Below are 121,896 nucleotides of genomic sequence, written 5' to 3'. Positions count from 1 at the left end.
ACTACACAGAGGAGCTCCTTAGTACCACTACTCAGTGTACTTTCACTAAGTGAAAGTACAGAAGTAGCATATCGTTGCCCGCCCCGGATGTGTGCGTAGATGGAACTGCATGGATATGTGGTTGGATTTCGTCCGAGGCATTTCACTTTTTATTTTTACATATTATGTTCAGTTAATGTACGTCTGATATCTGGAAAAATTGTTTTCCTTCGCATCTGTAAATTTTCATTCCTTTAAATAGTTTACTCATTTGAAACTTATATCTCGTTGCTTATTGTTTACTAGTTGAACAGATTACAACATACACGTTAGGAAAAAAATTATTGTATGTGTATGATAACAAAAACTATTTTTTATTCTTATAGTACTTCTCTCTCAATCGGCAGGTAGCGCTAGCAAGCACTAATTAATATGGCTTAAATATAAAATTTGGCATTTTCTTTTTGTAACATATTCTAGTAATTAAAATTGTTAAGAAATTAAGGCTTGTGTAGTAATATAAGTGAAATTCTTCCTGTTAAGACAAGTGGTTGACGAAAATGAAACGATTACTTAATTTTAAAATATAAATCTAACTTGTAAATGGCAACGTTATCATGATGGCAGTGTCGTCTATAAAAAGTCGTTGGGAGGTTATGTTATTTTGTTTACGGCTTGGGTTTGCTGAGTGTCTGTTACTTCTACGTCGGTTAAAAAGGTTGAAATTTACGAATTCTGACTGAAGGTGTGTAAAAATTGAGTTATGTAGTCTGGATTTTATAAACTTGATTTATTTTTATTGGCATTATGGTTTATTTTCATCATAAGTTGTAAAATAAGTTATTTTCTGAGAAAAACGGGATGTGTTAGGCACCCGGTTACGTTTGTTGCAGTTCATGTAAATTTATTTTTGAATTTTCTAATTTGTTGTGTGATTTCAACTTGAAATATAGAATATTTTGGTGTATTCTGATGTTGATTAACTGTATTTCGTTAATGTTTGTGTAAGTATGTAATTTCACTTGCTTTCTGAATTTCAATCTCATCGAAATCGTATGAAGTTTTAAATTAGAGGTAGTATTTGTTTTAAAATATTGTCCTTGAAATGTACAGATATTAGTGTAGAATTTGCAAATTAAAATTTACATGAGTTGTTTTATTTCTGAACAAGCTGTAATAAATTTCCTTAGCATGAACATGTACCTCTTTTACAGGTACATGTAGTGTCTGATAAAGCCCAATGTTTATCAGTTAGCTGTCACACTTTTTGGTTAATGAAATAAAGATATTTATGATGTATATTTCATCTTAAACGTGTTTAATTACATTAATCTGAATAATAATAATACATTGCATAATAAATACACAGGAACTAATTAGTTGTTATTTAGTAACAAATAATCTTTAAAAAAAAAAACAAATTGTGAATGCTAATGCAGAAATGTCAAAGTTTTGTAGGGGAGTAAGCGTATTTTATGTTGCTTGTGTACTATCTGTAATTATATCATTACTTATGTATGTATTAAATTATTTTTTATTATAGTACATCCTTCTATTCAAGATTAGTTTCTTATTGACTCGTGAACAAGAAACTTGTTTTTATTGCACATTAAAAACGGTTCACATAAATTTAGGGTTCTTGTATGTTTTTAACTGTTGCATCAAGCTTATCCCAAAAATATGTACAGTATGAAAATTTGCTAGAAGTAGTTTGGAAAAACGTTTTTTAGTAAATTTTACTTTATTAAATGAAGCTATGTATTTGTTTAAGTTTTTTGGTGAGAAATATTTTTAATTACATTTTATTTAAATTTGTGCGACTTTTAAAATTACTTTGTGGAACAGTTTATTTAAACTTTGTCTGGGTAGTCTAATTTTTATAATAAACTATGATGAGATAAAGTTTTAAATTACCAGGGAAAAACTGGTGATTGCATAAGTAAATCTTTTCTTTTTTTTTCTGAAAGTGATATGTTAGCTTAATTTTCATTTCCAACCTTTATGTTTTTTGTGTTATCTATAGCCAAATTTTAATGATCAGTTTTGTACAAAATACCTTTAAGAATTGATTATTATATTTTAAAAATAAATGTCTGCATAAGTTCATTTTTTAAGAGATTTATACTTTGGTTTTATTCTTTAATGATAAAGAATAAACATCCACATTATGTGGATGTTCTTTTATAGATAGTATCTTTATACTTAAATTAGGTTGTTAGACAACACTGAAGTTCTTTGAGTTTTTGTACTACCCTTAACTCGGTTAAAATTCCTTTTGATAACTTACATTGTGCATGCTGTTGGCATTTTATTTATTGTTGTTTTATATTATCATACTTATAGAATTAACCGAAAAAGTTTCCCATGTGACTAAATATTGTTTTCTATCAGTATATGAAAACATGAGTAATTTATAATTATTTTTTTTTTAAATGCACTTAATATGTTGCATTAAGATGAAAAGTAAACATTTTAATATATTGCGGAATTTTTAAATGAGATGTAGTATTTGATGTATAGTACAGTTAAAATTAGCATGTAGTGAAAAATCATAGAAGTGACATTTATTAAGCCTTAGCAAAGATAGTATGTACTTAATTTATCAAAACTTACATTATTTGAATTTTTCTGTTGACGTTGCATTCTAAAGCATTAGCGTGTTAATAATAATACGATTACATTTTGCAACCATGTTTTTGGTAATTCATGATAACTGTTAAATGTTGAATATATTTTTACTTCATATGCATTAACAGGGAGCCACTTTGTTTTGTTTAAAAAACTCTTCTTTTGCCAGGAAAGAAAATACATGTAACTTGAGAATTGATTTATTTAATAAATAAGGTGGGTATTTCTAGATAGCTAAATGAGTTCTGTTTACAAATTGTTTCCTGTAAATTAAATACTTTGATATAGTAATAAATGCTGTAAACTAATATTAAGAAGGCCTCTATGATTTATTTGATCCAGGAGTGTTACACATGTGCAAAACTTCAAAAGGTTGTGAACTGTAGAATGCAGAAAAGAATAGTACCAAATATAGTAAGGCACCATTTAGATTTATATTTAGTAGAGTTTGGATTTTTACATAGAGTTTTTTTTTTTATTAACGACTTTTGCAGATATTCAGTCGACCAATAAAATAAATATTAAAAAAAATTCATTTATACATATGGAGTGATAAAATAATATATAAGGAAAAAATGAGTGGCTTCCCTTTAATTATAAAGCACACATTTGTCAAACATACTTTTTATTAGTTTTATTTATTTTGTACAGTTAAAACTGTATGCCTGTTTACGTTTAGCATCCCATATATTTTAATTAGAGCATGTTGAATGTATTACATATCATTTTATTATTCATATGTTTTGAAATCGCTTTAAAATTTAATTTTGACATATGCTGATGTTTAGAAAAAAATTCATGCTACTGTTTGTCTAATTTTTAATAAATTATTACTCTGATTATTATGCAAAGCAGAATGGTGGTTATGCTTGATTGTTGTTTAGTGCATGGCTGTCGAGGGTGGGTGTGTCGGTATGCAAACTACTACAGGGAAGGCTGTTGATCCTGTCGGTATGATACAGCGCAGTAGTGAGGAACGTGATGAAGAACCAGAAGAAGAGGGGGAAGAGGATTCTGAATTTATTGATGAGGTGCATCTTGCTTCTTTATCTGTCTTTCCCTTTAGTTGTTTTTCCTTCATATTCTGTGCTATCATTTATTGCATTAGTTATTTTCTTCTTTAAACTGTTTAATAAAATGAGTATAAAAGTCTGTTTATTTGACTTTTGAAAAATTTTTAATTGTAAAAAATGTTATTGTTTGAAGAGGATTTTTTTTAATAAGTAAATGCGTATTCTATTATGAACAGGCCTTGAGAGTATTTCTGAAGTCATTGATTACAGTAAAAGTAAAGTAAATTAATCAGGTTGAACAATATAATTGCTACGTTGAACATAGGTCTAAATATTTCTCACTGAAATTGAAAATTACATATAGTTTTTTTTTTAGAGAATTTAGATATTCATTTTACTAGGGATAAATATTTGCTAAAACCAGTATGTTTATTTCATATTACATTTTATTAATATAAAGTTTTTTATTTAATAGCGGATGAATATTTATGTTTAGATTAACTTTCTTTGGAATGTTACTCTAAGAATGCCAAAATAATTCACAAAATTGTGCTTTGGTTATTTTTTCAACTTAGATAAACTTTAATGAATAAATGATGCAGTGTTATCATTAAAGAAATTGTTAATTTGCATTTTTGTGGAAATAAATTGTTTAAAGTTTAATGAATTCAACTTTAAATTTCAATTAAGAATGATTGAAATTTAAAGTTAGTTTGAAGTTTATATTTCAATTAAGTATATTTTGTAAACTTTCTACATCATTGAAAGTTGATTTATTGTTACTTTAATTTGTCTATGAACAAATTAAAGTGTGATGTTTTAAATTATGGTTTTGTATATCGAAAGCATTTGTTTATATTTCTCAGACCGATGTCTTCAGTCAATTTTTAGAATGTATTATTTCAAGATTTTATTTTCAGTTATGATTAAATTAGTTATTTCATGTAGTTTAGTGTGTATTAGTGTAATAATTTATATAATAAGCTATTACTGTCTGTTATAATAAGAAAACTATCTTTAGGTGTCTATGATGACTTAAAAATTTAAGGCATTTAATTTGTCTTTAATATTCTCTTTTCTAATACTTATGGAATGAAGGTATTTTCATTTCCTTATGATTCACCTGTTTTAATTATTGCCTAATTTTTCTTTTGAAAAAGTTATGTATGCTGACAATTTTTATTTTCATTAAAAAAAAATCCACTCATATTCAGGTTAATTTTTAAGAATATTTCTATGGGTATTGGACACATATTTGTTAATTTTCTCACATTTTTGATAATAGCTGTTGTACCAGTTTGGATTGATAAATTCAATTATCAGAAGCAAAAAAAATACAGTTAGTTTCTTGAATCAAACTAACTGTAGATTGGCCAGTGAAAAAAGGCACCTGAAATTTATATGTTATAACTTTGTAACTGACAGGTATAAAAAAAACATAGTACAATAAATTAAAATGGTTCTGTTTTACTGCCATTTTATCAAGAATTGTTTTAAACAGAAATAAATGTGATTATATTTAAAGAGGAAAAACAGATAACAGGTTTTTATATTAAATTATAAACTTTTAACTTTATCCTTATGAGATTTCAGGTCATTTTATTGATTAGTTAGTAATAGTTGGCCAAAAAATGAAATGATATATTCATGTTTAGTTGTATTGTGATCAGTTTTGAACAGAAGTAAATAGTTTTATAACAGAAGTATTAAAAATGTCATAAATTTGAATATGAATAGTTAAACGCAAGTAATAGAAATAGAGATTTTTTTTAAACCTTCAGTGAAGCACTAACTTTGTTGTGTCAGTGAAGCCTTGTTATGAAAATAGTCATCATAAAGTCATCAAAGAATTAGGGACTACATTTTTTTATTAATTAGCAGTATTTTGTAATGACTTTTGTCATAATATTACATAAAATTATTTTCAATTTCCTTGTAATTAGTATTTTCTATTAACATTTTTAGTATAACACAAAAATTTTGCACATCTATATGCTCACTACACCTATATATATGAGTATATTTGCATATCTACTATATTTTGGTAATGGATAATGCTGTAATTTAATGTATGAGGCTCAGCTGATAAAATTTTGCACACTAGCGTGCTACACGGAGATAAAAGTTACTATCTAGTTGGGCGTGGCGGCACATGATAGCCAAAATCCCCCTTTATAAACCTGCGATAATGCGTTGAAACCGTTTACCAGTTTGTTTTCAGTAGCAGTTAAAATGGAGTCCAGTACGGTCAATATGTCGGCACGGTTAAAACAGCCTGTAGTGATCGAATTTTTAGCAGTACAAAATGTGAATCCTATGAATATTTTTCATCGTTTAAAAGCGTTTTACGGTAGTAAACTGTTGACAGGAATACTGTGAATAGGTGGGCGTTGAAATTTCGCTAATGTGAAGCTGGTAAAGCGACAATTGAGGACAAACTGAGGACAAATTGAGGACGAGAAACATCGAAAGGAGGTAGACAATTTGCTTTAAAGTGACTGGCGAATCACCCAGCAACGTATCGCTATTCAGTTATGCATGAATAGCGATGATAGCCTATTCGTCTAAAGAATGAGTAGGTCATATTATCAAGCAATTGGTTACTGTAAAATCTGTGCACGATGGGTACCGCGCAAACTGACTGATGAACACAAGCAGTGCCGTATCGAATGTTGTGAAGAACTTTTACAGCGTTATCGTGCCGAAGGAAACGACTTCCTTTTCAATATTATGACCGGGGATGAGAGTTGGGTACATCATTACGACCCGGAAGAAAAATGGCAAAGCATGGAATACAGACATTACGAACCACCAAAACCCAATAAATTGAAAATCCAAGCCTCGGCGAAGAAACTCCTTTTGACAATGTTTTGAGATGCCAAACACGTTTATTTGACTGAGTGTCTGGATCATGGGACGACTGTGAACTCTGAACGGTACATTGAGACGTTAAGACACCTCCGACAACGAGTATGTCGTGTTCTAAAGACCACCATGCTCACAATCTTTCAACATGACAATGCACGGCCTCACACATCGCATGCCACTATAGAGGCTCTGTACAAGCTGAAGTTTGAGCTTATCCTGTATCGCCTTATTCGCTGGATTTGGCTCCATGAGACTTTCACTTCTTCCTTCATCTCAAAGGTAATCATAACACCACCGACGATGAGGTGAAGGAAGCTGTGGCCACTTGGATGCGAGAAAGACTGCCAGAAGTTTTCAGTGACGGATTGCAACACGTTGGGAAAAGTATATCAGTATAAACAGGGATTATATTGAAAAATAATATTACAAAATGTTAAATATTTGCTTTATTCTTTTTAGTCATATTTTAATCAGATTATTATCATACATTGCATGAATTTAGTAGGTTAATTTGAATTTTCAAAACCCCATATAGTCGTTTTGCAGATTTTGCAACTTTTTACACCCACACCCTTAATTTACCCCCATACGGGGGATGTTTGCAAAAGTAACGGTTCAATATTGTATTGTCACCTGATCTTAGTAACTGTGCAAAATTTCATCAATCTGAAATGTTAGGAAGTATGTTAAATTAAAAATGCAAGATTTGAGAACAAATGTGAAAAAAAAATTTAAAAAACATTGTGAGGTAAAATAAAGCATGTAAGAAATACTGAATTTTGTAGCTAAGATATTGTACTTTTATTCATTTTTTATTTCATTTCAATATCTCTTTTCATTCCCATACTATGCATATATGTGCAAAATTTATCAGCCAAGCCTTGTATATGTAATTCGATGTATTTTAAATTATTTAATTTTAGAAGATTACTATTTATTTGAAGTTTATGTAAAAAATTGTACTTCCTATTTACAAACAGATTATTTATTTTCATATTCCAAGTAGTAATTAATCTAAGTGACAATAAAACAAATTTCTTTTTATCAGAAACATGATATATAAATAGGCCTGATACAAATGTTTATGTTATACAAGTACTAATTAAAGGGTACTGTAATTGGTACTTCATTCTTATAAGCAGTTTTAGAATTATTATAATAACAGGTAATGTGTTTCTTACTATTAGTAACTTAATAGCTAAAGAAATCAAAAAGTAAATAAATAAAAATTAATCCCATTTATCAAAATATAACGTTATATGAAAAGTAATTATGCTAATATTTTAAACAAATGATGGACCAATAACTGCTGAAATTCACTTTAATATATTGGTCTACTTCCTATTGTAAAATATGATAGTTACAAGTATAATTAAAATAATTAGTCATTTTATTTATTAATAACCAGACCATTAAGAATTTGCTTTAATTAATTAAATTTAATTTTTTCAATACTAACAGTTAGTTATTCGACAGCTATGACATCTGTATTAATTATTTTACATTGTATGTATGAACTATTAAATATATTTATGAACTATTAGATGAACTTATGTGCTTAAAAACAAAATGTTTATTGCTATAAATGATGGCTAAATATTGCCGTAAGAATGATTGCGTGTTTAATAATAAGCTGTAGTATCCAGTGTATAATATTTGAATCACTTTCTCTTGCCAACCATCTTTGGAAACTTTTTTAAAATATCTTTTCAATTTTTGTAATAAATGATATTCTACTTTCATACCCAGCCACATCTTTAATTTTTTTTATAAGACTGTTTACTACTTTAAGATGTCATTTTGTACAATTACTGAAGATGGAGATATTCTTTTAGAGGCAAATTATGCTGAAATTATCACTGAAACAAACTGAAATTTTATGAGGGCAAAGATAGAAGTCTGTATTTTAATATTTGTTAATGACATATTTTACAGACTTGCGTTGTGGAAGTTGTAGAGTTAGGAAGTTTCATATATGAAAAAAAGTTTGAACCATGCCTTCCTTTTTTTTCTTTAAGTGTCAGTGATGCATTTCTTTCTAGTTCATAAAATAATGTAAATTAGAAGAGACTTTAATTTGGTGCACAGTTATTTTTTTATATCTATTAGTTACAAGATTATTATTACTGAAACTCTGGTACCTTTCTTGTTGACCAAACTATAATGAATTAATGTTTTTTGTTCTTTTATTTTATTACTTTATGCTCTTAACTTTCTGTTGAAAGTTTTTATGAATATGAGACTATTGTGGTGGTGGGGTATAGGACTGTGATGAAAGTGAAAGAAGATTGCGGACTGGCTGTACCACTGGACGTGTTGTTACCCTTCAGATGCTGTTAGCTGCAGACATTCTGCAGCCTGGAGAAGCTACTATGTCGATTGAATATTTGGTCAGGTTCAGTTTATTTATTTTAAACTTTTTCTTTGCTTTGCTTTGTATTCTTTTCTTTTATTGCTTCTAATTGGTGTGAATGTTTGTTGAGTCATATTGCTTGCACTTTTATTAATTTATTTCTTGTCATACTGTGCATTTTTTTAATGAATTATAAGATTCATTGAATGAGTATTGATGCATTTATTGAAAAAAAAAAGATATTCATATTCTCATTTTTAAGGTGAATTGAATTATTAAGAGATTATCATAAAATAGATATTTTTATGAAGTGTGTATAATTTAATATGAAAGGTTTCAGTTGGTAATTTCTAAATTTGTTCATTTTCTTATGTTTAATAAAGTTTTGAATTTATTGTAATTGAAATTGTTACTTTATATTTTCTATTTCTTTTTTAAAAAAAAAAAAATCTAGATAGCTGGAAATGGAGTTTAGTTTTTAAAGTAATGTAAGGTATTTTCTTTTGCAAGAACATTGTTGACTATTTTTGGTATCTCAAATGAGATTTACAGGAAAAAAAAATGTTTAGTCATTATACTTTAAAGATTTATTAATTGAAGTTATATATAGCAGGCAACAGTGAGCATTATGTTTTAAAACATTGCTAAGGTTTTTATTATTGGAATTACATTTATTTATTGCCCTTCTAAATTAAAGTATGTTTCTTATTTTATAAATCTCTGGTTAAGAATTTAATTCAATTTTTTCTTTGTTGTTGAGAAGTCTTGAGAAATTCAGTTGTTTCTTCTATAATAAATTTTTAATCAGTTGATCATGAATACCTTTTTGTGATGTTTTCAAAGTTTAAGTCAAAATTCTGAGCTGGCCTCCTTGGCACGAGAGGTAGTGTCTTGGCCTTTCATCCAGAGGTCAGGTTTGAATCCCGGTCAGGCATAGCATTTTCACATACTACATTGTCCTCCATCTCATCCTCTGAAGCAATACCTATTGGTGGTCCCATTAAAGTCAAATATCTGAAGCACTTTCAGATTCTTGGACGTTTTAAACAACTGAATGTCATTCTCAGCTGTATTAGCTACTATTTACTGAACAGTAAATAATAAACCTTCCTAGAAAATCGTAATATAATGTATAGAAATCATCATGTTTGTTGAAAATGCTGATGAGGTAACATAATTATAATTATTATTTTGTTTTTTTAATAATCCTCTTTTTTATGTAATTTATAGTTGTTAATTTTCATTATACCTGGGATAAACATATTATCTGAATATCTTATGTATGCAAAGGTTTTTATATGAAAATGAAAATCAAATAATTATTTCCAATCTTTTGATATACCTTCCTCTAATTTTGCTGTATCTCGGGTTCTGGAATTTCATTAACACTGTTATTAGAGTTTTCATGAGCATGTTAATTATTTTCATTTGTAAGTGAAATTCTTGCAGGATATGTTTGAATCTGTACTTTGATAATACAGTTCAAAACTAATATTATAAACATTTATTTTGACAATTCATTAATTATGCATGTCTTGCTTTCATATATATTGCATTAGTTGTTTATTCCATTTCTTTAAACAGATAGTATGGTATCTAATGAAGGACTACTATAAGAATCTGATATGGTGTTTTATATCATAGCTTAGTGTTATAATATTGTTATGTGAAAAAAAATGTTCATTGCTATCTGAGATTTTTGTGTGCATTGTAAAGTTTTTATAATGGATGTTAGAATAAAACAGCAGAGTTTTTTTACTACTTTATAAAAATATGTTGTTATAAAAATATTAGGAAATTGTAATAAATGGGGTTAGATCAAATTATGATATAGGAGTAGGAGGATTAAGGATTTAAAAATATCTACAATTTTAAAGCGTTTATTTTGAAAAACTGGTTTTATTTGAATATTATTCAAATAATTTTTTTAGGCCAGCACTTCACCTCTATGAGTATATCCCTTAACCATTAAAGAGATTAATTATCCTACTGAGTAGGGCTCATTATACTGAGATCTAAAATAAGTACTGTAAAACTTAGTTATTATGGACCTTTGAAAGACCATTGCTACTTTCTTTCCTTGATTATTGATTTTGTCTCCAAGAAATTTAAACTGTCAATTTTAGTTACTCTACTCCTAGGTAGAGAGCATAAGGGGTTACTTTTTTTATAGAATTGCTGTATTAGCAGCTATAAACTTTGACAATATAAAAAAAAGAAAAATACTTTTACATTGCTGTTTTCCGGAATAACATATGGTAGTGTATGTATGAAAAATAGTGAAGCAGAAAATTACCTATTATTCTCCAAGAGACCTTTTTTTTGGCAATGGTGACGAATAAAAAAAATAAATAAATTGGTCCTGATTAGGATCGTAAACTGCATTCTTCAACCTGAGGTTCCTATAGTTAACTGTTAAAAAAAGTTCTCTATTCAGTTAGTTTTAATTTATTGATTATAACAGTTAATGAATATTAACCAAGATCCAACTGCTGATTTCTTCTTCCTCTATTTTTGTCTTATTTTTAAACTATGTAAATTAATCACAGGACCCAGTTAACAAGCATTTCATATCAGACATAGTAGTAAAAGAGTAGGCAAAATACGTACTGGAATAAAGTTATCATTATTTTTTTCTTTATGAGTTATTTTCAGTTTCTTTTATATATTTATATTTTTTTTTATAGCTTACCTTTCTTATTGTAGGCACAAATTTTCACAGTCTTTCTGAGAAGTTTTAAGTAAATATTCCAAGAATTAGAGGAAAAATCCTTTTCCTCTAATTCTTGGGTTAGGACATGACTGTATGATTTCAATGTGAATTGGATTTAAAACAAATTCACTTTTTAAATTTAAAAAAAAATCAATAATATGAAAATTATATGAAAAACCTTTTATGAATGGAATAATGTATATATCTGAGATAACAGTAAAACCTCAGGAATTACTGTTAAAGTTCAATTTTCAGATATTTTAAAGCAGCAAAATACGTTTAATAAAATATTAATAAGTATAGTTTGTCCATTTAAAATTGGCTAATGGTTATGTAAATAAATTCAATAACTCTTTGCTCCCCTCATTCATGTACAGCAGTACAACACAGTCTAAACAAAACTGTACTGTATTAGTAATAATAAATCAAATTGATCTATTGACACTGTGCATTTAAGTTTGAGCATGATATTACAGTATAAATATTACAGTATATTACAGTAAAAACTAATTTTTTTATCATATAATAGTGTGTAAAGAAATTTTATTCTTTTTTTTTTTTTTTAGAAATAATATTCAGTGTTGTCATTGCATTTCTGGTAATCATATGTATACACGCTAAGTATCCACCATTTTGTTACATTTATGAGTGCTTTTACTAATGTCTAATGTTTGTTGAATTGGTATTATGTTTTTTTTTATTAATTCTCCAACCATAGGACTTTATGTATGTTTTGTTGCTTAACTTTTTAAAGTCTCTTTTACAAGTTTACATATTGTCAAGACTAAATGGTAAAGATATTAATTAGCAAACAAAAAGTTTATTGCAAATGTTATAAAATTTATGATTAATGAAGTTAAATCCAGTACTTATTATTTTATCAATTCCATCAAAATTTTAGAATGCTTTGCAAATGCTACTGGGGATGTCTAAAAGAAGTGTGAAGAGAATTAAAGAAGTCATTAACTTTAAAACCTTTAATGTTACCTCAGAAACAGCACTGCAGGTAAAATGAATGACAGTTTAAAATGATAGACAGTTTTGATAACAATGTCATTCATTGAAAATTATTTAATACCATTCTCTCTGAAGTTTGCTTATCTTCTCTGTGAAATCTTAATGTCAAATTAAAAACCAATGAATTATTTAATAGAGGCAAAAGTATCTTATATATTCTGTTGGCAGAAATTGGTTTTAGGTAGAAAAGAATTAAAAATAATTGATAAGTTCGTATTGAAAAATTTGATACCCAGAATAAATAAATTTATATATATATTTAATGGTAGTGTGGAGGAGAAAAAGAATGTGTATCATCAATACTAATTTTGAAAAGTGACAGAATAATAGTTATTTATCTTGGTAGATACTGACTTCTTCTAATTGTTTTGCTCTAGAGAAATCATCTTCATCCTCAATTGGTTATCTCTTGCAGATGATTCAAACTATATTTTCTATGTGGGTGACAGAACAGTATATCTCAAATTTGTTCAAAAATGGTGTTGTAATAATAGACAATACACCGCACACAGCACTTAAAAAGGTGCAATTTAATGAGAAAAAGACAAACAAATTCCAACTGAATGACCAGCGTAAAAAAAAGACACAGTGTAACACACTCTGTCCTTATCACTCAGAATTAAATCCTATAGAACTAATATGGATTAATTTCTGTTAAATCAGGAAAAAAATTACAATTTATGGAAGGAAATGATTTTTTTTTTAAGTAAAGGGGTAATGATTAATAAAAACTTTTTGTAGTATTGTAACATCGATTCTACTTGTAGCTGTTCTTTTTTTGCTCTCTTAATATATTTAAGATTTAATTAGATACATAATTAGTAAGCATTTTCTATTGGTGTACATTGGTTTATTTTAACATTGATATTATTTTATATGAGCATTCTCTCTTCTATCCATTGAACTCTTGGAATTACTAAAGTGTGTGTGTGTGCGCGCGCGGGTTTGTGAGTGATGGGGAATTCCCTTTTATTTATTTTTCCAAGTTTCTGCTGAATGAACGTATTGTTGAGTACTACAAAATTTTGATTCAAGATTTTGTATTTTTACATTTTCATTTTTTACAAATGAATATGGCCAGCTTCATTAAGCTGGCCATGCTTTATTTCTAATTAATAATGTTTGTGGCAAAATTAATGGTTGTAGCCACAAACTTAGTGGGACATTCAGGTTTGATGGCCTTTGGCCTACAGTTTTACTGTCTCAGTAAATATATTTCATTACAAAAGTACCTTGAAGTAACTAAAGATTAACAAAGAATGTTATGTTACGCCTACTAAATAATTGAGAGAATTAAACTTGTAACTAATATTTAAATAAATTAAATGGAATAAACATGAAAATGAACTTTTTTCTTTAATTTTATGATTAAACATCTTCCCAAGTTTTTCTGTTGCTTCACTTGTACTTACTTTTTTTAACTTTATTTTGGCTGTTTCCATTGTTAAAAAACAAATCTCATTTCAACAACTTTAAATATTTTTGTGTAGTTTTGTTTATTTATTAAGAGTAGTAATTATGTTTGAGCTTTATAGGTAGTTTTATTAATTTTTGTATTTTGTTAATTCATACTGTATTACCTAAATTAATATTGTGTTATTGCTTTATGTTTATCAATGTTAGTTTTTCTGTAGGAAATTGCTATTGTATAACAGTTAGTTATTGTTACAGCTAATGTACTTAATTGTTTTATTTAATTATTGTAAAATTACGTGTCTCTCTTTACATGATACTACTATGTGGTAGGTTCCAGGGCTATAATAAAGATTTTCATGGCTAAGCCATATCTCTTAGTTATGATTCAAATGTAAAAAAAAATTTAGCTGGTTACTTAGAAGAAATACATTTGCCTCAACTTGCACTCGACATTAAAAACTAAAACATAGATAATACATTTATAATTATTTAACCAAATTAAGTCAGTATCCTAGAAACTAAGTTGTTAGACAGAGCAGGCTGCTTTGATTGAATATTTAATTGTAAATAACTATAAGCAAAATGTAAAAAAAACCTTTAATTAAAAAAAAGATCAACATTTTAATTTATTTTAAGTTCCTAGCCACAGGGTTTTTGGCAAATGATTCTTAATTAAATTTATAATAATTATGTTAGTGCACAACAACAGTGATATAAACTTCAAATTCAGCTTATCCCATAAAATGGTTAAATTTTATTTTGTAAATATTTCTTATTAAAGCTAGTCATGAATGAATATATACATAACAGATGATGGATAGTTAATCCAGCTATTAAAACTTAAGTGAAAAAAAGAGGTTTGCATGAGGTGTCTAAAACATTTGTAGGAGCTGCTTGCTGTTCTTGGACTTTATAAATAACTGTAGGAAATTTTTTGAAGGTGTTTTATTGCTGCCAAATTAAATTATAATTCAGATTGCTGAAAAAAATTGCTTCACATTTATAAGTGTTGTAACAAAACGCAGACCATTTCAGATGAAGTAAGTAATATTAGCTCTTAATTCCAATAATTATATAGAAGAGATACTTGTGGATGGCAAGTCATTCAGATACCCTTGTGAATTATGCTTATAATTTTTCTAATTTTTTTAAATATCTCAAAATGATGGAATCTTTCTGAATGATTCACTTAATCATATACACCATATATAATTAGATATTCTCGTAAAGAATCTGAAATGTCATACAAATTGATGGTGCACTCAGCCAAACTGAGAACAAGTAACCTCGGACCCTTCTGATGGAATCATTCTGTAAAAGTAAAAAATTGCAAAATGTTATAAAAAATTAAGGCATTAAAATTGTGTGTGATGAATTCCCGTACTTCTACTAGAATCATGTTTAATGCACCTCCCACTACTTCTAACATGCATAATCAATCTTTCTGGGTTATTTTCCTATACATGTTAAAGTACAGAATTTGCATGCCTTATTCAAAAAGACTGAAAATCTCTTTAGATAATTTTCATGATTATCTAAGAATAATAGCCCAATTATTTTTCTCAATTTCTAATATATAGTATAATTATTTTTAATTAATATTTGTTTTAATATAACTTTCAGTGTGAATAATCATTAAGGTTATATTCACAGTGGAAATTATATCCATTACATCTACTCACATATATATAATTTCATTAAAGACAAATCTAGTGCTTTGGACTGTTAAGAGTTGGAGGATTCTGAGATCTCTTCAAGGTATTTGTTTTGTGAATTTTGAGGTTACATTTTACAATTTGAATACAAGGTCATTGAACAAATTTTTGATTTAGTTCCATTGTATCTTGGATGTCAAAAACCAAGGTTTGTGTTGGCAGATAGATCTCAGAGTGAATATTTACTCTGATATGCTAGTTGGTACATCTCGTGCCTATCATAGGTTCTTTGCTCATTAGTTTCTATGAGAAGCCTGCCTTTTTTTTTCATCCATAGGACTATGTTAGTAGATGACATTAAGTTGTTACATCATGATAACAGTAGAATATACTTTAGCCTTTTGAAGAAAAATTTTGTTAGTCTAAACCAGTGGCAGTCAACCTTTTTATACATACTGCCCACTTTTGTGTTTCTGTTAGTAGTAGTAAAATTTTCCAACCGCCCACCGGTTCCACAGTAATGGTGATTTATAAAGTAGGGAAGTAACTTTACTTTATAAAATTTATAAAGCTTATTAATTACTTACCAAATACTTTATGTTGGACCTTCGCTAAGTTTGGCAGAATAAATCTTATAAAACAACTTATTGTAGTTAAATCTATCTTTTTATTTATACTTTGCATACATAGAAACATGAAGTCTGATGAAATTATATTTAAATTATTAATGATCCCTGAGGCTGATGCTGTAAAACTAAGTACTGGATATCTGGCTCAATTTTTGTAAGGAACAAATGAAGGTCACCTATTTCAGAAATATTCAGGCGGTTTCTTTCTTTGGTCATAATATTATTCACAGCACTAAAGCCTGATTCCACAAGACATGAAGTAGGGAAAGGTATCAATAAACTGAATATCATTTTCCACATGACAGGCCTTTTTTATTTTGCCATAGGTTTTTATATCTACCACTATCGAATTTATGTCTACTTTCTTCATCATATCTAATTTCTAACAGTTCTTCTTGACAAGTTGTATCAGCCTCTTCAGTATTTGTGGTTAAAGGATTTTTCATCCATTTATACACCTTCAGTTTCAAAATATCTTAAATAATTTTTCCATGTCCATCTTCAAATCTTCATTATTGTCCTGGCAAAGCTGTCGAAACATTCTATCATTTTTTGCATAGGATTTTATCTTGTTTACGGCTCAAATTATTATAGTTAATGATGAATGAAGACGTGTATTTAGATGTTTTCCTACAAGATGTTGCCTGTGCACCACACAATGAATACATAAAACATTTGGCACTTCTTCCTTCAAATAAGCAACAAATCCTCGATAGCGACTTACCATTGATTGTGCTCCATCAGTAGCGCATGCAACAATATTATTCAAAGGAATATTATTTTTTGTAAAGTATGATTTCACAGTATTAAATATAAATGATCCTCTTGTATCTGTAATGAGATTTATTATGAATAGCATTTCTTCTCGTAATGTATTGTCTTTATCAATATAACATACGAATGCCATCAATAAAGCATAATAATGCTTTATCTTCAATGGTAGACTCATCCAGTTACATGGAAAATGAAGAGTTTTGGAAAATACTTATAAGTTTTTTCAACATTAACTGCCATTTCTTCAATTTGTCACTTTACTGTGCTATTGCTTAGGGACAACATTTTTAAAATTTTAGGTACATCCTGATGCATTACTGTTGAGATAAATTATTTTATAGGGGTTATTATTATTATAGATTCTTCAATATTATAGCTTTTACCACGTTTTGCAATTAATTGTGAAACATGATAAGCAGCAATTAATCGATCTTCATTCGCTGCATGTTGTTTCTTAAATGATGCAATGACTTTGAAATTTTATATACATATTTCCTGAAAATATTCAATGAGCTTGTTCTTATCATTTGGATGCTTTGTAGAAAGATGTTCTCACAATTAACTTGGCTTCATTGCCTCATTGGATAATGTTTTATGACACAATAAACTCATTGGATGTTTATTTACAACAGATTCTACGAAACCCATCTTCAGATACAATGGCAAACAGCCATAAATGTATTATTTTTTTTTGCTCACAATATTTTGTTTGAAGCTGTAGGCACATGTTCACTCTCACAAATCTAACTGTGTACTGACCAGATGCGTGAGCTATTCTGGGATGAGGCTCTTTTGTTTGCGGTTGCACTATAGCGCCATTTAATTTCACATACGTAACGTGAACTGAACCTATGCAGGGCGATACAATTAGTATATTTTCTGAAATTTTAATTGTCATGGGGCATTTTATGAAAACCTAATGAAAATGTTTTTAAATAATGCTATGAAAATTTTTAAAAAAGTCAATAAATTAAAAAAAAAGTTGCTACAGTATTGGACAAAACCCCTGCTGCCCACCATCAAAGCTGGAACGCCCACTAGTGGGCGGTAGGGACCAGGTTGATTACCACTGTTCTAAACAATTAGATGTAAGAAAATGTGCTTTCTTTGAGTCTAGATAAACTTAGCATCTAACTTTTCTAATAGTTGCAGAACTTTATTATATACTGATACTTTCTAATGTCAGTCAGTAAATTTTTGGTCTTCCCAGTCAATATTAATCTTAAGTTGGGTGAAGAAACAGATTGCTTACCAAAAAATAAATTTAATAGTTTATTTTTAAATTATAAATTATGTTGGATTTGTTGATTAGAAATTGCCCTAAAACCAGGTGCAATTTGCCTATGTGTATTATCTTTTCATATGAGGTTATTTTATGTGGTAATTCACAAAATTCTGCACTGAAATTAAGGGTTGAAAAATTCTCATACTACCATCTATTTTTATTTATCAGTCCTTTTGTTCATCAAGATTTAGTGGGTTTATTTTGCACCTTCATTGCAGTAATGATAATATTTTACATAGAGTCCTCAATGTGAGTTATGAGAAATTTTCTCTTTCCTCTTTTTAGTTCTATAATAAACTACTTCAATACATCAGAGAGATAAAGCTGCAGCTAAATGTATAAAAAAATTGCTAATTTTTAATTGACATACACATCAATGGGTTTTTTGTACCCTGTGGCAGATAGAAATTTGATAGTATTTTTTTAATTATTATTTTTACGTGCATACATTTTTTTTTTAATGTTGAATTAATTCTTTTAAAATTTTTAAAAGATGTTTGGCAACTTTTTTCTTGGATTGATGTTATTTTTTGATTTAGTTTTATTTTTATTTATTAATCTCAATGAAAGTTTTTTTATTAAAGAAAAACAAATATACCTTAGTCTGTTTAAGTACTCTTAGTTTTATGCCTTTGAAAATTTGGGGTTGTCTTATTTATTAATCTAATTAATACATTCAGTAAACATCATTGCTTTCTATATATACTTTAATTTTATGAGTTATTTTGTATCAACAAATAATTATCTATTATGCTTCATCTTTATCAGTTTTATACATTTCAACAGGGGCAGAGGTTTATAGGAGATCTTTTACCTGATGGGAAGATAAAATCTCTTGAGACTGATATCGTATTTGCATCTCCTAGTGCTTGGGCCATTCATTGCAAACGAATAATCAATCCTGAAAAGAAATCTGGATGTGGTTGGGCATCTGTATGTATTCATTAAAATATATTAATATTTTAATTATATACTTTTAATAATTCTTTTGCTGAATAGGTAATGTGATGCATTGTTTTGTGACAAAAAAGTGCACATTTTGCTTTCTTTCCTAAAGCTGTGTTGTATACAAAGCTTTTAAAGTATGAGGGACAATCAGAGTTGCCCACTGTAAAATTAACTATGTTCACTTTATAGCATGCTCCTATAGTAAACAGAGTTTGTCTTCTTATTGGAGTGAATGTTATATGCATTTTTCCATTATTGAAATGTTGATGTACAATGTTATTTTTAACTGTAAAGAGAACTATGAAAAACCACTTCACTCTTTATGCCCAGGCATGTATATTGTTTGCATGACATATATGTTGCTCCTGAGCAAGCTAAGCAATTTTCATTACAGACTTACACCTCTTGTCAACTAGCTGTCTTTCTCTGTCTGTCATTGATTATGGCAGCAACGTAATTTTAATAGTTCAAGATGAATCCATGTACTATTAATCTTAAGAGTAGCCGTTTTTAAGATTAACCATCACTCTACATAGCACTTAATCTTTGTAATATTTTTATAACATTTTTTCATTTTCAAAATGGTTTTTTAAAATTTTTGTGAGTAGAATAAGAAATTACTACCAAATAGGAAACATATATTCAGTTCATAAAAAAAAAAAAAAAAAATACTGATGCATGTTTAAAAAACCAATTTGTAGTTCAATTTCTTCTATTATTAGTCATCATTCATTGTATCTTCACAGGATTTGTGATTAACAAATAGACACTGTTAGCCTGTCTTTCTATTTTTCTTTTCTATCATGTCTTCACTCATACCCCCCTATTCTTGTTCTACATCCAATATGGTCCTTATATTTTTTCATGAAAGCTAAAAATAATTATTTATTTTTTATTTTTCAATTTTTTAGTTTAGTTTCATATTTTTGTGCCTCAGTCATATCATTCCTTCTAATGTTATTACTTTGCTATATATGTACTTTCCTTCTTTAATACAGTATAGATTTATAAAACGTTTTGCTTTTCTCTATTTAATGTTGAATAGAGAGTCTTTATTTTAAAAAAATGAAAAAAGTTGGTTTATCAATTTCATTCCCAATTTCACGTATTACAATATTCAAGTGTTAATTTTTCAAAAAATATTTGTTTAAGAGGTGTCATCTTTATTAGACATTCTGTAGATTTGAGGTCAGTTCTTAAGCACAATTTCTTTTTTTATACTGTGCTCTTTCTTTTATATTAGTAAATATTAATTTTAATAAATTGAAAATTAAAAGTTACAAATTTTCAGTTAACTTATTTCATAATAACAAATGTTTTCAACATTTTTAATAATAAATGTTATTTATTATCAAACTCAGTTTTAAACGTGAATCCACCTTAGACTGTGATTTGTGATTAGCTGTATTTAATAGTGCCTTCCAAATACATATAAATTTTGAACCAAATCTTCTTCAGCAGGATATTTTTTTATCATTTTTATTATTACTTCATAGGCCAATGATTATGTTATCATCATTATTTCCTCTCTCTCAAGAATGTTTGTGTATATTGGTAACAGAATATTTGTGTACATTGGTAGCCACATATTTATATTTAGCATAAGGGTTGTAAAAAAACAGAAATTAAATAAAGGCTAACAGATTACTTGTATGCTGTAAAATAAAATATTTATCTTGTATGTGTGATTGAGCATTCATAAAAAGAGTGTTGTATATTCCTTAAATGTAGGAAGTTGAGTTTTTTTAGTAGTTTTATGTTTATCATTAACTATAAATTAAAAGGATGTATACAGATAAAAAATTGGTATATAAGGAGTTTTAACTATTTTAGTTAAAACTAAAATAGTTTTAGGATTTTAGGATTTTATTTTAGTTTTTAATTGTTACTTCTCTCTAAGTAATAATTTTACCTAAAAGTGTACTTTTTAACACAATTACCATAAGATTAAATTTGAGCTAATATATATATTTGTTAGCTAGTTGGTGTAGCAGTTACCATGCTGGCTTTAGATCATTTGGATTTGGGTCCAGTTTTCACATTTTTTCATCTATTATTTTATTCATCTCATTTTCCTTGCTTGTAATAGTCATTTTCCAAGGTTGTAATAATAAAAACAAAACCTCTGTATTGTTTATTAAATAATTCTAGATTTTTTTACCTGTTTTTTGATAATAAAGTGAATAAAAATATAAAACTCTAATTATAATAGTAATTATTTAATTAATCATCAAGGAAAGAATTCAATTTTAAATAAATTAAAGGTAAGTTTTTGCAAATTAATTCCCAAACTTTCAGGAATGAAAGAAAATTCACATATTGTATGGGGTTCAGTATATAGTAATAAATAATAAAATATTTCTCACACCTTTATCGATATTGCTTTATAAATTTAGCAGTATTACAAAATTGTTACAGCACACTTGTTTCTTTAGATAGACCCTCAAAAAATAAATTGAGGGAGATAGCCAAAGATTTGAGAAATTAATCATTAAGAACTCGACTTGATGAACTTTGTCATTGTTACTAACAAAAACATTCATTAGCAGCAAACAAATTTATTAATTAATGATCTTCCTGTACAAAGCTGAAATAACAGTTGTATAAAAACAGTTGCCAGTTTACTCTGAGATAGCAGCCACATTTCCTCACTGGATGAAATAAGATCTCAGGCAATGCATGAGGATTAGGGAAGTCAAAAAGGCAAACAAAGTGTTCTGGTTGTTAACAAATTTATTGAAATGAAAATAAGTCTCATTACTGAAAAAAAAATTGGTTAATCCCATTCTTATTTATGGAAATCTTGAACAGATCAGTGTAAGAAACAAATATTTTTCTTTCATGCAGCCATAAGATTATAGTTGTATGAGAGATTATGAATAACTTCATCTTTCCAATCTCCAAAATGCAATGAACCCCTTAAAAATAATGACCTTCATTTAACTTGAAGCCTTTTTGATTTCATTTTGTGCCAAAGCCTAATCAGCAAATCTTACTGAGTCCTGTGTTTCTTTGAATGTGTGTGGTTCCCTCACTCAATTTTGTATTCAATGTAACCATTGTTTAAACATAAGTAGAGTTGAGGTTGAATCTTATGTCAGGTTTTATTCCTCAAATCATTTGTTGTTAAATTCAAATAATGTTATTTCTCATATATACCATCTTTATGGGTGTTGGAAATCAGTATGAAATAGCAATCAATTCATAATCCTCACATGGATGTTTGTGTACCCATTATAGTCAGTATAAATTGGGGACTATCAATGTAGAACTGAGTGTAGAAGTACAAGTCTCAAACAACTCTCTGCTCATTCAACAGTCATGAAAAAGAGTACAACTACAAACATTACACATCATGTCAAGCATCAAGCTTCATACCTCTATATTTTATAAAGCTTCAGTATTTCACATTTGAAAACTGGTCAAAATTTGCCATGGCTAAGTTACAGAAATGTTTTTGTCAGAACAAGGAAAGATGGATGGGGAGACTGAAGAATTTTCGTATGCATAAGTATCTGCTTCTTGTTATAAAAATGGTGATATACCTTTGTCATTTGCTAGTGTTTATGGTTTTATTTATAATTTGTTAATCTTCAACGTATGAAAATTTCATTTCTTAATGTAAACACTTGTTTATTTAATTTCAGGTGCGTTATAAAGGAAAAAAGTTGGAAATATACAAAACCAAATACTTTAAGAAGAGATCTCTGGATCAGAACAAGGAAAACGAAGTTACTGATGGTTCGTTCAGATGTTTTATTTTATCTTTTAGATAGACTTAAGATTAAGTGTAATCTAACTGAATCCATAAATATAATTCATTGAAATATGAATCTTAAATACTACATATAATACTTTTATATATATATATATATTTATATTTAACATCATGTTTAATATGTACATATACAATTCTCTAAAACTATAACCTATAAACTATGTTTATAAAACATGGTTTTGCTTTACCTGTTTGCTTAGTTATAATTCATTTAAATTTACGTTACAAAAATCTTAATTCTTTTCTAATCCTTAATTCCTTTCTAATTTAATTTAACAAATATTAAATTGAAAATATGAAGGTACTGTACTGAAAAGTTAGGTTACTAAAAATTAAAAAAAGCAGGTTTTAATTAAATTTATATTAAAAAAAAAAAATTAAAGAACTGCTGACTTTGTATTTAGGTTGTAATAATAATAATAAAAAAAAAAAATCAAATTAAATTTCTTCACATTCTTACTATAAAGTACCACAATTTATAAATTGTAATATATATACATAATTATATAATTAATTGTATATGTATAATTTATTAAACTATGATATAAGGAGTAAAACTTTACTCCTAAAAAAGAAATCTTGGCCTTTGTTTCATTTAAAGTGTGTTATGCATTTATAATTATGAAGTTATTAAGTAACCCCAAAAAACAGTTAGAAGCCAGAATCTTGATTAAATTGATAAAATAGTACAAAATGTGTAGTTGTTTTTAGAAAAGTTTGGTTTTAAATATATATTTATACTATTATATAAAGAGGAAGATGGTATTTGTTTGTTCAGGATAAACAAAAAAAAACTGCTTGATCAATCCCAACCAAATTTTTATCCATGTTTCTTGACATAACTGAGAAGGGTTTTAGATATATTTCATCTCGAAAAAAAAAAGTATATAATTGAAGTAGTGGAGATTAGCCGGTTGAAGCACAAAGTTTAATGAACTGTGAACTGTGAATACCTGTCACTGTGCGAGCTGGGTTTGAACTGAATGATTAGAGTGAATAATATTACAAAAATAATAGAATTAAATTTACGTTAAATAAAATGATGTTAAATAAATTAAAAAAAATATCTGTTTAATAATAATGGGCTTCCCTTGGGGACTGTGCGTAAGGCCAAAGTGGTGACATATGCAAACACCTCGCGGGAGGCTAAATCAATCATCATCATCATCAACTGGTAACAAATGGGATGCCCCTTGGTGCTGTTTTAGGAGGTGCAATGGGGTAATCTTATAATAGCTCTGCAAACAATCATCAAATTTTCAAAATTTAAATGGGGTATTTGTATGCAGGTTGAAGGCGAAGTTTTGCATGCATCAGGTACACTCTTGACCTAACAGATCACTGTTATTCAGAAATGTGTGCGTGTGTATATATATACGAGGTGCGACAATAAAGTAATGAGATTGATGTGAAAAAAAATGTTGCTTGCCGTTTTAGTCATGTTTAGTGTTGTCTTCTTCAAAGTAGTTCCCCTCTGATTGCACACACTTATTCCAGCGCTTCTGTCATTGATGGTAACATTTCTGGAATATCATCATCTTCTGTAGGAAGATCATCTTCTGTAATATCCTCCAAGACCCTCGTCACAGCTTTTTGGACATCTTGTGTTGTTTGAAAATGGAGTCCCTTGACTCTTTTGACTCTTGGAAATAGAAAAAAGTTGCACGGAGCGATATCTGGTGAATAAGGTGACTGCGGTAGTACTAAAATTTGTTTTGAGGTTAAAAATTGCGGTACTGACAGAGCAGTATGGGATGGCGCATTATCGTGATGCAGAATCCAATTATCAGCAATGTTGGCACGGACACGAAGAACTCGTTTACGAAGTCTTTCTAAAATTTCTTTGCAGAAATATTGGTTAACTGTTTGTCCAGGAGGCACCCACTCTTTATGAACAATTCCCTTGGAATCAAAGAAGCACACAAGCATGCATTTCACTTTTGACTTTGACATGCGAGCTTTTTTTGGTCTGGGTGATCCCTTTGAGCACCATTGCGAACTTTGGCATTTTGTCTCTGGATCGTATTGAAAAAACTAACCTTCATCACCTGTGATAACACGGCTCAACAAATCTGGATTGATATCCGTTGGTTCTAACAGATCGGCTGCCACATTTTTACATGTTTCTCGCTGTTGTTGTGGGAGATTTTTGGGGACCATTTTAGCACAAATCTTTCTCATACCAAGATCTTCAGTTAATATTAGATGAACCGTTTCTCGATTGATGTTGAGTTCTTCTGCAATAATTTTCACGGATAATCTTCGATCAGATCGTATGATTTTACGCACCCTGGTCAAGTTGACATCTGTCCGTGAGGTTGATGGTTGTCTACTGCGGTCTTCATCTTCAACATTCGTTCTGTCTTCACTAAAAATTTTATGCCACCGAAAAACTTGAGCTCTTGACATAACCTCCTCTCCGAAAGCTTTCTGAAGCTTACCATAAGTTGTCATCCCGTTTTCACCCGATTTAACGCAAAAAGAAATGGCATACCGTTGCGCAATATTTTGCGGTTTCATTTCTGTGACGAGAGACACAAACACGTGTTCACTTATTACAGCATAACTCACGACTGAGCAGTTGCATCAATGTGCCGCTTGGACTAGAAGTAGCTTATAGACCAAGGTCAAAGATGGTGTGCCTACACAAGCTGCAGGGTTGCCACATCTTGCAAAGAAAAATCAGTCTCATTACTTTATTGTTGCACCTTGTATATATGTGTATAAAGTTTGTCTGTTTGTTTGTTATCACATCACATCACATCACATGAGAACCTACCAACTGATTACTTTCAGATTTGCAGAATACATTCATGTTATCTCAGGAAAGGTTTTAAGCCACTGACCGAGCCCTTAGCTTCCTTCAAGGTTAAGATATTAAAAATATTCATTATTTCTTCATCTCTTAGGAGGTTGAAGTGGTGAATTAAAGATACTCATTAAGGAAAACCTAGATTAATCCTTTTACTTCATTATTATATTTTTGCCACCATGGCAAAGAAATAAGTTATGAATTTTTCATCATCAAAAGTGTGTACTTTAGATACCATAGTTTATTCTATCTTTTGTAATTCGCTGCAGAATTATTGTAATCATATTTTACCTAGTGCTGTTCCGGTCCCTGGTGACAGGAACCTACCTTGCATTTAGTGCGGCAGGTTTGACTGAAAACTCACTTCAGTGCATTTCCTTTCTTTTCTTTAACATGATTTTTTTCAATCATTCCATAAAATGTTATAGCAACAAATAAGTGATTTTAAGGGTTTTCTGTGAATATTCTCTTCCTGTCACTGGCAATACAAAACGCAGTGTGGTTACGACACATTATTTAGTTGCAATTCCTACCTCTGGGGTAAGGATGCATCAACTGTTTAATTTAAGTTTTTTTATAACTTATGAACAGCAAACAGGAAAGGTTATTTCCTGTTTGTTATCAAGATTATTTGTTTGAATAATAATCAGTATCTAGTTAGGCCTAATGGTAAAAAAATGCTTATGGTTATTTATGCAATTTTTACTCTGGTATACCTCTGGCAGAGAAATTATTAAAAATGAAGATTGCATACTGTGTACCTTATGAAGTAAGAAAAAAGTCTCCAAAGAAAAAAGATGATTGAAATTAAAGTGTGGGGAAATCTTCGGACTAGAAAAAAAAAATTAGTCATAAAATGGCAAGGCAAACAACATGTATTGATGTTGACTACCGTGTATTCTCATGAGACAAAATTAGTTGACACAAGAAAGACCAACAGAAAAGGTGAAGAAAGCAAGTTGTGTTATTCATTATAATAAAGCAAAAAAAGGAGTAGACAATGACCAAATGTCGTCCTACATTCCATTTTGCGTAAGAGTATAATATGGTACCACATGGTCGCATTTGAATTAATTTTTGTAGTCGCAGTTAATGCTTGGATCATTCATAAAATGATATCAGGTAACAAAAAAAAAATGAAAATAACAGAATTTAGACGGGTGTTAGCAAATAGTTTGGTAAGTAAACCAAAAACAACTGATGAAAAAGGAGTAGGCAAGAGACTTCGTCATACGTTTGTAAAACCCAAAGGTCCAAGGCGAAAAAAACAAAAAAACATGCCATGATTGCTACCAGAATCTGGGGAATCAATGAAGTAGCAAAGAAGCAGACAGAAAAGCGCGTAAGGTGACATCTTTCTGCCAAGTGTGATGGCAATCCAGGTTATTGTCTGGAGTGTTTTAATTCATACCATAATTCTATTTAAACTGTAAAAATTTTAAAAAGCTAAGTTTCATTAGAATATTATTAAAGTGTTAATGAATTTTACAGTCTAGCGTTAATTCTTATATTACTTGATTTTTTAATCATTTTTTGCTTGTTTTTTTTTTTTGTTTTTTAATTCCACAAATATTAAGATGGTATTTTTCAGAATTTAATTAGTAAATTATTGAAAGAATAATAGTACAAAATTAAATTAATAACAAACATTAGGATTATGTATTATAAACTAATTATACTAGAAATATTTTTACTTTTATCTTATTTAATTATTTTGAACTGTTATGTATTATTTTGCATTTAAACTATTTTAATATTATTTATTAAGAGTAAAGTTCTTTTAATTAAAGTATTAAAAGGTAAAAATTGAATTTATTTACAAATGGATTCTGATTACGCCGATAATTATTAATGTGATTCTGGACTCTGATGTTAGGAAAACTAAATACATTGCCATTACTACTCCAGATGCCATCGACACAAACTATGTGAAAATATGCCAAAACTAATCTAAAAGAACAGATTCGTAAACTAAACGTAGCAGAAAAGTACAACTTGATTCAGTAAACAGCGTTATAAGTATCAACTGTGTTCCTGTACCTGATGACCAGAGCCACACTATTGCTAAGATATGTTCCGCACCCTTGGGTTGGGAAATGCATTACCATCAAGGCAGGCAATTTTGATTGAATAACCTTTCCTAGCACTGGAGACTAGAACAGCAGCAAACTTGTTAAGTTTCTTTTTCAAGTTTCTATAAAGCCTGATTACTATAATTATAATTTATCAGTATTATGCACACAACCTCAAGGATAATGTACAGTGTGGGGGTCCAGGAAATGGAGCCCTCTGGGTAGAAGGTAATGGTGACCAAATCGAGCTCTGCAGGTTTCCAGGGTGTCGGTCTCCTTGGCAAATTAGGAATGGCGAGCATGAGCTCTGTGGCCATGGGGTAGGCTCTGAGAACTCCCTTTGTTGGTTCCGGGATTCGCCTAGGCTGACCTGAGCCCCTAGGGTTTGTGGCTAGAAGGCCGGCTAGTATATTTAAATAGAATATGTTAATTAGATTTTTTTAATAGCATTTTTAAATCTGCCTACATATAGAAGACTGGAGTGGTTTTGCATTAAGATGGACATGCAACAAGGGAGTTCATTACCCCATTACTTTTCATAACTGTCATGAATCAAATTATGAAAATTATGAGATGTTTGTAATTTCATAATTTGATCTGTAATAGTTACGAAAAAATTGAAATGTAAAAGTCTGCTGATGATATGTAGTACTGAGGGGAGGCACAATAGCTGAAATATAAAAAGCACATTTGTCTGGGATGAAGAGTTGAAAGGATTTGTGCTCACACTTAGAAAATCAAAAACAGTTGTCATATCCACCGGTAGGAAATAATAAGATGCTTATAAATGTTCATTTACTAGGAACAAAACTGAAAGAAGTAGACTACTTCAAGTATCTCGCGGGAGTATTATTACCTGACAGCACATATCACAAAAGAAGAATAGTTTTACCCTACTTTCAGTGAGGTAACAGGTTGCAACAAAAGCCAAAGATGGTACTCTATAACAACTACTTAGCATCAATTATAACATAAACTTAAAAAAAAAGGTAGAACTATTACATAGTATGATGATAAAGAGGACAAGGCATAGTAGAGAGTAGAGTGACAGTAAGAAGACAAGCAACAAGAAGAAATATTTGGAAAAATTATTTTAAATATTTATATATATAAAAATAAAATCTGTTGTGGAAACTACATGACTTCCTTGTGCACCTATTAAATTACAATACACATTTTCTATTAAATGAAAAGTGCATAAAATTTTATTTCATTAATAACTTCTGATATTATTTCTTTTTTTTTTATTGTTATTATTGAATTATTATTTATCGTACTTTTTTTTACAATGAGAGGTTAAAAAAAAAGATGAAAGCTGATTTGAACCGATGTGACTTCCCCTTGTAAGATCAAGTATTTCATTAATTAAAATTTTATTTGGCTATAACTCTGGAAAAAATGAAATTATGTACCACTTATGATATATCATTGAAAAGCTCTCAACAAGGGCTTATTATTGCAGATAAGAAAAAGTTCAAAATCTAAATGTTTTGGATTTTGGGCTTTTTTGGACATTTTTGGTCCAGTTGATTGCAGTCAAAAGGGGAGGCATACAACTGGATGTTACAACAGTCCTAAATCCAAAATTTCAACATTCTACAGCTAATCGTTTTTGAATTATGCGAGTTACCTACATATGTATGTACAGACATCATGTCAAAAATAGTCAAAAAGGAATCAGGGATGATGAAAATGGATATTTTTGTTGAAATCTGAAAACCGAAATTTTTCACGATACTTCATACAAGTAAGTAAGAAAAAAGGTTTTCTGTTAAAAATACTTGATGGTTTCTGATGTTTTCATTATGTTCAGTAACCACTTTTCCACCAATTCAATTACTTAAGAAAAAGCTGTTTCTGACAACACCTTTGATTTTGTAAATTGCCAGACTGAATTTGACTTAGCACTAACTTGTGCAATGATAAGAGGGAGTATTCAATCATATTTTGTCATCCAAACTGGATCAGATATATCATCAGTTTTATTTTTCACTTTATTTCCCTCTTAAGTTAATGATTTGTACTGAGCAGAAAGTGTCTTTTCCTGTGGCTCATTGGGAATACAAAAAAATCCCTCATTATGGTGGAATCTTGTACAACTCTGTGTCAGGCTCTTTCTAGCAATGTGTTAAAGGAGAACAAGCACATTGTGCAAAGAACTGACCAAATTGGTCAAGGATTTGTCAGACCTGGTAAAATCCTCACTTCTGCTATTGCAGCATTGAGTACAGGTAAGAAGAAGGATATTTTTGGTGGAAAAACCAACAGCGGTTTATCAAAAACCACTTCAGTCAGTACATCACCAATATAATTCACGCAGTACCAACTCTGCAGCAAGCTACCAAGATCCCTTTGAAGGGATCTATTAAAAAATTGTCGTCTGGTACGGTATATCTGTCCTCCCAAGCTTTTAAGTGTACACCACCATTTTGAGGTCTCTTCAGGGTTGTGGTGACTGATGAAGTGCCCAAAGAAGCAAAGCACTTTCTAAAGGTTATCAAACCAAAAAGAAAAACCAGATAATATTTGATAAATAATCTGCATGTATAGCAGGAAAAAAGTATTTTTTAAGGGTACAATTACTATTCATTGGAATATTTGCAGTCACCATTCTTGCAGTGAGGATATCAAAATTCTTCAAAAGGAAGAAAGTCCTTTAATACAATGTCTGCACAAAACTTACCTCTATCCCCAGGATAAAGTGTCTTTTCACAGCTACATCTGTGAGAGATGCGACCATCAAACTGAGGAGGGAATGTCTGTTTTCCTGAAGGAAATCGTATTGGTCACATGGATTCCACTGGCTACAGACATCTTTGCAGTATCAGTGAACATGTTGGCATCATTTAAAATTAATATCTGCAACTTGTACCTTTCCTTAAATTCCTACATCAGTGAGAATGATCTATCCAATCTCTTACCATGAATTCCTTTGCCCTGCTTAATAATTGGCAATTTCAATGCCCTTCACTATTCATGGAGATCATTATCTTGTTCTTCTCAAGGTATTATAATTGATCGACTGAGGCAGAACTTGGATCTCCTGCTTATTGAATGATGGGTTACATATATTTTTTGTCATCTTTATCAGGTACGTTTTAGTGCATCAATCTGTCCTTGTATTCAGCATCCCTACTTCCGCATCTTACCTGGCGTTTGTTCAAAGGCTTCTTTGAAGTGATCACAGACCAGTTAGTGATTTGCTTCAAGAGTCAGCCATGTAGATGGGTAGTTGGGAAAGCATATTGGATCAAGTACAAAGATTCTTTCGACCAATGCAACAGCAGTGGTAACATGATCCACCAACTTGCCATGTTTACAAACCTCATACATACTCACCAATGCTTCTGACCAAGAAACTGGAAAAATGTGGTCAGAAAATATTTTATTATAAATATATAAAAGATGTCATAATGTAGTATCTGGGAGGTGAGATAACATGAGCCTGATATTATCATTTATGGGGGAAGTGTCAAGGAAATTATTCAAGGTATTGCAATATATGGTGCAATTGAATTTATCCCTCTTAACATCTGGAAAGCTAAGGCAGCCTGCTATTCTTTGGTGGGACAAAGACTGTAGAAATGTAAGGGATCATCACAGCTTTATGTAATTTGAATCGAAAACCTGTGACAGAATTGCTCTGCACCTTCTGGAATACAAAAGCTGTATGCCATTGAATGTATGTATTTCCATTTAGTATGCTAAATGGAAATCTTGGCTGAATTAAGTCGATACCATTTTTCATACAACTTGTGAATTTGATTAATTGCCTCCAGTGTTGTAAAATAACATGTATAATCTGTATATTTAATATTAATTAGACAAGTTTAGTGAGCGTATGTTATGTTTAGCTTAAATTTAAACTTCCTTTATTTTATAAGGGTTTCTCGAAATCTATTTACCTTAGATTGATATTGGGTGATCATTTTATTAATTTCTAGTTATCATTTTGCCCCCCCCCCCCCCCCACCAGAGCTTATCTGTGTTTGTCGACATATACTGGTGAAGGTCCGAATAAACAAATATTGCAGTCTTTCACCAACGTATTTGGTATATGTCGACATTCGCTGACGAATATTGACATTGGCCAGATATCAGTCTGTCATGGTAACATATATATAAAGAAACAACCTCCCCCAACATCTTAAAACATTGTGTGTATAAAACATTACTTCTCCCCAGAAAGAGGTATTTTAATTGTTGTATTATGCTATCTATCAGAGTGTTGTTTCTGATGTCTCTTGTGTTCTTGAAGCACCTGAGACATAACTGACTATAGTTTAGATTGCTAACTGATAGGACAATGATGTTCAGTTATACAGGATTTTCTGTGGTGAACAGTATTGAGGCATGAAGAACTAGATTTTAGTAGTGTTTGCTTTCTAATATCAGCTTATATTTGTTTGTAATGATGAAGGCAACAGGAAACACTTGTTCCCTCTTCACTTTTCATTGTAATCCTGATGTAGGTTGATTGTTATTCATGGTAATCACTATGGCCATCTTCATTAGTGACTATGTGTCATGTTACGGTTCTGTGTAACTGTATTGTTTGATAATACATTACCAGCATACTGTGACAAATATAGTATATATTATATTGAAATTTATATAAAAAAGAGAATTTACATTTGCTAAAGAATTGTGAATCAATCTATAAGTTATTAATTGTTTATTAATCAATCCAAATATTCATCTTTCCATTATTATTTGTTTCAGATGATGAGATGGAGCTGAAAGCACCTGTACAAGCTCCAAGCCCAAGTCCTGTACCAAGAATGGTTGTTAAACATAATATACTTGGGAACAGATCCAGCTTACAGTATGTTCTTTTCATTAATGTAATGTAGAATATTACCTGATTGTAAAAAAACTTACCATAGATAAAGTTTAGAATCAAAGTTTTAAATTCCTGGAAAACTTATATGTACCAATTTAATCCCTAAGCTAATCTGTTTCTGAGTTTATCCCCAGAAAATAGATTGTTAGAGGTTTTTTTACTAGTTTTGTTAGTATCAGAAGGTTTATTTTTTTAAATCATGAGTATGGTTTCAAATTGTAGATGTTATTTCATTACATATATAATAAGGTAGTTATTTCCAGTTTCTAGGTTTCTGCAGCCAAATATCCTCCAGAAGATCATATTCTTTTATATTTTCTTCCTTTTGATTTGTAAGGAACTGAAAAACATTTTTCTCTGAACTGACAGTACAAATCAGTACAATAGGGATGTTTTTTATAAAAGTAAATAATTAACGTTCTCAGTATTTCATTGTGAGAAGCGATGTCTCTTCTGGTTGGAGCATTAATTGGTTATACTCCCATCAGGAAAGTAAGAGTTGTTTGTATAAGTATTGTGGTTATAGATAACTACTAATTCTGAATCTGTGTTAAATGGTGTAATTAAATATCAACTGAAAATGTATTAAAACTTCAAAAATATATTCACAATCTCCTCCAAGCACATTAAATCCATAAAATTATACTTTGTTTCTCATCAACAGAAATAGCGTACAATAATTTCAAAAACTGTTCTGTAATCTAAAATTTATATTTTTTAAGTATTATAGTATTAGGCTAAAAGTATATTTGAATTATTTTAATTAAATATAAAAACATTTTTTCTGTTTAATTTAGCCAGAAAGTTCATTGGATCTAATGAAGTAAATTCAGGACCTTATATTGACCCATTTCATCCAACAAATAAGTAGGTACTATAGGTATTTTCTGGTCATGTCAATCCATATCAAATCATCCATGGGTTATGAAACCCATCCTCTCAGAATGTCATGAAAATTTTTTATTTGTTCTATTTGCCACCCTTATTAACCATGTAAAATTTTATTTTGATTACTTAAATACTTTTTAAGCTATTCATTTTTTTAAATTTGTTAAAAGATACATTACTGTTGTTTTCAAGGCTTTTAGTGATTGTGATATTGATTTAGTAAAAAACTCTTAACTTAGTAAATTTTCATCATATCACAATGGTTTTTTCACTAAAATTTTCAGAAAAATATACAGACTAAGTTAAAAATTCATTTAGCATCTTATCTCTTAATTGCTGCAGTAAATATTATCTGAAACCTGGATTTCATAATTTTTTTGAAAAAAAAACAAAATTTAAAAATGCAATTTAAGATAAAAGGTACTACAGTAACCAAAGTTTTTTTTTTTTTTAATATAATCCTAAAAGTATGAGTTAGTAGGTTGTGGAAAAAAATTTGTGGTGTTTTAACTGCCAGTATTTTATAACCCTTAAGTAACACATGTACTTCCTGAAAAAACGCATATATGTGGTTCATATACAAGATAGTGAAATTATGTTATGAAACTTTATTTGATCCAGAGTTATTAAAATATTTGTGATACAATCAATTTATCATTGATTTTAGAATTACTATAATTACACTTATTACAATGTGTAAATAAAGTAAACAAAGAAAATGCCAGGCACCTGTAGCAACAAGAAATTGTAAAGAATAAAGATTAAGCAGTTGAGTCACCATCACTCTTTACTTATAGGTGTAGGCTTCATTGAAGTATGCTGCTTGTTCCAACATAAATAATTCAGGATTCAACATGAATGCCCTCTTCCACCTCCCCAAACTATAAGCATAGGCTTTCACCTACGAGGGTTATTTTTTTTCAAGGTCCGATCGGTCACGAAATTAAACCCATAGTGAAAATAAAAAATTTGTTATTTGTAACAAGTACTTACATAGTTATGCTATTTCTCTACACAGTCGCCACTCTGATTTAGACATTTGTCGTAGCGTGGCACCAACTTTGCAATACCTTCGTCATAGAACGGAGCCGCCTGTGTTTTCAGCCATGTTTCAGCCGAGCATTGTCATGGAGAAAGACAATGCCTGATGACAACGTTCCTCTCCGATTATTCTGAATTGCCCTTCGTAGACGTTGAAGAGTCACGCAGTATGAGGCTGCAGTGATGGTCGTGCCACGTTCCATGAAATCCACCAAGAGAACTGCATTCCGGTCCCAGAACACAGTAGCCATACACTTTCTGTTGGAGAAGGTTTGCTTGAACTTGTTTGGTTTACTGGGAGAATGAGAATGCATCCACTGTTTAGATTGTTATTTTGTTTCTTCAGTTTTGAAATGGACCCATGTCTCGTCCCCTGTGGCAATTTTGTTCAAAAAATCTTCTCCTTCATTATAGTAGCGCTGGAGAAACATTAGGGAGGCGTCTATTCTCATTGTTTTGTGATGGTCAGACAGCATCTTGGGAACACATCTCGCACACAGTTTGCGGTACTGAAGTCTCTCACTCACAGTGGTGTAGAGAGCTGACCTTGAAATTTCAGGAAGTGAATCACTCAGTACAGAAATTGTGAACCGACGATTTTCTCGAATTGCCTCATCCACTCGCTCAACGAGATCATCGCTTGACACTCGCTTCCTTCCCTGACCGTCTGTATCATGAATATCTGTATGTCCTGCTTTAAAGTTCCGAAACCATTGTCACACTTTGCTGTCACTCATTGAAGTTTCACCGTACACATTGCTTATTCATCTATGAATTTCAGCTACGTTACACCCCTCAGCCTGAAGAAATTGAACTACCGCACGCACTTCACACTTGGCAGGAGATGCTATTGTTGTAGACATGTTTACGTGCTAGCTGTGTGTTCAGAACTAAACGAAGCGATGCGGCGTGATTGAAGGCCATACTAGAGACACTGCGCAAAGGTTCATCCGATTTTTGCGCGGGTTTTTATTTTGCAACCGATTGGACCTTGAAAAAAAATAACCTTCATATTAGGTTTATCTGGATTGTGATTATAATTGAAAGTTTGTAAAGTGTATTTATTAAAATGTCTGTAAACCAATATGAACAGTGTAGTGTTGGAAAAGGAAATGGAACTGAATGCCATAAGTTTAGTTATACACAACAGACAAAGCTGGTCAGTATTATATTTTTGGAATAATCAGAAGTTAATATATTAAGTCTGAACAATTAATTATTATTTAGAACAATTAATTTCTATCTTTGAGCATCATAAAGCATTTTTCTTAAACAAGTTTGAGATCTCCAAAATTTTTGTATGGAACCCATTCCAATCTCACAAGAAAAAAATATCAAAATCTTTAAGAGTAGTTAGTTTGGAACTCTCCCAAAAAATTAACAATTTACAAAAGTGTATAAAATCAGTTCCTGGGTAGAAAATATGTGATGAAGAAAAGAACATCCACTCAATGAAAATGTGATTAAGCTTGTCAAAAGCTTTTACTAAAGTGGTGAATACTCTTGAGTCATGCCAGGTGCTAAAGATAAAAGCATTTCTAAAAGTGAATTCATGCAAAAAGTGGTGTTGTTAGGAAATTTAAATGAGCTGTACTCTGCTTTCAAGTTTGAACACCCAGGTCTTAGAATTGGACTGTCCAAGTTCTGCATGTTCCAACCAAAATGGTGTGTATTAGCAGGTACTGCTGGTACACATTTTAATTTGTGTCTGTACTATTCATGAAAATGTTTCACTATTGCTTTATGCTTGTCCAATTGAAGAAAACTGCAGTGAACTTATTGCGAAGTTAGTATGTACAAGCGACAACAGAGACTGTATGTTACGGCACTGCTCAAACTGTTAAGCACCAATGTAAAATCCTTCGTTATGGAGAAATTTGAAGAGTGGGATCCTAATGATGAGGTAATATTCCATTTGGATATCTACTGACGAAACACAACAAGTGCAGTTCACCATAACATTAGAAGAATATATGTAAATCTTAGTTGAAGGCCCAGTAAAAATAATACCTCACTTTTTCATTAGAAAATTTCAGGGCAGATTTGAAAAAATCAAAAGCAGTCTGAAAGTAGATGAAGTCATTGTTTTTATTGATTTTAGTAAAAACTATTCTTTTGTTTTACAAAATGAAGCTCTAGGGTATCATTGGACAAGCAACAGCTGTTCTCTTCATCCAGTTGTGATCTACACACATCATGACAACAATAAAGACCTAATAGTTTGTAGTTTGTACATAGTGTATGATGACTTGAAGCATGATGTACCATTTGTTCATGAAACACAAAAGGTTGTTGCTGAATACTTGAAAAAAAGTTTTCCAGAGGTGAAAAGCATGACTTATTGTAGTGATGGATGTGCAGCACAGTATAAAAACTGTAAAAACTTTCTTAATCTGTGCCTTCATGAAAAGGGCTTTGGATTAAAAGCTACATGGTCTTTTTTTACCGCAGCCATGGGAAGTCACCTTGTGACAGTATTGGTGGCACTGTCAAGCACATTGTGTCAAAAGCAAGTCTCCAACATAGTCCTAGTAATTCTATTGATAATGCCCAAAAATTCTTTGATTTTTGCAGGTCAAAGATAGAAAACATAAAATTCACAGTGATTAAAAAAGAAACAATTATAGAGGCACACAAAAAACTAGAGGCTTGTTTCTCCAAAGCCAAGACAGTTCCTGGAATATGTACTTTTTACCACTTTGAACTCAAATCTGAAGACTCAATCGCAACAAAACATGTAAGTTTTGATGAAGACTTCTGCACAATCTTCAGTTTTTCTTGAGAGAACCCATCATTGAAGATGTCTGACATTGGTGTGCACAACTACATTGCCTGCACTTATGATGACCAATGGTGTTTTAGATTAATTTTATCAAAACATGAAGATGAAGGTGACATTAAAGTTAAATTTCTGCATCCCCACAGGCCTGCTCTGTCTTTTCACTGGCCCTCAAAAGAAGATATTTTCTGGATTCCTGTGAACAACATAATTTCATGTGTCAACCCCCTGTCACATAAACATCTGAGAGAATGTATTATTTTCCTGAGAAGGAAATTAGTTCAATCAACCTTCACTACAACAAGATGTTAAAATATTCACAGGTCCATAAATAACAAGGTGTTGCTGTTTCGTTCAGAACAGTTTTATTATAAGAAACATTTCTGTAATTCAACTAAAATAACAGGTGTAAATAGCAAATGAGCCTACGTTGAGACTTTTAAAAGACATAATAAGTTCTTCTTTCGTTCACTGATTTTATTTAATTTGTTGTATGTTAACTTTTAAAGTTTAGTCAAAATTAAATTATACACTTTCAAGTCTTAATATTTAAAAAATGATACTTTGTACACAAACTTATGTATGATTTTATGTGATAAATTAAATAAATACAGTAGGCAATGTATATTTTAGAAATGAGCCATAAATTAGTTTATAGGATCTTGATATTACCTCAAGTTACATCATATTAATGTGAATTACTTGTCAGTTGTTTCATGATGTGTTAAATGTATTGGCAGTCACAAAACCACAGATTTTCTTCCAGAACCTACTTGCTCATACTTTTAGGATTACGTAAAAAAAATACTGTGGTTAATGGTGTCTTTTATCTTAACTCGCAATTTAAATTTTTTTTTTCTTCAAAAAAATTATGAAATCAGGTTTGAGCTAATATTTATTACAGCAATTAAGAGATAAGTTGCTAAATGCATTTTTACCTTATTCTGTATATTTTTCTGAAAATTTTAGTGAAAAAACCATTGTGATATGATGAAAATTTACAAACTTATGAGTTTTTTACTAAATCAATGTCACAATCACTAAAAGCCTCGGAAATAACAACAATAATGTAACTTTTAACAAATTTAAAAAATTAATAACTTAAAAAGTAGTTAAGATATCAAAAAGTAAAATTTTACATGGTTAAAAAGGGTGGCAAATAGAACAAATAAAAGAATTTTTGTGACATTCTGAGATCATGAATTTTACTAATTTTTAGCTGGATGATTTGAAATAGACTGACCCGTAGTTCAGAAACGTTTAATAGACTCAAAAATATAAAATAACAATAATAATACATAAAATCATTATTTTCTAGATGTAAAAATCAGAAAAGATTTGCATTAAGAAATTTATTAATTCTAATAAATAAATAAGTAAAATAGTTAGATTGCTTTTAAAAATAAAAGCTTGTTTTAAAACTTGTTACAAAAATATAAAGTATCCTCATTTTCAGCCATATCTAGCTTAATTTAAAAATTCTTGCAACTTATTGTAAAAAGTAATAGTAAATATACATTGTAACTGTTTTCTGTTGTTGCAATATTTATTTTGTAATGAGATTTCAACAATGGATAAAAAAGTGAGAGGGGATGATACATAATATATTAATAAATAAAGAATTATCTCATTAAATAATTAACAATATTTAAATATCAAATAGCATAAAAATTAATAAAATATATTTAAGTTATTATAAAAAAAGAGAAAAATGTAATGATTTATTATTACTTAAGTGATGAAACCTTAAAAACTTCAAATATGTGCAAAAAAATAATTTTTAAAAACATGAAATAAATTTAATTAAACTTTACTGTATTACAATGTAGCAAAATATAAATAAATAAAAATAATTTTAGGCCCAAGTTTTATATTACAGGAATGAAATTAAAAATATTGTAGATAAATTTAAAACATGATTCATTAAAGTAGCAAATAATATTACTAAAAGTAGAAGTTAAAAATTAATGAAAATTTAGAATACCTTGAAAGAGATTGAGCTTATAAATCAATTAGAAAAAACTTCAAAATCAATCAATCAATTTGAAATCAATTCAATAACAAATGATGAGTTCACATGTTTCTTCCTGTATTGTAAACTAATTCAACATAGCTAACTGATTTGTACTTCTGAAATTGCCTATAGAAACATACGTATACAACTACACATGAATTGAAGGTTCAGTTGGGAATAGCAGCAGAACATAATGGTAATAAAATAAGTAAGAATTTATTGTGTGTAATATGTACACAGTGAGCCACATAAAACCAAACCCATAATGAAACCACTACCCAACACTATTTATGAAAGACTCTCACACAATTAGGTGCAACTAGTGGATGTTTATGTTACTACTGATTGCTGCTGCCGTTTGTCAGGTGGTTACGTGTCAATGCAGTATATGTTTTGTTTGCAGTGCAGTATTGTAAGTGTAGTTGTGTTGGTGTAAAATCCCTTATTCAATCCAGAAGAGGATAGCTATAGTTGAGGCTTATATTTCTTCTGGATCTTTTGAATAATCACATGAAGTATTCATAGAAACATTTCTGAATGCCTGTATCCCAGCAAAGAGTAGCATAAACGATTTAGTTAAAAAATCGCATTCAACAGGTTCAGTTTCAAATTCAAAACGAAGTAGTATTAAGACTCCACAGGCCATTGCCAATATTGAAAGAAGAATTACTGCCAGTCCAAAAAAATCACTATGCAAGTTGTCCAAACAATCTGGTGTTAAATACACATCTTGTCGTAAAATTCTTCATGAATTAAAATTGAAACCATACTCCATTACAATTGAGCAACAATTGAAGGAGACAGACAAACCGAAATGACTTGATTATTGCAACTAGCTTCTCGAAAACATTGTTGGTGGACAGGTAAACCCAATGTCATATTTCATGTCAGACAAGGCATGGTTTCATTTATCTGGCCACGTTAATTTTCAGAACACCAGGTATTGGATGTTGAGGAATCCTCACAAGATATTTGAGCGTCCACTTCATGATGAGAAAACTGGTGTTTGGTGTGCCGTCTCCAGTCATATAGTGAGATGAATATTTTTTGACCAGACTGTCAATACATAAGTTTACCTCACAATTTTCAAAGAATTCTATGCGCAATTAACTGATAATGAAAAAGAATACAGCTTCTTTCAACGAGACAGAACAACATGTCACACATCAAACATTTTACTGGTTCGCGTTCATGCTTTTACAAATGAACAAGCTGTCAGCAGAGGATAGTGGCCTCCACATTCTCCAGAGTTGTCTACTTGTGATTTTTTTCCTTTGGGGCTACTTAAAGGAGAAATTTTACGCATTTAATCCCCACAATATTGATGAACTAAAGGTGAGCATTCAACAAGAAATCAGTGTAATTATCAACATTTTGCATGACATGACACTCAATATGATCAGTTGAGCACAAAAGTGCATCAATGCCCAGGATGATCATTTTGAACATCTTTTGTAACAATAAGGTAAATAAATGCAACATTTAAATTACATTTTATGTTTTTCATATTTAATTTATCTGTATCATTCATAAAATGTCATTTCAACATAATAATAATAACCTATCAATTCTGCAGCGGTTACATTATGGGTTCAGTTTTATGTTGCTCATCCTGTATTTTTGCTCTAAGATGTTTCAGGAGGCAATGTATTGTTTTTATATTATATATAAAACACATATACATTATATTTATATGTTTTATATATTTCAATTATATAAAGACAGTCATTATATTCTTGTAGCAATAATATACATCTATAATGGTTGCATAAGTATATTTTAATTTTACCTAAAATTATCTAAACTAGGCAGTGTTATAAGGAAACATAAAATCTCAGGTTATATGAATATGTTTTGTAATTCAATATTATATATTACTCTTTTTTGTAATTTTATTTTATTTTTAGTGATGGCAATACTCTAGTGGAGAGTACACCATTTTCTACTATGGGAAAAATCCAGCCATTCCTTATATCACTGTCTACTAATGCAGCACTTGTAATGGATTTCCATTGTCATTTAACCACATCAGAGGTAGTTGGCTACCTAGCTGGACATTGGGATGTAAATGCACATAGTAAGCAATTTTTTATTACTTAATAGAAACAATTTGTAAATTTTAAATCGATCCATCTATTTGAAGTTTCATATCTAATATTCCTTTTGTAGTTGGTGCCATTACCTAGAAACGTTGACAACTTGACTTGAGATACAAGTCATATACAAAAACAAGTATGACCTTTCTGTAACAAGTACGCATGTTATGTTTATAGGGAATGTGAATTATTATGTGGTCTTTTGTTGCCTTTATAATAACCAAATATACTTTTGCACATCTGCTGCCAAGTCTGCCAAAAGAAATTGATATTCAGCTCTTACCTTCACTCAGTTTACTCTGTAGTAAAGCCAGCCCTGTGGCTGGCTTTAGTAAATATTACTGTCATAGTAACTAACTCCAGAGTAGTGTACCTCATGAACATCAGTTACTTTTATCCATCACAACTGCAACAAAGTTTGGGACAGATAGTGTAAAGTAACATATTAGTTATTACTGTTATTTACTAGAATGGGGTATGGGGATTAATCCATTCTAGTAAATAAACAAAAAGCAATACATTTTGTACACTGCCTCTATTAAATATAAGTAATCATTTTAATAAGATATCAGTTTATTTATTTACATACATTTCTTTAAAAGTTATTATCGTATTTTATTGAATACTCTATTTTGAATAATTTATTTGTTGAATTATTTATAACTTAATTCACTGAACGCAATGTAAGTGTAAGATTTGAAAATTCCCAAAATGGTAAATAGCATCAATGAGGTGCACTCCACTCTTTTGTATTAGGATAGTTTCATTGATATTTTGAAAAAATATTTTTATAACATGTTTGAAACATAACATGTTGGAAATGGAGAGTTTTTTTAGTAGTTGTACATTTTTTTAAATGTATTCAAATAGTGTATGGGTAAATTGCTTTCACTTAAATCATTGGTTTGTTAAAATTAAAATCGTTGAAACAGTTTTATACCTTGATTTATGAGTACAGTGATCAGCAGTGACTAGGATTGACAGTTCATTGTGTTTGTTTGAAAAACAATGTGGAATCATCTGAATTTTTGTGGTGTATCATAAATTCATGGCTGCTGGGTATAATATTAATATGTTTTATATCGGGTAAAAGTGAAGATTGATTGGATATTGTATGGCAGTTATTTGACGTGAATTGTGCAATGACATTTCAGTCACTTGTAGGATAAAAATCCTTTATAATGCTCATGCCATGTAATTTTGTTTTCCCTATGAATAAAATTGTGTTTTAATTGGGAGATTTCAAAAGAAATGCCAGCATTTGATTACAAAATATACTAATAATAAATTTTGACAAAAAAATTTATTCAGTGTACCTACATTAATTAAAACCATCTAATATGTTTTTATCCTCCTGACCTTAGCTAAATAAAAAAAGGGTGTGATGTGTTTTTCACCTGTGCATTGTTTGTTTACAATTTTCTTGGTACTTATTACAGCTATCAACTTGTTCTTTCACAGAATTATGTCATGTTCCCCCAAAGGTTTTGAGCCACAAATGTCATAAATTTTTTATTTTATTTTTCTTTCTAATTTTTTACTTCTTTTTTTTATATCAGGAGTGTTTTAAAATTAAAAATGTTAAACTTGTTTCAATGTAATAAACGCTTTGTCCCGAAGTTTTGGAATTTTTTTCATTTTTGTTACATACAGTGTAGGCAAAGAGTCCCTTTATATGTTAGTAGCACAGTATAGTTAGATTTGTAGATAAACATTGTTATGAATACAAAAAACAGTATATTTCAACATTTATGTCTGGTTAACATTAACATTTATTGTGATTAACATTGTTACAAAGGTTCAAGGTTCATTTATTGGTTTAAAAATAGTTCATTTAGCCATGTGCGGACACTCACAGCAAAATGTTGTGGAGTGCCATCTTGTTGAAGTGTAATGATATCAGCTATTCCTCTTGCCATTAATTCTGGAAGCAACCACCTGTTATTCATGTGAAGATAGCTGTGCTGGTTAAATCATCAAAGAAATATGGTCCAAGCAGATGGTCTGCCATTTACCTTGCCCAAATCATAACATGCAGTGGATTGCACTCGATTTCCTCATAAAAGTGCAGATTGTCTTTTGCCCAAAAAAGATGTTATGGTTTTGTGAGCTATGATAAATCACATACTCTTCAGAGAACATAACATTTTTTTATCATTTGCATGTGGGAAGCATACAAGCAGCATTTCACATGCATACACATATTTCAAGTCACAATCACTCAACTCATTCACTACTGAAGATGGCCGAAAACATGAAACATTCAAGTCTTTCCGCATGTAGTCTCGCATAGTTGATCGCAGGATGCCTAATTCTGCAGATTGCTTATGGGTTGACTTCATCCGTGATCGTTTAATTGATTCTGCCACAGCAACACAGGTTTCAGTTGAGTTGTAGACCTTCCACTACATTGTGCATCAAGAACACTTCCCATCGCAAAGTTTTTCTTCTCCCATGCAGATAACGTTGATTGTGATGGCAGCGGTTTTCCAAACTACACAGTGAAGTCGCTCAAAATGACTTCTTTGTGTTCTGATGTTCATGAACCCACACAGAAGCCATCAAACGCTCTTCAACAGTAAAAGCACTTTTATCCACTATGGTTTAACTTGAGACTGTCACGTCCTTCTCACACTAACTTTTTTTTTTATCCTATGCTTTGTTTGTCTTGGGCCAATTACGCCTTGCAATGTCTAACAGCCCAATACACTTCACTCTTACTCTTTGCTGTGGTTCTAATGTCCTGTAATTCGTAATTCAGGACAGGTTGATAGATGCAGGGCTGTCATAGACTCTTGTCGACACAGGGGCATGTTGCTGATTCAGTGACTCCAATTTGGTAGAGGTGGTTCTGGAGATAGTCAAGCCCTGTCTTCATTCGAAACTGGGGAACAGCCTCATCCCCTTTTTTTTTACCTCCAGGATCACTGTTAGATACTGCTTCAGAGGATGAGATAAATGACAAATAGCATGGGAAAATGCCATGCCTGACCAGTATTTGAACCTGGGACCACTGGATGAAAGACTGAGACGCTACCACTTGTGCCACAGAGGCCAGCGGCCTCACCCCTTGGAAAATCTACTGGCACTCATCCCTTTTCATCAAGTAATGATGCACATTGCTTCTCCTTTAACTCTAGCCGCCATTTCTGCTCTAACTCTCCCATGAGACTTGATTAATTTTTTCTGTCACAAAAGATATTGGCTTATCATGCTGTCCATCTGGCATCTTCTTTACCTATGTGATCAGCTTTTTAATTGCTCAGTAATCCACAGTGTGCCAATATCCACTGTAAAATGGCTTGTATGCCTTCTAAAATCAATTCCTGACGCATATTAACTTGATTTGTGGAAGCACTGAACTTCGGTGCTGTAATGAGTAGTTCACTTCTGTACTCGAGAACTGGCCTCACACAACTTTTATACGCTATAGACAGTATTCCTTGGTTTGCTCCCCACTTCGTACCAGTGATTCTCTTAACCAGGCCAAGACGTTTTTCACCTTTTTTTACCAGGTGGTTTGTATGCTTTGCCCAACTCAATCTGTTTTCTAGGAGTACCACAAAACACTTTAAAATTTCTTTTTGGCTCCATTTTCAAGCATGTTGTTGGGTTGCTAGAGGCATTAGCAGTGATTGTTTAGTTCTCTTATTTTTCAAAGATATCCAGGAAGCATGTGGTGTTAGCTATACCAGGCGCGATCACTATCTGAGCCCCTTCTTACACTAACTGAAGTGACATGCGCAGGACTCAGCTTATGGTGGGAAATAATAATAGTCAATCTGCTCAACAATGTAAAAAATATACAGTTTTTTGTATTCATAACAATGTTTATCTAAATGTTTAATTGTACTATGCTATTAACATGTAAAGGGACTTTTCACTCACTCTGTACGTCAGGTTGAGTTTTAATGATGCTGACTAAAATTTACAATTATTTTTTTTCTACCTTACTTTCATTTTACATTTTACTTTGATCTTACACTACCTCATTGCTGATCTTAAGCTTAATCTCACTTTAGCAAACTAATGATCTTGTTTAGTTATAAACCAAAATTCTTCATGCAATGCCATTAATTTAACTACTTTATATATTATTTATTTTAATCTACCAAAGAATAATTCAAAAGTAAGTAAAAAAAGGAAAAACTTCAAGAAATTTATCACAAATAAAAATCTAAAACCACAATGTTCATTTAATTGTAAAAAAATTCATTATCATTACTATAAAAATGAGTAAAGTAGAATTAGAATATATTTTGAAACCGAAATAAAGGAGCAATTGCCTCATTATAGATACAAAACAAAGAGAAATTATTGATAGCCTAATATTGTTTAGAAACTGTTCATGAAATAAATGTACTCAAAACCAAAGTTCTAAAAAATATCTTTAAAATTAAGAAACAGATAGTTAAAAAACTTGCTTTATTAGTAATCACAGGAAAAATTCACTGATGAATTAAAAGATTGTCATTCCATTGATGTCACAGGACCAATATCTAATATTCTTGCTGAATTTAAAAATGTATAATAAATTTTTATGTAAGTTTTTTTTTTACAAGTACAGTTAATTTTTATTTTGACTAAAGTTAATTTGAGACATTTTTCTTGAACAGTGCTGAACATTTAAATGCTGTGTAAGGTCACATACATTTATATGTTTGTGACCTTGAGGTAAACTGTATCATATATAAATATTTACTATATTAAGACATCCTTTTACTTTGACTTGAATTTTATCAAATCAAGAATTTGGTTGTATTTTAGCTAAACATTTTTGTTATTATTATGTTTGTAAATTGGAAATTAAATTAATTTATTCTTATCATCACAAAGTATTTGTTTTTTTATATTCATTCCTTTTTAAGTTTTTTTTGTTGTATTTTCTATTTCATTTTGCTAATTCCTCTTTGCCTATTAATAATAGTAGTTTATAGTCTAAATGCACATCTAATTTTAAAACTTTATACCTTGTAAACAGTTCTAAGAAATTTTCTTTACTTAATTTATTTCAATAACTGTTTATCATTTCTTATGCTTTATATTTAAAGTATAACCGGTTCAAATTAGTTAATAATTTATTTTGCCTTCTTCAAGGTCATAAAAAAGATTTATTTTTTCACATTGTGTAAAAAATTTAACTTTCAGACCTTGCAGTAACACATGCCTTTCCTTGTCGGAGTCGACTAAGTGATAGAGAATCAGCTCCTTTAGTGGAAGCAGAAATATGTAAAGGATTGGAACAACGTCGGTTATCTCTAGTTGGTTGGTATCACTCACATCCTTATGCTCCTGCTACTCCTACATTGCGAGATATTGATTCTCAGCTTGAATATCAAATCAGAATGAAAGGGAACAGTGATGCCAGTTATACACCTTGTATTGGAATTATTTGTTGTAAGTTTAGTAGTGATTTAAACTTATCATAAGTGAATTATGTACGTGTGTGAATGTAGTAGTAACTTGTAATTTTGGTTTTTTGTAATCTGAAAAAATTGCTTTCAAAATTGTTGAAATATACTCACTCGTATATATTTATTTGCTGCCAGAATTTAGAAAAACTAATGATTTTATTATAACTAATTTTAAAAATAACGTACTTTTATTGGAAGAAATTAAATCTATATTTTTTTTTTTTTAAACTAATGTAATCACTAATTCTAATCAAAAATCTTACTTTATTTTCAGGATTGATGTTAGATCCTTATTCTTTTAATAATATTGTCAGCAGCTGTTAGTTGTGTTGTTATCTAAGTGATTTTTTTTTTTTTTTTAATGATTGTATGTATTGACAAAAGAAGAAAACAGGACACTGACAGCAATACAAAACTTACAAACATACAAAGACATTAAATGATTTATTCATACAAGGTCTGTAAATAAAGTAATGAGACTGGTTAAGAAAAACATTTTATTTACAATCCAATTGTACATGGACTCTATCACCTTCAAAATAGTTCCCTTGGGAAGCTACGCAACACTTCAAATGATTTTCCTACTCTTCATAGCAGTGTTGGAACTCAGAAACCACAATATCCTTTAGATGGTTGATTATATTTTTTTTATGGTTTCTACTTTTCCAAATTGGTGTCCTTTGAGGTCTTTTCTTTAATCGGGAACAGGAAAAAGTTGCAGGGACTCAAGTCAGGTGGATAGGATGGTTGAGGAACTACAGGAATGTTTTTCATTGCCAAAAACCCAAAAATTGAGAGTGCAATGTAACAAGATGCATTGTCATGATGCAGCATCCAGTTGTTTTTGATGGCTGGTCTCATGCAGCAACTCTTTTCCACAATCTTTCAAGAATTTCTGGGTAAACATATTGATTTACAGTTCTGTTATCATTCTGACAGTTAATCACTGGTCATACCATATCAAGTCTCCGATTTGCTCAACATTGTCATTAAAGAACAACACTTTTTTGCTCACTTTTTGACGTTAAAGAACTTTCAGAACGTGGATCGTTCGCAACTGATTCACAACCATCTTAAAATGCATTAAACCACCTAAAAACTTGGGTTCGTGATAGAGCTTCATCTTCATATGCCCTTTTCAATTTTGAAAAAGTTTCAGTAGCATTCTCACAGAGTTTAATGCAAAACTTGATTGCACAACTTTGCTGATAATTATCACTCATTTTGTAACGCACAACAAAAACTCGTTGCCATGTGAGACGTAAACAACGTCTCACATGGCAACAATAGACTAAAGATATTAATACCTAATATAAATCAGCTGTTCATATTACCATATGTTTACTAGTAACTTTACAATGTTACCACATAGGCAGTAAAAAAAAAAACTATATCATTACTTTATTTACAGACCTCGTGTGTATATGTGTATATATATATATATATATATATATATATATATATATATATATATTTTATTTTACAAAAAAAAGTTATTTTCTTTTTTAAGTAAGAATGGTTTATACCTAGGTTAGTATTTGAACCTAGAACCTTATCAGTGAAAGATGTAATTAACAATTTTTTTTTACTAAAAAACTAAACCTCCACAAGATTGTAGTTGCACTTACAATTTGTTGTTGAATATTAATAAGACCTGTTAAGCTTACTCCACACTAAAAGTTTGCAAGGCTATACGATTTACTTATTTTGAATCAATAGAAACTTTAATTGATGTAGTTATTTTTATTCATAATTAGGAAAAAATGGACTTATGGCCTGCCACAAAAATGTTACATAGTTTGTGTTTCATTACACATGATTTTGTTAAATGTTTTTGCCAATTGTAGTTAAATTATTCTGTTAGTATACTAACAAAAACAAAAACCTTTACAACAAAAGATTCAAAATCCTGAACATTTTTAGCTGTTTCTTGAGTTGTGATTTTTTAACACTGGTCTAACCTCAATGTTTTCCTTTTTTATCCCCAAACCACAAATATAATTTTAGATAAATCATGATTAGAAGTATAAATCTTTCGAAGAAATAAATAATTCGTGCGCGTGTTTAAAGCCTTCCATACTTTCTACAATAGTGAAAAAAACAAGAAGTAACTGAAGTATACTTAAGGTGAAGTGTAGGTTAGTTAATTAATTTATACATATTACTGTAGAAAACAGATCTGCAGATAGATCTTTTAAAGAGATACAGAACTTGCTGGGACATTTCTTGCTGCTGCTAGGTGTACCTTAATCTATCCAAACTTTTCAAAACATTAATTCCACTTTTTTGTTAGCATTATTAATGTTAATAATAACACTCTCAATATGAGGGATAATCAAATATAAACAGTAATTTTTTTTTAATAATTAATTTTATTGATTAATAATATATACAATTCGTACCTTCTTCGTTTCTCTATATATGTGTCCTGCATGATCTACTCACTTTTGCCAATGATTTGGAAGTGTGAATATTTCTTGTTCATAAAAAGTTTAAGGACAAGTCATCAACCAATTGTGCACACATTCCTTGACATCTTTATTGTTTCAAATCATTCCCCTCTAAGCAGTTCTTTCAAGGGCGCAAACAAAAAATAGTCACAGGGGAACAAATCTGGACTTTCTCAGTGCATTTTTTCCAATTTATCCCTTGTCAAGTCAAAATCGTGGTGTGCGACCTGGCATTGTCATGGAGAAGGATGATAATTTTGTTTTGGTATTCTGCTTTTGTTGACTGTTGCAGCTGACAATAATAGTAAGCTACATTCACCGTTTATTGATTGTGGAGAAAATCAATGAGTAAAACTCTCTTTAAGTCAAAAAAAATCATTGCAAGAACTTTTCTGGCTGACAGACTAGTTTGGCCTTCACTGGGCAGCTCTCATCCTTCTGTTGCCACTCCTTACTCGCCTTTTTTGACTCCAGAGTGTAATAATGGATCCATGTCTCATCACATGTGACAATGCACCTCAAAAAATTGTTCTCTATTTGCCGAAATCCATTCAGAAATCTTACAGATCTGCAACCTGACCTGTTTTTGATTTTCAGTCAGCAACCTTGGAACCCATTGAGCACTAATTTTTCTAAAGCCAAGATGATCAGTGATAATGGATTGAGCACTCCCATAGCTGATACCCTCTACTGATGTAAGTTTTTCAACAGTGAACTGGAAATTACCTTCGATAAGCTCTTGAACGTTATGGATATTGTCAGCTGTGAGACTTGATCTTGGGTGTCGATCATGACTCAATTTCTTCTACACTTTCTCGCCCGTTCTTAGTCTGGCCCACGAATACATTTGTTTCTGGGAGAGTGTAGCGACCCAAACTGCACCTTTAAACAAGTTAAAATTTCCACAGGTTTAACACCGTTTTACTATATGATTACATTGTGCAACAGACAACAGAACCTCTTGCTCAGTCATGGCTGTACTGATGACAGAACAGAGTGGAGGAGCTAACCAAGCTGGTTTCCCAGATTAAACATTAACCCTGTACTCTGCCATCCAGCTCAGAACTACTTACTGTGTAGAATAGCAAAATTACCATTTAAATTTGATTCAACCTCGTAGTTATGTTAAATATACAAATAGTTCAAATAGTCCTCATTAACATATTGTAAGTTACTATACATATATAATAATTTATTTAAAATAATAGTCATTGTTGGGTAAAGTTAACAAAAAAACACAGAGCTTGTATTTGCCAAAAGAAATTGGACTTTAATTATGTAAAACAACTGAACTTATGTTAAAGCATAACCTTAAATTAAATGAAATTAGGAAATAAACATAACTTAATGATACTTAATAAATATCAGCTGAATCAACATATGAACAATGATATTAAATGAGAAAATACATGAATATATATTTGTTTAAATATACAATTTAACAAAGCCTGAAAACAAGAGAACATAACACCTTATTTTCAATTAGATACTTAAAACATAACATCAATAGAAAAGTGTAACTGGAAAACAGTTGCACTACTGACATATACTGTAATATGAAAATTAGCAATGAACAGATGTCATTAACTTAGAAAAATAAATTACAACAATTCTTAGTATAAAAAAGAGTTAATTACAATATAATCACATTAAAATAAGTAATAATATAAATAGAGTTCATTTTGGTAAATAAGCATTCTTGAAAATATAAAATTACAAAGTCCTAAAACATAACTGCACATCAGGAGTAATTTGCTTTAGGTTAATTTACGAGAAGTATTATGAATACAGTTCATGAGTAGAAAAGGATTAATCTCAGCGATTAACAAGTTACAAGATTAAATGATAGAGTTAATTACAATAACAACAAATTGAAATAATTAAGCACGAAAAATAGATTGCAGCTGAACGATGACACAACCTTATATATGTCACCTGTCGTGACTGCACTTAAGTGAATAAATGGTTTCAAACTAAACTTGAAATTGAAATGCGTAAGGTACCATGAACTGAATGTTCCACAAATTTTACTGATAAAAATAACTGTTTAACGTAATAAATAATGAAAATTGAACTTGCCTGTAGCACACAAATATTAGCAAGAGACGAACTCGTGAATGAAGGTAAATGAATACATACAGTAATCCTGGGCGTAGTCCGCAGTGGTGTATCAGGAATGCAGGGGTAAGGCGTGGTTTAGAGGTTGAACAGTACGTGGCGTCTCAAAAATGTAGCGAGTTTGGAAAGATTCTGCATCGATGAAAAATGTAATCAGCAGCTGGAGAAGATTCGGCGTCGATAGAATTGTCAGTTTGTAGCGATTGTAACACTTACAAGAGAGACGTAAAATACAGAATTTTAAGATTAACTTAACAAAGAAATGAGGCAAAACAAAACATAGAGATCGGTGAAATCACGAAACACTGGCGAGTAGAACTAGAGAAAATTTCGACAGAGAAATACCGCAACGTTTATAAGAGTATGAAGACGGCGAAAGTATTAACATTATACGAGTGAGAGAGAGAACATCAAAGCCTGGTCCTCCAGCTAGAGGACCAGGATCCGCGCGACGTAAAAGTCAGGACTAGAATGACCAAAGCTGGCGTGGTGAGAGGTGGGGGAAACAAAGAAGGCAATAGACCAAAGAGAGTGTGTGTGTTGACAACAAGAGCTAGTGTGCTGGTATTGGTAAGACAAAGAAATTAGCATAGACGGGAAGTTTGGGTAAGAAAGAAAATTAATATTATAATCAAGCAGACCATTAAAAGAGTTATGTAAGACAGATAAAAATTGTTGAATACGAATGAGCAGAGGACATGACGTGGTCGCAGACAAAGAAAAGTATATTTCTAAGAACTTGACAACATTAAAATTAGAGATAACAACAAACAGCTAAAGCTAATGTGGTTAAATAGAAATTGCTTTTATGAAACATTGCGACCACAGCAGATAAAAATAATTACAAAAACATTATTGAAAATAAAACAACTTTACGCATTGGCATAAACAGTCATAGAACCTTTAAAGCAGATCTTATCGTGTATTATTCTACCCTTATGCAATGGCAGACATTAAATTGGGGAATTCTTATCCACTGACTGTCTGTTGTAACATATAGAAGGTTTCTCATTCAATTGAACAGACATTTATATTTCTTTCTCTGAACAAGTTCATGGAAAAAGTTGTACATTATCACAAATTCATAATTATGTGTGTCTTTTCTTTATAATTAAATGCTTGAAAAAACCTACCACTAAAAATTGTTTCATTAAGTTTTTGTGATCTAATTCAGTTGCATTGCAGATTTTCCTGCTCCAAAAAAAAAAAACTGAAATATAAATTATTAAAAGTGGTGTTATAAAAATAGCATTTATGCATGGAAAATCGTAAGATTTTCTCCATTTTTACAAATTGTAGCCTCTATAATTTTAAAAATTATTATAAAAGTATATGATTTTTATGATCTAAATCAGAGTATTCTAGTACAATATTTCATTTAAACAGGCTTAAATTCTCTTAGTCATTTTGAGGCAAACAAATAAAGCAGAAGGGTCAGCCAACTAAGTGAAATATAAAAATCAGTGCATTTATTAGTTCTTATCATGATTGTTTATTATTTTGTTAGTTATTATTATTGCTATTCATATTTTAATTTTTATAATTATCTTTATTCTAGCAATTATATCTATAAGAAAAATAGATTCCTAATAAAATTCCATTTAAATTGAAAAGTGTATGACTTAGATCATACTGACTTGTGTGTGACTTAGTATCCTAATGGAAACCCACCAGTTGGTCTAGTGGTGAACTCATCATCGCAAATCAGCTGATTTTGAAGTTAAGAGTTAAGTTATATTATATCATTGTGTTTTATCAATGATAAAAAGTTTTATATTTATTAATCAGCAATTTCTTGCATTTATTTTTACTGTTGATTTACTTTTGTTTTATTGTAGCTCCCTATAATAAAGAGAGTATTAGTTTAGAATCAGTTATGATTAGCTATTGGGTCATGCCTCCACCAGAGAACAAGCCACATGAGTATGGGAAACCAATGCTTATGTCATATACAGTTGTTCAGGATAACTATCTCTCACAAGATGCACTCACAGAAATGGTAACTTAATTTTTGTTCATTATTATTATTATTATTATTATTTAAGAACTTTTTTTATTTTTTCCATGTGCAGATAAGTTTGATTGCCTTTTATGCAATAGTTGTGTTGCTTTTTAAATACAGAAAACATGCTAATTAACTACATAAATTATAAATAATCTGTGTATGCAAAAGATGTAGGTAAAAACTCAAAAAAATTTGTTAGATTTTAAAATAGTATTTTAAAGGTTTCTTCTTCAAGATTTAAAGGATGGTGTTGATTTTTATTTATTTCTTTTGTCTTGCTCTTGAAGTTATCTTGCTGTGCATTAAACAAACATTACTCTTAAGAATAATATGTTTCAAGAGAAACAACTGTAGTTTCTCTTGTCAAACTCTTTTTTCATAATCTGTATTCATCCATAATAAAAGGTTTTTTAGTTTAGAAATCATGCATAACTGTTAGAAATTTTTATTTCAATAAAAATTTTTTATTTAGATATAAAATAAAATGTATAAAATGCAACAACCTAACTGTACTTTTAATTTAATGTTAAGATATGCATCATGTTCCTTTCATTAGCCTTTTGTAGAGTGATGCATACTTGTATATACATGGACTGTTATTTGTATTTTCCTTCTTGGCATTCTGTTATTTGACTATATAAAGGATACATGTAAGTTATACTCGGCCCTTGGCACATCTTTGTACAAAATCATTATGTATGTATCTTTATATGTAGGCTAATTACTAATTGCATGGCAATCTATTTGGAGATGATTCTATAGCCAAAAATAAGAAAAAAAGTTCATATAAACATGGGTCAGAAAACAATTCATTAGTGAGTTTTGACTCGCAAAACATTTATTCTTGCTTTCTGCTGCTCTCTCTGTGAAATTAAACCATACTAAAATTGCTTAATTAGAAACAAAACCCACAAACTGGATCGGAAAAGTGATACAGTTTTTAACAGAACAGTTTTCATCAATGTTTGAACAACATAATGTAAATGAAAACAAACTGAAAACTTATCAATAACAGGAAAAAAATGAATAAAATATAGATTAAAAAAAAATAAAAATCACATAATTTTTGGTTTTTTCCTTAAAATGATTAAATATCATAATGGTTACTTGATAAAGCCGCAAACATTTCTTCAAAGCATTGCTCAATATGGCTACCATTCTGTTCAGTGCATAATTCAGCTCAGCGAATTCATGCTAGCTGGGCACATCTAATAGCATCATTTTTATTCCTAATAGTAGTAGCTTCTTTTATACAATGTTTCAATTATTCTATGTATATAAATTTTGTACAAAGTTAACTAGAAATTTTTATTTGTTAAATTAACAAAGTTAATTTATATCAAACCTAAAAAAGTATATTTTCCGACAAAACCTTTTCATGTTTTACCACATTTTTCTTAAAATCAAATTGAGATAGAAGTCTGGGATCACTTTTTATTCAATTTCTTAGAACAAAAACCATAAGAAAGCACCAAATTTACCCCAAGAATTTTAGTACGGTTTAATTTAACAGAGGAAACAGAAAACAGGGCTAAATGTTTGCAAGCCAAAACTTTCTAACAAACTGTTTTCTGACCCATGTTTATATGAACATATTTTCTTATTTTTGGCTATAGAATCATTTCCCAAAAGATAATGTAAATGAAAACAAATAGAAAACTTATCAATGACATAAAAAAATGATTAAAAAGTAAATTTAAAAATAAATTACTAAATGTTATGAAGAGAAATACAACTTGGTTTTAAATTATGATGTACTCTGCATAGATTTCGGAATTAATAAACTTTATAACTAATTTTTAAAGCTTGAGACTAGTACAGATGTTTTAATCCATTAAAATCATACAAAAATGCAAGTATAAGCATTGGGATCTGTGGTTTCTAGGAGAAGAAGAAGATAGACTCACGTAATATATTTGTAATACCTTAGGATCTAGTGCGTTCAGACATAATAAAAAAAGAGGTTGAAGGTAAACAGATACAATAAAGTTTGATTATACTATTCAAATTAAATCTTTTAATTAGTTTAATTTGCCTCAATTCTGCCTCTACCCATCCTTATCCTCTGATGTAAATTTCAACATGAATAAATTACAATCTATTCATCCATTGTGTTATCTTGTACATTTTTACAGACCATTTTTCTTGTAAGTATTTTTCCAGATAGTTGTTTTAGTTTCTTTTTTATTGTAGTTAAAAACTTACAAGATAACATTTTTTTTCTTTTCAGAAAAAGTGTGCTGATTTTTATAAAGTCGAACAAGATTATGTGAACTTTTCTGAAAAGTATAAAAGTGGAATTACATACTTGGAAAAATTGAAGGTTGGTATATTTTCCTTTTTGTATTTTAGTAATCTTAGCAATGATTATTATTTTATTTATTACTTAACCTTTTTTTTTACTGTTAAATGGTATTGACTGCTATAGATTTTTCCTTAAATGTCACCGCTATAGTATGCAGCTACTTAATGGCAACAACAACCAGTATTGTTTAACTTTTGTTGTCAGTGGAAACTGATTTATTACATAACTTTAGCTGTTCGTTCACATTATCTCTTTACATCAAATTTATGTAACATTGTAGAGTTGAAGATGCATCCAATCCCAGTGAAAAATGATGCCAGCTGCAGATAAAACTTCAGAATTTTGCATCTGTAATTATTAATTCTGTAGGTAATGTACTTTTTTAAATATATATTTAAGTGTAACTGTTTATTATTTCATTTTTGTAGAATACTCTGAGTTCAAAATTTCCTCGTGATCAGAGCAGTGGAGGAACATTATGGAGTTATCTTAGTGAGCTGATATCCCCAGGAAGTACTGGAGAAACACAGCCCCCTCCAACACAGAATGCTCCTCCAGCAATACCTCAACCGACTCCAACACCGTTATTGTTGCCGACTAGCCTTCCTATTACTATTCCTTCAGCTAACAAGCCTACAACACTATTGGGAGCTGAATTAGCAAGTGCTTTGTTTGCAAGTGGTAAATTTCCATCTCCAGCTTCCCTTATGAGCCTCTCTGCTATATTTCCGTCCGCTCCGACATCATCTCCTAATGCACCTATAAGCATACTTAAACCGCTTATTACTACTCCATCTTCTCATGTCACTGTGTCTCATGCATTAACACCTCATTCATTACATTCTCACCAACAGTCTCACGGTACATCAACCCATGCTTCAGTTCAATCCTTGTCGCTTTCTTCTCATGGACCATTGTCACATGTGTCTCAGTCCCATAATCTACACCAACATATTGCTTCATCTCATAGTCTATTGTCTCATCCAACATCAACACATACTCACCAATCACATGGTACACAGTCTCATACTTTACAGGGTCTTACTCCTTCCTCTCATTTATCCCAATCTCTTGCTGCTCTCTCACATATTCCACAATCTCTTTCTCAACATTCTCATTCATCACATTCTTTATCACAATCTTCACACACATCACAAACTCTTTCTCAGCCATCACACATATCACAGTCCTTATCACAACCATCTCATACAACACAAACCCTCCCTCAATCTTCACATTCTTTGCAGTCTCTCTCTGTCCCTTCTCTTACTTCACAATCTCTTCTGCCACCTTCCAATCCCCCACACACCCGCCCTCCTCCAACACCTTCCCCGCAACTACCCTCGCCTGCAAAAATTCAAAAACTTGATGAAATACATTTAAACAATGTTGATAAAGTGTGTGCTGTTACAAGTAGTCAAACTACTTAATGGTGATAGTATGACTTGCATTTCATTAAGTACAATTTAGTGTGTCTATTGCAAAGCATAAGTCTGACTTATTAAGTGGTACTCTTTATTATAAATTTGTATTATTATAGATTAATTTGTAATGTCTTCAATTTTATAAATATTTTATTATTTTTATATGTAATTATAAGTATTAATAGTTAATATTGATTTCTACTTTTTCCTGCTTTTAAACCACATGTAAAACCTACTACTACTTTTGATTGACAGGAGTAACCTTTATTTTCCATTATTTCCCCAGTTAATTTTCTAAAAATAGTTTGCATAATAGTGATAAATATTATTTGTTGTTATATAAAATACTATCATTTTTTGTCTGTAATTTTTAAAACATCCAATCAATTTTTACAAAATGTTGAAAGATATATAAGTTGTGTGCAAACTCCATTGTATAATTTTTTCTACAAAAAATGTATGTAACCTAATATTACACATGAAAATTAAAAAAAAAAACAGTTTGTCATTACTAGAAAATTTTACAATTGAATAATATATTTAAATAGTCATTTTACTATTTAATAGGTACTATAGTGAAGTGATTAATGTAACTTAAGTAAATCTTTAACTTTTTATAGAAAATTTTAAACATTTTCAGTACAATGTTTCAAAATCCAAACAATATTTGTATGGATATAAAATTTAATTTAATAGAAAGGTGCAATTATATTATTCAGTCCTTATATCTATAATTTGTACAATGGAAAAAATGTCCAAAAATTAAAATTTAAAATTAAAAGTTAAAATTCTTTTAAAATTCTAATATAAGTTACAATACACAAAAACCATTTCTTTATCTATGTGTGTTACAAACTTTGGAACTACTGGACTTATTTTCATTTAAAAAATAATATTTTTTAGAGATCCTTCCTTTCCTTGTTAATTTTTTTTCTAAAACAAGTTGTACTTCAAGAAACAGTAAATAAAGAAATAAAATAATTTTAATTTTATTTATAATTTTACTATATGCTTATTTAAAAAAATTAAGGGTTCCTGATTTTTGGAAAATTCTTTTCTGAAAGTGTTAATGAAATACTTATGAAATCACAACCTGTCTGTTGATGAATTATATTTTTTTACATTTTTCAGTATCAATATGCATTTTGACAAAATGCATACAATAAATACATTGTACTGTATTAGTTCATACAATACGACGAAAAATATGTATGTCTGTATGTTAATAAAAGAACTCTTTTAAACTCATTTAATGAGTTACAAGATTTTTTTTTCAAGTAAGTTCACCAAATACACAAGTTTTGATCATATGAATTTGAAATTTATATGAATGTACCTTAGTAACATTTATATGAATAATTTACCACAATGAATAATTTTTAATTCATCGAAACTGAAAAAAAATCAGTTTTAATTGTATATTTAAATTTTCACCAGTAGCTAAAACCTTTTTAAAACATCTTATACATAATCTTTTAAAAGGGTAATTCCTCAGGAGGTTACCCTCCCCAAACAAATTCAAAGGAATCTGACATCCCTGTACTTATATTCATTGTACTTAATATTTTTTTTTAATTTTCCAGTGTGACAGTATTTAGGCAGAAAATGAAATAATTTTTTCTGTAATATTACGAAGTACTCGTCTTTGCATATGCCATGTATGTGTGTATGAATGTATGTATGTTTTTAATTTAAGTATTTATGTAATTTTTTTTTATATTCCTGTTAAAATTTTAGTTTATACTACCTTCATTAATAGTTTTACTAAATCGGTTTTTGTAATAAGTGATTATAAGTTATATGCATAAAAAAATAGAAAGAGTTGAAATGGTCTTTTTTGAATTTCAATGCCTTAATAATATTCAGTAGACAGTATTAGTTAAGTAATAATACAAACAATCAACTAAATACTGCAGTATATGTTATAAAGATACTTTTAATAATTTTAATTTTATATTCCATAACCATTTATTCCAGAAGTTATTTCATCTTACTTAAGGGTTTTTAAGTTTCATAACATCAATAAGAAAGTCTTATATCAGCTCTGCAGAAAAGTCCCAAATTATTTGAGATTAAAAAAAATTATTTGATGTGATGTACTTGATATAAGTATATAAAGTACTTATTTCAATAATACTTAATAAATTATTATGAAGTATTTATTTCACAAGTATTTTAAATTACTTATAAAGTGGTTCATATTTTAAAGATGTGAATATTAAAAATGGTAAAAACAAATCATTATTTAAAAAATGATTAGATTTGTACACCTTATGGCTACTTTTACTGTATCATTTTGCTGGCAAGTTGGAATTGTGACAGGAATTGCGTTGAGAACAACTTGTGTTGTTTATTGGTTCATCAATATTCTAACCTTAATGTAGCAAAAATAAATTTACTGTTACAATTCACTGTAATTTTAATAATTTCCAAAATGTCCTTCCAGAGTGCAACATAAATCAGATCATTCAAATTAGACTTTATCTAATTTAGAGAAGAGAATACACCACTGAAATGTGATGTACCATTTAACTCTGATTCACGTTAGTATTGTTATACTATTTTTTGCTTTAATTCAGTAAATGATAAAACTCTACTGATTAGTTTGAAAATATTTTTTAACTACAATTTTACATGTTCATCCTTTTTTTATAAATTTACCAACAATATTAATAATTTTTTTTTTTTTAAATAATTTTGTTTTTAATGTTTGTTATGTTTTATTGGAAAATTAGACTATTGAATTTATATTTTTTATGAATTCTCTAAAAGCTCTTAATTTTCTTTCTGTATTGCATCTTTTTAACTGCTATAGCACTGTGAGAAAATTTTAATTATTACTTTGCTGAGTTTAGTATTATTTTATTTTACATAAACAAAATATCTATAAAGATTATTTGACAATAATAATTACATTTAAATCTAATGATGTTTATGTTAAATTGTCTTGATCTGATTCATAAAAATGATTTTTTACAAATCATTATGATTTCTAAAATTATATTTAGCTGGTATAATTTATTCAGTACCTTTTGAAGAAATTTTATTGAATTTTATGTTGCAGTACTGCAAAATGTGATAATATTATAGACATAAGTTATTTAATATTATAGACATAATTTATTTTATGTAAGCTGTAAAAATCTATGTAAGGTTGTGAAATTATGTGTTAATGTATTTAGGTTATAAGTAAATAAATCTGATGTATGTGTTAGTAAATATAAAGAAGTATTGGCTAAATTGCAAAACTTGTCTTTTTTATTAAGGAAAGATATTAAAAATTTTTCTAAATCCACATCAACTTGTGATTACTTGCTATAATGGATGATGTAGCTGTTGTAGATTATTCAAGTATTGCAGGAAAAATAAAGAAATTATTTACATACCAAACAAAAGATTCTCAAGGAACTTCAAGAATAAAGTTAATTAATTATAATGCCTTAATCATTAAAAATTAAATTCTGTAAATAAGTTTTGCTTAAAATACAAACTTACTAAAACTTCCCAAATATTTTTGAAGAAATAGATTACCATTTCTGCTTCTTTATAATAAATGTTTTTGTATTTGCCAACGGAATTTATAAAGAAAAGTTACTTACTAGGTGATGAGTTCTTGTTATTTATTTCAGTTTTTTCAGTCAGTGCAATAGTAACAGACCAGCAAAGACAAACAACAAAATCAGTTTCACTATTCTTCCAAAAGCAGTTCAATTTTTTTTTTACCACATCAAAAATTTCTCATCAACTGTAGTGAGCTGATTTGAATTAGCCAATCGCTGGTCTTGTTTTTGAGTATATCATTATTTTTGTATTTATAAAAAATTACTGAAATTGTAAATTATGTTAGTTACCTTGTAAACTGGCCTGATAATAGATTTTGTAATAAAAGATGTATTCATCAGATATACATACAGTTCTTCGACATGCTGGTTTGGGGGTGTTTTCTGTTTACCACTCTCTTGTAAAGACAGTTCTTTCATTCTTTTACGACTGATTGCTTGGCCGACTGCACATTCTTACTTTGTGTTAAGATTGAATCTATAAACATTCTAGATAAATTTGGACAAAATATTAAGTTTATAATATTTTACTATTTGATTTGTAATGGTAATCAAGGATGGATTGTTTTATTGGTTTCTTAAATTAAATGTTTTATATTTATTGATTTATATGTATTACATATCAAAATTTATAAAGCTCAGTTGAAACACCAGATTGATGAATTGATGTTGAGGGACAAGGAATATTAATACAAATACAAATTAAATTAAATTAATACAAATACAAACACATGAGTGAACTGTACAATGAATGAGTCTTTAGATATTTTATTTATATATTTATTTTTTGCATCTCAGTGTTATTTATATATATATATATATATATGTATGTATTCCTCTATTTGCTTTTATTTTTTTTTTCATTTTTATAACTTTTAGTTTTAATATTTTCATTTCATTATTGTATAAAAGAATAAGTAAGAAGAAAAGATAAGTTTTTTTAATTTAGCAACGCTTCACCCACCCATGTCATCTGTATATTGTCACTGTCTCTTGACTGAGATTTATTAACACTATCGTCAATATTTTTATTACAATTGTTACTTTTTGTAAACCTTTTGGTTTGCATATCAGCAACTTTCTGTGTCTCATAATAATATTATCCTGTTTTAAAATTTTGCTTTTTTTAATGCTCTAAAAGTACCTAATCTAATGGTAGATTGTATTTATTATAGTTGATTTTCAACGTAACAAGTTTACAGGACAGTAAATTATTTAATAGAAAAGTAGTTCAAATTAAATAGTGTATGTTGAAGCCATTTTAAAACATATTTAGTTTTCATTATTTTTGTGCATAGAACAGCTAAATACATGTTTTTCAATTGTAATTGTAAACATCAGAAAATGTTATGTTTAGTTTTACCTCAGCTATTAAATGCAATGTGTATTAAAACTTTCTAAAATAAAAATTTAAACTTATAAATGTTACTGTTTGATAGCTAAATTTTATAAACTGATGGCTTATCAATATTTAAAATATAAATAATTATTCCAAAACCATCCCTTTACTATGCTTTTTTTTCAGCTCAATGATAAAAAAATTAATTACAATAATAATTTTTAGTGATTCATTTTTCACTTTTATAATAGATTTTTTTTTTCATAAAAGTGGCTTAATTCACCCATCTAGCATAGCAAGTGAGAAGTGTTTACAACATTGTACAATTTTTGTTTCAAGCTACTAATAATACTGTACAACACTGAAAATATTTTGGGTTCAAAAATAGCTTATTATTATGTATTTCCATCTGCTGAATTCAAAAATCACCATAAAAATGACCAATTAGCTCTTGCTTTGGAGATACAATGACATGTCATTTTTTACCCAATCTACATTTTTAGTTTGGGGATAATTTTGTTTTTGGATTTCTCACACCTGATAAATGACAAAACACAATCAATGTTCTTCAGCTGTTTGTAGGTTATAAACATTATTACTATTGCTGCAATAGTGAGTTTTGTATTGTTTGTGTTGTAGTAATTATTGCAGAATTTCAGATTTTCAAATACTTTTGAAGTAGAAAATTTGTTAAATCAAATATCACGAAAATGTGTAAATTCAGTGAATAATTTTTTTTACATTTGTGGTGAAATAACATTTTCGTCACCGAAACACAATCGGACACCTCTTGTGAAGACTGCCTACCAGCATAATTTTGGTATGATTTTTGGTTGCATGCGATGCAACTGCTGCTTGACTGTGCACCACATTCTTGTGGAATGCATATGATATTGCAGCCTTCTGTCATAAATTTAAATTGCCTGGGAACTTTCATCAAATCCAGGGCAATAATGAAGAAGTTTTAGACCAGGTGTTTTTATTTCTTCAGTGTGCTAATATTTTACACATTTTTAATACTTTTTTTTTGGTGTATGTTTTTGTATTTTAACATTTAGTTTAAGTTTTGTTTTGTCTTTATTTTAATATATTAGTTATTTTTTATTTTGTTTTTAAATCTCTCCTTTAAGTTTTCATTTTGTTTAATTTATTTTTATACTATTGTTTGTGTTTATGTTACATGTTTTGTTTTCTGGGCATTTCTTTTAAATTTTTAATTGTGAATTTTTTTTTTGACAGTTTTTAAAACAAATTGTGTTCGGGCAGTGATAACGATCAATAATGATCCAACTGATAGGAAGCTATTCATAGACACCACCAAGCTTAGTTTGAAAGCTTTATTACTTCACAGCAGCAACCCTGTTGGTCATGTAGTTCATACGAAGGAGCCATCAGGGCTAACAGGAGGGGGGTGTGGCAGTCAGAAGTTGATATGAAGGAGACTAATGCAAACATGGCAATCTTTTTAGACTCAATCAAATATGCCGAATACAAGTGGAAAATCTGTGGTGATCTAAAATCCAATCACTGTACTACTCTTAGGAATGCAATTGCAACTAAATACTGCTGCTATATGTAGGACAGCAGGGATAGGAAATTACATTATATTCAAGCTGACTGGTCTGCAAGAAATCTTAACTTTAGCAAGAAAAATGTTGTTGCCAAGCCTCTCATGGACCCAAAAGATGTTCTTCTTCCACCCCTTCATATAAAGCTGGGTTTAATGAAAAATTTTGTCAAAAGTATGAACCGAGAAGGATAGGCCTTTAAGTACTTAATCGCCAAATTTCCTACATTAAATGATGCAAAAGTTAAGCAAGGTATTTTTGTTGGACCACAATTTCAACAACTTGTAAAGGATCCTGCATTTGACCAAATTTTGGAAGGGAAAGAAAAGGAAGCTTGGGAAGCCTTAAAAGGAGTCATTCTTGGATTTTTAGGCAACAAAAGAGATTAAAACTACAGTCAGTTGGAGACAGAGTACTTCTGCAAATACAGAGAAAGATTCTATCATGATATTTCTGTAATGAAACAAAGATATCAGAGCCGTTGAAATGAAGCAACGCATGTGAATTACTGCTTGTCTGTGTGTAGAGATGCTCTGGAACTCACTTACAAGAGGAAAGCCAAAAGACAACGATCTTACGAAGCCACCACATGATACTCTTCAGACTCAACCACCTGCCATCTTCCATCAGTTCTTCCATCAGTTATGAACTCTTAGAAAGTAACTGTCTTTAAAAAAAATGTCAAATGGACTTTCTGTGTTGTTGGCATATCTAACTAAAATGTATCATTTTCTCTTAATCCGTTAAATAAAATAGATTCACCAATTGTATATCACAGAGTGTAGAGCTAATAGAAATTTTTCTTTGTCATTTTCGTTTTTCGCAACCCAAAATCAGTAACATTTGAGACTCATGAAGTAAAGGAAACATTAAAAAAAAAACATTTTGTTGGGCAGTGTAAATTAGTCCATAGGTAAATCAACCACATTAATTAATGTTTAATTAAAACATATAGACAAACAAAAATAAAATTATTTAATTAATACCTAAAATATGATAAAATTTGTTCAAATAAATATTAAAAAAAATCTGTTTGAAGAGTGTATATGTATAACTTTTTAACAAAGAGTAGACTTTACTGGGGCAATGAAACTTTTAATATTTAATGAAATATAATCCTATAGAAATGACATCTTTTTTAATAAATATTAACAATATAAATTTAACAATATTGATGAGATTTTAAAAAAGAGGTCTTATCAAATGAAAATTCTTATTTTTTAAATAAAATATTATACTTTTGTTATTTATTTAATAGAGTAGATATATTTATATAAATGAAAAAAAAAAAAATTTAATGAGATAGCTTTTTATGGTGGCTTTCTAAATCTAAAATTAAACAAAAAACTTCAAAATCAGTATTTCTTCATAGTAAAAAAAAAAATTCTTTTATATCAATTGAAGCCACTCTCCATTACTGATTTACAGCATCTCCACCTTTCATCCAGCTGTTCTGGGTTCATATGTTGGTCAGCATGGCATTTTTTCACGTGCTACAAAAATTCTTTTTATTGTCATTCATTCGCAGCTGTTACAGGATACCAGCCAGAGTACAAGGGTTAGTTTTTTCAAGGGCCGATCGGTCGCGAAATAAAACCCCGCCCAAAAATTGGATGAACCTTTGCATATATGTGTTGCGCAGCATCTCTAGTATGGCCTTCAATCACGCTGCGTCGCTTCGTTTAGTTCTGAACATGCAGTTAGCACGTAAACATGTCTACAACAATAGCATCTCCCGCCAAGTGTGAAGTGCGTGCGGTAGTTCAATTTCTTCAGGCTGAGGGGTGTATTGTAGCTGAAATTCATCGACCAATAAGTAATGTGTACGGTGAAATTTCAATGAGTGACAGCAAAATGCGACAATGGTGCAGGAACTTTAAAGCTGGACATACAGATATTCATGATACAGACGGTCAGGGAAGGAAGCGAGTGTCAACCGATGATCTCGTTGAGCGAGTGGATGAGGCAATTCGAGAAAATCGTCGGTTCACAATTTCTGTACTGAGTGATTCACTTCCTGAAATTTCAAGGTCAGCTCTCTACACCACTGTGAGTGAGAGACTTCAGTACCGCAAACTGTGTGCGAGATGTGTTCCCAAGATGCTGTCTGACCATCACAAAACAATGAGAATAGACGCCTCCCTAATGTTTCTCCAGCGCTACTATAATGAAGGAGAAGATTTTTTGAACAAAATTGCCACAGGGGACGAGACATGGGTCCATTTCAAAACTGAAGAAACAAAATAACAATCTAAACAGTGGATGCATTCTCATTCTCCCAGTAAACCAAACAAGTTCAAGCAAACCTTCTCCAACAGAAAGTGTATGGCTACTGTGTTCTGGGACCGGAATGCAGTTCTCTTGGTGGATTTCATGGAACGTGGCACGACCATCACTGCAGCCTCATACTGCGTGACTCTTCAACGTCTACGAAGGGCAATTCAGAATAATCTGAGAGGAACGTTGTCATCAGGCATTGTCTTTCTCCATGACAATGCTCGGCTGAAACATGGCTGAAAACACAGGCGGCTCCGTTCTATGACGAGGGTATTGGAAAGTTGGTGCCACGCTACGACAAATGTCTAAATCAGAGTGGCGACTGTGTAGAGAAATAGCATAACTATGTAAGTACTTGTTACAAATAAATTTTTTTTTATTTTCACTGTGGTTTTAATTTCATGACTGATCAGATCTTGAAAAAAAAATAACTCTCGTAAAATCGAATACATAGGACTTAATTGGTGTTGCGCTCTCTCATCTTCAAAAGAGTTATAGACCTCAACACAACTATTTGTATTTCTTTTTTCTGGCTGGTGACCTGTAACAGTTGCAAATGAATGATTATAATAAATAAACTTTTTTTAACATGTAAAAAAATACCATTGCTGATGAAGAGACAAACACCCAGAACCTCTACCACTACATCACGGAAATAGGCTATTAAATAAGTAAAGACAGTTTTATCTAAATGAAAAATTTAGATTGGTTAATTAAGTAGTTTTCTATAAAAATAACTTTTTTTTATAATATTGAGATTTAAAAAAAATACAAAAGGACCTCTGTAACTCATAAAAGACACATGTTATAAAATTAATGGTCAAATTGGTGTTAAAAAAGAACCTTTCAAATATACTTACACATTTAATTTGAACAAATTTTGTAATCACATAAAAACTACATACAAAGTTAATTTTTAGAAACTTGCTGCATTTCTGAAAAAAGTGTGAGGAATTAAAGTAATTTGATTAAAGATATGTAGCTTTCTGCACTAATTTATACTAAATATACAGTGAAACAAACCTAACTTGGATTTTTAACATCATTTTTTTTTTTTTTGTCTTCAGTCATTTGACTGGTTTGATGCAGCTCTCCAAGATTCCCTATCTAGTGCTAGTCGTTTCATTTCAGTATACCCTCTACATCCTACATCCCTAACAATTTGTTTTACATATTCCAAACGTGGCCTGCCTACACAATTTTTCCCTTCTACCTGTCCTTCCAATATTAAAGCGACTATTCCAGGATGCCTTAGTATGTATGTGGCCTATAAGTCTGTCTCTTCTTTTAACTATATTTTTCCAAATGCTTCTTTCTTCATCTATTTGCCACAATACCTCTTCATTTGTCACTTTATCCACCCATCTGATTTTTAACATTCTCCTATAGCACCACATTTCAAAAGCTTCTAATCTTTTCTTCTCAGATTCTCCGATTGTCCAAGTTTCACTTCCATATAAAGCGACACTCCAAACATACATTTTCAAAAATCTTCCTGACATTTAAATTAATTTTTGATGTAAACAAATTATATTTCTTACTGAAGGCTCGTTTAGCTTGTGCTATTCGGCATTTTATATCGCTCCTGCTTCGTCCATCTTTAGTAATTTTACTTCCCAAATAACAAAATTCTTCTACCTCCATAATCTTTTCTCCTCCTATTTTCACATTCAGCGGTCCATCTTTGTTATTTCTACTACATTTCATTACTTTTGTTTTCTTCTTGTTTATTTTCATGCGATAGTTCTTGCGTAGGACTTCATCTATGCCGTTCATTGTTTCTTCTAAATCCTTTTTACTCTCGACTAGAATTACTATATCATCAGCAAATCGTAGCATCTTTATCTTTTCACCTTGTACTGTTACTCCGAATCTAAATTGTTCTTTAACATCATTAACTGCTAGTTCCATGTAAAGATTAAAAAGTAACGTTGATAGGGAACATCCTTGTCAGACTCCCTTTCTTATTACAGCTTCTTTCTTATGTTCTTCAATTGTTACTGTTGCTGTTTGGTTCCTGTACATGTTAGCAATTGTTCTTCTATCTCTGTATTTGAACCCTAATTTTTTTTAAAATGCTGAACATTTTATTCCAGTCTACGTTATCGAATGCCTTTTCTAGGTCTATAAACGCCAAGTATGTTGGTTTGTTTTTCTTTAATCTTCCTTCTACTATTAATCTGAGGCCTAAAATTGCTTCCCTTGTCCCTATACTTTTCCTGAAACCAAATTGGTCTTCTCCTAACACTTCCTCCACTCTCCTCTCAATTCTTCTGTATAGAATTCTAGTTAAGATTTTTGATGCATGACTAGTTAAACTAATTGTTCTGTATTCTTCACATTTATCTGCCCCTGCTTTCTTTGGTATCATTACTATAACACTTTTTTTGAAGTCTGACAGAAATTCCGCTTTTTCATAAATATTACACACCAGTTTGTATAATCTATCAATTGCTTCCTCACCTGCCCTGCGCAGTAATTCTACAGGTATTCCGTCTATTCCAGGAGCCTTTATGCCATTTAAATCTTTTAATGCTCTCTTAAATTCAGATATCAGTATTGTTTCTCCTATTTCATCCTCCTCAACTTCCTCTTCTTCCTCTATAACACCATTTTCTAATTCATTTCCTCCGTATAACTCTTCAATATATTCCACCCATCTATCAACTTTACCTTTCGTATTATATATTGGTGTACCATCTTTGTTTAACACATTATTAGATTTTAATTTATGTACTCCAAAATTTTCCTTAACTTTCCTGTATGCTCCGTCTATTTTACCAAAGTTCATTTCTCTTTCCACTTCTGAACACTTTTCTTTAATCCACTCTTCTTTCGCCAGTTTGCACTTCCTGTTTATAGCATTTCTTAATTGCCGATAGTTCCTTTTACTTTCTTCATCACTAGCATTCTTATATTTTCTACGTTCATCCATCAGCTGCAATATTTCGTCTGAAACCCAAGGTTTTCTACCAGTTCTCTTTATTCCGCCTAAGTTTGCCTCTGCTGATTTAAAAATTTCCGTTTTAACATTCTCCCATTCTTCTTCTACATTTTCTACCTTATCTCTTTTACTCAGACCTCTTGCGATGTCCTCCTCAAAAATCTTCTTTACCTCCTCTTCCTCAAGCTTCTCTAAATTCCACCGATTCATCTGACACCTTTTCTTCAGGTTTTTAAACCCCAATCTACATTTCATTATCACTAAATTATGGTCGCTATCAATGTCTGCTCCAGGGTAAGTTTTGCAGTCAACGAGTTGATTTCTAAATCTTTGCTTAACCATGATATAATCTATCTGATACCTTGCAGTATCGCCTGGCTTTTTCCAAATGTATATTCTTCTATTATGATTTTTAAATTGGGTGTTGGCAATTACTAAATTATACTTCGTGCAAAACTCTATAAGTCGGTCCCCTCTTTCATTCCTTTTGCCCAGTCCGTATTCACCCACTATATTTCCTTCCTTGCCTTTTCCAATGCTTGCATTCCAATCTCCAACTATTATTAAATTTTCATCTCCTTTTACGTGTTTAATTGCTTCATCAATCTCTTCGTATACACACTCTACCTCATCATCATGGGAAACCTATTTTATAAAGTTTCAGAACTTCATAAAAATTAGCAATTTTTGCAACTTGTCAAAGCAATCACTATCTAAAACATAATTAATATGACCTTATAAATATTTTTTAATTTATGTTTTCAAGTTATAAGCATAAGTAAAAAATTGAAATGTTTTGATTTTTCATATTTTTAAAAAATATACAATTACAAAAAATGCATGTCTTGAATAAAAAATTATCTTTGAATAAAAATTTCTTTGAGAATTTGATTATCTCAAATTCTCAAAGAAATGAAAAACTAAAACACTGCTATTAAATACTTCAATTATCATCTAAAAGCATTTGGATGTAATTTATGTAACCTAGGTATTAATATTACTCTTCCTCTATCAAATATTTAGTAGAGTTTTTTCATTTTTTTGTAAGCATCATTGTCCAGTCAGCTTAATGAATCTGGTGGCAGTATGACACACAGAATGTCTTCATGAATTATGGGAATTTCATCTTCCTTTTTGGCCATTGGAACTTTTTTTTCACCTTTGATCTGCGTAAACTTCAGATAAAATATTTGGCATTAACTGATGATGGCATTTTACTTATGTCAATCACAGTTGTGAGTCACCATTCGTTTTTGTAAATAGCGGTCCTTAGTCACCACTTTTTTGTTCAGATTCCATACAATGATTTTGTAGTCCCAATTCGACTTCTTCATCAAAAGATTTACAACTTCAGCTTCAAATTCATCACTAGACCTTAGTAGTGATTCAAGATCATCTATATAATCAGGAACAAAAGATGCTTTGCTTTCATCTTCACTTGAATTAGACCATAAGAGTACAGATTTTCCATATTTGATGAGTTTTTTCAGTGGTTATTTGCTCCTTGCTTAATTTCTTTTCTCTTTCAGAAAAAGAGAAAGTTGGTTTTCATAACTTTTATTTGTTGAATTACATCTTTTTCAGTTAGAGAAACATTATTAAATGAAAGTTTCCCTTTTTTCGGTTGCATTTTGCCATTCTTAGAGATTGTTTACAAAAGTAGTATACCTCTAAAATTTGAAAGGTCATTTTTGGCGCTTGCTGTTGTATTTTTGGTCAACTCATCTTCTGCTTGGTTGCTGGTGTTAAGTTCATCATTCAGATGATTAGAGATAGTAACTTCTGGAAATGGCTGCAAGATGGCTTCTTGTTTTTCAATTTGCCTGTGTGCTGATGTGTTAGGAAGGCCAACAAACTACAAAATTATCTGCAAGGGGTGAGGGCAACCTGTCATGTAGGGCATCATCTAGTTGGTTTCCAGTAAGCCATTCTGCTTGTTTGCTGACTGGTAAAGGTGTGGGATTATTCACATTATCCTTTGGAAGACTAGGCTTAGTTTCTGGGGCTGAGCAACTTTTTAAGAGCTCATTGAAGGTCAAAAAGTCAGATTCCACAAGATTTGAATCCTGCTTCTATGTTGCCTCTTTAAAAGCTCTTCTGTCTCGTAACTGTTTCATCAATCTGGAAAATCTTATTTTTTTGAAAGATTTTTTGCAACCATGCTCCCATTTAATTGTCAACCAACCACATTTTCTTTTCAGGAGAAATAACTCCTACATCTAATGGTTGAATTTTGTCAGATGAATGTACAGTTATTGTTAGCATATGAATATTACTATCAGTGCCTAATTAAGCAACTCTTGACTGAGTGTGGTGTTTATGGATGTCATAGAAAACCAAGATGGACTTAGGCATGTCTTTTGTACAGTCAATGAATTTCCAAAAGTAGCGCAAAAAGATATTTTTATCCTGCCATCCATTTGGAGAAGACAAATATGCTGCATCTTCTGCTCCATTCACACACCATAACTCATATAGGTTTTTGCTTTTATAAATGATCAAAGGAGGGAAAAGATACCCATCCAGAGCTACTGTTTCTACAACAGAAAATGTTTCCTTTCTATTACCTCCATACACCTGTGAAATACATTTTGTTCACTTTGCAAGAACTCTAGTTGCTGTGCTTGACACATACCCAGTTTCAATTGCCCTAGGTTATCAATTGCTTGTATGTTGACAATTTTCCCTGTGTTTTTGATACCAAGCTTTTCAACTGTTGCTTTAAACACTGTAAAAAATTTTGTGAAAGAGTCCTTAGTTGTACACTGAAGTCTTGAGTTTTGTTTAGCCTAAACTTTGCGCTTAACAATTTGAGAATGTCTCCTCATAAATCCTTCTAACTATTTCCTACCAGTAGATTTATTAGTTTTTTAAAATAGGTTCTTAAGTTGGTTTACTTCAAAATAATCTTGCATAACAGAAATGATTTCACCTCTGGTAAAGAATTGCTGGCTATTACTTAAGAAAATGACATTTTCTGCCAAATCATTTTTAATTTCTTCTTCATTAGTGGTTTTCAACTAGTTCCTTTAACACTATCTTCATTTTCTCTCTTCAAACAATTTTGTTCAAAAATGTTCATTGTTCTTGACACTCACAATTTTTTATTCTTGCAAATACTTCATCTGATATTTCATTACTATATCTGTACTCAGTTTTCCTTTTATAATTTCTGGACACTTTGATTACTTTTCAAAATATTCTAGAGCATAGATTTAGCACTAACTAGTTACTTTAAAAAAGTAAAACCTTCATATAAGCTGAAATTGAACCATAACAAAATATTTAAAGCATGTTACAGCTGGTAAAATTAACATGTGAACCAAGCCACCCAGTTTCCCCAAATGTGGATAATTGAGTGGTAACTAAAAATTTTTATTTTTAATGTTACAGAATGAAAAGTAACATAATATGATATTACTTCAAAAATAAATTTGTGTGTTAAGATATCATGTTTTTATGAACTTAAAAATTACCACTCAGTTTCCCATATGGGGGAATTGAAAGGTAACATTTGCTACCCCTGCACCACCCCGTCATCGGTATTTTTATAAAAGTAAGGGTATTACCTTAGCCATTATACAAGTATGTCCTATAATAAACTGTTGCTTAGTCCTGAAGAAATATTGTGAAGCCAGACAAAGTGAAAACCATGTTTCAAAATTTTAAAAAAGGTATGCTGACAAAAGATGAATTGTATTTTTTTGGATGTAAAAAAAACGGTAAATATATTTCTGTCATAATGTTTAAGAATCAGTTCATACATTTATGCATTTGTTACATCTCTAAACTGTATATCAAGCACATTGATAAATTTATAAAAAAATACCACCATTTCACCCCACTTACACTAAACATTCAAAAATTAAATTTCTTTTCTAATTAAATAAAAAGTTGTTTCTATAAAAATGAAAAACTTTTAACAAAATTTGTTTTTCTGGAAATTATTTTTTTTTTATTTAAAAAATGTAATTTTTAGTATAAAATCAGAATTTAATAATATTTTTTTCTGGAGATTATATATATTTTTGTTTTTTTTTACTTAAAAATTTAATTTTAATTTAAAATTAGAACTTAATATCAGTTTAGTAATAATGTAAATCCTTTTTTGTCATTTATTTTAATGAAAAAATCATAATAAAATTTTTTTTAAACTTAAAAGAAGGAGATATTTGAAATGAATTATGTAACATCTTTACCAAAAATTTTTTTTACGGAAGTGGTATTTTTTTTTAAATATAAAATTACATTAAAAGTTATCAGTATTAAAAAGAAACTTTTTGTATTGAATGAAAATATATATAATTTAAAGAAAATATTTTAATTTGTAATCTTTTTTACTTGACCGAATTAAAAGAAGTGTGATCGTGAAAAATATAAGTATTTGTGAATCTTATCATTCTATGCGAACCGTAGTGCCTCCACAATTGTCGTCGTTATCTTGTTTCCGAAACAAGTTGTATGGTGATGTTACTTAAGATTGTATTTGTCTTACCACATGCAAAGCTTCTGCACACAATACATCTGATGGTGCCGAGCAACAATGGACCATGTCGTTTCTATAAGCCACCACCGTCGTTCATCGCAGTAATCTTGTCGAAATTAGACACTTTCCAATTTCACTTTATCAACTTCATCTCTACATAATGGTTTTCTGATTGTTGTTCACAATATGATATCTGTAGTAGGAGTTGTACGATTTATTCAACCTAAACCTAACTTGACTAGTAACTTGTTGCCTTTACGGTGGATAACCTTTCCAAGTACGTTGATGTCTTTGTGATCAGTCTTCAAACTGAAAAGTTTGTAACTTCAGAAACAATGAATTTTTTTGATAAGGTGAAAATTTTGAGTTCACTAAGGGAATTAAGACTAAATTTCTTTGTTGCGAATAACATTTTTGGTGGTATGTTATTATTCTATTGCCTCGATTATTATGAGATATGTACGTAATTGGCTATGTAAAATGTAGAACTAGGCTGCTTCCACGAACTCAGCTAGTTTAGAGGGAAGCAATGTAGGACATTCAAGATGCCCAGATGAGGCGTGCAGCGAAAGCAAAAGCTGAGTTTAAAAATCACTGATGCAAATATCTACCAAGACATTTACATCAGTGCCGTCCTAGTGAGGCCTGGCCTATTACGATGAGATGTAAAAAGTTAGAGGGTGAAAGACGACTCCTGTTAAAGCCTATCAGGGCTATGAAAGAGGGGGTTGTGTGGCGACGGAAGCGTTACAAGGCAGTTGTCTTCCCCTGTGGGGTTGGTGAAAATAGCTGTTATATTATTTTTTTAATGATAGCTGCAAATGTTTTAAAATAAAATAAAAAAATACAACAGTACTCTCTTATATAAGTATTTATCATTTAATCATTCTTTTATATATTTTTTGTACAGAGTAATGATCTTGTCACCATTTTCAGTGCATCATATATGATACATCATGCAATGAAAGTTCTTACAGTGAATTCTTGAAAAATATTCACCAACTGAAATATGTTATTCATTTCAGGCTGTTGATCATATAAATCTATTAGATGATGAACAAGATTGTTGTATCTAGTGATGATTTGGTATAATTTTTGTAAATGCCTTACAATAGCTAAGATGAGTTAGGGACATTATTAGGTCATGATAACGGTGATGAAGTATTTGAAGATATGCCTGATGAAGTTTGGTTTCAAAAAATCGATCATCTAAATTTAGCTATGCAACAAAAGCAAGAAACAAATGAAATTATTACTGTTGATACAGCGCTTCATTCAACCAAAAACTTAACTCTGGTTTGGTACTTAAATATTTCAAAATGTTCAAAAAATAAAAAAACAAAAGCCAAACCTTACCTTACCTCATGATGATCCTGCTGGAGATAAACTGTTCAAGTTACATGCAGTCAGTGAACACTTAAATGAAAACTTTTCATTTGTTCCAATGAAAGTTCATCTGAAGACAAACAAGTTTGCGCCATTAAAGTGAACCATTCATTGCGACAATATAATCCTTGCAAACCTAAAAAATGGGGTTATAAATTGTATGTGCTGTCTGACTGTTAAAGATACAGTTATAATTTAAAATTTATTTAGGGTAAGAAGAAAACTTGTGACGAAGAGGAAGATATTGGAATTAATTCAAATGTTGTAATTCGTTTGACCAGGAGTGTTTCACAAAACTGTCATTACATGGTCAACTTCATAATTATTATACATCCCTTCCTCTCTTGTCAGCATTAAAAAAGAGATGTATTTTAACTGGGAACAATAATATCAGACCATATACCAAACTTTTTCTTTGAATGAAAAGCAAGTAAAGTAAAGAACAACCCCATAGGAAAAATAAAAGAAATTTGCTAGTAGCTGTCCGTACCGATGGGATTGACTGACCATTGGCCTGTATTTCAGGAGGCAAGATATAGGTGTTTTAAAACCTTCTCCAAATACAAAATCTTATTTTCTTAAAATCGTTCGGGCCTCCACGTGGTTCGTCTGGATAGCTTTTGGAGAACTGAGATATCCATAAGTGAACTAAATCGAAATCAAACCTCTTTGGCTAAACTCCGAAGTTGTAAACTCGTGGGCTTGCCCACAACACAGGAAAGAAACATCCTAGAAAGTTCAAGTATGGAAAGTTCTTTTATTACTAACTATATCCCTTCTGGTAATAACCAGAGAAGTTCACCATCGGATTGGGGAGGTGGACAAATAAGAGAAAATTCTAAAGACGAATCGGAGCGTCGGAATACACCCAAAAAACAAACAGTTAAAACAAAACAGTTCCACTACTTTGCGACATTAAACATTAATTCACTAATGAAAACAGGGAAACTCAAAACCCTCACAAACATACTAGAACACCAGAAAATAGTAATATTAGCATTACAAGAAATGAGAAATACCACACAAGAACACTACGAATCACAAGGGTTCAGAATCTACCGAGGAATTCCTGGCAAAAAAGTCATGAAAAACGTCCCGCAGTTTGGAACAGGTTTCATCGTCAAAAATACAATACTCGATTTCAGTCATAGATTTTCAAGCGTACTCAGACCGAATCGCAACATTATCGATAAAATCAGCAAACAAATTCTACACACTAATCAACGCACATGCACCAACAAACATTAAAAACAGGACTAACCTTAAGGAAGTGGAAAACTTCTGGAACCTATTGGACCAGATAACTACGAAAATAAACAAAAGGCATACCAAAATTATATTAGGGGATTTCAATGCACAGTTGGGAAAGGAAAAAAGATACCAAGATATGATTGGTAAATGGCCTGTACAGAAAAGAACAAACGCAAATGGCCAAAAACTGGTGGATTACTGTAGAAATCGCGACCTTTTATCTAAATTCACCAGACTACCCAGAAAAGCCAAAAGAATGAAAACCTGGAAAAGTCCCTACTGGAAACTAGGAGAGTTTCAACTCGACCATGTCTGTATGGAAAAAAATTCACACAAAGAGATCTACAATGTAAAAGTGATGAGAGGTTTGGAAGTAGACTCAGATCATTACTTAATCAAAATGACACCACGGAGAAAATCTGCAAGGGACAAAAGATTTAAAAAGCAATATGACCAGAATAAAATTACAGGAAATGTCACATACACCGAAAAAACAGACCAACTAGGGACTGAAAACAAACTAGAAGCCCTGGTGGAAAAACTAAAAGAAATAGCATCAGAAATTGCACCGCCAAATAAAAAAAGGAAACACCAGTGGTGGAACATTATCTGTGATCAAGCACTGGCAAACAGACACAAGGCTTGGTTGATCTTCCAATCAAGAAAGACAGAAGAGAACCAACAAAAACTAAGAATGCAAAGAAAATTCGCACAAAAAATAATCCGAAATCAAAAGAGGGAGTATCACAAGAAATTACTAGAACAGATTGAGGAAGACTTCCATAAAAATAATACAAGACAATATTACAAAAACGTTAAACTGAAGAACACTACATTTAATGCCCCAACACTGTTAAGAAATTCAGAAGGAAATCTGGCACACACTGATAAAGAAAATGCCAACATCATGAGAGGAAGCTTTAGAAAACTTCTGAATTGTGAAGAACCAAAAGAACTTCCGGAAATAAGCACAAATACCCAGATTAAAACACCAAGAGAAAACATCCTTCCACCAACATTAGCAGAAGTAAAGATAGCTCTGAAGCAAATGAAAAACAACAAAGCAAGTGGAGAAAATTTCCTGACTGCAGAATTATGGAAGAACGCGTCAAAAAAGTACATAGAAATCTCCACAAAGAAATGGTAAAAATATGGCACAAAGAGGAATTTCCGGAAGAATGGAAAACCACAATAATCCACCCTTTACATAAAAAAGATGATAAAACCAACCCTGACAACTATAGGGGAATTTCCTTACTAGATTCCACTTACAAAATTCTATCAAGAATAATTTATAACAGAATCAAAGACCAACTGGAACAAGAACTAGGGGAATACCAAGGGGGATTTAGACCATGGCGAGGCTGCCCAGAACAAATTTTAAATTTACAATTAATTATAAGGTATCATAAACTAAGGAATAAACAACTGGTAGTGACTTTTATTGATTTCAAGAAAGCATATGATTGTGTACATCGAGAATCCCTGCTAAAAATCCTGATAAATTTAGGGCTTCACCCAAAACTAGTCAAAATCATCGGACTAACACTAACGGACACCAGATTCAAGGTTAAATTCAGGGGAGAAATATCTGATCCATTCGACATCAAAACAGGACTGAGACAAGGAGATGGACTGTCACCGCCTTTATTCAACTGTGCCCTTGAATTTATAATACGGGATTGGAAAAAATTAAATAAAGACAACGTTAAAATTGGAAAAGGTATCTCAGTAAATTGTCTAGGCTTTGCGGACGATTTAGCCCTACTATCCCAAAATATAGAAGAGGCCAGATACCAACTGTCAACACTGGAAGAGATTGCAGGAAAAATCTGTCTAAAAATTTCATACGAAAAAACCAAAATTATGGTGAGAGACCCGATATACATAAGCAAAGTAAAAATAAATAATAATGACATAGAACTAGTAGAAAACTTTAACTATTTGGGGGAAAACATCACGCACAACCTCCAAGAAAATCCAAACTGGAATGAAAGAATAAATAAACTCGTCAAAGCCACAATAAAAACACAAAACATCTATAACAAAAAATGCATGTCCATAAACACAAAAATAAGACATAATAACTCAGTTATCCAACCAGAAATACTTTACGGATGCGAAACCATATTTGGACCGTACCAGACAAGGTTTACCGACAAACTGGAAAAGATTGAAAGACAGATTCTACGACGATGCATCGGGAAAAACATTAAAAAAGACGGGATTTGGAGAATTATTCCAAACGAAGAGATTTACAAAACTATCATCCCGATAACTAATAAATTTAGAAAGAAGAGAATTTCCTTTCTAGGACATATTTTCAGAATGGAAGAGACCAGACTTATCAGACGGATAATCGAACTTTTCTGGAACAAGAAAAGCAGACCGAACTGGTTATACGAAGTACAGAAAGACATGGAGGAATTAGACATAACCCGTGAAAGCCTAAAAACGAAAACCGGAAACTATGAGAAATTAAAAAATAAAGAAACAAGATTCCTATCGAAACCCAAGAAAACAATAAGCAGAGTGTACTCTGAACAAGAAAGGGCAAGAAAATCTGAAACCCTTAGAAATTACTGGCAAAAAAGAAAAGCTGAAAAACAACAAATCAGCAAGAAAAGAAAGAACTTGCCAAAAAAAAAATGAACTAAAGTGATCCATTATGGTCTTAAAAGTAATAAAAAAATTTTTTTAAAATATCAATCATTAATTTAGTGTCAATATTTAATTAATTTTTATTTTTTTTTTTTTATAAAAGTTGTGTATACTTCTTAAGAAATCTTTTTTCCTTAATAAATTATAATTTTCTTTACAAAAAAGTTACAGTTTTGAAGGTATGAGTATGACTAGTATTTTATTATTTATAAAAATGAAAATATTATCTATAAAAAATCTATTTGGGCTTATTAATACTTCTCTGTTACACAATTGCCTTTTTTTACTTATGTGTTTGTCATGGTTAAAATTCAAGTTAGTTGTGTTTTACAAATAGCACCTTATAGCATGAATGTATCAAATATGAGTTAAATTTTATTTCCTAGATTTTAAAGAGTAAACAACAAACAGAATATTTTAGTTATTTTTCCTTCATTACCACCACCAAGAACATGATATATTTATAAACTATTTATAAAAATTCATGCAATTAAGGGTTAAGTTTTTGATTCCCTTTTATGCTTCAGGTTAACAATTGCAGTGGATTTGTCCTCTTCAGAACTACTTGTTTAAGTGTTGTCCACTACTAGGGAGAGCCTTCATTGTGAACAATAATAAAAATAACAATATAAGGATTTTAACTCTTCCTCTGAAAGACTTTTTTTTTAACATATGTAAATATTACACATTATTCAGTCATCATACACCAGTAAAGCAAGATAAAAGAAAACTGATACGGTCAAAAAATTTTGGAAAACTTAGAAAATTATTTTTTTTAAATTCTAGAAAAGAATATTAATTTTAGAAGACTTTAACCGTGATTAGGTTAGGATTAGACCTAAATTGAGACAAGGAGATTTTAAAACTATTTTGGTTTAGAAAATGATTGAAAAATATCCCACCCATAAAAGAACAGAGACAGATTAATAGAAATTTCTAAGAACTTTAAAACTAATTCCACCTTCTAACGAAAACTTATTAAAAATGTAAAATTTTGGAAAAGCCCAAATCTAAATTAAAGAGAATTTCAAATTGACTGTGTTGCAATAAAGAAAAAAATTATAAATCAGAAATGTTAAAATTCAGAGGAAAAAATTTTGACTGATCATCTTTCAAAAATTTAATTAAACTGAACCCTGAAAAACCTGGAAAAAAACTTTTAAAAATAAAACAATTAAATTCAACAAAGAAATAATTCAAAAATATCAACATGAAATTAAAACATGTAAAAAAGCAAATGAATTGTCTGAATTAGAATAACTAATTAAACTTTGAAAACTTGGAAAAAATGAAAATCAGCTAAAATAGAAATATAGTAGGAGATATTTTATATCTTAAAGAATAGTAACAGTGTAAAGCTTAAATAATGCATAAAGAAGTTAAATATAACACCAGGGACTTTTACAAGCCCTCTAAAATCAAAATAAAAGGATAACAACCTCAAAACTTATTCTTTAAAAATATAACAGAAAATTATGCTTAAATAACAAAGGAAATTGTAGAAATCTAGAAATTATTTTGAAGAACCCAGGAAAAAAATAAAATTTAACTTGCAGAAGGAAAAAATTCCAAACTCTAATCAACCTTTAAAAAGAAATTAAAATATAAAAGAACAAAGGAATAATAAAGAATTTGAATCACATTTTAAAATTTATAGACAAGAAAAAACCGAATAATATTCTACAAATAATCTGCACACATTCATATTTACAACAAAAAATCAGAATCACCTATAAATAAATTTTATATATCTGTAATTCTATATCTATAGTTACTTCCATCTGTGAACATTACCCAGTGGAATGTTCTAAGTCTTCATTCCCGGATTAAGGATCTTAGGGTAATTATAAGTGCACAAAAACCTTTAGTGATGTGCTTCCAGGAAATGCATCTTCTACTACAAGATGCAGTAACTGTCAGAGGCTATTTCTGTGAGAGGTACGACTGTCTTGTTGATAGTCGAGAGAGAGGCGAGGATGCTATCTTAATGTAGGACAGGGTATCGCCTACAAGGATACCACAACTACTCACATCCCCACAGTTGCCATAGAGATCTCTGTCCCATTTAAATTACACATTTGCAATTTATACCTCACCGAACTTCGAGTTTTATGAACATAATATACTAAATCTCCTAGACCAAATACCACCTCCATAGTTAATATTAGGAGACTTTAATGCCTATTATATTTCACGGGGCTCAACAGTCTGTTCCCCTCAAGGAAGTATCATAAACAGAGTGAGATAGGACTTGGATCTCTGTTTACTGAATGATGGTTATGCATGTTTATGTTGTTATTGACCGGTACTGTTTCCAACATTGATTTCTCCTTATGCTGGCCAAGTTTACTGCCTCATATTAACTGGTCTGCATGTGACAACTTATATGCCAGTGACCATAAACCAATCACCATTGCTTTTGGTGCTGGCTGCGCAGTGAACAAAAGATACCAGGGAGATGTATTGTTGAAAGAGCAAATTGGAACAGAAACCATGAAACCTTTCCATCACAATATGATGATAGTTATGATGCCCTGCATCAACTTTCCTCTTTTACCTCTCTGGTACTTGAAAATGCTAGTAGATTCACCTACAAACATACATCAGGAAATCCAAGGCATCTCTCCATTTACTGGTGGAATGATGTTTGCCAAAATGTGATTAAGAAACAGTGGCAGGTTCTGTGTAAATTTAATCATAGATCTACAAATGAACAAACCAATTTATATTGTAGAGCTAGAATGGAATGTCATCGTGTATTCATACAAGCCAAGAGAAAGTCATAGAGGTATTACATAAACACCATCTCACGCACTACTCCCATGTCTGCTGTGTGGAGAAAACATTGTGCAAATTGTGGAACCCACAAACAGTCTTATCTTTGGCCTTATTTATGAAGAAGAACTCCTTACGTCATTTACTGCAGTCGCAACTAACCTAGCTGCTTGTTTTTGTTCGGTGACCATAACATCATCATACACCAATGAATTTCAGAAATATAAGATACAAATGGAAAAAATACTGTTAAAAATTAGTGATTTATTAGGAGAATTAAATACTCCTTTTATATTTAATGAATTGTTTACATTAAAAAACTCACGTGATACCTCCCTTAGACCTGTTAACATCTGTCTCAGTATGCTTACAAACCATCCCAATTCAGCCCTTCATCATGTACTTTGTATATATAATGGTTTGTTCTCCATGCAAGTCTTCCCACCCATCTGGTCTGAAAGCAGTTGTCGTACCAGTCCTTAAACATGGCAGAGACAAAGCATGCTCCTCAGAGTACCTACTTATTTCTTTGACAAGCATTTTGGGCAAACTAATGGAGAGAATCATGAACCAAAACCTCACCTGGTATTTAGAGAAGCACACTCTGATATCTCCACAACAATATGATTTCTGCCAAGGATGGTTTTCGACTGATCATCTGATATCACCGAAACAGCTATCCAAAATGTCTTTCTGTTCCACAAGCAACTTGTCATTGTTTTCTTTGACATCGAAATGGCACATGACACAGTCTCTGTGTCCTCGCAAACCCGCATTTCCTTTCATTTATTTAGATGAAAATGTCATCACATCCTTATCTGTAGCGATTCGGCAGTACTCTCTAAGCTTTAAGAGGATTTATATTCCAGACATCCTATTGTCACCAAAATAGATAATGCAATCACTAAATTAAATTGTCACAACACACAGGTGAATTTCTACTGGATCCCTAGGCATGTGGGAATCCTGGATAACAAACTTGCGGCTAAATGCTGCTAAAGATGCATGTAGCCAACCGTCTTCCTCCACTCGAATTGCAACTACCAATTTCATCAATTCCATAAAAAATATACTTTGAAGAAGGTAGCAAGATAACTGGACCGCTACAGCGGATAATAAACTCCAGTACATAAAAGACACAGTGTTACCATGGAACTCTTCATGCAGGAAAACTTGCCGAGAGGAAGTGATCCTGTGTAGATTGCGATTAGGACACAAAGCTACTCGCACACACCTGATGTCAGCGGAAAGTACACCACTATGCTACCGATGCGATTGCCGCTTGACTGTTCACCACATCCTTGTGGACTGCATATGCTATGCAGCCTTACGTCACAAAATTAAATCGCTGAGGGACATATGGCGCGTCCTAGAAAATGACAAAAATATACTAGACTGGGAATTATTCTAAAAATAATTAATATACTTAAGATTTAACCCATTAAAATTTTGATTTTACTTGGTAATTCACGTTTCATGCATTATCCTAGTTGTTGCGTTCCTTTTACTGTTTCAATTGTATTCCTATTATTATCTTAGTTTTCATCATAGTTTTGACTCTATTTTGCTAATATTTTAACATTCGAAAAGAAGCCTGTTATTATTTTAACCTGGGTGATGATAACGTGAAAACGTCTTTCGCTGAAAATAAGAAAAATTATTATTTAATATTAAATAAATTGTATTTTTCATTCTTGTTTTCAGATAGTAAACAATAACATTTTTTCCTTATTTTAAAAGGGTTTAAATTTGAGCTTATTGCATCAGAGTATAAAAACAGCATTACAGACTACAGACAAGGAAGATTAGTATTATTAAATATGTTAATTACTTTTATTTAAGGTGAAAATAAGTAATAAACATAAATGAACAATTATTTAATTCAGTAAACATAAAAATAAGCATGTTATAATATTCAAATTGACACATTATAATCAAAACTAACTAGATTATAACTCAGTTTTAACTAATACATTCTTTGATGTTATTTTATCCCGCCATCCCAAATTCTTCCAGAAGTTGTTTCTTTCTTTATAAAGCCCATTTTCCATTCTTGTTTTGCTGTATTCAATATGATAATAGTTCATATGCTCTATTGACAATTGATCCCATCTATTGTCCTTTGAGTTTGGAGTTGGATTTCTGGAAAAAAGTACATCACACATTATAGTCTGTTGTAGAGGAGTGTTGTGGCACCTGCAGTACCGCTATAAGCTGCGGGTACTGACCGTTATAACCTTAATTACCATGGTTTTTATTCCTTAATTTATTTATTGGTTAGTGTTACAAAATATTGTTTTAAAAATAAATATGTAAATTAGCTTTCTAGTTTAAAATATGTCTTGTCGGTTTACTTTTTGCTGAATAAATATATATTTTTTTAATTAGTTACATCGACATTATTTGCTGAAAATTTGCTATTGGTTGTAAAAATTTACTTAATACACAAACACACACATACACGTGCGTGCACGTACGCATACATACATTATTATAATATATATATATATATTATTAATTCCAGCATTTCCAAATTTGAACTGGTATTATGAAACTCGTTTATTCAATTTCACTCTTATGCATATTTTATTTTGAAGTACTTTTTCATAGAAAATAAAGTACTTGTTCATAAGGATGAAATTCTTTAAGTTTATTAAAAATCAGTATTTTTTTTTATTTTATGAGACATTAATATTAATTCATTTATCCGACAGAATAAACAGTGCATAAGCAATATAGCAGATCCATAACACTATTTCGAAATTTTGATAAAAAATATTAACAGTAACAGTTAAATTAAGAAGTTTGCCAACAGTTTTTTGATGATAATAAATGCTTGATTTTGATAGTAAACTCTAGTAGAAAGTATTTTAACCAGCAAGCCAGTTCTTCATGAATGATAAATTACCTCAAATAATAATTTAAGTAACTAAATCTTATAAATAATTATATTACAAGTGTCATAGAAAAAGAATATACTGATTAAAATCCGTTGTAATATTTACCCATATTTAGCAAAATTTGTCCACATGCTAACCATTTCTTCTGACATTCTTTTATCATTCCCTTCCAGCATTTTCTTTTCTATTATGGGAGGAAACTGGAATGAGAATAAAAAGGAATGATCTTCTGCATGAGACACACCTACAGAAACATAAATTATAATTGCAATTAACAAAACATCGTTAAAATAAGAATTTTTGTTTTTACATAAGAGTTTGTGCTCGATTCTCTCTCTGTTTCCTGTTTAGCTTCCGATAACTACCGTTTAGATAATTCTTCAAAGGATGAATGAGGATGATATGTATGAGTGTAAATGAAGTGTAGTCTTATACATTCTCAGTTCGACCATTCCTGAGATGTGTGGTTAATTGAAACCCAACCACCAAAGAACACCGGTATCCACGATCTAGTATTCAAATCCGTGTAAAAATAACTGGCTTTACTAGGACTTGAACGCTGGAACTCTCGACTTCCAAATCAGCTGATCTGGGAAGACGCGTTCACCACTTTCTCGCATACACATAATCGAACTCAATTTGTTTCATATTTACCTTTACAAAGAAATTTAAAAATGTTATCATACTGTGGACCATATAACAATCCTTATCAACCAACCTTAAGGATTATGTTTAAAATAACTGTTGTCGACTTACTTTCTACAAACTATATATATATATATATATTTAATTAGAGACATCGTTAATCTTTGCCGGAAAATTGCGATTCGGTACATAAACCTCGCTTGATATCATCCCTCTCGGTACAAAGGATTTTTAGGAGCAATGGTAAAATATTTAAAAATTTTCCAGTATCTCTCATGTTCAACTAAAATTCGCTATGGTCCAAATAACATTCCGTTAATATTTTAAACTATGCACCAAATTAAAAACTATCAAATAAAATTAATAACTAATGAGCCTATATGATTAATAAACTTATATTCTCCAAATTTTTCCTCTCTTGTACCCCGAACTTGTATATTAAAACTCATTTTAATATATAAGTAAAACCTATTTCCAGTCTGCTGGGCATTTAATGAACGGTTCGGGTAATTTTTTCGTTCTGCTCGGAATGACCCTAAGATAGGGCATTACGGGTCATCGGACTGCAAACTTGAATCTTCTCTGAGAAATTCTTATTTATTCCTTACTTGAGGAACTTTCCGAAGTTATTACTCAGAGGAAATTCACTTTGAAGGTCTGTCGATTCTTTAAGACATACTGCGAACCAATCCGAACAGAATAAAGAAATGCAGTCTGATCCGTCCAGTAGAGTGTATGGATATATTGGAAATAGGTTTTAAGTACGCATTTAACCTATAAGAAAGAGAAAAAGAAACCGATTGGGGGTGAAAACTGATGTAAATAGAGTAGATTTTTAGCCGATTTTTTAAAAATGTATAGCATTACTTTGTAATAAAAACGCTGCAGAGCAGCAAGGGGCCACTTATTTAATACTAATATGATTCTGGTTAATATTGACCTCCTATCTGGTGTAAAACATGACCCTCTATTCCTAATCAATTAAATTTCTCTTCCTGGCCATAATAAACTGATTGATATTTTTCAAGAATTTATACCCTAAAAACAATTCTTTTTTTTGCCCAACTAATATTGCATGTCTTTCAAGATTGCATTATTGCATTTTTTAAATACGATTAGATTTTTAGTATAGAATTAACATGTCTGCTCCAGCAGGTGACCGCCGATCTACACTCTGCAACTATATTCTTCCTTCTCGGACCAATATACATTATAATTCATTGACACCGTCTCCGATAAATAATTTCCCAGAAACTAGACTTCCTTAAATCCCACACTGCACAAGTCCTGTTTCTTCATCCTGAGTAAAGGTTTTTCGATTAACTACCAGCCGATCATACAATATTTTTTTTTTATTTTGTAATTATTTATTTTTTTGTAATACCTATCTAAGGTATGAGCCCAGTTAATTGACATGTGTGTATGAAAACCCAAATAGTGTATGCAAACGTTGTTAACCTTAAGCAAGCTAAATCTGAAAACATCTCATTGCTTCTCCTGTATCTTATCATTTTGATGTACGCTTCATAATTAATTTATTTGTCTGTTTCAAATGTTCGATTTCTTCCTTAATTTATTTTGTTTACCTCTATTATACCATTTACAACACTCATTGAACGCTTAACATCATCTTTATATTGCCAACATAGCCAGTTTGTTTTAACTTATAAGTCATCAAACTGTTTTTTCTTTTTTTAAATAAAAAAAATCCTTACTAATATCACCATTTAAACTAATTGTTTCAGATGATTTTTCAATGTATATTTAAACTTCTATAAATTACAAACTATACTTCCTACAGCCTAAATATCAAAATTTGTAACAAACAAGATACAGAGCAGCTTCTTGTTCAAAATCAGGCTTATGTTATTTTTAAGTATTTTTTACTAACTATTAAGAGTTATAATGTAGCAGTCAGAAGAATTTGCGAAACAACTAGTTTTCCTTATAATCTCTTTCTAAATTTCAACTACATATATTCTACTCCAAAAATAATTTTTAGTAAAATACTTATCAGTTCATTAGAAATACAGCCTACTTGGTTCATAATAGCCTGAATGATGTTGGTAAATTTTTTTTCATTTTATTGAAGTTTGGCATTAGTTAAAAATTTCTGTGGATACAGTGTACATAATGCATACATTTTTCTTCATAGAAAAGGAAACATTATATTATCGTTTCCTATATAATGGAAATATTTAATATTAATAATTCATAACATTTTGATTTACAAGAATATTATATTCTTTTATATTTCAGTTTCTGTAATAACAAAATACCTAATAAATATTTAAATAATCTGAAAGATTTCTCAATTAATCTGTTTAAAATAAATTAAAATATTTCCTTTTTCAGGAAAAATATTAACTGTTTATGAGTTTTTAAACAGTATTAAATAAACCAAAATATTTTGATATTTTAACATGTATTACCTTAAACCTTCCTAGCAAATGCTGGAATGGTTAATCTTAGTAATATATGGAATGCCATCCCCACTACTCCTCATATGATCTGTAAAATTTATAATTATAATTTTTTCTTGTATAAATAAAATGTTTATTTATTCAGAATCCAAAAGATGTTCTGGATAATAAGTTCCAGAAGTTCTTTTCCAAAAAACTTGGAAAGATATTTCAATGTATTCACTCAGTTTAGAAACTGAATTGTTTTTTAATCAGTTTCTAATAAATGAATAATTTTAAAGAACATTTTCTCATGTTAATTGAAAGTAATTTTAACATGAAAATTTAAAATAATACAACCACAAGCATTTCTATTCTATAATTTTTTATTATCTTTTTTATTACTTTAAGTTTTTTACTTACATCCATAAATGGTTTGATATTTTCTATTGTGATTAATTTATTAATATCTCCAAAATAAAACTTTCTGATTTTGTTTGTAATTTCATCAGGATTATTTGTTGATTTATCATAAAACAGTGCTACTGGTAATAATTCGTTTAAACGTGCATTCAGTTCTACCATATTTTCTTTTATCCCTAGCACTGAAATAAAACAAAAAAAAATTCAGTTAAGTATATTTGCTCTTATATTCATAATATAATAAATTCATTAAAAAAATATGATTGCAATATTTTAGAATGGTTGTTCTTGGGATTTGGGTTTACCAATCCAAAGTTGCCTTCTATGTTACTCTAATTATATTTTTGTTTTATTAGCAGAATTCACCATAAACAGTTTATTTCAGTTTTTCAGTATAGTTTAGAATTTGTTTACAATCTATTTGTTTTTTTCTGTTTATCTATTTACTCTTAATTTATTTTTATTTATTCTTCCATATCATATCATTCTGAAACTATCCTCAAATAGTTTTAGACCTGCTCTTTTGATTTAAAATACCACTTGTTTTCTAAAAATTATGAAACAATCATTGTCAAGATCAATGATTGTGAAACAGAACACATTGATGTGGCTGAAATCATTTCAGCTTGGTTTTTTTCTTAAACACCTTGGGATAAAGATGTTGCTTATGCAAAAACCCACAGGGTCCCGTTCTCAGTCCCTTGCTGTTGAACCTGGTATTCGACAGATTTCTGGGATTGACATTCCCGGAAAGGGTTACAGTTCAGGTTTTTGCCAGTGACTGTCTCCTGTTAGTTCATGGTAATTCACTACCACAGCTAGAAGACCGAGCATAAGCGGCTTTGTCAATTGCAGAGGGCTGGATGGACATGAAAAATTTAAAGATTTCTATGCCCAAGATGAAGTGTATGCTTCTCAAAGGTGCAGACAATTTATCGTACAGTCTTAACCGCCATATTAAGTATGAAGGTTGTGTAATCAGCCGACTTAGAGTTTATAAGTTCCTAGGTGTTTTGAACTCAGGTCACCCTGGAACTTAGAGGTCAAAGAGAAAATTGGCCACTCATAAACAGCTAGTAAATGAGGTGTGAGCCGCATTGTCGGACCGTGTGGGATTTCCTTGATGCCGTTGCTTTGTTCAACCAGCATCAGAAGTTTAAGGGACATAAGATTCCTATGGCTTGTTGTAGGAAGCTACCCTCGAGAAATGGCTTGCCATCGGTCAAATATAGCTCCATGCGCTATAATATGGTGGGCAGATACTTGCTGGCATTCAATGACTTAGGCGTGGCAGGAAATTGCTGTCCTTGATGGAATAAATTTTAATTTATTGACAAGTCATATATTTTAGTATGTAGACGGGGTTCACCCCTACCCATTTTAGAAATATATAACAAGTGAGCAGTGGGACATGCAGGTGATTGGTGTAGGGCACCATGCTTATTCTGTTCACACAGTTAGGTATGCTCTAGGATTTTGGTAGCTTACCAAGATTCTAGAGCCAAGACAATCTTGGTAGCTTACCAAGACAATTAGAGCTTGGTAAGCTCTAATTAGGATATTGGTAGCTAAACCGTTTTGAGACTCAGTAGGCACTTGTGGCACGAACATTGGGTCTTATACTTAATGGCGACCAAATGTGGTGGGGGTGGGAGAAATGCCAGACAAACCAATCTGCTTTTGACCTCTCTAGCACAAAACCTGTGAAGAAGCAACCTGCAAATAAACTATACATTTCATTTGAGGTTATACTGCTTCTTTACAGAATGAGCTCAATCACAGTTTATCAGTCTTTCTCAACCTCAGATATAATTTCTTTGGAAAGATATAAGAAATTAAGCCAGAGTAATAACAATAACTCATAGTGTCGCTTGAAGTAACAGATAATTTATGAGTACTATCTACTTGCACTCACAGCATTATTGATGTTACGAGTAATGTTATAATCAGATTATTAGATGTAACTTCAGAGATACTGTGTCAGTTTCATACCTCAACTTTTTAAATTCATAAATATCACTGACATATTTTAAATAAATTATATTTATAAATTTAATTAAAACATTAATTAAATACATAAAGAACAGAAAACCCTCTTTAAAATGAACCATGTAAAGAGTACAAATGAAAAATGTTAAAATGATAAAATTATCACTTTTAAATCAACAGAAGATTAATTAAAATTAAAAGAATCAACAGAAGATTTCATGATCAACAGAAGATTAGTTTTATAATTATGTTTAACTTTATATTATGAAATATTATTATTTAGATTGATTCTTATGGTATAATTGAAGTCTATGGAGATCTGGTTCAGATTTCCTGAGTGAAGCCCCATATGCTGCTGCATCCTTGTTCATGTAAAAAGTGTACCTGCAGCTTGTTACATCCATGGATCACCAGGCCAGGATGTGTAGTTCATTAGATCGTAGCATTAGCCACTTTGTTTCTTGCTTAATTTACAATCTCTCAAAAATTTTACTGTAACAAATAAGTTAAAAATAATAATAACACTGCCTAACAATGAAATGTTTCAGGCTCAAAAATAGCTTATACTGTCATATTTCCATCTGCTGAATTTAAAAGTCACCATATACATTTTAATTTTGGGTGAAATTTTGTATTTGGAGTAGTCACACCTGTTAAATGACAAAACAAAATGTTCTCTAGCTGTTTGTAGTTTATAAATATGATTGCTGTTGCTGTGACTGTCAGTTTCATATTGTTTGTGTTGTAATTAGTGCAGAATTTCTGGTTTTCAAGTGCTTCTGAAGTGAAAAATTTATTATATCAAAATTCCATGAAAATGTGAAAGTTCAGTGAATAATCTTTGTTACATTTGTGGTGAAATAGCATTTTCATCACTGAAATGCAATCTGTCGCCTCTTGTGAATACTGCCAGTCAGCATTATTTTGGTATGAAGGTAGGGCCAGGATAAGTCATGGGCTCCACATATATGTTGCAACTCATGTTCAGTTGTACTAAGAAAATGACTGAAAAATTAAATTAAAAAAAATCTGTGGCTTTTGCTGTGCATATGGTTTGGCAGGAGCCTTTAAACCATACAGATAATGCTATTTCTGCTTGACTCAACTTACAAATGCAGGATTGTCAATGAATAAAATAGGAACTGTTAAGTATACCAATCTTCCATCTGCTATTCAATCTATTCCACATTCAGATAGTTTACCAGTTCCTACTCCACCTGAAAATTATGTACTTGAAATAGAAAATGATGACAGTGTGGAAGAAGAAAAACCCAACAAACCTTTCGCATCCCATGACTCTGATTTTTACAAAAAAATGATAAACCGCACAAACTGAGTCAAGCAGAATTGAATAATCTCATTCGAGACATTTATTTGTTGAAGGAAAAGACAGAACTTCTAGGGTCAAGATTTCAGCACTGGAATCTTCTACAACATGATGTCAGGGTCTCACAGTACAGACGTCATCATAGGGATTTGCTTTCTTTTTTTGAGAAGAAAAACAATATTGTTGTTTCTGCGACGCTAATGACTTGATGAGATGTTTGAGTCTGAATCATGATCTAACTGATTAAAGGCTATTCATAGACACCTCCAAGTTTAGTTTGAAAGCTGTATTACTTCACAACAGTAACCATCTTCCTTCTATTCCGGTTGGTCATGTAATTCAGATGAAGTAGCATTAAAGCCCATCAGGGCTATGAACGTGGTGGGGTGGTGACCGGAAGTTCAGGTGAAGGTTGGTAACACTCCAGTCACTAATTCAGTTATGATATGCTGTCGTGGCAATGAATTTTGGATGAATTGTTATGCTTTCATGGCATAAATATTATTTGCAATCATTTATATAGTGGGTTTAGGTGGTAATAGAAATCTGTAGTGTTAGGTGTGGGGTCTTTGATCGTCTGTGTGTAGGCTTTAAGCTTAGTTCCTGAGGGCTACGTGGAAGTGTTACGTGTCTGATGTCTTTGAAGGCAAACTTGACAAAGGCAGAATTTACTGATGTGGATATCTCTCGAGGCATCTGCATCAGTGACATCTCACAAAACTGGACTGATGGCTGTGGAATGTGATCAATTTGAGGGCAAGAAGATGTTCTCCAATTAAACCATTCATGGCTAGGAACAGAAAGGGTGGTGTAGAGACCAGACATGCTGCGAGGCGGGTGCTTTTCTCTCTTGGGGAGAATGGAGTTCACATGAAGGAGGTTCAAATCCTAGTAAAGGCAGTTACTTTTATATGGATTTGAAACTAGATCACAGATACCAGTGTTCTTTGGTGGTTGGTTTTCAATTAACCACACATCTCAAGAATGGCCGATCTTTGACTAAACAAGATTATACTTCATTTACATTTATACATAACACATCCTCATTCATCCTCTGAAGTAATACCTTGCGATAGTTCCAGAGGCTAAACAGAAGAAAAAAAGAATTCACATGAAGGAGAATTATACAAACATGGCAATCCTCCTAGATTCAATCAAATATGCTGAACACAAGTGGAAAATCTGTGGGATTTAAAAGACATCACTGTACTCTTAGGAATGTAACTGGCGTATACTAAATACTACTGCTTTATTTGTTTGTGAGACAGTAGAGATAGGAAATCACATTATATTTAAGCAGACTGGCCTGGAAGAAATCTTGACTCGAGCAAGAAAAATGGTGTTGCTGAGCCTCTCATGGATCCAAGAGATTTTCTTCTTCCACCACTTTATATAAAGCTGTATTTGATCAAAAATCTTGTTAAAAGTATGAACCAAGGACAGGCCTTTAAGTACTTAAGAGACAAATTTTGTACATAAAGTTAAGCAAAAGTTAAGGAAGCTATTTTTGTTGGGCCACAAATTCGACAACTTGAAAAGAATTCTGCGTTTGACTAAATTTTCAAGGGGAAAGAAAAGGAAGCTTGGGAAGCTTTAAAGAGAGTCATTCATGTATTTTTAGGCAACAAAAGAGATGAAAGCTATAGTCGGCTGGTGACATTACTTCTTCAAAAATACCATCAATTCAGATGCAACATGTCCCTTAAAATCCATTTTCTCCACTCACACCTGGACTATTTCCCTCCTAGTTGTGGAGTTGTCAGTGATGAACATGGAGAAAAATTACATCAGGATATTTCTGTAATGGAACAAAGATATCAGGGCCATGGGAATAAATCAGTGCTTGTGGATTACTGCTGGTCTGTGTGTATGGATGCTCCAGAGCTCACTTACAAGAGGAAAGCCAAAAGACAACAATCTCATGAAGCCACCACACGATTCTCTTCAGATTCAACCAACTGCTAGGTATTCTTCCATCATTTAAGAACTCTTAGAATGTAACTGTCATTAAAAAAATGTCAAATGAACTTTCTATGTTGTTGGTATATGTAATTAAAATGTATTGTATTCTCTTAATCCATCAAAATAAAATACATTCACCTATTGTATATCACAGAAACAAGAGGTAATAAAAATTTTCCTTTGTCAAATTTGTTTTCCTCAACCCAAAATTAGCAAGAATTGACTTATGAAGTGAAGGAAACATTCAAAAAAAGTTTTTTTGTTAGACAGTGTAATTTGCACAATCTCTTGTTCAAAAATATTTTTTTTATAGAATCAGAGATGGAAAAAACTTTATATATTTATTTCATGTTTATTATATGTTATAAGTATAGAATTACTGACAGATCATGAAATATGAATTTAAATTATTTTTCTTCTGTAAACTTACTTAAAATAGAACTGATTTATTTATAAAATTTTAATGCCAGTTTAGATTAGTGTTAATCAAAAGCTTCCATCCTCAGTATTGAAAAAGCTTATTTTAATTTTGTTAAATTTAGCCGTGGAAGATTTTCTAAGCAGCAATTTTGAGTTCAATTAAATCATACAAGATTTTACATTAATTTCTACTTTAAATATTAGCATTTTTAAAAATTGCATGATCAAAAGAAGAATAAAGCCCAAATTGTTTCCAAAAACATGTTCACAAATATAGTACAAAGTGTTTTTTTTTTTTTTTACCAGATATCTGCTTATCAGGCTTTGAAAATATGAAGGTTTTAATAATTCTGGATCAGCTGTTCTTAAATTATATTATAACAAACTGGCAAACATAAAGCAATTCCAGAAATTACAGATATCATCTGTTATAATATTGTTTCAGAAAATCTATAATCCTGTCAAAAAATGAACACTAAATAGATGCTACACTAATAGAGTCATTTTACATGAACATTTAATTAAATGGTGAAAATATAACTGGCTTTATTTGTATTATGAGTTAAAGTTTGTTGAACATTGAACATTGTTTTTTATTACTATGACTTTTCTATGACTTATATTTCTGAACTTTTAATTTTAATGTCATGACATGTTCATCAAAAACTAGTTTTTTAATAATAAATAAGATTGCATTTAGCCATTTTGATTTTCCCTATAGGAAGTTAAGAAACAAGTTTCTACAACAAATCATTATTTTAAAGTAATATTTTATTATTTTTCTTCACTTCTCTGACTAATACAGTAGATTATTTATTATTATAATGGTAAGATTAGATGGATGAAATGAACAAATGTTAAATACTTAAAAGTTATAGCTATGAACAGAAAAGAAAGAAACATTACCTCAAATTTATCTATTGCTTGTGTTAATTGATCTGCAGACACTTTTCTTAAGCATTCAACCAAAAGATTAGATGGTTCAGTTGGGCAATTTACAAAAGATGCTAATTTTTTTGTGTTATTTGCTACTGCTCCAGGTATAAATGTTGACCATGGACAATGTGCTGCTGTTCCACTCATCGGTATTGCACGGTGAAATAAACCTATTTATGAAACAAAAGTTTAAATTCCATATTCTTTCAATTAAAATATCTAAAAAACACTTAACATTCAAGTCATAAGAATGTCAGTTTGAAGCAAAGCATGCATAAAATTGTATAATATTTTTATTCTTTTTACATAGTCATATGAAAAATAATCATGACTTAATCCCTTAGTCGTTTTTTTTTATCATAATTGTATTTGCATATAGATGTGGTTAGTTTAGATGTGAAACTAAGACATGTAATGCTGAAATTACTTGATCAATTAGGATTGAATCAGATCCTACCATTTGATAATAATCAGGCCCTTTCCGTCTCAAAATCTTCATAGCTATTTTTTGAGATTTAAATAAAATTATTTACGTAACAAACAAAACTATAAATCTACTGTTAAAGCAAACAGTGGTTATCTTTCTACACTGATAATTCATCAACTGACTGTGACCTTTTGTATCATTTGCAATGTATACTTTGATTATGAATTGGTCTACATTGAACTTTCAGAATTTTTTTCTGTCTGTGCACCAATAAAAATACTTAAAAAAAATCTTACCCTTAGTAATTTAAAATATGCTATAGTTCATATTTATTATTAAAAAAGTAATAGGACTATAATAACCATTTATTTTTCTTCATCTAGAACAAAATAATAAATATTTTTGATAAAAGAGAATAATGAATTCATCAAACTAAAACATCTTTTTCCTTCTTCAGTTGGAACAATCATTGCTCATATACCCGTACATATACTTAAAAAGTCCTATTCCAGGATAAACATAATAATCATTAGATGAACTTCTGAAAATATGCACACATTGATTGGTATTTGGAATAAACATTTTTTACTACATCAATGTAAACATGTACATCAGTATTTCATTAGCAGGTTTTAATGGTTTCTGTTAGTCATAGATTTCTTACAAATAAAGAAAAATAAATTTTTCACAACTAAAAACTCTGTATAGTTTACCTTTTGCAAGAGGTGATAATGTTAAATAATGTACACATGCTCCACCTGCACTTCCACCAAATATTGTTACACTTTCAGGATTACCACCATAAGAAGCAATGTTTTGTTGAACCCACTTCAAAGCTAATACTAGATCTTTCATACCATAATTTCCAGACATTACTACATCTTCAGTACTTGCAAATCCTACATTACAAAACATAATTTTAAACAAATTATCTAAAGTACTTACATCTTTTCAATAAATTACAGGAAATAACAACGGTAATAATAATAACAAATAATATAACAATATATAATAACAAGCAATAGCAATAAAATGAATGAAACAAAAATATATGTACAATATGAAATAAACCATACCTACCCAAATGATGTGTAAATATTTATCATTTTCATACATAATTGTCACTACATGCTGCAAATATTTATTCATAACACAGGTCAACAAAAAAAAATAATAATAACTTGAAACTGAGAAAAAGTAGGTGAAGAAGAATGTATTTTTTATGCTGAATCTTAAAATGAAATCAGTTTTTCTTCATCACCCTCAGATTTTTAGTTATGACTAATTAAAAATATTGAGAAACTTCTTAAATAACAGAATACAAAAATAATAATAATTACAATTAAAATTCCTACCTTTAATTTGTAGACAATTATATTTATCTTAATTTCTTTTTTCTTATTCTCCTTTTGTGCTCAGTGAAGTCTTCTCTTTTTATCATCCAGCAGTACGCAATCTTCATACTTTCATCTTCATCTGCCTTGATATTGTTGTTCCATTTGCAATATAACTTGGTTGGAATCTTTATCCTTTTTCATCGCTGATGTCACACAAGTTTAAGGGGAAAAAGTTCAAATGAGAATATAAAAAAGGAATTTTTAATGACATTCTGCCGCCTAAATTTTTGTAGTTCACTAAGAGTTCATTTATTAGCTGATCATGGTTTTCAGTTTTTTTGTTTCCAATAAAGCCAGTAACGACATCTTTGAATGACTTCCATGCTGCTAGTTCTTTAGTATTCAGTTTGCAGTCCAATATATTTTCATGATCTAATTTTCTTATTTGTGCCACAATGAATATTCCCTCTTTTAATTTGACTTAAGCTTACCTAAATATTTAAAGCCGTCTCCATCTTTATCTAATGTATTTATAAAATCCTTCATCAGGCCTAGTTTTATGTGTAGAAGTGGTAAAATAATATGATAATACAAGGGATATTGTCAACATTTTCTTTTCCTGGGGTAAACGGATTTCTTTTAGGGCAGTCATGAACGGCATAATGTTTATCTGTAACCCAACAATAACTCAAACACATATTTTGTAAAGCCACTCCGGAAACCTTGGCTTGGTTTAGTGGTGAACTCGTCATTGCAAATCAGCTGATTTCAGAGTCGAGAGTTGTAAGGTTCAAATCCTAGTAAAGGTAGTTACTTTTATGTGGATTTGAATACTAGGTCATGGGTACCAATGTTCTTTGGAGATTGGTTTCAATTAACCACCCATCTAAGGAATGGTCAACCTGAGACTACAAGACTTACACTTCATTTACATTCAAACATATCACCCTCATTCATCCTCTGAAGTAACATCTTCTGGTGATTCTGGAGGCTAAACGGAAAAAAAGAAAAGAGAGAATCAAAAGAAGCTGTATCACTTTCAGGAGGTAAGCAATGATTCACCATGAATGTTCATCATACTTAATGTCTTTAATAATATTTAACATAGTTTCATATGTTTCTTTCATTCCTACAGCATGTGCTACCAGTATAGAAGAAAAATTATTAGAGTTATGCAACAACACTGCCTTTAAGCTTATTTTTGATGAGTCTATAAATATACGCCAATCATGAATAACATATTCAATTCCAGTTCAGACATTAGGCCTCTAACACGATGGCAAAAACTAATTAAACCATCTCTTCTAAAGTAATCTCCTCTAAAATATTTCAATAGATTTCATATAATGACTTCATATACTGAAATTTTAGTATCCTTGTTTAATAAATTCCATTCTTTAAGACATGAAACTAGGAGTTCTCATGTTGTTTCAACAAATACAAGTTACAAATTAGATTGCTCAGTTCCGCTTGCGTGATGAGGTGAGGTTCAATATTTGATTCTTCTGGAATGTAATTAATATCTATTGAAGTTGAAGATTCATCAGTTGAGCCTTCTGGAAATCAGAAATTTTTTTTCCAAGAAGTTGGAGCAATCGGAATCAGTAAATCAACACTATGGATAGAAGGGTGGAATATATTGAAGAGTTATACGAAGGAAACGAATTAGAAAATGGTGTTATAGAGGAAGAAGAGGAAGTTGAGGAGGATGAAATGGGAGAAACAATACTGGGATCTGAATTTAAGAGAGCATTAAAAGATTTAAATGGCAGAAAGGCTCCTGGAATAGACGGAACACCTGTAGAATTACTGCGCAGTGCAAGTGAGGAAGCAATTGATAGATTATACAAACTGTTGTGTAATATTTATGAAAAAGGGGAATTTCCGTCAGACTTCAAAAAAAGTGTTATATTCATGATACCAAGAAAGCAGGGGCAGATAAATGTGAAGAATACAGATCAATTAGTTTAACTAGTCATGCATCAAAAATCTTAACTAGAATTCTATACAGAAGAATTGAGAGGAGAGTGGAAGAAGTGTTAGGAGAAGACCAATTTGGTTTCAGGAAAAGTATAGGGACAAGGGAAGCAATTTTAGGCCTCAGATTAATAGTAGAAGGAAGATTAAAGAAAAACAAACCAACATACTTGGCGTTTATAGACCTAGAAAAGGCATTCGATAACGTAGACTGGAATAAAATGTTCAGCATTTTAAAAAAATTAGAGTTCAAAAACAGAGATAGAAGAACAATTGCTAACATGCACAGGAACCAAACAGCAACAGTAATAATTGAAGAACATAAGAAAGAAGCCGTAATAAGAAAGGGAGTCCGAGAAGGATGTTCCCTATCTCCGTTACTTTTTAATCTTTACATGGATCTAGCAGTTAATGATGTTAAAGAATAATTTAGATTCGGAGTAACAGTACAAGGTGAAGAGATAAAGATGCTACGATTTGCTGATAATATAGTAATTCTAGCCGAGAATAAAAAGGATTTAGAAGAAACAATGAACGGCATAGATGAAGTCCTACGCAAGAACTATCGCATGAAAATAAACAAGAACAAAACAAAAGAAATGAAATGTAGTAGAAATAACAAAGATGGACCACTGAATCTGAAAATAGGAGGAGAAAAAATTATGGAGGTAGAAGAATTTTGTTATTTGGGAAGTAGAATTACTAAAGATGGACGAAGCAGGAGCGATATAAAATGCCGAACAGCACAAGCGAAACGAGCCTTCAGTAAGAAATATAATTTGTTTAAATCAAAAATTAATTTAAATGTCAGGAAGATTTTTGAAAGTGTATGTTTGGAGTGTCGCTTTATATGGAAGTGAAACTTGGACAATCGGAGTATCTGAGAAGAAAAGATTAGAAGTTTTTGAAATGTGGTGCTGTAGGAGAATGTTAAAAATCAGATGGTTGGATAAAGTGACAATTGAAGAGGTATTGCGGCAAATACCTCTGAAGAAAGAAGCATTGAAGAAAGCATTGAAGAAGAATAAAGAAGAAGCATTTGGAAAAATATAGTTAAAAGAAGAAACAGACTTATAGGCCACATACTAAGGCATCCTGGAATAGTCGCTTTAATATTGGAAGGTCAGGTAGAAGGAAAAAATTGTGTAGGCAGGCCACGTTTGGAATATGTAAAACAAATTTGTTAGGTACATAGGATGTAGAGGGTATACTGAAATGAAACAACTAGCACTAGATAGGGAATCTTAGAGAGCTGCATCAAACCAGTCAAATGACTGAAGACAAAAAAAAAACAGTTTTCAGCAGATTTGATATTAGTTTTCATTGACTTTTTGTGGTGAATTATCCGCAAACATAACAAAGAATATTTGGAGAATTTTTACAAGCCCAATTTTGATTCATTGAAAAATTCAAAATATTTTAATGAATGAAGAAAGTAGATTGAAATATTATAGAAATAATGTGAGTAAATATTATTTATAAATGTACTAAAACTAAGTGAAATAAAAACAATAGTCGTATAAATATTTATTAATGAACTTCAATATATATATATTTACAGAATCTTTCACAAAGAAACAGTATCATTTCTGGATTTGTTCTACAAGTGAAAATTGAGAAAAAAACTCATATAAATACACATACAGAAACCCTTCATTTTCAAGTGATAACTTGCAAAACAAAAGTTTTGCAAGGTATAAATGATTTCTGATTTCTGCATTAAAGAGTAAAATGAATAATACTGAAATTCTTGGAATTAAAATTAAGGAGTAAAATTGATGGTTCCATTTGGCTTGAGAACTGAAAAATTCAATAAATCATGTTCCAGAACTGACTGTATATTTACAATATTTTTTTAAAAAAATTATTGTAAAACATAAAAATTGTCATCAAAAAACAATTTTTTTTTTTTTAGGTTTGACACACATTGTTAAACTGTCGTAAGTAAAATAAAATTTTGCAACAAAATCTGTAAAGAATTTAATTCTGAAAAAATATGTGTAAGTATAAGAATTTTACTTTTATTAAAAAAAAGCAAACTGAAATTTGCCATAAAAATATTAGAATAAATAATATAATTTTGAACAAAAACAAGAATCATTTTAATACTGAAAGAATCTAGAAACAAAATTGATTATATGAAAAAAATAAAAATAAATAAATAAAAAAAACCATAAAACTTACTGTTAAAATAATCGATCAAAGTGTCCTCCTTCATTGTTTAAATAATATTCCACTGGATATAATATTTCTTGAGTAGCTGCTTTTAATGTATTAGACATATTTCACACCATAATATTGTTTGTTTCACTCCATAATTTACTTCATAAAATTGTTTCATCATGGAATGCAATAAAATACACACACACACACACACACACACACACACACACACACACATGCACACACACACACACACACACACACACACACAATTTAACAAATCTTGATGTTCAATAAAATAATACCAAAACTTGTCCTGTCATAAAAATGTTTTACAAAGTTTATGTTATCACTTATGAAAGAATCTTTATATGTGTATGGTAAATCCACTACCACAACTAAAGAACATAGCAAGTAATAGAGTCAGCTAGAGTAAATCAGCAAGAGTTGAATTCATACTTAAGAAAATTTCATCACATTGTATTATTCAATACTTGACTCAATGACATGTCTATACATATATAGCTTGACATGAAATTACATAATTCGACTTTTGTGTATTAAATAAAGGTCTACAGCATCAATCAAAATATAAATCAGATGTGAGTAAACAAACATACAAACTTACTAACTTATTTGTATTGTTTGTTCCACAAATGATGGAACAAATAAATTTAAGTGGTTGTAACTTAAGAAGTTATTGGCATCCTATTAGTGCCAGGAACAGAGACATAAACATGGCATTTGTACTCTTATAAAAAGTATGGTAGTTAATTTAAACATTTATCTGCATAAAGGTTATATATATAAGCTTAATATTATATCTTTCATATATTCATTTCATACTTTTATCAAAATTATAGGCATGAAATTAACAGTCTGACGTTAAACAATTTTTACTAAATTGTGTGTCATTATTGGAGGGTAATAACATAAGTTTTTAGTTTGTAAAAACCAGGTTATTTGGATTCTTTGGTGGGAATAAACAATGGAATACTTAAAATATGAAAATTGGTAGTAGGTATTGGTATGGGTATAAACATCTAGCTGTACTGCAATAGATATGTGTTGTAAATGGATGAAAACAAAGGAATGGGAGACTATTATAAGTACTGCATGACAATCTAAAAAGTGTTGAAGTATTTGTAATCAAGCTACCCTTGTCTCTGTACAAAGTTAAGAGAAAAATGATAAATAAAGGATTTCTGTGTGTGATTTTATTTTTTATTTCATAATAATATTTGTTATAATTACCATCTGCATGCATTTACCTTTCTGAGGAAAATCCAAAACTGAATTGTTTAAATCTAATATGATTGATTTTAATAGATATAGCCAGAGTTAAATTGTAATCATTGTTTAGTATCTCTTTATGTGTTGTCAATCCTTCAGAAGAACAAACAGTAATAATAAACAGATGCAAGTTACTATGTTGTCCAGGTCTCACTGTTGGTATTAGTTTTATGGAATAATTGATTTAAAATAAATAACTTATTATGAAAGTAATTAAGATGGTATTATTTTAACTGTTTGTATAATTACATCTTATTAAAAAATTCGTACCAAGAGGTCCAATTCTGTAGTTGCTAGCCACAAGAATTATATCTTTATTGTCAAGTAATAAATCAGGACCATACATGATTGAATTGGATGAACCCGCAACAAACGCTCCACCATGTACATAAAACATAACAGGATACTTCTTTGGAACTGATGTCTAAAACAAAAATTAATGGAAAAGAATATTTATAATACACCAATAATAAATATGATGTTTTTAAATTATGTTATATGATTACAACTATAATCATGTAATTACATTTCTCATTCATTATTGGATAAAACTGATTAAATGTAGGATTGTATGAATTATTTGCATGTGATTCTTTAGGGCCGTCCGTTTATATTCAAATACTATGTTTCAACTGTTTATGCCATTTGCATAAAGCAGATGGTAATTTTATTATCTTAATCAGATATATAGAATGATATATCATAATGTTTTTATTTTAAGCTTAGGATACATTGAAGGTTTTTTCATTTTAAGATGTATTTTAATTGTTTTTATTTTTAATTATGAATTTTTAACATTTACTTTTTTAAAATACATACAACTTGTTTGGTTGATGATATTGCTGAAGAATTTTTCGCCCAGAGAAAACCAAAAAAGAAAAATCCTCACAGAATCTTCACAGAAAAAAATCAACCAGCCAGAAATAATATTAACAGAGAAATCTTCAGGAGAGTAATGGCGTTTGGATTACAAACATGCAACCCCCAAAGAATTGAGAAAGGCCACTATGAAAGCTTGAAAAGAATTACGTTGCATACAGACGAAACGATTGAGCACGTGCTAGCGAGTGAAATTAATAAATACACAAGATACCAGCAGTCAATTAAAATGGATCATGCACAATCAAACAGGAACTTCTTTCTTTTCTGTTTAGCCTCTGGAACTATCATAAGGTATTACTTCAGGGGATGAATGAGGATGATATGTTTAAATGTAATGAAATCTAAGTTTTGTACAGTCTCAGGTCGACCGTTCCTGAGATGTGAGGTTAATTGAAATCCAACCACCAAAGAACAGCGTTATCCATGATCTAGTGTTCAAATCCATATAAAAGTAACTGCCTTTACTAGTATTTGAACCTTAGAACTCTCGACATTGAAAGCAACTGATTTGCAATGACGAGTTAACCACTAGACTAAGTTAGTGGGCTATTTACTATTGGTGCTAGGAGTTAACTTACATAGTATAAATATAGTAAGAGTTATAAATAAATATAGTAAGGAGTAGGTTTTCAGTAGGTTCCATGAAACCAATGAGGTGTTTCCAAGAGGATTTTCAGGTACCTGATCATTTTGCATGGACTCTTATCAATGCTATGGTGGAATACATTCATCAGAGCACCATTTATTAAAATGCTAGAAAGGGTATAATGCCCATACTGAATTGAAAGGAGCAGGCTACATTCACTTATGGTTAATCACACATAATTTTGTGGAGTCTGAAATCAACATCACTTGCACACCGTGGAACATCTTTAGGGATCAGTTAAGCTGCATAATAAGAAGACCCACCAGGTTGGTCTAATGGTGAATATATCTTTGCAAATCTACTGATTTCAAAGTTGAGAGTTCCAACATTCAAATCCTAGTAAAGCCAGTTACTTTTATACAGATTTGAATACTGGATCATAGATTCCGGTGTTCTTTGGTGGTTTGGTTTCAATTAACCACACAACTCAGGAATGGTTGACCTGAGACTGTACAAGACTACACTTCACTTAGAATCATACATATCATCCTCTGCAGTAATACCTGATGGTAATTCCTAGAGGCTAAACAGAAAAAAAAAGTTGTGTAATAAGCTCTGAGGAACAGGTTGCTATCACCTATAGTTATTTAGCAGAATTCATGTTTTGTCAGATAACTTTACCAGGCACAATTTTCAATAAAATTCGGAAAAACACTGTGGGAACTTTTGTTGCTAATGATTAACATTTTAAGAAGATCTTTCAGAAATATATTAATACTTATTGTTGGTTTTTTGAGGGAGGGAATCGGAATAACTAGCTTGAGGTATTAACATCTTATTTATCCTAATACATTTGGTTTATGGTTAAATGAAAATGATTTTCTTCGTAAAAACACATAAATGAATATGACATATATATATATATATATATATATATATATATTAATAGATCAACCCAAGTACAGAACAATTGAAATAGGATGACTCAACTTATTTCATTGCATAACAGAAGTGCCTTTGCAAATTTGATTCGCATCATCAGCTGCATACATTATACATGTATGTAATATACATATAATTTTAAAAAATTTTTAAATTATAATCCCAGCAAGAGATAAAAACATAAAATATAAAAAATTGTTTAAAATTACAAAGATCAGTTAATCAAAATTAACCAAGTCAAAATTAAAATGTAAAAATGTAATTGAAACAATGATAAAATTAAATAATTAAAAAATTAAAACATTTAAGATAAAAACAAAATTTAAGCAAAGCAGTCATGTGCTAGCCATTTCACTGATTTTACTTTACTCAGTAAAGTAAATTCATATTACTACACAATATTTTTAAACCCTAAATATTTTTACAGCTAGATATTTTTAGATCCCAGGTAGTTTCATAATGATAAAAACTAGTGAAAATACAAACACTAGAACCTTGCAGTAATATTTCACTACTAAGAAATTGGTTCCAGAATAACTACTCCTTGAAGACTCCTACTAAATTACTGGACAGAAAGGGAAAGTCATTTGATTTATGTAGTTATTCATTTACATTCAAAATAAATTATATTAATAACATATATTACTTACATCTGGTGTAAATACGTTCAAATATAAGCAGTCTTCTGATCCAATAATAGAGGTCGGTGTTTGATCTGAAGGATAAATCTCATCTACTTTAAACGGTGTTTGTTTCAGTGAATCTAGAAAATTCTCTAACGATTTCTGAACACACTCATTGCCATCTTTTGAAGCATTCCAAACTCCATTCCACTTCTCAAATGGTACAGGACTCTGTTAAAAAATAAATTATGGCAAGGTTATTGAATATTGCTTACGTATTTAATACTAACTGTAGGAATGGACAGGGAGGGTTAATAAATGTCCAAAAGTCTTAAAATTCAAAAGAAAATAATAATTCGTGACTAAATATCTAATTTTTAGCTTAATGCTTTTGAATTTGTATCATATTAAATTTATTATAGTATTCAAAATCCAAAACATTATAGATTTAGAAGTTTTTAGAAATAGTTTTTAACAGATTATAAGTTGGTCATAAAAAACTTTCTTTAATAATATAACAGGTGTTCCAAAATTAAGGCGCGATAAATTGTACGCATTTTTTTCATTCAGAAGAGCGAATGACGGTCATTAAAATTCAATGCAAGAGAAAATGTTTTTCTGAGACTGAATACAAATTAAGCAGAATTTTCAGTAGGAGAAACGCTTCAGATGAAACAACTGTGAAAAGGCAAGCTGAACATTCTGAAGAAATAGTTTCAGTTGGAGACTACAAAAAAGAGAACAGGCTGATCTCATACCGGCCGTTCAGCCGAAAAAATTGCTGCTGTGCGCGACAGTGTGGCGGAGTGTTCCAAAATCTCACTGCGCCATCAGTCACTGCAACTAAACATTTCAAAAAGTACAATACAGTGGAAAAGATCTCATCAAAATAACTGCATTCATATACATTAAAGATTCAGCTGACCAAGTAACTGAAGCCAGCCGTCCATTTGAAACCAGACATTTTACGATTGGGTGTTGAAGAATCAACAAGTGGACAAAGATTTTGCAAATAAATTATCTTGAGCGACGAGATCATTTCCTCCTGAATGTATATGTCAACAAGCAAAATTGTCATATTAGGATAAAAAAAAAATCCTCTGACATCCCAAACCAGAGGTTACTCAAAAAAATTATATTCCTGCATATAAAGTTAAAATACGATAAATAGTTCATTCATTCCACTCCAACTGCCACGGGCGTCCTAATATCAGTAATTTGCAGCAAATCACTACGCTCTGGAATACACTACAGCTGCAGTTTTTCTCTTTAACAAATAATAATTATTTTTGTCTATGTACGGTACTCATTCGACACACATCATATGATTTTATATACCATTAGCATGTACGCATAATGATATAAAACCAGTATTAACGGTAAAATGAATATTAATTGTATAAATATAAAGTTCGTTTTGTAAAAACAAAACTTGTCCAGTTCCAAATTTAAATGCCGCAGTCGGTAGGACCCTTCAAATTGTATCAGCACGTTTGATATCAATTTTGATTTTCAAGTATTTAATGAAGGGAACTGAATAATTAAGATTCCTTTGAAATAATTAATGAATATAATTAACTTCTTTGGATTCAAACCATTTACAAGATGAACTACATAAACAACACTGCAAGGAATCAACGGATAACTTTGTCAATTTCAATAGTTTATGAAGTGCAACAAATCTGAAGAGTTAATGAATATAATTCTTAAATGAAGAGAAGTTATCGGACACTTCAGAAAATTATTGAACATAATTTTTGGGTTCGAGACTACGAAGAAGAAGACATCCAAACAACGTTGGTGAGCGCATATCATCTATCGTTGTATCTACCGGAGTTAATGAATATAATTCGTGGTCGACATCGATTCTGTTCAAAGGATTTCACATGACTGGCAGAAATTCATGTACACAGAATCTGCCAACTTCATGTATGCAGCTCCTGACAGATTACAAGACAACAATCCATTATATGGCGACAATCGATTGAAGGCAACAATCCATATCGTATACACCATGAATAAATTAGTAGAAATATTTATGCGAGTAGAAAAACATCTAAATAGTAAATAACTAAATATTTCTGATAATTTTGTGTATTATAATTTGTATAGTTTTAAGTATTGATATTTAGAATGGCAACTCCAATCTTAACTAAGAAAGATTTAGACAGGATCCCTGATTTTTCAGGAGATCGATTATTGCTAAATTAATTTATCACCTTATATGATGAATTAATTACCAAATTCTATGTCAGAAATAACCCTGACAGTTTTCAGAATGATTGTTTAATTTTTATCGTTTTAACAAAGATTAAAGCACCAGTTTTAAAATCAATAAGAGGTAGTAATGTTCATGAATGTAATGACATAAAACAAATTTTATTAAACAATCATTCAAACGAAGCGTTGAGAGCGTCGCTAAGGATTTCCAATTTAAAATAGATAAATTTAATTTTGCAAATAATAATAGTAGTAATAGTAATGTGAAAAACGTTGCTACTGCCAAAAATCAAAATAATTTTAAATTCAACCAAAAATAAACGCTGCAGTATCCTAACCAATACCCTAATCACTACAAGAACTATATTCCCGAAAATTTTTATTTCCCAGCTAGACAACAATTCAATTATACGCAACCTAATTATTAACATTCACCTCCTTTCCGTAACCCCAATAAAAACCGAAAATCCCAATCCAAAATGTTACAAAAAACCCGTATGAGAATCACAACCCAAATTTCCGCAATACCTCCAAATAAACGATCAAAAATATATCAGGTGACAGGAAACAAAATTAAAGACGTATATGATAACCAATCAGATCCGTTTTTTAACAGATTAGATTATTTTGAATTCCAAAATGAAATTAGTATTGAAGATACAGATTATGAAGTAGACGATTTTTATTTACAACTGAAGTTAGCTTTGAAGAATTTGAAACCGATAATTTGTATTATAATTTAGAAGACGTAGATGATTTTAGTTTAAAAAATAAATATAATATAGAAAATGCATGGAATGTAAAAATAGTAAGTGATGATGACTTAAACGCAGAATATGAACCTATGTTAGGTGAATTAAGTTTAGATGACTATGATGATCATTTTGACACCGTAAATTTTTCAGAGGATACAAGCCTCGGAAGAAATCAATAAATAAAGATTTAATTAAAATAGATGAACCTAATCTAAGATTATTAAAATTAATGCACGGTCCCGAAACAATATATAATTAAATTCAAGATCCTGTTAATTTTAATAATAATTTGTCAGTGTATAATAACAATTACATAAATAAAATAATCGTAAAAGAAAAAATAGAGCTGGTAGAAAAACTAAACTTAATTTTTGTGATGATAATATTCAAAATAATAAAAAGCAGAATAACGTAAATAATAATTTAATAAATGAAAATGTGGAATTAAAATTAAAAGATTCTAAAGCAAATAATGAAATTACATATAATATAAAAGCAAATGCAATATGCAGTATTAAAATTCCTGTTGAAAATATTAAAGACGGCGAAAGCGTATTAGGATACAAAAATCTGAATGGACTTGTAATACAGACATCTACGGTCGAGGTCAAGGACGGCGAGGCCTGCTGTTTATTAATAATTCTCACGTCAGAAGACAAGAAATAAAAAAATAAAATAAAAAACATTTTATGTTAAGCCAATAAGTAATATTAATAGTACTTAATTACCGAATATAAAATTAAATAAAAACTGACTTTAGTGAGCTCCCAAAAATTAGTGATTAGAATGAATAAATAAATAAATAAGGAAAAATTAATGAAAATATATTGAAATTAATAATCAAGAAAATATTGAAGATAGTGATAGTAATTTTCCAAATAAAAATGATTGTATTTTAGGAAATAGCAATACTAATATTGATAATGTTAGTAATAAGAAGATTTGTGTCCTGAGGTAGATAATCCCCACGTCCGGAACACAACATCTACGTTCCACGTCCAGGGCGGCAACAGCTGTACTTAAGTACATTACATATAGCTGGCTAACGGGGTTCCGAGTGTTGTTTCTCGGATATGCTTTTTTCGGCCGATTTTCATCTATAGGCCGAATTACAGGACTGGACTTTGCGGCCACCTGCAGATACGAAATTCTTAACGATTATGGAAATGGATTAATACCACCTTTAGAGCTGGCGATGTGGCGGCCACGGTCAAAGTTATTTGCAGGTGTAACGGAGACCTTTCGTCGTCCACATGCCCCCCGCGATGGCAAGCATGTAGTTAAGGTGCCCATGTTCGGAGTATGGGAGCCCTGAAAGCTTCGGTGTGTAAGTGCCTGGAGTCAGTGCAGAGACTGTGCATCCGCTCTCTGCCAGGACATATGCCGGTTCCACCGGAGTACCGGAACGGACCTCCAGGGTTGGTAGCCCTGGAGTGGGGGTGTACCCCGGCGGCTAGCCTTACTACAGAAGGGATTATTTGTTCATGGAAACTGAACAATTAAACGTGGCAGAGGGTTCACGTAAACACCCTCGTTTAGATCCGGCCGTTTCGCCTGAGGCAAAACGGAGAAAGAGCGCGGAATCTCGTAAAATTGAAGTTGAGGCTAGGAAAAGCTTGCAAAAAGCTTTCTTCAAAAGCAACGTTCCAAAGCCAAAATACTTAGTTGTTACAAAAGAAGACGGTAATTTCTCGAAGGTGAGTCCATTCCTCATCGCTCGAGAAATAGCAAAATGTGCTGGAGGCCCTGTTAAGGAAATTAGGAAAACTTTCACAGGACTTCATGTAGAGACTGTAAATGATATACAGTCACAGAAGATCCTAGGTCTTAAAAAAATTGGAGAACTAACTGTACGTGTTGATCCCCACGGCACGCTCAACACCTCAAGGGGTGTTGTGGTCTGTCGGGATCTTCTTAACTGTACGGAGCAGGAAATTGTAGAAGAATTAGCGCCGCAAGGAGTATTAGAATGTCGGAGGTTGAACATGAGAAGGAATGGCGAAGTCCTACCTTCAGCATCCCATGTTCAAACATTTAACCGGCCTACTTTGCCGGAGAAGATAAGAGCGGGCATACATCGGTTGGATGTGCGGGCATTTGTCCCGCAACCAATGCGATGCTTTAAATGCCAACGCTTTGGACACACCGCTGTTAGGTGTGAGAGGCCGCAACTATGCGTGTGCGGTGACGAAGTTCATGAAGAAGAGCCGTGTAAGGAGCCTCCTACCTGTATAAACTGCAGAGGACAGCATTCCTGTAGATCCTGTAAACTGTAGATCCAGTTTACATTCCTGTAAACTGTCCTGTTTACAAAGACGATGTAGCTGTGCAGGAAGTAAAAACCCTGCAAATAGTCAGCTACTTTGAAGCAAAAAAGATCGTAAACGCCCGCAGACCTAGAGCAACAACAACCTATGCTCAGGCTGCGGCTGCTGTTCCTGCTCCTGCTCCAGTTGCTGTTGATGAGAGTGCAATCATCAACAAATCGCATCTACCTTGGCTGGCTTAATTGAGAGGATAATTGAAAACAAAATGAAGCCTCTCAGCACTAAAGAACCTGTTAAGCCAAGAATAATTGTACAGCCTCCTGAAGACATATCTCCAAAACAGAAAGTCGCTCCAGTACAGAAGAAAACGGACACTAAACCTGAAATCCAAGTCCGTCTTAGTGAGATTTTAGTTGAAGGTAAGAAAGTGACAGCTACAGAGTCTGTTATGGAGGCTCCCAAGCCTCCTGTAACTGAAGTGACCTCTAAGCTTCAGAGGCCACAAAAAATGGTCACAGGGGGGACGAGTGTCCCCCCTTCTACAGGCGGTGACCGGTGCGACCCCCGTGTCGGGGAGCGGCCAGGTTGCCGCCTCTCAATCGGCGCCTGAAACCGGCGCCGATCCATGCCCGTCGTCGTCGGTGGCTTCGGTGGTCTCCGATTCGGAGGCCGGAAGCTACGCCGGCGACGACGTTCTCCGCGAACTTGATGCCGTTCGCATAATGGAGAAGAAGAGAAAAAAAGGATGGCCGAAAGGCAAACCCAGACAATAATTTAATTAAAAATTAGCGAGTCGATTGTACAATGGAACATCAATGGATGTTTTTCAAACATCCATGAGCTCCAACGCTTGGTACATGATGTAGACCCGATTTGTATATGTCTGCAAGAAACGCATTTCCGCCGAAATGAAAATTTTAAATTAAAAGGATTCGATATATTTCGGCGAGATCAACCGCCAAATGTAAGAGTTAGAGATGGAGTAGCTATATTAACATCGACTAGAGCTACCACCGAAGCGGTTGTTCTAAACACAAACCTACAAGCGGTCGGCGTTAGAATGAAGCGTCCGCTTCAGATCACTGTTTGCAGCATATACTTGCCGAATTTTGATTGGAATAAGGATGACATAGCAAGACTAATTTCCGAGCTTCCCCCACCTGTTTTACTGGTGGGTGACTTTAACGCTCATAATTCTCTTTGGGGATCGGATCGAGTAGATCCCCGTGGAAGAGAACTGGAAGGGTTCCTGATGAATTCAGAACGTATTATTTTAAACGATGGATCAGGAACCTTTTTCAATGCCAGAGATGGATCGACGTCCTGTATAGATCTTGCACTTATAAGCGGATCGATAGCACCGAGGTACAGCTTCTATGTCATAGACGATCTGCATGGAAGCGATCATTTCCCGGTGCAAATTGTAACTGATGTTACAAGAACAATATATCCCATCCCTAAAAGATGGTTATTTGAAAAGGCAGACTGGACGAGCTTCACAGCTAGAACGATACTCCCTGAAACAACTGGAGTTATCGGATACGATGTCGACAACATAACAAATGCAATAATTGAGTCGGCATCGAGATATATTCCCAAAACATCTGGGAAACTTACAAAGAACCCCGTTCCATGGTGGAACGATGAAATAAGTGAAGCTATAAAAAGAAAGAAAAGGGCGTATAACGCCTTTAAGAAGCGTCCTAGTATAGAAAATCTTTTTGCCTTTAACAAATACAGGGCGTATGCAAAACGTCTTATGATAGACTCGAAAAAACGATCCTGGCAGCAATACGTGTCATCCATTGACAAAACTACTACTGCATCAGATGTTTGGAGGAAAGTGAAGGCGATTTGTGGGCGTAATGATTTTGCTCCCATAACTAGCCTTCAAGATGAAGATGAAATAAAAGACACTGCATATGAAATTGCAGAGCTGTTATCCAATCACTTCGAAAAGGCCAGCAGAACCGCCAACTACGAAGAAGATTTTCGTACTAAAAAAGAACAACTTGAAGGTCTACTAAACTTCAGAACTGAGTATAATTACTCATATAATGTACCGTTTAAAATGGAAGAATTCGCGAAAGCGTTGGAAAAATCAGGTAGTACAGCTGCTGGTCCCGATGAAATCCACTATAATATGATCAGGCAGCTGAATACCACTGCAAAGCGTAGATTATTAGAACTTTATAATAAAATATGGCGGGATGGAATGTACCCGCAGCAGTGGAAAAAAGCTCATGTTGTTCCAGTACCAAATAAAAATAAAAATTTAACAGACCCCAATAGCTATCGTCCTATTTCTTTGACGTGTGCTATGGGAAAAATACTGGAAAAAATGATTAATAATCGACTCGTCTGGGTTTTGGAAAAAGAAAACCTGATATCACCGTATCAAGCAGGTTTCCGGCAATACCACTCTACCACTGATCAAATGATCAGCTTAGAGGACGTTATATATAACAGCTTCATTAAAAGGAAACATTGTGTCGGAGTCTTCTTTGATCTTCAGAAGGCTTTCGATATGACCTGGCGTCATGGTATAATGCTCCAGATACATGAATGGGGCATTCGTGGCAATCTGCCTATACTGCTCAGCAACTATATGAATGACCGTACTTTCCAAGTACGAGTCAGTAGCGAATATTCATCTGTAAGAAATTTGGAAAATGGCATACCACAAGGTTCGCCGTTGAGCGGTACCTTGTTTACCATTGCCATCAATAAATTGATATTAGCCATTCCAGCAGAAATCCGCAAAAGCGTCTATGTTGATGATCTGGCAATTGTGTATGCCAGCAACAAGACTGCTCTGGTGAGATACAAATTGCAACGAGCGATCAATGCTCTAAATGAAGTTGCAAAGAATAACGGATTTCAATTCTCACCAGAAAAAACGTGCTGTGTACACTTTTGTAGGAAGAGAATTCCTCATCAAAGTCCTGCGTTGACAATTGATGATAATCCAATACAATATAAAGACAATGTAAGATATTTAGGATTAGTATTGGATAAATCCCTTACATGGGGATTACATATACAGGACTTGAGTGATAGATGCAAAAGAGCCCTAAACATTATAAAATGTTTATCGAACTTAAATTGGGGCTCAGACAAAGAGACATTATTGAGATTGTATAAAGCATTGGTTCAATCTAAACTAGACTACGGATGTATCGTATATTCATCCGCTAGGAAGTCGCATTTAAAAAAGTTAGACGTAGTTCATAATAGCGGAATAAGATATGCAACAGGCGCTTTCCGCACAAGTCCGGCGGCTAGTCTGATGTCTGAAGCCGGAATAATGCCACTACATTATAGAAGAGAGATCCTCTTGTTAAGATATGCAGCAAATGTATGGGCTTTCCCTGCTCATATAAACAATAAATTGTTTACGAATCATCCCATGGCTGCAATATACGAACGTCGTGCTACCTATTCCAGACCAGCCGGAATTAGGTACCACGAATTAAGAAATAAATATGAAATTGCCATTCCAGATAGATTGCCAATTTCTACTAGAGAAATACCGCCGTGGCTATTGCCAGCGGTAAATACAAGTTTGGATCTCTCTCAAGGAGAAATAAAAAAGAAACCAGCAGTGATCATCCAGCAGGAATTTTTGGCAACCGTCAGTAACTACGAAGAACATATTAGAATTTATACTGACGGTTCTAAAACCGAACATGGTGTTGGATGCTCAATATACGTAAATGAAGAAGCCCACTTCTGGAAACTGCCAGTGAGTTCTGCCAAGTAGAAGAACTCACTGCAATTCAGCAAGCTCTTCGCTACACTGAACACTATTGCGAAGAGAGAGTGCTAATATGTTCCGATTCATTAAGTGCACTTGTCGCAATTCGGAACAAGAACATTAAGGATGTCCTAATTGCAAACATCCTGTCCATTTTATACGTTCTAAAACAACGAGGACAGCGATGCGTATTTGTATGGACTCCGGGGCATGCTGGTATTACAGGTAATGAAATCGCAGACGAAGCTGCTTGAAAGGCAACAGTCTGCGATGATTTGGATGCATTTCCTGTAAGAGTGGCAGATGTTAAAAACCGTCTAACAAACATAGTAAGAAATAAGTGGAACGCTGAATGGAGGAGTTTAAATACAAAATTAAACTCAGTAAAAACTTCTCCTTATAAATGGAAAAGCGACTTTAAGTTGACTCGCCGTGAACAAGTAGCGGTGACCAGACTTAGAATCGGTCACACGCGATTAACAAATTTATATATGTTAACCGGCGAAGTGAGACCAATATGCGGTGTTTGTAATAAAACACTGACAATCAAGCATCTAATAGAAGAGTGTACCATATATGAGAACCTCAGAAAGAGGTTCCGTCTTACAAATAATATTAGAGCTGATCTGGATAATGGAAATGAAGAAAATATAGTTGCATTTTTACACGCCAGTGGACTTCTTAAAAGTCTATAAAATGAATGTTTAAAGCTGTGACAAAAGAATCTCTAAGCGGTAGTTTTATATATACATATAAGAAAGTCTCGAAGCGTGGCACGTATAGTGACGGGAGGTAGCCCTCTTGCCTAGGCCATTTTTGCTCACCTGCATTCAAGAGCAGTGAGTCGGGGTGTGTCCGATGATGGCATGGGGGACCCTCAAGGGTGGATTGAGGGCGCGAGGCTATGGGTGTACGCCGTGCATGCCTATAGCCTGTTTATAGGAAGGATTCAACTGCCACGGCACCCTGGCGCGACTGCTATACTGCTCAACAGCGGTGCTGGTCGCCCCGAGGGTACTTAAACAAACTATAAATGAGACTCGTAGAAGAAAGAAAGAAAGATATGGTATTGATAAGCTGAAATTTTAATTTTATGGTCTTTTGAAAACCTATCTCAAATTTTAATATTGGGGCCCTTTACACCCCATAAGTGTTTGTGATTGTCCTTGTCTTTTATGTCTTAATGTTTATTGTGAAGTTTGTGTTTTTAAATAAAATGTAAGGGCCCTTTACACCCTTACATATGACGATCCTGATGGAGATAATAATTTATTTTAAAGAATGTGACGAGGGCTAATGACCTTAGCAGCAGTCGATGCTCGTAAAAAGAATAAAAAAAAAAAAAAGATTTGTATAAATAGAGAAAATATGCTACCAAATATTATAAACGATAATGAAAGCGATACTAATAAGAAGAAATGTGTAGATAACAATTATATGTTGCCAAATAATATTGATGATAGTGTAAATAATGAATGCGTATTGCCAAATATTAATGTTGTTGATGAGAATAATTGTAGTAAGAAGGAATGTTAGAATGATAATAATATGTTGCCGAAAGACTGTAAGTGAAGTCAGTAAGGATATTATCGATGAAAATAATGATAATAATAATAATTTGTTGTTAAATAATTATGAAGGTAGTACTGAAATAAATGAAGATATTAATGAAAAAATTGCAGACGATGTTAGTTTTAAGTTGCCAAATACTAATGATATTAATATTAAAAATAATAATGATACTGATAATGAAAATAATTATATTATTGATGAAATTATTAAATGTAATAAGAGTATTAGTGAAAATAAGTTGTCGAGTATAAATAATAATAAACATGCTAAAAGTAGCAAGTCGTCGAAAAACAAGAAAATCAATAAAAATAGAAGTAAGAAATACAGTAAGGTTATTAATAAAAAAAAGTTGCCGACAAACAGGAAAAACAACATTATTATTAAGAATGATAGTTATAAATATAGTAGTTGTAATATAATTTGTAAAATGAAAAAGGATGTATTAGATATTAGGACCAAGTAAAAGGATTGGAAGAAGCGGAAGAAATAATCGTAAATATATTCTCGGATATAGGACACCGCTATGAAGAAAAAAATAATTTTGACTATGTATTAGAAAAAATGAAAATTTATAGGATAATTACTGATTGAATTGTTTTGAAGTTAGGTATTAAGAATATCATTGATAATTATTTTACTGTAATAAATGCGTAGAATAACTAAGAAAATATTATTTAAATAAATATTGAGAAATTATGGCCAATTATTGAAACTTAACTGGCACATTATTGATAATAATCATTGAATTTAATATGTTAGAATTATGAAATATATGCATATTATGAAGAATTAATAATAATTATTTGATTTACTTAATGTTTAAATATTATTAAGATATTGTTGAATACATGCTACGAAGAATTTTTGCCGAGTATTAATTGATGTTTAAATATTAGTTAAGAAGAATTTTTTTAAACTTTAGAATTTTAAGGAAGATTAAATATTATTAAAACACATTAGAGGTCCTTTAACTAGCAAAAAGGTTGAGGTTAGAATGGAGTTCCATGGTGATTAGACATGTTTCTTTCAACTCCGTGCTAGTGTTCGTTTTTACGTTTTTTCGGTTTACTGTGCTTGTTTATGTTTGTTATTATTTTTTGTTGGATTGGTTTGAGTTCACTTTTTTGCTTTTGTTCCCCGTTATTATTGTTTTATTAATTTAATTAAACTTTATTATCTGAGTTGTTTACCATAGCAACGTAGGTTAACAGTGACTATCTCTGTTTCTGTTCTTTATACTTTGTTGTGTTGAGTGTTGTTTATTATTTATTTATATTTATATTAATTATAGATTATATTATATATATATATATATATATATATATATATATATATATATATATATATATATATATATATATATACATACATTTTCTGGCGTTTTACATCTACTTTAGTCGATAAAACTCTGTATTTACATAGTTTGTTTACATCAACTATTATTTCTTTACTGTTGGCGTTGGAAGATTAACTTGTTCGTTTCTTCTGATGTCCTATTTCGAAGGTCCGAAAATTGAAGAGGACTGCGGTCCGGTTTCGCGGGGAGGACGTTGCGAGGTTGTAGACCTCGCAAATGTTCGTCTGGTGACTGAGTCTGGTCTCTCAGTGCGAGGCACTGGTTTACCTTCTAGGAAGGGTCACCGCTCGAGCTCGTTGAAGGTGGTATCTGAGGATACCAGTCGGAAGATGCATTTTAAGCGGAAGGAAGATAGGGTTGCTCAGTTGGAAACGCTCCGGATTGCTGCAGCGGAGTACGTTGGTTCAGACTCTTCTTCAGGGGATGACAGTCCCGATCTCATGGGCCGTTGTATGGTTCAAACGGAAGAGTGTTTTGTGGTGGGAGGCAAATGTAGCCTTAAGCGACAGAAATCGCTGTCTCCGCCGGCAAAGTCCTCGCCTGCCGTCAAACGGAGAACGTGTCCAGATAACGGTAGTTCTATGACTTTGACAGCTGATTCTGGTGGTGATTCTGGTCCTGATCTCCAGAACTGTGGGGCTCAGGACGGGTGCCCGGAGCTGCTGACCACGGGATTTGCAACTGTCCTGGAAGATCTATGTTCCCGAACTGAGCTGTTGGAATCTCTCGTCAAACCGTGTTCTTAGGTTAAGCAGGATGTTAAGTCGACGTCTGCGGCCCTGGTTGGCTTGGTACAGCGGGTTAGGCTGATTATTTCAACCGGTTGGCTGAATAAACTACCTCGAAAGACCCCGAGCGATCGCACAGACAGAGGGGTCTGAGAATCAGAGGTTATGTAGCGGTTGTAGGGCGGGAATAAGGCCATCCAGGCACTCAAAAGAATCGGATCTAATGATATAATCAGGAAACTGGAGGAGGGCATTGATGACGACGAGGTTCCGATACTTATTGCCAAGCACTGGAGTGAGGAAGTTTTCAAGATGGTAAAAGTGGCTGATACTTCATTCACAGACAAGGAAGGACGAGACCTTGTGTAATACACGATTTGCGACCAATTTCAGCTAAACAGACGAGTAGAGCTTATCGGATAGCGCCAAGTGTCAGGAAATTGGAGGAAAAGTCTGAGATTAAGAGTGGACTATTACTGGTAGACAGTCGTGGGGCCAAGGATGTATTCGGTGGTGAGGAGATAGATGTGGGAGGTACTATCTATACGATAGTAGTGAACTCAAGAGGATGTAGATGGGATGATAGCCGACTGCTTCAGGAGCATCAGGAAACTAAGAGATATGGGAGTGAAAGCTCCTTTTGTGTCCCCCAAATTACAGAAGATAATTATTGAACAAGAACAATAAAAATAATTATAATATGTAATAAAAAGCACAATTTAACACTATAGCCCACTCAATTGAACAAGTTTTTATATCAATTCACAACAACGATAACTATAACGTACTAACGAAAACATACGCCCATCCTCTATCATGTTTTGTGAACCCAACCGGATTAAAAACCTGTAGCATCTTTACTAAACAAACTACTTAAAATCACTCGTTATATTACGTTTGGAATATAGAACGTTAAAAATGTTTGGAGTTTCAAATTGCAAATAACAGTTCAAAGTTTTTACCTGAATCACTACAAGCCTTGTATAGTGATTGAGATACAATTTTAATTTTTACAGTGATTAAGCATTCATTATGTCTACATTTACTTAAGACGAAAAGAAGTCTCACCTTAAATCTCATGTCTCCGATCGGTGGCCTTGCAAAAGGTATTCCGAGGAATGCTAGAATTTCGTTGCCATTTACTGTTTTCTTAATTATACCTTGAATATCACCTTGAGGTGTTGAAATTATCTCTGCAATCACAATTTTTAATGATAATAAACTTAATATTATGACTTTTAGACTACTTGAGTTACTGCTACATTTTGACGAGTACATTGTTAAGCTGCAAGCTCGTAACTACACACTAATTTCACATCGTTGAGTCGCTTATATTTATACTGATATAACATGAGTGATAAAGAGCTAGTATAACAAAAAATGATAATAATTGTTTTCTTTCTTCTTCTTCTTTTTATTATTTTGTTGATAATAGAATTTCCAAGAATACTTCTAATGACAAGGTTTGTCACCTATGAATAATATTACTTTATTTCATTGTTAGAATTGATCTTCAAAATTCATCGGAATCTATTAATTCGATTATTATTTTTTAATCATTAAATCCATAATATGAAATCGGCAAAAAACTATTTACATGTAACAATATAGTACTTTATTAACTGTTGTTGAACCTTAAGCGGGATACTTGGATAAATAAGTGTCTGGTAGATAATTCTTATATTACTCCCGACTTCCAGCTTGAATCTTCTCTAATGGGATGCGTTTTTACGAAATTCTGATAAAGCTTAGCTGAAATTTAAACCAAATCCTTAGTAATCGCCTTTCTTTCAATAAATTGAGTTTATGTATCATACAAAATAAACTGGATGACGAATTGTAAACAGGCTCATTGATGGATCATTCATTAGATCCGAAAATATTCATTATTAAATTAAAACATTAGATCGATAGTTGAAGCTTCACATATCACTTCCCCAGCTGTTTCTAATCAGTTACAAAACATATATTTTTACCCGAATGTGAATCTCATGTATAAGTCCGTATATCTGCGGCTCTGTAAATCTGAAGTGGCTGCCACAACGCTTAATTACCATTAAAAAGGTAGTAAACAATTTATCTTAATTGCATATTGCGTACATAGTAGTATGAAAAATAAAAATTGAAAAAATGGTCGTGACCAAATATCATTAAACAAAATAAATAAATTTGAAAATTATTCTAATGGATATCATTATCATCTAAAAAAGATTGGGTTCGTGTGACCTGTTCTGGTATTCAACGGTTTTTTGGTCTCCGACTGGCTTAGACAATCTAACAATTGGCTTGTATACAATCCACAAAAAAGGGTCTATGAGCTCAAGTGCGCAGCTACCAACTCATACTCCTTTCAAGTATTTCTACAAAGAGCTCTTCTTCACCAATTTTCCTGCCATTATTTAATTTTTGTTGTCTTTTTTTGATGTATCATATGAAAAAATCTGGAATAAATAAATGTACTGGTCAAACATTGATTCTAGCAGATAATCCACTACTTGATTCAGAAGCCTTCAGATTACAATCACGTCAGTTTCTCGATCAAATAAAGTATAAAATACCAAATTTTAAGAAACGTTCTCTATGATTCTTCTAGGTAATTACTAGCTTCTGTCCTATTTTTATCTTTGCTGAACTGATGCTGCACTTTCAAAATTTCAACGAGGCATAGAAAAATTTCATACCATGTTTTGCTTATCTTTCCAGTCGTTTAAGCTTCTCGTTCGTAGAGGAACGAGACTTAAGACAATATAGTCTTATTATGTTACTATGTGCCTTACAAAACGAATAAAATTAAAAATGAATTTTACATAAAGTAAAAGGAGGACTGGTCGAGATGACAGACAAATTTCAGATTTTAATTTTACATATGCACATATGTAATAATGCCTAATAAATTACATATACACATTTTTAAAGGTACATAAAATTTTATTTCATTAATAACTTACTGATTTTTTTTCATATTGTTTTTTTTCTTTTTATTGAATAATTATTTATTATAAATACTTTTTACAATCACGGGTAAATAATTATTAATAAATCAATAAATTTAAATTAAAAAAAAGTTAAAAGAAAAGAAGATGCCGTCCCCTTATAAGATCCAAATATTTCATTAATTAAAATATCATTTGGCTATAACTCTTGTTACCAATGAAAATAAGTACTACTCAGGATATATCGTTGAAAAGTTCTCAACCAGGGTTATTACTGCAGTAGTTACGAAAAGTCCAAAATCCAACTTTTTTTTTAATTGCAGTTTTTTGGACACTTTTGATTCAGTCGATTGCAATCAAAAGGAGAGGTGCACAAACAACAGCCCTAATTCCAAAATTTCAACATACCACGGCTAATCGTTTTGGAGTTACGCGAGATACATACATATGCACGTACAGACGTCACAATATAAAATTCCGACACCGTAGTCCTGTATTGTCATCGAAGTTACATAAGTGTACCAAATTTCATTGATTTTCATACGATAGATCAAAAGATATAGCAGTTGCAAGATTTGATTATTCCTAAAGCGAGTTAAATAAAAGCTTTTAATTAGAGATCGACATAAATCAGAACATTCAAATTAGACTTTATGTAGATGCTGAGAGAAGAGAACACAACCATTTGACGTACCAGATAACTGGTTTGTGGTAGTATGGTTATAGTATTTATTGCTTTAACTCAATAAATGATAAAACTCAACTGATTAGTTTGAAAGTATATTTATTTTTTTAACTACAATTTTAAATGTTCATCCTTTTTTATAAATTTACCAATAATATTAAGATTTCTTTGACATTTATTTTTTTAGTATTAAAAAATATTTTTTTTAATGTTTGTTATTACTATTAATTGGAAAATTAGAATACTGAATACATATATATATATATATATATTTCTATGAATTCTTTAGAATTTTCTTTCAATGTCGTGGTTTTCAACTTAGCATTATGAGAAAATTTTAATTGTTACTTAGCTGAGTTTAGTATTATTTTATAAAATAAAATAATACTAAAAATAATGATAACATACTACAATAATGATAACATTTAAATATAATGATGTTTATGTTAAATTGCCTTGATTCATTTCATAACAATGATTTTTACACAACATTTAGATTTTTTTAGTTACGTCTAGCAGATATAATTTTTTCAACAATTCTTGAAGTAACGTGACAGAATTTTATATTGTAATATTGCAAAATATGTGATAATATTATAGACATAAGTTATTTTCTGTAAGCTGTAAAAATCTATGTAAGTTTGTGAAATTATGTATTTATGTATTTAGATTATAAGTAGATAAATCTAATATATGTGTTCGTAAATATAAGGAAGTATTAACTAAATTGCTAAACTTGTCTTTGTTATTAAGGAAAAGATATTAACAATTGTAGTAAAACCACATCCACCCATGATAACTTGCTGTAACAGATGATGGTGTTG

The 121,896-nt window shown here is 31.2% G+C and overlaps 3 protein-coding genes across 4 annotated transcripts in view; 1 reads left to right on the top strand and 2 right to left on the bottom strand.

Annotated features, from left to right (window-relative positions):
• The first annotated feature begins 616 nt into the window (after positions 1–616).
• On the top strand, positions 617–57,757 carry LOC142319137 (MPN domain-containing protein). 2 transcript variants are annotated; one of them, XM_075356088.1, is made up of 11 exons: positions 617–724; positions 3,492–3,638; positions 8,753–8,878; positions 19,117–19,263; positions 22,926–23,019; positions 32,663–32,765; positions 41,413–41,582; positions 46,750–46,998; positions 53,422–53,582; positions 55,819–55,911; positions 56,322–57,757. In XM_075356088.1, exons 2-11 carry the CDS (start codon positions 3,495–3,497, stop codon positions 57,321–57,323), a joined length of 2,289 nt encoding a protein of 762 aa, XP_075212203.1. In that variant the 5' UTR covers positions 617–724; positions 3,492–3,494; the 3' UTR covers positions 57,324–57,757. The 2 variants fall into 2 exon arrangements, with proteins under 2 accessions (XP_075212203.1, XP_075212204.1); XM_075356089.1 differs by lacking the exon at positions 617–724 and adding an exon at positions 831–983.
• Positions 57,758–83,457: 25,700 nt separating this feature from the next.
• The window catches only part of LOC142319136 (esterase E4-like), an 87,260-nt gene continuing 48,821 nt past the window's right edge, over positions 83,458–121,896 (bottom strand). Inside the window, exons 9-10 of the mRNA XM_075356087.1 lie at positions 84,570–84,708; positions 83,458–83,706 (exon numbers count right to left, since the gene is read on the bottom strand). Coding sequence (XP_075212202.1) covers positions 83,514–83,706; positions 84,570–84,708 — 332 coding nt within the window. The 3' untranslated portion in view covers positions 83,458–83,513. The remainder of the gene's footprint in view (positions 83,707–84,569; positions 84,709–121,896) is intronic.
• On the bottom strand, positions 94,061–118,748 carry LOC142319803 (esterase E4-like). The gene is made up of 6 exons (XM_075357483.1): positions 118,523–118,748; positions 104,826–105,029; positions 102,036–102,189; positions 95,709–95,894; positions 94,539–94,738; positions 94,061–94,090 (listed from the first exon to the last, which is right to left on the bottom strand). The coding sequence occupies exons 1-6, from the start codon at positions 118,730–118,732 to the stop codon at positions 94,061–94,063; spliced, it is 984 nt and encodes a 327-aa protein (XP_075213598.1). The 5' UTR covers positions 118,733–118,748.

The sequence above is a fragment of the Lycorma delicatula genome, chromosome 2, assembly GCF_047948215.1.
Source record: "Lycorma delicatula isolate Av1 chromosome 2, ASM4794821v1, whole genome shotgun sequence".
In the NCBI taxonomy this organism is placed as follows: Eukaryota; Metazoa; Arthropoda; class Insecta; order Hemiptera; family Fulgoridae; genus Lycorma; species Lycorma delicatula.
Note: the sequence above shows the minus strand (reverse complement) of the source record. Positions and strands in the feature narration are given on the sequence as shown.

Excerpts from the sequence above, each read along its gene's own strand:
- LOC142319137 (XM_075356088.1), top strand. The coding sequence starts at position 3,495 with ATGGCTGTCGAGGGTGGGTGTGTCGGTATGCAAACTACTACAGGGAAG. Across the intron at positions 23,020-32,662 it reads GGAAAACGAAGTTACTGATG|ATGATGAGATGGAGCTGAAA; the intron begins GTTCGTTCAGAT and ends TATTTGTTTCAG. Across the intron at positions 32,766-41,412 it reads GGGAACAGATCCAGCTTACA|TGATGGCAATACTCTAGTGG; the intron begins GTATGTTCTTTT and ends TTTTATTTTTAG.
- LOC142319803 (XM_075357483.1), bottom strand. The coding sequence starts at position 118,732 with ATGTACTCGTCAAAATGTAGCAGTAACTCAAGTAGTCTAAAAGTCATA. Across the intron at positions 102,190-104,825 it reads TGAACGTATTTACACCAGAT|ACATCAGTTCCAAAGAAGTA; the intron begins GTAAGTAATATA and ends TTTTTGTTTTAG. Across the intron at positions 94,739-95,708 it reads ATTATCACCTCTTGCAAAAG|GTTTATTTCACCGTGCAATA; the intron begins GTAAACTATACA and ends TTTCATAAATAG.